The sequence below is a fragment of the Syngnathus typhle genome, linkage group LG16, assembly GCF_033458585.1.
Source record: "Syngnathus typhle isolate RoL2023-S1 ecotype Sweden linkage group LG16, RoL_Styp_1.0, whole genome shotgun sequence".
Taxonomy (NCBI): Eukaryota; Metazoa; Chordata; class Actinopteri; order Syngnathiformes; family Syngnathidae; genus Syngnathus; species Syngnathus typhle.
Window position 1 is genome coordinate 10,485,022 of NC_083753.1, and position 112,200 is coordinate 10,597,221.

The 112,200-nt window shown below is 41.4% G+C and overlaps 11 protein-coding genes across 21 annotated transcripts; 5 read left to right on the forward strand and 6 right to left on the reverse strand.

Annotated features, from left to right (window-relative positions):
• Nucleotides 1-5,469: 5,469 nt before the first annotated feature.
• htr1b (5-hydroxytryptamine (serotonin) receptor 1B) lies at nt 5,470-7,158 on the reverse strand. Its single transcript, XM_061302088.1, has one exon. The coding sequence runs from the start codon at nt 6,764-6,766 to the stop codon at nt 5,618-5,620; it is 1,149 nt and encodes a 382-aa protein (XP_061158072.1). The 5' UTR covers nt 6,767-7,158; the 3' UTR covers nt 5,470-5,617.
• Nucleotides 7,159-17,270: 10,112 nt separating this feature from the next.
• nt5e (5'-nucleotidase, ecto (CD73)) lies at nt 17,271-22,464 on the forward strand. The gene is made up of 9 exons (XM_061301512.1): nt 17,271-17,699; nt 17,787-18,009; nt 18,742-18,930; nt 19,069-19,266; nt 19,467-19,621; nt 19,737-19,845; nt 19,953-20,102; nt 20,340-20,540; nt 21,703-22,464. Exons 1-9 carry the CDS (start codon nt 17,352-17,354, stop codon nt 21,861-21,863), a joined length of 1,734 nt encoding a protein of 577 aa, XP_061157496.1. The 5' UTR covers nt 17,271-17,351; the 3' UTR covers nt 21,864-22,464.
• A 488-nt stretch (nt 22,465-22,952) lies between these two features.
• On the reverse strand, nt 22,953-36,304 carry snx14 (sorting nexin 14). 8 transcript variants are annotated; one of them, XM_061301505.1, is made up of 31 exons: nt 36,274-36,304; nt 35,922-35,975; nt 35,694-35,855; nt 35,506-35,626; nt 35,049-35,122; nt 34,538-34,616; nt 34,375-34,418; nt 34,160-34,247; nt 33,987-34,071; nt 33,760-33,916; nt 33,601-33,676; nt 33,450-33,494; nt 33,284-33,364; nt 33,056-33,170; nt 32,640-32,795; nt 32,429-32,553; nt 32,205-32,263; nt 32,020-32,046; nt 29,510-29,642; nt 28,876-29,062; nt 28,223-28,306; nt 28,047-28,147; nt 26,722-26,833; nt 26,462-26,502; nt 25,330-25,449; nt 24,835-24,958; nt 24,581-24,745; nt 24,256-24,351; nt 24,079-24,170; nt 23,562-23,618; nt 22,953-23,135 (listed from the first exon to the last, which is right to left on the reverse strand). In XM_061301505.1, exons 3-31 carry the CDS (start codon nt 35,828-35,830, stop codon nt 23,094-23,096), a joined length of 2,823 nt encoding a protein of 940 aa, XP_061157489.1. In that variant the 5' UTR covers nt 35,831-35,855; nt 35,922-35,975; nt 36,274-36,304; the 3' UTR covers nt 22,953-23,093. The 8 variants fall into 8 exon arrangements, with proteins under 8 accessions (XP_061157489.1, XP_061157490.1, XP_061157488.1 ...); XM_061301506.1 differs by lacking the exon at nt 36,274-36,304 and having other exon boundaries at nt 22,953-23,132; nt 35,922-36,137; XM_061301504.1 differs by lacking the exon at nt 36,274-36,304 and having other exon boundaries at nt 35,922-36,137.
• A 6,375-nt stretch (nt 36,305-42,679) lies between these two features.
• On the reverse strand, nt 42,680-49,505 carry LOC133169369 (heterogeneous nuclear ribonucleoprotein Q). 2 transcript variants are annotated; one of them, XM_061301513.1, is made up of 12 exons: nt 49,243-49,504; nt 47,557-47,716; nt 46,666-46,784; nt 46,290-46,397; nt 46,047-46,160; nt 45,634-45,810; nt 45,367-45,502; nt 45,055-45,260; nt 44,834-44,983; nt 44,636-44,757; nt 44,213-44,538; nt 42,680-44,104 (listed from the first exon to the last, which is right to left on the reverse strand). In XM_061301513.1, exons 2-12 carry the CDS (start codon nt 47,702-47,704, stop codon nt 44,076-44,078), a joined length of 1,635 nt encoding a protein of 544 aa, XP_061157497.1. In that variant the 5' UTR covers nt 47,705-47,716; nt 49,243-49,504; the 3' UTR covers nt 42,680-44,075. The 2 variants fall into 2 exon arrangements, with proteins under 2 accessions (XP_061157497.1, XP_061157498.1); XM_061301514.1 differs by lacking the exon at nt 47,557-47,716 and having other exon boundaries at nt 49,243-49,505.
• On the forward strand, nt 47,773-52,860 carry cga (glycoprotein hormones, alpha polypeptide). Its single transcript, XM_061301515.1, has 5 exons — nt 47,773-48,033; nt 51,619-51,805; nt 51,901-52,012; nt 52,127-52,311; nt 52,486-52,860. Exons 2-5 carry the CDS (start codon nt 51,656-51,658, stop codon nt 52,558-52,560), a joined length of 522 nt encoding a protein of 173 aa, XP_061157499.1. The 5' UTR covers nt 47,773-48,033; nt 51,619-51,655; the 3' UTR covers nt 52,561-52,860.
• Nucleotides 52,861-54,846: 1,986 nt separating this feature from the next.
• On the forward strand, nt 54,847-65,979 carry znf292a (zinc finger protein 292a). The gene is made up of 8 exons (XM_061301110.1): nt 54,847-55,087; nt 57,105-57,259; nt 57,927-58,005; nt 58,161-58,296; nt 58,378-58,580; nt 58,788-58,924; nt 59,221-59,362; nt 59,447-65,979. The coding sequence occupies exons 1-8, from the start codon at nt 54,938-54,940 to the stop codon at nt 65,552-65,554; spliced, it is 7,110 nt and encodes a 2,369-aa protein (XP_061157094.1). The 5' UTR covers nt 54,847-54,937; the 3' UTR covers nt 65,555-65,979.
• A 645-nt stretch (nt 65,980-66,624) lies between these two features.
• orc3 (origin recognition complex, subunit 3) lies at nt 66,625-72,030 on the forward strand. 2 transcript variants are annotated; one of them, XM_061301829.1, is made up of 20 exons: nt 66,625-66,774; nt 66,851-66,905; nt 66,992-67,089; nt 67,388-67,526; nt 67,695-67,799; nt 67,936-68,099; nt 68,178-68,308; nt 68,517-68,676; nt 68,767-68,880; nt 69,001-69,134; nt 69,525-69,588; nt 69,670-69,786; nt 69,877-69,956; nt 70,528-70,661; nt 70,741-70,826; nt 70,909-71,006; nt 71,075-71,216; nt 71,385-71,501; nt 71,648-71,727; nt 71,839-72,030. In XM_061301829.1, exons 1-20 carry the CDS (start codon nt 66,751-66,753, stop codon nt 71,942-71,944), a joined length of 2,148 nt encoding a protein of 715 aa, XP_061157813.1. In that variant the 5' UTR covers nt 66,625-66,750; the 3' UTR covers nt 71,945-72,030. The 2 variants fall into 2 exon arrangements, with proteins under 2 accessions (XP_061157813.1, XP_061157814.1); XM_061301830.1 differs by having other exon boundaries at nt 68,797-68,880.
• Nucleotides 72,031-72,155: 125 nt separating this feature from the next.
• LOC133169541 (akirin-2-like) lies at nt 72,156-74,261 on the reverse strand. The gene is made up of 6 exons (XM_061301831.1): nt 74,069-74,261; nt 73,592-73,772; nt 73,359-73,493; nt 73,017-73,166; nt 72,789-72,857; nt 72,156-72,696 (listed from the first exon to the last, which is right to left on the reverse strand). Exons 2-6 carry the CDS (start codon nt 73,761-73,763, stop codon nt 72,686-72,688), a joined length of 537 nt encoding a protein of 178 aa, XP_061157815.1. The 5' UTR covers nt 73,764-73,772; nt 74,069-74,261; the 3' UTR covers nt 72,156-72,685.
• A 2,390-nt stretch (nt 74,262-76,651) lies between these two features.
• LOC133169378 (cannabinoid receptor type 1B-like) lies at nt 76,652-78,031 on the reverse strand. Its single transcript, XM_061301529.1, has one exon. The coding sequence runs from the start codon at nt 78,011-78,013 to the stop codon at nt 76,652-76,654; it is 1,362 nt and encodes a 453-aa protein (XP_061157513.1). The 5' UTR covers nt 78,014-78,031.
• Nucleotides 78,032-88,948: 10,917 nt separating this feature from the next.
• Nucleotides 88,949-102,110, reverse strand: LOC133169755 (gamma-aminobutyric acid receptor subunit rho-1-like). Its single transcript, XM_061302234.1, has 10 exons — nt 100,166-102,110; nt 97,313-97,360; nt 96,858-96,964; nt 95,820-95,887; nt 95,519-95,742; nt 95,014-95,096; nt 94,681-94,821; nt 94,107-94,259; nt 92,494-92,690; nt 88,949-91,091 (listed from the first exon to the last, which is right to left on the reverse strand). The coding sequence occupies exons 1-10, from the start codon at nt 100,273-100,275 to the stop codon at nt 90,789-90,791; spliced, it is 1,434 nt and encodes a 477-aa protein (XP_061158218.1). The 5' UTR covers nt 100,276-102,110; the 3' UTR covers nt 88,949-90,788.
• Nucleotides 102,111-102,421: 311 nt separating this feature from the next.
• Nucleotides 102,422-110,945, forward strand: tonsl (tonsoku-like, DNA repair protein). Of its 2 annotated transcripts, none has more exons than XM_061301213.1 (28): nt 102,422-102,717; nt 102,810-102,905; nt 103,267-103,409; nt 103,503-103,683; nt 103,775-103,904; nt 103,984-104,155; nt 104,241-104,355; nt 104,525-104,676; nt 104,787-104,939; nt 105,004-105,129; nt 105,614-105,812; nt 105,878-105,933; nt 106,008-106,097; nt 106,287-106,359; nt 106,443-106,606; nt 106,684-106,807; nt 106,878-107,116; nt 107,278-107,743; nt 107,817-108,019; nt 108,097-108,203; nt 108,271-108,427; nt 108,495-108,573; nt 108,695-109,002; nt 109,606-109,777; nt 109,853-110,028; nt 110,164-110,237; nt 110,344-110,477; nt 110,556-110,945. In XM_061301213.1, the coding sequence occupies exons 1-28, from the start codon at nt 102,693-102,695 to the stop codon at nt 110,753-110,755; spliced, it is 4,314 nt and encodes a 1,437-aa protein (XP_061157197.1). In that variant the 5' UTR covers nt 102,422-102,692; the 3' UTR covers nt 110,756-110,945. The 2 variants fall into 2 exon arrangements, with proteins under 2 accessions (XP_061157197.1, XP_061157198.1); XM_061301214.1 differs by having other exon boundaries at nt 103,781-103,904.
• Nucleotides 110,946-112,200: the final 1,255 nt, after the last annotated feature.

Sequence of the window (112,200 nt, forward strand, 5' to 3'; positions counted from 1 at the left end):
GATATTTTTGTCTTGATGCTCACCGGGTGCTTGTCTTTTCTCATCCGCAACAAACCTTCAGCAATTACTTTGTCGTGTAAAAGAACTTGATCATTTTTGATGCTATTAGCAGCCTTTTCATGACTCACACGCCCTGCATGCATCGGTCAAATGATTTTTTCCACCGTCTTCGTCGAATGTTGATTGCTTTGTCGCAATGTGAGCACGTGTTTCAACGTAACCAACGACAACTAGTTTTGAGAAGTGAAACAGACACGTAGCAAACCTTGAAAAAAGTAACAATGAGTTGCAAAATTGCAAAGAGAAAAATTGTTAAGGTTCCAGAGAAGACAACATTGTTTCTTTTTCAATTAAAGGAAGCAAGGAAGGACTTTGCTGAGTAATCTTGACATAGTGGATGATGCGGGTAAATATAGTTGCATCCTTGGTGAAACTCCCCCCTGAAGCTGTTCCAAATACCAAACCTGTGTCAAAGCATCTGACATCAACGGGCGGCACGGAAAATGTGCGTTGACAACAAGCTGGAGGCTTAGCGGCGCCGATGAGGAACGTACCGAATTAGGCCCGCGTCAGGCAAATTTCATGCTAATAGCCGCTGTGACATTTGCTGTTGTTATTGCATGTGAAATTGAGAAATTACAAACACGCTCGTCTACTTTCCGTCTCAATGCACCTTCTTGTATTTAATATAAAAAAGGTTAATAGATAATATGTAAATGGAGCCTTGAGGTGCTAGGGAAGTCCTCATTGATATTCCTTTAGGCTCTCCGCCGAGCCCAAGTGATTGGTTTTGATCATCGTGCACATATAGAACATACTCGGAATTAGAATGTACATTGCAGCAGGCAAATCGTTTTCTACCGTGTTCTACCTTCATTTTAATTTTTCACATCTAAATTGAATTCTATGATGTGAGAGAGGCCAAGCCATTTGTTCTTGATGCGCCGTCTTCCGTCTTGCTTGGAGAGTCTATCCTCTGCATTTTAAAGAGGTTTAAGCTGAAACTGTGAGCTTGACCCCTAAGTGGGGCTGTGTTCAGTAGAAAAAAAAGAACAAGACAGCTCTTTGTTTGTTTTGACTCTAATATATTTTTCCTGCTCCCTGAAGGTCCCATTCAACTGATATTTACTCGCTGCAAAACCTTTCGGCAAAAAGACATGGTGAGTCCCAGGAGCATGTCAAACACACAAATGACCTTTTAAATATATTAACAGAATAAAACAGTGAAAAATATATTGATTCTATTTCTATCTGTTGGAAAGAAAATAGCGTAATTTCCGCACTATAAACCGCACCGGACTATAAACCGCACCAGCTAAAACTTTCTGGGTTCAAAAATTGCGAAAAAAGTCGTGGCTTATAGTCCGAAATGTACGGTAATTGTATGCAGTATCTTCATAATAAACATCTGTAGGTTACAGATTCTTGAAGTAAAATAAAACTTTGTCAAGTAACATTAAATTAAATTGATTTCTGTTGTTAGCAATGAAAAACAAATGTATTGATATCAAAATTATGACTCGAGTTGCGTGACCAGAGTAGCTATTCGCTCCTTCCTCTCAAGATAGCCATTATGTCTCCACAACACTAGGTCCCAAATCTCCAAGTAATTCTGTATCTTGACGCCTTTCGACGTCTGAGTGGTCGTTAACTGAGATGCATTTCAGTCCTGAGATCCTTACGATGCGGCGTGAACGCTATGGAAACATCAGCAACCGCCTGTCAAGTAGGTCAATAAAGCTGATATGTTTTTTTGTTTGTCTATGACTGCCATCCTTTATGGCGAGCCACATACAGCGAGACTAATCGTGTGACTCGAACAGGCGGAGGAACATATATTGGCGACATGTAGGGCTAGCGTGAGGCGCCAAGGGCCTTTTCAAAGCCCCTTTGGTGGAGCATGTGCGTGGATTGAAGCGTGCACAGCATACACGTGATTAATAAGATACTGAAGTGGGCATTGTGTGTGTCATCCATCTTACATGTTAGTTTCTCACCCTGAGAGGAAGAACAGAAAAAAGACAAAATATAATGATCTGTATAATTTTTTATTTATTATTCATTCCCCCAGCAAAATGGTTTAATTGTGCAAATGAGTTTATCAATCATGAGAAAATGTGCGACAATTTGAGCAGACTGAACCCAGTGCAATTAAATTATGAGATAAAGTTAGTTTGACAGCTCAACACTGTTCCATTTACTTACCCTCTAGATCAGTTTTATAGCTAACCTGCTGACTTATTCCACCTCATGTCAAGGTCAATTGTTCTTACCTTGGTGGGGCAATTTATTTATAGCAGATGGGCCGGCGTGTTTTCAATTTTTCCTGATGAATGTCACCGGGCCTCGCCGCAACCACCACCGGGTGAAACGATAAAGCTGTTAACCAAAACTGTATTGAGCGGAGGACGTAGTTTATGGCTCCATTATTTACGTGTTGTGCCTCGCCGGCCGTTAACATCGGCGACGTCCTTCAGTCCATGCAAAGCAGCAGGGCGGCGCGTCGGGCTAACAGGATGAGCACATTGTAATTAATGTATTTGCTCTACAGATGCAATCGTCCCGTGTCAACAGATGACTTGTTTGCTGTGGGGACGCAGATGACGATGCACAAGCCAAAGAAGAACTTTTTTGAATACACAAAATCATATCTGGCGTATTTGATCAATAGAAGCCAATGAAGGTGGACGGACTGCAGTATGTGAGTTGTATGTAAGAAAGGTAGGTTTAGTATTTATTTTGTATATTTTCACATATTTATTTTCAAAGCAATGAATAATTATATTGTTTTAGGGTTTATTTTGAGTTCAGGGGGGTTACTATTGGTGGTGATTTTGCAGAAATGAACTGTATAGGCTCAACCTCTCTGAACCTATTCCCCCAATTTTAATACTTTCATTCATCATGCACATAAAGCTTTTATGGGGCGCTCGCAGGAGGGTTCCTGAAGATCATGTCTGCCAATCTGGGACTGGAAAAGTGAGACCGGGCGGAAAGTACACTAATTACACGGGGTTGTGGGTCCCCTTACTTCCCAATTGTTGGTGTGCCTTGAAGCCCCGCCCGTCCATTACGGTGTTCATGACTTCACCAGATGCAGCAGGTATTTTGGTTCCTGGTGGATCTTCTTAGCTTCTGTGTCCTGGGATCACTGTAGATACTTAGCTCAACATATCAGAAAAGCAATGCAAGCCAAACTTCATTGCTAGTCACTAATCCTGTTTGTGTCAGATGAACTGCAAATTGCATTTGTGTGCTGTGCTCGACCTGCTGAGTTAAGCAAACGCAAACATCCTCTTGTACAATTTTCAAGTGGAGATCCTGTAGGCTGAAGTGTAGATATTTTGGGAAAAACAGATGACAGCGCATGACACAGATTTTATTTTTCATAGTTCATCATTTTTTTTATACCGCTTATACTGACTCAGCCTGCTGGGGAACTAGAGGTAATAAATTTAAAGAACAGGCTTGAATATGTATGTGCATGATCGCCATTGTTTTTCTAAAATGTGCCCAACAAATATATAGTATGAAATTGCTTGTCAGACATTCACAGTACATTATATCCCTACTTATACTGAACTTTATAATATCAGTTTTAAACAACACCCCATGAGGCAGATGATATAATTCAAAATCGTGCTTTTTGATGGCGAATCCTTATGCCGCCGCACAAACTAGTTCATCGCATAACCTTGAAAATAAATGTCAGTATTGTTCAACAATCCCCTTCGGAAATGTAAAGAACAAGGACGTAGAAAGCTTTTCATTCTGAAATTGTATACATTATGGTAAACGTATGAATTAAAGTGCTTGTCAGATCGCCCATTCATAAAGAGTCTCTAATGACTATTATATCCCATTCATATTACAAACGCCATGCTGCAGAATCTCTGGTAATACCATTAAAGTTATATAAGATTGAATGTTTACGATAATGAAATTTTTAGTTTGCTGCTAACAGTATGTGGTCTTATCTGTTCAAAAATTAATAATCTAGGCATTAAATCTTACTATCTTTGTGTAGAATATCCAGTATTAAAATGCATATAACTTTAAGGACAAATCCCAAAATGCTGTTGCTCATTGTTCACATGCACTGTGAATATAAAAATTCAGCAACGGTCGAATGACACGTCTGTGTTTTCCCATGTACGTGTGAGTGCGTCTGCATGTGTGTGTGTTGGCATTGTGAGTAGCTTTTCTTAACAGGGTGATGTAAGCTACCATAGCAAATGTATGCTAACTTTGCTTCTCGTAGTTGTTGTTTCTTCAATGTACTGGAGTACAAGGTTGGGCAAACCACAAGCTGCTGAGATATTTAACATGCCAAGAGCAGATGCCACACGTATTTCAATGTCAAGATAAATAAAGTAAAATGCATCCTCTCTCTCTTGCGCCCCCACAGCAATTCACGAAATAGTCCAAAGAAATACTTGAAATACTTTTCTTTATTGCACAGCATCTCTGAGAGGAAAGAGATGACACCCATTTGCGTGTATGTGTGTGCGCGTGCGTGTGTGTGTCCGTGTGTGTGTGTGCGTGTGTGCGTGTGTGTGTGTGTAGGTCAGACATCACGTTGCAGACACACACTATAGCAGCCCACACAGCTTATCTGTGTGACATTTGAAAACATAAGAAGCATGATATCAAAAGTGATCTGAAAATACGCACACATACACATCTGGTTCACAACTGTGCAAAGCTTGAGACAAGTTTACGATGAGGATACACCGCACATCGAATCCAGGGGTGGACAACCTCCTCTGAGTAGACCATTGGTGATGAGGTTTGATACAATGGTCCAACCTTCTTATTCTTCTTTTATATTATGAACATTTAAGGGTCAAATGTTTCGAGGTGTTTCATGACAGTTCCTCTGAGGTTTTGTTAGTTTTTAGAATGACATGGCAGATAGAATGGAGAGCTTTTGCGGGCCACATATGGCCCACGAGTCACAGGTTTGCCACCCCTGATTTAATGAGCTCCAATAGAAGATAGTTAAAATTCTGCCTTTTTGGGGGGGGCTAAAATGTATATTATTGACGGCTGTAATATTTAAACTTTTTTGTGTCAATAAATTAGTTAACCAAGTGTGAGTTGAGTCCATCACACTGCATTCATTAATAAATAAATAAATACAATTATTACACATAAGATGCTAATGATAAATGGTGAATTTCCCATTAAGGGGTTAAATAATACTGCAATAAATAAAAATGAATATGATCAATCAATAAATAAATAAATAAATATGAATATAATGAGTTAAAAAAAAAACGAAAATTAAATTGAGGAATAAATACGTTTTATCAAATAATTTAAATACTGTTAAAGTAATCCTAACAAAAGTGAGCATTGTTATTTTTATTAAGGCAGATTTTTTTAATATACAGATCTATTGGATTGAGCATGTTTTTGGCCTTTTTGTCTCTTTTTATGCATGAAAACAGCAGTTATCCTACAATGATGACCACATATTTTTTTTATTATTAAATCCAGATTTCCCCTGTAGGTTAGGCAATCAATGACATATTCAATATAAGCCATGGCTTTGAACTGTAATTTATGGCATCTGCTTATTCACATTCGTAATCATGAAAAATCATTTAAAGGATCACCCTCTGCAGCATCTGAAGCGAATCAGTTTGTGGAAAGCTTTCTTGAAGTCCTCGTTGGACATGGTGTATATGATGGGGTTGGTGAGCGAGTTCATATAGCCAAGCCAGGTGAAGAAGTCAAAGAGCTCTTGGATGACGCAGGCGTCGCATGCGGCCACCACCAGCGTGTAGATGAAGAAGGGCAGCCAGCACACGATGTACGCGCCCAGAATGATGCCCAGTGTCTTGGTGGCCTTCCTTTCCCTCGCCGCTGAAATGCGCTTTTTCTCCAGAGCCGCGTCCGACAGAGTCACCTTCACCTGGTTGTCGCTAGTGGACGAGTTGGTGTCGCTGGACGGCGCGTCGTGTCTGCCGCCCTGCAGGGGGCTAGTGGATGCGTTCGAGCCGGGGGAGCCCGTGGTCAAGTACGCCGAAGTGAGCCTCTTGCCCGCGACCCTCTTTTTCTTCTTGGGGGACTGCTTGAGGATGCGTTTGCGCGCCTCCACGTAGATGCGACCGTAGAGAACGATGAGCAGCAGGGTGGGGATGTAAAAGGCGCCGAAGGTGGAGTAAATGGTGTAGAAGATGTGGTCCGTGTTGACGCTGCAGCTGGTCAACTCGTCCGCCTTGACCTGCCTCCAGAAGAGCGGTGGCAGCGAGATGGAGATGGCGATCACCCAGGCGGTGGCCACCATACCGGCCGCGCGCCCCGGCGTGCGCTTTTTGGAGTACTCCACCGCATCCGTGATGGCCCAGTAGCGATCCAAGGCGATGACGCACAGGTGGAGAATGGACGCCGTGCAGCAGGTGATGTCCGACGACAGCCAAATGTCGCACACCACCTGGCCTAGCGTCCACTCGTGGGTGACCGTGTAGAGGACGCACACGGGCATCACAAGGATGGACACCAGCAGGTCGGTGACTGCCAACGAGGCGATGAGGAAGTTGGCAGGCGTCTGGAGCTTCTTGGACTGGGAGATGGTGGCGATGACGAAGGCGTTGGACAGACTGATGGCCAACGTGATGGCGGAAAGGAGCGACGCCAAGGTGATCTGGTAGGCGAGGCTGTGCGCGCTCCAAACCACCTCAGACGCATCCTCAGGCTGGCTGATGTTGGAGGCGTTCGCCGGCAACTGGGTGGGCTCGACTTGTCCGGCGCCCTCCATCACTTCTCCAGTAACTCTTGGCTCATATTCTGTCCACCGTCCCACACTTGAGGTTAGAATTCGAGGAAAGTCGCCTCCTTAACGCCATGGCACGAATTATTTCACTTGTAATCCACACCCTGCGGGGATAGTTCACCACTCTTCATCGTGACTGCGCACGGTGATGATGCGTTGCCCTTCCAACGCGTGAGGGACATAATCCGCATGGAAGGTGAAATGCTCTCCAGACGCGTGCCTCCGGCTCGGACCCCCGCAGAGGGTGACTGACGAGGCGAACCACGAAGAGGTGCTTTTTATACAGTCTGTGACATCAACTGATGTCTCCATGATGGTCCAGACTGTTTGCTGGGTCATAGTGCCCGTGGATCGTTTGTCACTTTGGGAAGCCTATCACGCGTCGCAGGTACGCACGTTATTAAAAGCTTAAGTCGATCCATATAAGTGGCATTATGAATTATTTAAAAGCATTAATATGTTCATTATTGATGAGGGGAAAATACCTGTTGAGTTCATTTCAAAGTCAAAGTCAAAGTCAAAGTCTGCTTTATTGTCAATTTCTTCACAAGCTAAGACACAAAGAAATCGAAATTACGTTCCCACTATCCCACGGTGACAAGACATAGTACACAATATACATACAAGTAAACAAGTAAGCACAAAAAAAGAATAAATAAAGGTGATGAATAAATAATAAATAAACAAATAACATAATAAATAAGAGGAGCAAAAATGGTGCAAGTGTGCAAACAGCAGACAGTCAGAATATAGCGCAAAAATACAGGACGCTACGCAGAAGGGGGGAGAGAGTTCAGGAGCCTAACAGCCTGGATTTAACTGGATTTAATGTCTACAGTGGTTTTTTTGCACGTCAGACAATAAGTGATAAAAACACGTGGATGGATGGACAGACGGACAGATGGTCGAATTGACTGATTTGGTGATTGACGGAATTTATTGGTTTGGAGATTTTGGACAGATGGATGTAAGCCTTGTAGAGTGGGCATAGTTATTTATTTATTTATTTATTTATTTATTTATTTATTTATTTATTTATTTATTTATTTATTTATTTATTTATTTATTTATTTATTTATTTATTTATTTATTTATTTATTTATTTATTTATTTATTTAGCCGTTTTTATTTAAAAGTAAAACTATTTAAAATGAACTTCCATGTGCGAATACACCCAAATGAAGTGTCTATTTAGTGTGTGATATACAACTCGAACTATTTCATGATATTCCTTTATTAAAACTTTGTCATTTGTATCATTACCTTTGTTATTTTACCTGTCTCGGCGGAATCACATGATTGGTAAATGGTTCTTTGTCTTACAAAAAGGCCATGACAAAGACAAAAAAGTCAGAGTGAAAAGTCAGAGCTGCCATCAGCAGACTGACAGCCAAGTGGCTAAGAATGAAATATATGGTAATGGAAGCGTGTTGGAAATAGGTGCTCGTGTCGAATGATGACAAGAAGGCGATGTTTGCATGTCAATGAGAAGATAAGAGTCCCAGACAAAAACGGTGAAAGCCATCTTGGTTGCAAGAGATGATTTGCATTGGACATCTACATACGAATGCGCTCCCTTGTGCATTGTTAAGTTGCAAAAGAGTTTGTGCACCCTCCTGTGAGTTCATAAGTGTAGTCCTCAATCTGCCGTGAATGCGAGGCCTAACGCAGAGACACTTTCTCCGTTTTCACGCTTTTATTCCGACACCCAAAAGCATGCAATGTCCCACTGTGTCTGCCATCATCTTGCTCTAATTCCTTTATTTCCATGAAAACACAGCCTTAAAATGGTAAATTTATACAAAAGCTCTCATAATGACACTTCATTTGCATTCAAAGATGTCTTCATAACATGTTTTTTTTTTATGTCACTGGTCATTGGATGTGACCCAGTTCAGTAGCTGCAGCAACATTTTCTCAGACTGCGCGCCCCTCTGTGTAATCTCACCTCATCTCTGGGCGGATTTAGGCAAACCACATATCCTATCTATCCTATCTCCCGCTGACTCTGGAAAGCCTATTTTTAGTCCTGTAAACCTCCAGAACACTCAGATTTTTCTGAGCAATACTATCTTCCAGTTAACAATCTCTAACTTTTCCCCCACAGTTCAAAGTTTGACGTGTTAGTCGGTATGCTCGCCTTGGGAAGAACGGTGATGAGATCAGAAAATCTTCTTAATAAGCATGCAAAATTGGAGTGTCAAATTCTGGCTTGCGGGCCAGATTTGGCCTGCAGTGTAATTACATTTGGGCCGCAAAGACAAATTTTGTGTCAATGCTAAAATTGCAAATTGTCTTCACTTTTAAAACAATAGACATTTCCAACTATTTTTATTGCCATCGATCTTTTTGAAATTTTGAACAGTTCTTACTCGTCTCTGATTTCAAAACTAGTTATTCATCCATTTGCTGTAGTCTATACTGTACATAATATGAGACGTTCATAAATTTTTTGGGGGGGGGGGGGGTTTAATAGTCACAATGGCCCTCCAAAAGACTACGATGCGGCCCGGGACAAAAATCAAAAGTTGTCCTTCTTATCTGCAACACAGGCCTATTGATCTGAATGTGAGTGTGATTACCGTAATTTTCGGACTATAAGTCGCGTTTTTTTCTTCATAGTTTGGGTGGGGGGGGGGCGACTTATACTCAGGAGCGACTTATATAGATATATATGTTTTTTTTTCACTTTTTTGGGCATTTTATGGCTGGTGCGATTTATACTCCGGTGCGACTTATAGTCCGAAAATTACGGTAGTCGTCCGTCGTTATATTACCTGAAATTGACTGGCAACCAGATCAGACTCAAGCACGACCTTGAACAAGATAAGCAACATACAAAGTGAATGGATGAATGGAAGCTAGCACCTCTCTAAAAGTTTCACTCAAAACGTCTTGTACGGGTTTACCTCATAGATTTCCCCAGGCCTGTCGAACCTTCATAAATAGTTTAACGATAACAATCATGGGGAAAGACCTTTTTGACCACTTGGCATATTTTTATTGGTTAGTCTATATGTTTTTACTCAAAGTCCTGAGCTGGCTGTTTTTCGAGCCCTATTCACATTCTGCGCAGCTGCGCATTGCATCTGCTGCAAAGTGAACTTGATGAACCAAAAATAAATGAAGAGCTGATTCAGTCAGGCTGTGAATCTCTGCTGGTTCACATTACAATGAGTCTGAAATATCGCTTTTTAAGTAAGCGAGACTCAACTGGAGGACGGGAATCTCGATACATTACGATTCCATTTGATTCAGAGGGCTACAACGCATGGGCGACTACTCGCCCAGCCGCTTCTGCTGCGAGGCCAAATTCGAGTGTGGGTTTCATCACCACCTGTTCAGGGTGTCCCCTATGCCTGCGACCCCCATGGGGACAAGCGGTACAGGTATTGGATGTATGGATGGACTTCATCACCCTGACAACTGGGGCAGAGATAGCTGGCTGAACGAATATATTTTACTTGCTTTCGCTACCCAGGTAAAAAATCATTTCGAAGTCCACTTTATACACTTATTTTGTTATTTTAATCCGTCTGTGCATTTGTGTATCTCGCCCAACACAAATAGCCCAAAACTGTGTCAACAACTTTGCTGAACAGTCTGCGCTTCTGTCTGCACCAGTGTTGCCTTCCTCTCCCCCAAGCCATCTGTTATTCCTCGAAACACGACAATGGATTATATTTTCACAATATACCGTTGAAAAGCAAACAGTATGCTACGCCATTGTGATATTACAGTGTTGCCAAAATTTAGAACGACTCACTCGGACACAGTTTCAGAAAAAGGCAGTCCAGAAGATTCACTCAGTTCTCCAGGGAGCTTTGCAAAAATATGTCCAAGTGATAACCGATAATAGAATATATTAATATATATTAGAATATGATAATCAAGTAAAAATTTGACATTTTTTCAATTCAACTAAACTAGTAACAATACCACTTGTTTCAATTTTATTGGTCATCTTTGAGTTCATGTGGTTTTCAAAGGACAGCACTAAGTACCAAATAGGACAAATCCAAAATGAGGGCAGATCCCCTGGTTGTCACATGCCTCCCTTTTCGCCTAACCTATACCCTAAAAACCACCACAGCAGGAAACTGCTTCGCCTCATCCACACGATAATGAGATGACGCGGGGGAGGTGACCACGCTTTGCTGCGAGGTCAGCCGTGTTTGCTTTGAACGATCTGGGAAGAAAAAAAGTGGTTATATCGCAGAATATTGCAAGTTCTAAGCGGTTTGTCACTAACGGTTTAAGACTCGGCTAAATTTGTCAAAAAGCTGAAATACTTTGACGGTACAATGTTAAAGGTTCAACATATACGTGGCATTTTTGCAAGGACTCCACCTTCTAGCGATAAAATAAAGTAAGATTTGATCGTTTCTCAGAGCACCCATGATAATCAATCATGGTACCCGTTCCGAATCACTGGTCTGGGTTAAGTTTATTATATGAATTTCCATAATCAATCAGTTTGTCAAGATTCATTTGTACAAAGTGCAAGTCAAAGTGCCGAACATGGATTAAAATCGATCCACCTATAAAGAAATAAAGTTGAGTCGTTTTCTTTGCCATCGGTGGTACATTTCTGTGCTGATATCACAAAAAGGTGAAGAAAAAGTGTAGCACATTTTTTTGTGGGTTTAAGACTTGCATGTGATTTATAACACACACAGATGAGCTTAGTCATTTTCAGGTTAGGTGAAAAAAATGTGCATTTAAGATGGACTTGTAAAATACTTTATTTTAATAACTTGTATAGGTTTATGTGAATTTAATTAGAAAGAATTAACCAATGATTTAATAAAATAAATAATGTACATTTATATTGTATTGCAGTAAATCAATTAAAGAATTATTGAATGATTTGAGCTAAAAAAAAGTCAAAATTATGTTTATTCAACCAAGAAAAAACAGCTAAATCCATGAGATTATTAATTTAATTTGAATGGATTAACCAATAATTTAATAAAATAATTACAAATGTAAATTTATATTGCAATAAATCAGTTGACCAATTACTGAATGATTTGAGCTAAAAAATATATATGTATATGTTTATTTAACCAAGAAAAAACAGCTAAATTAATAAAACAGGTAGAATTAAAAAAAGTTGGATGTGCCTCCCGGGCTATAATTTGCCCATGCATGCTGGTCCAGATGCTCAATGAGCATAAGTCTATGTGACATAATTGCAACTTAAGACTCGACTTCAGAGGTCCTATGGAATTTCAAGTTGTCTTTGGTTGCCATGTTATTATGTGTTTGAGTCGGAGCTCTGGAAAGCCACCACGGCAGGCACAAATGTAGGCCAAGATTTATTATGAGAGTTGGGGGTCTGATTTTCCAGATGGGATGTTGATGGAGTAGAGAGGGCTTGTGCCACTTTTTGAAGCGGTTCTGCCCCACTTTTCAGACGACCCTCTGTATGTAAATTGCTTTCTGTGGGCACTTGACCGATTTAATCCACCTCTTCTACCACCACCATCACATCGTAAATATAAAAAGTATCAGTACCATAAACTGCATGCCGCTATGCTTATCTCACCTGGAAATATTCAATATTTATCGGATAACATGACAAAATAATGTAAATAAAGTGCTGAAGTTGACCGAATGAATGAATGAAAGTTGTTTAATGTTTAGGAGGCTGGCAGAGAAGGCCTTGCTGGTCCTGCCCTAGATTAGCACTTGTTACTTTTTTCACTGCCATCCAAGAGGAAGGTCGCAGGCACATCTCACAAGCCGGCCATGATCCACAACTTCATCCTTTTTTGGGGAATACGAGACGGGAAATGAGCCGTGATACCACGGTGGGGCGTGTTACGGTTCATGCGGAAAGGACCGAGTCCATTTAGTAGCAGAATGGTCAGATGGGAAACCAACTGCTGATTGTTTCCACGAGCTGGAAGCCCGCCATGCTTCACGGAGAAAGAAGCAAAAGCACAGGATTGATTTATCAAAGCCGGAGCTGTGACGGTGCGCCGATATCATTGTGCCAATCAACCAGGATTGGTTGCATTATGCATTTTGAGCTCTCAACATTCCCAGAAATCAACCACAGCACCACAGATGGCTTCCTTTTCATCAATTATTGGGAGATTACCCGACGGCACAAGCTGCAAACATTGTAAATGACACCTCGCTATGAGGTACGAGCGAAATTAGACGCAATTATGGGAGCGACGTGAGATGAGATTTGATTCGCAGCCTCCCGCAGGAATACACTGTCACATTTCGCACGTCCCCGACATACGTGTGTACTTGGTGTGTGCTAGCAGTTAGCGAGAGGACTGACGTCTAATGTGCAGGCGTGTGCTAATCACACGTCAGTTCTGGGGAAGAAAGTGGAACTAAGGTTAACATTGGTGAACAAGTTGGTCAGCGCTCAGCAAACCTTTGAAATCATCAATATCCCCAAAATGTGGCACACACAGACGAAAAATCCAAAAGTTTTGCCTTAGTTCTGCCGTTCAGGATTCAAATCTCAATTCAGGTCTTCCTGTGAGGATTTTGGATGATCTCCCTGAGCTTTCGTGGGTTCTCTCCTCCTGCTAAAACTGGTATTGCCCTTGATGGTAAAAGTGTTCCTCACCCTTGCTAGGGAATAAATAAAAATAAACTACAGTACATTTATGTTAGTGCTTAATGTTACTAAGGCTTCCTTGGAAAATGATGTGCAGACTTCTGGAGCAGATGAGTAGTTGTTTACAAGCCTTACTGCAGAAGCCAGCTGCTGCTTAGGTTGCGTTTACACTATGTTCCCGGCGGCCTCATTTTAGGCCACTATATATATAAACCTGGGTTGTTGTGAGACAACCCGGGGGGACGAGGTGGGCAAAAATGTCAGGCGGTGATGCCCGGAAAGCTAAAAAAAAAATGTCCATGACAGTAAATGAGAAACCTTATTGACCATAAAAAAATGTCTCAACTAAAAAATAAAGCTGACATGGAACTTTGGAGATGGTCTCGCGTGAAGTTTACATTCCCTGTCATGGTCCTTTCAAGCCGTGTCATATTCTGCGGTATTTTTGCCCAAGTTTTGTCCTGTTTTGCCACCGTTCTACTGGCAAGTTGGATGCATGCCACGATCTGGGAGGCATATGTTGAAAAGTGCCTCGAGATGTTTTCCAAAGCTACGCTGTGTTTAACTTACCCACTGTGGCATTCCTATTCATGCTTTTGTGAGTGTGTGGGCGGGGGCGGGGAGATTGCAATTCATGGCAATGAGCTTCCAATTCATAGCAATGCGGTCATAGCAAGCTGTTTTGCATAGTTGGGACCAAAATGATGGATGAGTATATTAGTTGTTGAATGTCATCAATCTTGAGCGACATGACCTGACCCCCGTTCCCCATCTCCCAACAATGCCGACACCGACTCTTGAGCCTGGTCCCACATGGGAGCTTCACTCCAAACATGCTCCTGTCGTCCATCAGAGGAATGTGATAAGTGATAGGACTCCATCAAAACATGACAGGCCGGAAGGGAACGTTCTGGCATCCATGGCAGACTGCGAGCTCAATCGTGTGTGACTTTGAGCCTTTGGGATTCCCCCTTATCCCCACAGCTTGTCAGCATGATAGACCGTGAGAAAACTTAACAAGGTTTGAATATGGAGGAAAAAAAAGTTGCCAAAATAACACAGTACGTTTCGGGGCTGCTGTGGCCGGAAGGAATAAAAGTCACTAGGAATAAGTTGTTTCTCCTCATGAGTCACTATGAGTGAGGCGTTGCTAAAATTTGGATTGCCAGGCGAGCTTTCCACTGGTTTCTGTCTGCTGTTTATTTTCTGGGCGTTAGAATGTTGAAAATACCGCAGATGTGGTCAAACTGCAAGGAAGAGTCCTGACCTTAACATCGATTGTGTTTTGTCCTAAAACAACTTTGTCAGGATGCCCTCAGGCAGCTGATTGCTTTGAATTTTAAATGTGGCAAGTGAACTATCAGTCTCTTTGGCAGCAAATGTGCAAAGACAGGTCAATGGAAGGTCCCTTTTTATGGCTTTTTCCGTAAGAAAGTATTCCAAAAGGAGTTAATGAGGGCTGTTAAGCACAAACTAAAGCACATTTTTTGTTTTGATTGAGTAAAACACTGAGATCGCAAAAGGTCAAATTCCTCAAACAGACATTGAAGACCTATAATATTGACATTTGTATGAATACCGCAAGAAAAAAACAAAACAGATCTGACATAACCTATGTAGGGCATTTGCTATTTGCACAACATGTTTTAAGATGTCCACTAGAATAATTTGCAAATCTGTTTGAATCTGAGAAATGCAATATGACTGAGAAAACTGTTCCATCTGTAAATGCACGTAGCGTTGTGATGACCTTTGCAATTTTTTGTAGCCATTAGTGTGAAATGATGCCGTAAATGCATCTCTCTCTCTCTCTCTCTCTCTCACACTGATTACCGCTAAGTGCTTTCAGAGGGATAAATGGAGGTTTCCAAAGCTTGTCAAGATGTATCAGCGCAAGGAGGAAGTGGACAACTTTTTTTTTTTGTGCATGGTATTTCACAGAGGCACGGCTCCCACTCAATAGGCTTTGGCTCCTTACCCACAAGTTACTAAAGCCTGCAGGTCTCCATGACGACAAAGCTGCCATGTGTGTCTCCAGCTTGCCTGCTGGGTAAAAAGGAGTCTCTGTGCACCGTGCATCATCTACTGACAACAACCGCATCATGTGAGTGATCCTGCCTTTGCTCCAGTCATTTCTTATGCATTGAATTCCATATGTGACAATGTCAGAAGGGTGCTCATTGAAATTGGATTTATTATTGAGGTTGCCATGGTGAAGAAAAACAGGGCATCATGTAGAGAGCTTTCTCATATTACGCCCCTCTTATGACAAGGTAAACAAACAGCTCCACTGGGTACTATTATTATTATTATTATTATTATTATTATTATTATTATTATTATTATTATTATTATTATTATTATTATTATTATTATTATTATTATTATGACATCATATTGGTTTTATCAAACCATGCTAGCCTGCAGTTCTTCAGCCTCTGTAGGGAGATGATCAAAAATTAATTGATGAATTTCTCAAATCAAACTCTTTGTCATCGGAACCTGCTGGATCTCCGATCTCAGTCTCATGTTTTAAAAAGAAATCATTTTGGCTTCAAAATACTTGTGAAATTCTTTACAAGAAGAAACTAAGGCGAATTATGCATTGAAAGTGAGTGCACAAACAATGTTGTGGTTTGGCATTTAAAGATAAGCACATTTTCTGATATATAAATATCGAAAGGTGTTTCAGTTTATCAGTCTTGCCTTTTGCTCCCAATGAGATTTGTTGGAGAATTGAAGAGCAGGATTTCAGTGTTTTCACTTGTCACTTATCGTTGTTCCGCAGCTCCTGCGTGCAGTATTATATTGTCAAATTTTATTGCTTTTCATCTCGCCCTCTGACACCTGAGCTCCCGCTCTTGTCGTTTGTTTTTCCCTGTGGTTTGTTGGGTTATTATCACACAATTCATTTGTGACTGCACAGTGTTGTCTCCCACTTCAAAATCTGAAGGATGTGGATTCTTTTTTCCACTCTAAAAATGTTTTTTTTAGTCAACAGTTGATTTTGAAATACCCATTTAAGATGAAATGATATATAATCAATATTCTTTCGTCTGTTATTATATTCATCCAGCCAAAAGTGCATTTAAACACACTTGTAGTTCTACTTTGAATTTTACTACAAAAGTGGTTTCCATTAAAAACTCAGTTCAACTTTGTTTTTAAAGCTCTTCAGAAATACATATTTATATATAGATTTAAATATGTATTCATCTTTCCAGACCCAGTTCTAGTTCTACTTTGAATTTTCCTACAAAAGTTGTTTCCATTAAAAACTCAGTTCTACTTTGTTTATAAAACACTTCAGAAATATTATTTTTGCTATATATATTTAAATATGTATTCATATTTCCAGAGCAATTGCATTTTAAAACACTTATAAGCTATATCATACTCACAAGCCGTATCATACCTGAATTCCATGACGTCACTGACACAATCTTGGAATTTCCTGCTACATATTGTCTGATTTTGTATTCCAAACCAAATATTGACGTATGAACAAGTACTTGCATCAAGAAGTCTGTTAACTGTAAAACTAAACATAAAACAAAGAAAATTCCACAATATGTACATTTAACCATGCCAAAATAACCCAGCACTAGCTGGAATAAAGAAAAGTAGTTTTTTTTACAATTTGATGACATTTTTGTGGACACTGCAGTGTTTGGGCAGACCCCCATTTATAAATGAATATAAATTATTTCACAAGCGAGTATTAAACTACACTTTGCATTAATTGATATTCAAGAATAGTGCTCTGCTTCAAAAACGTTGGCGACCCCATAACCTGAGGTCCACTGATGTACATACTGATGACGTGCATGCAAAAAAAAAGGGGGGGGGGGATCACTCATCAAAATCCATCCCTGGAACAAAATTACTTATGACCCAATGTACTCACTCAACCCACAGACGAAGGGGGAGCCCACGCCTTTTCCGATTGTCCCTTTGCGCACCACACGCACACGCACACACATGCACAAAATGAGTCTGTCGTGGAGAATGGTCTCGGCTTGCTTCTATTATTTGCTGCTGTTCGATACTTGGCAGCGGGGTTCGACTTTCGAATTGACGCTCCTTCACACCAACGACAACCACGCGCGCATCGAGGAGACCAGCGTAGACTCTGGGAAGTGTCAAACCGGGGGTCGCTGCTTTGCAGGGGTGGCGCGACGCTTCAGTAAGGTGTTCCAAATCCGCAAAGAGGAGAAGAATGTCTTACTACTGGACGCCGGAGATCAGTTCCAAGGAACCATTTGGTTTAATTTCTACAAAGGCGCAGAAGCGGCTTACTTCATGAACAAACTTGGTTATGATGTCATGGTAAATGTTTTTTTTTTTTTTTTTTTTTAAAGTTTGCCACGTCAGGTCTTGCGATTGGAAATAACTTTTTGCGCGTGTGCGTCACAGGCTTTTGGGAATCACGAGTTCGACAATGGAGTAGAAGGTCTTATCGCCCCTTTTCTGCAAAATCTGAATTGCTCAATGGTGAGTTCCAACATCAAAACGGACCAAATTCTTGCGGCCAACTTCAGCCGCTACTACCGACCTCACGCGGTCCTCAGCGTGGGTTCGGAGAAGGTGGCCGTGGTGGGCTACACCACCTCTGAGACCCCCATCTTGTCGAGGCCAGGTAAAAATGTTATAGTCTCACTTTATGTCTACTTTTAATTGTTAACAGTGAATTGAGACAATTCATTGCCATTTAAGGTCATTCCAGTCTTTTATTTCCATATTGAGAAGAGGAAGACGCAGGTACCTCATAGACCACAGGATGAAAACAGAACCATATTGGTCGCAACCAGCAATACTTTCAAAAAGGCTAACAGAAATGAAATAATTACTGTTGTTAAGATGAGCACAGAGAGTTTGGACAATTTTAAGTTCAACAATGGCTGCAAACGTTTTTTTTTTATTATTAAAATATCAACCAAATCATTTGAATGTCAATTTGATCGAATCGATTAGTTGTGGAATAATCAATTCATTCCACACTTCTACAAGTGCTAAAAGTTAACACATGTCTAAATAAAAGTTAAAAATAATGAATTGTATATTCATCCTTTGAAATTATAAACTAATTACAGTGGTGTGATGGAAATAACAGTCAGCACACACATGTGTAAATACTTTTAATTTATCTTTCTCCCTTTACATGGCCCTTCATGCCGTAATTGTGAAATACTTAAATTGATTTTTTATTGGTAAAATCATTTTATTTCTCAATGGACTTATTATTTCTACTTTTTTCTTTTTCTTTTTTTATAGCGTCACTGCTCCCGGGTTGTTTGTCTAATCATTGTGTATTCAAAGCTGCACAAACCAGTTACCAAACTTGAACTTCCTTCCTGTGTTTGCTTATTAGGACCGCACTTGAAGTTTGAGGATGAGGTAACATCCCTGCAGGCAGAAGTTGACAAACTGCACACACTCGGCTACAACAAGATCATCGCCCTGGGGCACTCCGGCTTTGACATGGATCGAAAAATTGCTAAACGAGTCAGAGGGATCGACGTAGTTATTGGCGGACACACCAACACATTTCTTTACTCTGGTACATATTTGTACATCTTCAACCAACCATACCACTAACATTGATCTCATGATACTGATATCAATCCATATCAACATCTTTATTTGGATTGATCCATCCAGCAGTAAGGAATAAAGTTGATATCATTCCTCCCTGTAGGACCTGCTCCTTCTACTGAAGTGCCAGCAGGTCCGTATCCATTCATGGTGAAGTCAGATGATGGCAGAGATGTGCCAGTGGTCCAAGCATATGCTTTTGGAAAATACCTGGGCTACCTGAAGGTTACTTTTGACCAGGCAGGAAATGTTGTCCAAGCAGTTGGAAACCCGATCCTGTTGGACAGTAGCATACCTCAAGGTAAACAGAAGTACTGTATTTTTCGGACTATAACCCGCACCAGACTATAAGCCACACCAGCTAAAATTCGTGATTCAAGATTTGAGGAAAAAAGTAGCGGCTTATAGTCCAAAATGTACGGTTATTGACCCGGTCATTTGGGTCTACATTGAAAATACCAAAAGATCTCATTCACACTGTTCCATCTTTTCACCCTTCAGATCCCAACATCCTTGCTGATGTCAAGAAGTGGAAGGAGCAGCTGGCTCAGTACTCGAAAGAATATGTCGGCCAGACATTAGTGTACCTCAATGGGTCTTTTGAGGAGTGTCGTTTTCGAGAATGCAACCTTGGAAACTTGATTTGTGACGCTATGGTAATAGGACTTCTGTAAAGTGCGAGCCTAAGAAGATCATGCTTTGCACACAAGCTTTGAAACTAACCTCGGTTTCTGACTGTGTATACGCTGTTCTTTCCTTTTGTGACGTTAGGTCTACCACAATTTAAAATACACAAATGAGTCGCAGTGGAATCATGTGGGTGCTTGCATTTTGAACAGCGGAGCCATTCGCACAGCAATAGATGAGCGTTACAAAGATGGTAAACTTAGAAAGTCACATCGGTTCATTTTCCACAGTATGTCTGTCTATATGCACGTAGTGGTTTGTTTTTATAATTGTGTTTTTTGTGTGACCCTTTACTCTCAGGAAGGATCACAATGGAGGAGATCCTCACCGTCTTACCATTTCAACAAAGTGTGGACTTGATTCAGATAAAGGGATCAACCATGAAAAAAGCTTTTGAACACTCAGTCCACAGATATGGGGGCATGCACGGAGAATTCCTGCAAGTGTCAGGTCCTATTTCTCATCAAATATCAATGTTGAACATTGTTGGTATTAACACGGTAATCATTTTAGGGAATGCATTTGGTTAATTCTGCCAAAAAATGAAATTTTAGGGTTTGAATTTATTGTAGTTAGTCGCTGTTTGTGCAAGCTAACAAAAATCTTTTACAATCCTAACGGGTGTCAATCTAGTTCCGTGTTTTTTTTTTTTTTTTTTACCAAGTATCACATTTTCTTCATTTATAGGCATCCATGTGGCGTATGACCTGTCCAAGCCGGTAAACCAGAGGGTTGTATCCTTATCTGTGCTTTGCACCCGGTGCAGAGTGCCCAAGTACGAACCACTGGACCTGGAGCAGACGTACACTGTGGTCATGCCTTCCTACCTGGTGGAGGGAGGCGACGGCTTCGCCATGTTCAAGGAGGAGATGCTGAAGCATAATACAGGTGGACAAACCGACGACATTTTATCCTAGTTTAGTTGCAGTCATCCGTTACGAGAACTTCCGCATTTTTCTTCAAACTTATTAAATGGGTGCTAGGAGCCAAACTAGCTTAAGTTTGCAGCTGTTTTTCCATTACAAACCACAAACATAAACAATTTAGAGCAAGGATGACTTGTGAATCTGGAAGCTCTAAATTTTCTGGAAAATGAGCTAAATTGGAAAAAAAGAAAATTTCCAAAGGCACTTTTTATTCCTCAACAGATTTGACTTAACTTAAAAGGCAAGCGCTTTAAAATGGAGAAGACGTTCCATCCAACCCCGAAATTGCTTAAAAATTTTAATGAAGTTCATATGTCCGCTAAGTTATGGTCCATGTAAAAATGCAAGACTGTTGATCTTGGATTAGAAATAGCACAGACATAAATTTTGTGTGGCCAACACAGCGGGACTTAATTCAAAATGTTTAATTGAATTTTTTTGGATCCTGCAAATACTCTGCAATTAATAGGAAACTAGCATCTTTAGGAATGCTTGCGAGGGGGGGTGAGGGTATTAAAGTCAAAGTCAAAGTCAGCTTTATTGTCAATCTCTCCACGTCACGACACACAAAGAGACCGAAAATACGTTTTCTCTATCCCACGGTGACGAGACATATTACACGATAGACATACGAGTAAGCGACACAATATAAAAACAAGAAGGCAAAAATTCAAACAATAAATAGTAAGAGTGATGAATAAATAATAAATAAACAGATAACACAATAAATAAGAGGAGCAAAACGGAGCCAGCAAGCATAGCGCAAAAGTACAGGACGCTACGCAGAACGGGGAAGCGAGTTCAGGATCCTAACAGCGTGGAGTATGAAGCTGTTGTTGAGTCTGGTGGTGCGGGAGCGCAGGCTCATTCATGTATTACCTCATGAATTAAGCATTTCCACCACAGTCGTCATGTGTGTGGTACTTGCGCTCTCTCAAATATACATTACAAAACTCTTATCTAATTTCCTACAGATATCCAAGATACTAGCTTTGGTAGGGTGGTAAAAAAACTTTTTCGAAGATTGATGCCCCCCAAAAAATTGAAAGTTTAAATGTAAAATTCTTTTGTAAAAGATACAATTCTTATTAGTTATGAATCAAATGTTATTTGCTTCTTGCCAGGTGATATGGACGTTTCAGTTTTGTCCAAATACATCTCTGACATGAAACACGTCTACCCAGCCGTGGAAGGTCGAATCCAGTTCAGGAAGAACTCTGCCGCATTTTTGGCCCAAAGCCTGACCCTGCTATTGTTGAGTTTAGGCCTATCGCTGACACTCTGATTGTGACACTACGATGAGAAAATCCCTGCAGATTTGTTCTTTGAGGAGATTCAATGACCAGCAAGAAATTCCCTGTGAATATGAAAATATTCAATAAGGTAATATTTTTTTTAGTATACTCAAAGTAGTAGGTGTGTTTGTTTGTTTTTTTGTGGAGAAAAAAATGTTTACACATCTTTAGTGCCTGCCTGATACTAGTTTGCACATACATTAGCACCTTCTTAATGTGCTATGTGCTGCAGAAAAGTAAAATGAAAGTTATATTAGGACAAAGGGACACTTTATGTATTGTACTAGTCTGAACAGATTTTAACATAGCCCTGAATGTATTATTGTAGCATTCGTTCATTTAGTCTGACTTTGCTTTGCTCTGAGCACATTTATGCACAATGTATTTTAATACTTCTAATATTTGCTGCACTGTGTGGTGTTATTGTATTGCCACAATTGTCTGAAAGCAATTTTCCAAAAATGTGCAAGGCGTTGTTGCCATTGTAACCGACTATTTTATCGCGTTTACCTCTCAAGTCTTCATTTCAACATCACAGTATATAGAACGGCAAGTATTGAATTTTATGAATAAACAGCAATTTGATCTTAATATATGGTTTTGCTTTGTTAGTTACTCTGAATATAACAATTTAGTTTCACCGTGATTATAATGACTGTGATTTATGAACATTATTTGCGTATAAATTATTAACATCAGTTGTGTCAACAAATATAACTTGTTTAAGTTTTGGATAACTGGAGTTTAATTTAGTTTAATATTCTAACTAATCTCATACTTATACTGCCATAGTTAAAATGATTATTTTTGGACAGAATTGTTTAAGCTTCCTCCTTTGCAAAAATAACTAGTTCGAAGAAAATTATTTCTGAACTGTCATGAGAATGAGACAGCAAAAATGAATAACATCAACGATAAGAAGTCTGAATAGAGTTGTTCTGCTATTTTGACAGATTATTAATAATATAGGACAACGTTTCTTAAACTGATGATGATATCTCATAGTGTTCCTATTTTTTAGTTTCTCACATATCAGTTCTGCTTAACAGTGATGAATAATCACTCAACATTTTCCAATCGCCAATGCAACACTGTCATTTTATTTGACATATCAAAGTACACATCATTTACAGCATAGGAAAACCAAACAAAGGTCAGTCGACAACAAAGTGCATTAAGCGTGCATTAAATAAATGTTACTTTTTGTCAGTTATTACAATTCACATCCAAGGAGCATTGATTGAAGACTCCTTCTGTACCTGCTGAGAAGATATGACAAAAGAAAGAAAAGTATTAACCACTTTCTGACAATTAGGTTGCAAGATTTTCAAGGACTTCTCTATACAGTTGCATACTTAAATGTTTATTTACTTGTGAATGAAATATCCAAAGTTGTATATGTATTTGTAGATTGAGTGGGAGGAATTTAAATTCTTCATGCCGAGTCTTAGAGCTGGATTTGGATTTTTAAAATATTGTCAGTATACAGTGCTTAACACATTTATTGGAGACCACCTATCATAGCAAAAAAAAATCCAAAATGTAAGTAAATAACTACAAACTAGACCATAATAAAAATAACAATAATAATTGGGGTTATTACGAAAGTGGAATGACGGTTGTGGTGGTCATAAATTTCTTCAGCACTGTATGTATGAGAATAAGGCTAAAACTAGCATGTGTTTTACCTTGTTCAGCTCTGGGAAAAGTTCTTGAATCGCAATATCCAAAAGAACATAGGTCAGCTGAGGATGACAAAAATATGAGAAACATTCAAGCTGATGACTCAATACATTACACAATTTTTACTTTTTAAAAAGAAAGCATCAAATCCTGCACAATATCATGCAGATCAAAAAGAAGAAGTACTAGAATTTCCAGTGCTGAAAACAATTCTTTCCAGAATTTGCTGACACTTTGAATACCGTTGTTTGACTTTCATTTCATTTTCTAAAATTGTTTGGTTGATCTTGAAGCGTTCAACATTGGACCTCCCACTAAAATATGATTATTACGGTTTGCTCCATTACATTCAGACGTTATATTCTATTGAAACATATCCATATTGGCCTTCGACCGCACAGTATTTGCCACAGCTAAGTGAAGTCCATTTTTCACCTTGACAGAACAGGCTATTAAGCGGCGGAGTAGGCGGTAGAAGAGGACGTGAGCCGTGCATGCGATGGCGTGGGCGAGTGTTGTTACCTGCTTGTTGACAACTGGCTGTTGCAGCCCATCAAAGAGGAGACATATGCCTTCGTACTTAGCCTCTTCGCCGATACATTTCCCCAGAAGGTCTGCAGATAAACGCTTTTTGAATTGGCAGCCACCCTTTTAAACGTCTTTGTGTCTTGTGAGGGGAAAACGCTGACAGGAAATTACCAGGAATGTATCTCATCATCTCTGCAAACGTCCTTTTTGCTCTCCTCTGCTTATCCTGAGCTGAGCGAGGTGGAGTGCTCTCACAAAAAACAGCATCTAGGGAAGCAAACAGATATTTCTCTGTGACTTTTTTTTTTCTTTTCTTCTTTTGAATGTATACGCACGACATTAGGGGTCAACAACCATTTTGAAACTGAGTTGCTTTTTTTGCCATAAAATCTTAATCCCAGAATTTTTCCATGTCCTTGTATGTGCAGATCATGGATAATAATTTGCTTTAAGGCAAGGTTGTTGACAAACAGTATAAATTGTCGAATTAGCGCACCTCTTAGCAGGGTGATGAGGGAGACCAGTCGATGTTCTTCCACCACCTGGTTCAGTTTTTGTTGAAGGTAGTAATCCGTATAGGCCTCTAGTGTGTTCTTGAACAGAATTCTTCCACCCATCAACAGGTGGTGCAACCAGTCAGGAATGTGGAAGACAACCCGGCCTGCCAAACAACAGGATAGCACCCCGTAATTTGTCAAAGTGCCGTAATATCATGGTTGAGATTTGACACTCTGACACATTTGTACTTACCGACATACATTAAATAGTCATACACCCCCTCCACAGTGAGGATTTCCATGAAGTAGTTCTGGTTGTGCCTCTTTTCGGCCATCTCGGATCGGTTGGCATTGTTTTTGAAGAGGTCGTTGAAGAGCTAAAAAAAAAAAGGGAGTCTGATTTTTTTGGTGGCTTCAATTGAACAGTCAATTAAAAATTCCTCCTACTAATGCTAATTTGCATGTTGCTGTTTTTTAGACAATGAGTGAAAACCATGGCCATTATTCACTTGAAAATTGAGAGGCACATATAGAAACTATTGTAATTTCATCGAATTTGAATGCAAATCCCCTCAAATTAAAGCTGAAAGTCTGTTTCTTTTATTTTGAATCCATTGTGGTGTTTAAAGCTAAAAGATGAGAGTTGTATTAATGTCCCAATATTTATGGACCTGACTACGGCATCCTCCCTCAAGGCGTTTTGGCTCTACTTGAACTGTAAGGTAAACGAAAGACAAAAGTGTCAAACCTTTTTATCGTTTTCTGAAGTGGGGCTCAGGATGGTGAGCTCAGGGCGGCTGGGTTTAGGTTTAGGTGACTCACAAGAGTTGAAGTAGGACTGGATGAACGGCTCAAGATGCTGTCCTTTCTAATGAACACAGTAAACAGTCAAAAATTAAGCGAATAATTCCTCTTACTGGTGAATACGACAAACTATGTTTTGACCAAGGTTCCATTTTTATGAGCGACTAAATTCCCAGGAACAGCTTTAATCTGTTGAAGCTTCATCTTAATGATGATAAACTAGTACATAAAAAATCTTTAATGCAGGGGTGTCAAACTCATTTTTTTCACGGGCCGCATTGTAGTCATAGGTTCTTTCGGAGGGCCATTATGACTGTCAACCCAAATAAATGTATGAGCACCTCATATTATATACAGTAAAAGCTACAAAACAAACTGACAAATAACTCGTTTTCAAATCAGACGAGTAAAAACTGGTCAAATATTAAAAAAAAAGAGATTAAAAGTGAATACAATTTGCAATTCTAGTAATGACACATGAATTTGATGCACAATTTGTCTTCGCGGGCCACATAAAATGATATGGCGGGCCGTATCTGGCCCCCGGGCCTTGAGTTTGACACTTGTGCGCTAGCGAGTTAGGAAAGGTGTTACATGGACCACAACTGTAGGCAATTGTGTGTCACCATACCTATGAGCGATTGCAATCAAGGCTATATAAGGACAGCAGCAGTAAGACTCGGGGGGCGAAGGATTGCATTGCTTTCTGCCGCTCCCCATGCGTCACAAAGCTCTTGTTTTCTAGTTAAGCTTGTATTTCCATGTGCTTATGGATTTTTGGGTGTAAACATGAACTCCTCTTTATAAATACGGACCATGTAAAGACGTGGATTCGATGTTAAAAAAAAATGAAGCAAAGATGGAGTTTAAATGCAGTGAAATAAATAATTGTCGGTTTTCCATTAAACTTGTCAGGCATTAGGTGCTATTAAGTGCTTTATATACTGCATCTATTTTGGAATGACTTAATCATTAAAGTGCTTTTGTCGCCATTATTCTCATCTAACTACCTCGTTCCTTAAACTCTCGTGAGAACAAATTGCACACGCATGCTCCTCTCGGAATGTATCACTTACCTCTTTTATCAGTTTGCTGGGAACGGACTTAATGATTTTCCCTGTAAAACATGCATAATTAATCTTAGTGATGAATGGTCATGTCTTGCCGTGATGTTTGCCACTGTCTGATTCCAAAAAGAACTTTTCCGCAAAAGCCAAGGTCAGGTCGATCAAACATTTAGCTTTCCCAACACACAGTAGTGGCCTGCTCAAATCGCATTCGGACTTTAGTCGCATTCTCTTCCTGATGTTGACACACTGTTTGAATCATACTGTACCGAGGTTCACATCAGGCAACATCTTGTCCAGGAACTGAGATTCCATACTGTGCGGAGACAGGAAGTCAGCTAGAAGTTGGCTGTTGCTCAGCTCGGGGTGCTGGAGGAGCTTCTGCACGATAAGCATGAGAAAAATTACAAACTTGAAATACCCGGAAAAAAAGCTCTTGATTATTGGGGAAACTTTTACTTAGTTGAACCCATTATCATGTCAGATGTCACGTGAGACACCAGGGAATACCACAACACTTCATTTTAGTGAGTGTGTTATTCCACGCTTTCCTTTTAGAGGGTTGTGTCATGCGATTACCAGTTACGACAAAGAGGAAATGCGTGATGATAACCAGAAACAGAACTATGACAGATTTAAAAAAAAAAAAAAAAGTCTAGCGCCTCAGTACAAAATGATGCAATACAATCCGTTATCAACTACAGATTTTTTTTTACTTTTTGTTGCTTGATTATACAGTAGTAGAATTATCTTTATACTTATCTGACAGTTTTAAACATGTTTTGTATGGTTAATGATAGTTTTAAAATGAGCCTGGATCAAATTAATACTTCACTTTACAATCATTCAGTGTTATATCTGAACAATGGGGTTTTTTTTCCTCAATTGGCTAAGTGAAATAACATGGTTGTGCTGCGTGGCGTCTATTTTCACACTGCTCTCAAAAATTCCTTCATCCATACTCCTCCGAGAGTTGAAATCAGGGTACATAACATTGTTACTTGATCTCTTGATGGGAAAAAAATAAAACTGTTTGCTTTCCAACACATCTGGTTCTATCTGGCTATAGCTGAAAGGCCATGAGATATGTAGGAATGTAAATGTTTTTCCCTTACAAAAAGAAAATTATCACCCATTTTTCTTAATGATTATTTTAATGTGTCCTTGTTGCTTGTTATCATAATTTATTTTTCTTTTGCTGATAATCTATAGTTTGCATGTAGCTAAGAGAACATTCTCACTTAATAAAAATTCAAATGGTATTGAAGTCATGGCGTCTTCAGCGGGTCAAGACTTTCAAGATAGTACGACAACACGAGAGTGGAACAATTTATAACGAATACATTGAGCTGTGTGTTGCATTGGAATAAGTGAAATCAATACAAATGACCGTTCTACATTTGTATGTCATTGTTAGCCTGTCATGCTCAAATTGAATTGCCTCAGAGCATAGAAAATAGAATTGTGAAATAGCGCATGGCTAGACGGTGGGGCGGACTAAAGCAATGGATTTACCAAACGCCAATTGAATTCCCATTCAGGAGGTCTTAATCTGCTTTTTTACTCCAACTAATATAATTCATCAGTCACCCACCTGAAGGTACTCCTGAAACTCCTCCCTCTTGGATGTGAGAAACTCATAATTCTTCGGGCCGATAATTCTCTTGGAAGGCAGCTGTGTGTCAGGAAACGAACCTGCGGGTTTAGAATTTGGAAACAAATTGGAACTTGGCTCCAAAAGGAAGTTATGTAACTCCGCCAAAAACCTACCGTGGAATTCCGTTAGCTTTGACTCAAGAACGTAAAACTCCAGGTATCTTCTGTATACAGACCAGTGCTCCGTTTCGTGACCCACTGTGGTAAAACACAAAAAGAAAACATTGAGGACCTGATTTATGATTATGAAGATTTTATGAGCTTTCCAACTATTCTTTAGGATCTCACAGACACAGGCTATAAGTCCTCAACAAGCTACAAAAATGGACAATTTGAAACTAAAAGGAATTGTCCCTCTCCCTTTGCAGCTGTAACAGCTTCCTCTTTTCTGGAATGACTTTATACAAGACAGTGGGGAATCACATGCTGGAATTGTTTGTCCAGTCATCCAGAAGATAGTATTCATGAAGTCACTTATGTTGGACGACCTGCTGGCGAACCAGGTCTGCTTTATCCACAGTAAAATCAAGAATGCCTTTCGTATCATGATGGGATATTCCTAAACTCATTCATTGCCATTGGAAACTGTATTTATCAAACTGGGAGATCTGGTAGTGATTAGAACCTCCATCTGAGTGAAGTAGTAAAATTACAAAACAAGACGGCAAACGTATGCGAGTCAACGGCACGTGGTATTTTTCGAATATAAGTTTGTGTTGAAACAATGGCGGTACAGCAAAAAAAAAAAGTGGTTGACCTTATCTTACCTGCTTTCCGGTCATTCCGCTCCACGTCAATGCAGAACACTGGGATTCGCTCCCTCTTCACGTCATCGTCGTAGAAATCGATGTAAGGGATGGTGATGCTCCAGGCGGAGAGATTCCGTGGGGTGCTGGGAGTGGAGGCTGCCTCTATCGGGGAGTCATCCTCCAGCACCATCATGGCTTCCTCTACCTAGAATGTAGACAGAAGTGTCTATTCAATTATAGGCTTCATGGTGTGAAGTAATATTAAAAAATGCATTTCACGCCGACATCTGTCAAACCCTTTGCTTCACTTTTCCTAATCTGTAATCACTGAACTAACAATGGGGCCTTTTTGTCAACATTGATGGCAATCAAGGGAAATCACAAGGAAAACAGGATACCAACATTGTGTTTAGGAAACTGTTCCGTAGCCTTGACTGAGGGTGAGGAAACGCTTGAAAACAATACATTTGAGACCTCGCTCACTAGCGCCCTCGTGTGGTGCATTTCAGGACAGTGCAGAATATTGCTCCTCTTATTGCACATATAAACAGACACCACAATAACACTGAACAGGGATGAGTCTGAATACATTGTCTTTAATTTATTCAAAACTATGCGAAGATTAGAGTGTGTATGTTTGCCTTTGCCTCACCAAATCGTCCTCTCCCTCAACGAGCCCATAGGCTGGCAGCATGGCTCCCTCCATGGTTGTGCTCTTGAAAACACCCTTGATCTTGCTGCCAATGCGGCTGATCCCAAAGGACTCGCCTCTCTTTGACGTGCTCCTGCAGGCCAAAGGGGGAAGGGGGCTTATTAGACAATGCTCAATTGAAGAGATGTGCTTGGCTTCAGAGAGAGAGAGAGAAAAAAAAAGGGGGAGGAAAGCCCAGACAGCTTAGCAAAATGACAGGGAAGGAATTGTAGCACATAGCAAGGGAGGGGAACGACCAGCACACTGCAGTATATCATCACTGCACATCAGGGAGAAGGGAAAGCTGAGGAAGCCAAGCCAAAAGCCAGAGCACATTCGTGGAATGAAATGTCTCAATGGGGTACCATGGGAACGAAAGCAAATAAAGCGTACAGCAATTTCATGAGCAGAGGTCTTGATACTAACTAGAAAAAGGCAGCCAGGCAATAACTGATTGCTGACAGAGAGCTGACAAACATCAATAACTGTCTCAAGCATAGAAAAGACTATCATTTCAAACCAATAGACACCATTACAGCAGTTCTTGAAAAATCCGACAGGTAAGAGAAATGACAAGGAAATTGCCCCTCAAGTAATCTTTAAATACTTCAGCTGTCATTCAAAATATGCTTTGAAATGGGACAATAATCTCAGAAAATGTCAAGAGGATTTGTTTAAAACATGAAGGCGACAAGTAGCAAATGATTTGACCTTTCATCTCAACTCGATTAGACATCCTGGGGGGTTGAATGAGATTTACAATGAAAAAAAAACTGACTGTTAAGATGATCAATTTATCACTCTACCCTGGAGAGGGCTCATAAAGAAAAAGCTCTATAAAAAAAAATAAAAAAAAGCTTAAAACCTGTGCACAGCCAGGAATAAGAAACGTCCCCCTTAAAGATGTGAGATTGGATTAAATATCCTTTCAAATCAGCATGACACAGCATAATCAATCATGAAAGGTAAAAGGTTGTTTAAAATCAATAGTGTTCTTGCTTGGACAGAACTTTTTTAACTTGGATTAATGATTATTTAATCATTAATCCAAGCTAAAAAGGTTTGAAGGCTGTGCCCTGCAACGTGTCGGAAAGGATCGTGTCCTGAAAAATCTGAAAAAGGGTTGGATCTTCTTTCAAACTCAATATGGTGTAAGTGTAACATTTGGAGGACATCAGTTGGGATTTGTGTTGACACCAAAAACAGAACACAGAAGTTACCCAACAGCAGGAAGTGATGTTGTTTTGGTCGGATCAATGACCAAATCAAAGCTTTCCAAAAATAATGGCCTAGGCTGTTTTTTTGTTTTTGTTTTTGTTTTAGAAGAAATGAGAAACCAAATACTGATTATATTATATGAATTAATAGTTTACTTCCAGTGGTAGAATTAAATAATTTGATTGGTTCAGGATTTTTTTTTTCTTGACAAAACATGACTTGGGCCATTATTTGAGGAAGCTAATGATATTCAAGAGTTAACGTTAGGGTACACAGCAATACATCGGTAGTGATGACAAATAAAAAAAGAGGTCGGCTGCATGCTACTGTTTGGATCAGCCTGGCGGCAAAGTGGACAGCATGACATCACATTGGACCAGAGCTGGGGCTATGGATGGACCCTGACTTACTTGGGTGATAAGGAGTGGCGGTATGGAAAAGTTGTTAACGTGGGCTGAGCATGGAAGGAGTTAAAAGATGCAGGTGAAGAGCTGCCAGAGACGATGAACTGTGAGGAGGGGGACTCGGGGCTCCAGTCCCAGGAACTATAAGCAGAACAGGGTCCCCCAAAGACAAAAAGGAGCGAGAGGATGGATCATAGAAAGGCAGGCAGCATGGTGTTGATAGGACCAAGATGGACACACAGAGCATGACGTAGCGTAGCGAAAGGAGCCCAGACATGGAATCAATGGAATAATGAGAGTAGGTGATGATGTTAGTTCAGTCTCCTTCATGCTTTTGTGTTAAAATGCAGTGCAAGTGTCTCTTCTGCTCTAAAAACTGCCTTTGTAACAAAGTAAACAAACAAAGGCAACGAACAGCTGACATTTCACATTCCAATGATGCAGGATTTTTTTTTTTTTTAAAGTCACGAGTGAACAAAGCAAAGTGGAAAATCTCAATCAATTCAAAATAAGGAAAAGTACTTGAACAATCTGATGAAATCCATAAAGCTGCATTTAATACCTTTACTATGATTGGAGGTGGGTATTCTGTAAACCGTGTGTCCCGGAATAAGTATATTGACTCTTAATACAGCGCAAAAACTAAATGACTCAAATATTTTGAGGTTTGATTCGCAAAAAAAGGCCATTATTGTACTATCCCAATAATGCAAAGTTGCCTCCCCTTGGAAGGTCAGGCAACAATGGAATTGTTATAAAGGCAGCATCGACTTGTGTAGAAGAGTCAAGCGAAAATGGCATGTCAGCCAGCCACTTGTTCCAATCAGGACAGCGATGCCTTGTACTCACCGGATGTCATCCATACTGATGCTATTTCTGGAACAATATGCATAAGGAATTAGTGGCAGGGCCTGGGGCCACATTTGCATCCCACCTCGCGACAGATAGATAAAAACCATTAAGTCACTTTGCTGAAAGAAATTCTGCTACATTGCACCTTTTTCTTTTGGATGGCACACACAAATGACACCTACCTGCTCATTTTAGAATTCCTGGCAGGGGATTCAGCCCCTCTTAGAAGTTGTCGAAAATACTGCAGAAGAGCAAAAAAATTATATGTCAAAATATATGCAGTGTAAAAATATAATAGTACAGTAGATATGGTTCATTTTAACAGCGTAAGAATATTTTAATATCGCCCACCCTGGCTGTGTGATTGTGGATAAATATGCATGTGCTTTTTGGTATGTGTGCTAACCTCATCACTGTGGCAGAACATGGGCGTGAAAACGTTCTCCAGAAGAGAGAGGACATGCTCGTACGCTTCAAATAAACATCGCATGGTTTGCAGTTTCACCACCTCCTCATATGGACCTTCAGCAACTGAGAAAGCACGGACCGTAAAGCAATTGATTTATGTCCAACTGTGACTCTTATGGTGCAAATGCAAATTAGAGTATGTCACACACTGTTGCGTATCTCCTCCACAATAAAGGGGTCAAAGCGGATCTTGTCGACACTCTCGTCTAAACAGTAGGTCTCGTAGATCTTCTTCACCTCCTCGTGAAGCATCATCTTCTCTGTGTTGGGCAGTTCGGGGCACAATATCCTGTCGTTGAACTCCTCTGGGACATTAGAGGTGAAACGGTAACCGATGACAGACTGGTTAGGTGATGGGGAAATGAAGCTTCGAATTTGCTTCATGAACCAGTCGTTATATTTTTTTACTCCTCTAGATGGCAGTGTTGGTTTAACGGCAGTGTGCTTTCTGTCCAATGTTGAACAGAAAATGCAACTTTCCAATGATAGTTTGCAATTCAATCAATTAAAATATTACAGTCTATGTTTACAGAAGCAAACTTTGACAGGAATGGGACGCACTTACCGACCGCAAGGCAGAACTGAAGCACGTGAACGGCTCCCTCTTGCTTCAAAAAGTTCATGAAGCGGAAGAGTAGGTCTTGCTGCTCTCGGATTTCTTTTAACTCCAGCTTTAGAACCTGCCAAGTGAGATTTTTTTTTTAGCATAATGTAAATCCAAGTTGAATTGAATTGTTGAAGTGGAATTGAAAGCACTGTTCATTGTCTTTGTAATGATACACAAAGAGCTTACTGAAGGCTTTCTGCTACGGGGATCAGAGTATTTTTGAAGGAAAGGAACCAGCATCGAAGTTGGCTCAGTGGCTTCTTCGGGCTTATGTAGGGAGGTACAAACAAATGTAATTATTTACAGACAAATTAGTTCTAATTAATTTTAATACACTTCAACGGTTACTTACCGGAGAATTGTCAATGAAGAGCAGAAGCAAATGATTCACAGTGTCCTGAAAAGCAAACAATTGGAAAACAAATGTTACTTAGTGGGCTACGTTTTTTATTTTGCCTTTTCTATCCAGTTTTGGGTTCGAGAATCAGTCTGACTACACTCACGGGATCGGCCAAGAAGTCCATCGACGGGAGAAAGACAGAGCCAGCCAGGATTTCTCTTATCAGCAAAGTAAGAGATCTGATTGCCACAAAATGAAAGAATGTCTATTTTGAAAGTCAATACTGTTGTGACACTAATGTATGGAACATTTGGTGGATTACCTGCAGTCTGTAGCCTTAGGTGGCAGGATGTAAGGAAAAAGCATCTCAGTCAACTTCCTAAGATAGAGAAGTTCATCTCTGCGACTGCGGAGTGCGACATGAAGGTCAGGACCATATTCCTCCAGGGCAGCTTGTTGAAGGAACTCTGCATTCTTCACTAAAGAGCAGAAAAGAAACATTTAGCTTTTACATGATGAATTTGGACTAGGTGGTGGTATTAAAAGTACCTCTCTGCTGAGCTTTAGCAATTATTTCAATGTGCTTCATGGAAGCTTTCAGAAGTTTTCGGGTGATGAGGGACGCCACGTCAACCTGAGACATAATTCAATCCAACCCCAAAAAAATTAAAATACGTATTCTTGATGTATTTTGGATTACATTTTCCAGCGTGATTAGTCACCTTCTGGATCCGGCGCACCAACACGGCAGAGAAAAAACGTAAAGTCGCCCTCAGCTCATCAACAAACGCCTCGTCATCTGTGACGTCTCTGAAGAAATAAGCAAGGTTACAAATTACAATCCTTACAGTATTATATCATGGCAAAAGCTTAATTTTATATTGTTATAAAATGTAAAAGACTGGGTGTACAGCGGGCAACCACAAAAACGTCCTACCTATACCAAGGATACACAAAGTTTTCAAGAACAAGCTCCAGAATCTAGATGAGGAGAATAATTTACAATTATTACAAATTACAATTATAAAATTACAAGAAATGTACAATATGTTTATAGAATATTTAGTCATTAGCCAATATATTGTCATTTTATATCTTACCTCTGAAAGAGAAGCATCAACCTTAGAGGAAACTTTCAAGTCAAGCCATGGTTGATAGTTTTCCAGTAATAAAGTAGGTCTAACATGAATGAGCAAAGATACAGAGGGTCCTTAGTTTACATTAATTTGACAGACAATATATCATGCAATGCAAACAAATGTCATGCAATATATTTTACTCCTTTCCATTGTATATTTTATATATTAAGTGATAAAAAGTGCTCAGATATATGCATTTTATCGAATTAAGAATTTAGTACAGTATTCCAAGTGCAGTTTAAATCGACAACGTACTATCAGTACTCTGCTGGAATATTATGAGCGCCCCACTACCCCCTCCCGAATGTCCGCTGGAGGGCAGTATAACCTAACAAATATGATAGAACGCGTAATGTTTGAAAAACACGGTCGAATTATTTTACATATTATCATGGGCAGAATAATTCATGGGGTGAGTAGCTTTAAAGTCATTTCCAGTTTTGAGTGACAGTGCAACATACTGGTAACTCACCTGTGTCTTTTGCACCTGATCTTGCCACAAACAGCACAGCTGTGCCCCAGCGGAAACAACTCCTGCTGGTAGCACTGTCAAAGAATCAACACAGAGAAAATTCTATTCATGCATAAATGCATAACTGTATTCAAAACAAATGACTAAAAACAATTTTTATAAACACTGAAATATTATTATTTCCTCAAAATAGTGGCACATAATCACTCGTGTTACATTTCTTTAATACATACTATAACAACTATTAAAAAAAATAAAAAAAGAGGTGCTGCGATAAGGCATCTGTTAAGCTGAAGTTTACTGTGGAGTTAACAGGAAGTACTATTGTATGGAGTGAGGCGCATTTTGGAACTTTGAAGACTAAGTGAACCGAGCATCTTTACAAAGGCAAATGTTTTTTGAATTAACAGTAATATGGTTATATTGTATACCAGTAAATCCAAGTACCTTCATTTACCTTTATCTTTGGCTTGACGTTGACCAGGATGTTTGGTAGCAAAGACTCTGGTCCCAAGGAGCAGTAGAATGTAACCACACCAGCGAGAAAGGACCAGATCACCATGATGATGTGAATGTACCTGGTTTTAAATCGGAGCGCAAATTGGGATCTACGGGAAACTGATTAACCAAGCCCACTACTGTTACCTGTTTAACACCACCGTGGACAGGAGTAGGACCAGTAAAATGAAGCAGAATATGGGATACTGTCGGCCCAAATCCCTGACCAGATCCAGCTTCATTTTTCGTCGTATGCGTTGCAAACAAACCCTGATGCATCCCATCGTTTATCCCTCAAGCGTACTAACACTGCAAAATAAGATCGCATGCAGTAAACTGGCGATTATTATACTATCAATGTGTATTTTAACTTACCTGTCAATCGGGTTGCTGGAATGGGTCACGTTTCCGTGTAGTCGTTTGCAGATGTTACATCGTACACTAATGGTTTAAGCGTTAACATGAAACTTACAATCCGATCGAGCGGTGTTGTTTAGCTACCACCATTCTGTACTGTCACTTGAGCCCGTTAAAGGGGCGTCAAACAGAGGTGGGGGGCTGCCGACGCGTCGGCGTGATGTCATCTCCGCTCTGCACGAGAAAGCGTTCGATGTACAGCACAGTTCATTGAGTACAAAGCGTAGCTTTATATAAGAATAATTCACATCCAGTACCATACCGCCAGTGTCTTTGGACATTGAACCGTCGCCATTTTTATTTTATTTGTTGTTATGTTTATTCTCTTACATAACCTTTGTAAAGAGCACAGATTCACGTTACTTTTGTTAGCGTGTTTTTATTTCCTGAACAAGCCTCATCACAATGATATTCATCCGCTGACCAATCACACCTCCACACCGCACGGAGAAGGGCAACAAAAAGTAGAGCATACCAAACAATGCAATATGCAAACGAGAAACAACACTTCCAAGTCAATACATAACAATTCCTCTCTTCCAGCTTTGATGCACCAATAATCATCAAATAAAAAAAATATAAGTACTATGTTTCTATGTGCTATTAAGTGTATACTTTTCTTTTTAGAGGCATTTCAAAATTCACAACAATTTTCAACATCAAATATTAACAACTTTTTTTTTTTTTCTTTTAAAGAACATTTGTTTCCTTTCAACATTTATAAATCAAGTCTGTCTGGTGGTTTGCGAACCCTCTCAGGATATCTGCGTCCAGGAGGATCAGGTAGGTTTGTCATTGGTTTGTGTATGTCCATTATCTCCGGTGTGGACATGTTTTCCTCAGGTGTGATGTCAGAGGCTGGAGTACTGTCCTTAGGGTTTTGTGGGACAGTAGGTGTGGTAGTTTGAGTAGCGGCATTTCCAGGTGATGCGTCCAAAAGTTGATCAACATGTCTGCGCCAGACGACATTAGGCTCAACACTCACTGTATATGAGAGTGGTCCAGTTTGTGTCAAAATTTCCGCATGTTGCCACTTGTCGCCTTGGTTACGATAGTCTCTTGCCAATACTTTTTGTCCGATGTCAAATGATCTTAGTTTCCTTTGTAACTGAGTTGGTGAACATTGTCTGTTTGAAACATGTTCTCGGATGTCAGGTTTCAGGAGATCTAAACGAGATCTTAGGTTTCTTCCCATGAACAACATTGCAGGTGACTGTCCAGTAGTAGTATGTGGAGTGTTTCTGTAGGCTAGCAGAAAGTTGGCGATTTTCTGCTGTAGTGGAACTTCCTCCCTCCTACTGGCTTTCATCGACTGTTTGAAAGTTTGTACAAAACGTTCAGCAAGTCCATTCGTCGCAGGGTGGTGAGGAGCAGAAGTAAGGTGTTTTATTCCGTTGCTTTTCAGGAAGATCTGAAACTCCTCACTAGTAAACTGGGTACCATTGTCACTTACAAGCTGAAGAGGGTATCCTGTACGTGCAAAAAGCATCTGTAACTGGTTCACTGTTACAGTTGTAGTTGCTTTTTTTACAGTGAAAACCTCGGGCCATTTTGAATGAGCGTCGACCACAATAAGGAACATGTGATCCATGAAAGGTCCAGCATAGTCAATGTGAATGCGTTGCCATGGGGCAACAGGCCATTCCCAAGTGTGGACAGGGGCAATCTGAGGTGAGCGCTGAGTCTGGTGACATCCTCTGCATGTTTTGACCAGAGTTTCAATTTGGTTGTCAAGGCCAGGCCACCACACATAACTTCTAGCAAGACTCTTCATCTTAACTACCCCCATGTGCCCATCATGCAGCGAGTTTAGAACTTTGGATCGCAGTTTGGGAGGTACAACAACGCGTGACCCCCACAGGACACATCCTTGGGACACAGTAAGCTGGTCTTTTCTGGTGAAATAGTCCTTAAGTTCAGTATCTGCATGCATTGGCCAGCCATTAACAGTTAAGTCATACACTCGAGATAGCAGAGGGTCGTTTCTTGTTTCTTTGCTTATTTGAGCGCAAGTCACCGGAAGTGGTTCCATTTGCAGCATGTGAAGATTTAAAGCAGGATCAGTAGCCTTCTCTGTCAGTGGTTGAGGAAGGCGAGAGAGACCATCTGCATTTCCGTGTAGTTTCGTCCCTTTATAGTCTATGGTATAGGTGTGTGCTCCAAGAAAGAGAGCCCAACGTTGTAAACGAGCGGCGGCCATAGCAGGAACACCTTTCTTTGGACTGAAAATGGAAACAAGAGGCTGGTGATCTGTAATCAGCATGAAGTGTTTTCCATACAGGTATTGGTTAAACTTCTTAACACCCCACACTAAGCTTAAAGCTTCTCTGTCAATCTGTGCATAATTACGCTCTGCTGGTGATAAAGAGCGTGATGCAAAGGCAATGGGGCGTTCAGAGCCATCAGTCATTTTGTGAGATAGAACTGCACCAATGCCATAAGGTGAAGCGTCACAGGCTAGACATAGGGGAAGCTTTGGATCAAAGTGTGTGAGCACCTTGTCTGAAATAATGAGTTCCTTTGCCTTTGTAAATGCCTGTTCACAGTCTTTAGTCCAGTCCCACTTTGCCTTTTGGTGCAGTAGTGCATTCAGTGGGTGCAGCACAGTGGAAAGGTTTGGCAAAAACTTGTGATAATAGTTAACAAGGCCAAGAAATGAGCGTAACTGGGTGACATTTTCTGGTTGTGGAGAATTTACTACAGCTTCAATTTTGTCTTGCGTTTTGTGAAGTCCGTGCTTGTCTATTTTGTGTCCACAATACTCAATGGACTCCTTGAAAAACTCACATTTCTTTTTGTTTGCTTTTAGACCATATTCTTCCAGTTTCGTTAGAACTGCATTCAAGTTTTGCAAGTGTGACTCTTTGTCCCAACCAGTAACAATAATATCATCCAAGTAACATTGAGTACCTGGGATTCCTTGTAGCACTTGGTCCATTGCACGTTGCCATATCGCAGGGGCACTTGTAATACCAAATACAAGCCGGTTGTATTGGTATAGTCCTTTGTGAGTATTTATGGTGAGGTACTTGCGTGAACTTTCATCCATTTCCATCTGTAGATATGCTTGTGCGAGGTCAATCTTTGTGAAGTGCTCACCATTTGCTAGAGATGCAAAAATGTCATCGATGCGAGGGAGTGGATACTGGTCTGCATGCATGACAGGGTTAACAGTTACTTTGAAATCACCACAAATGCGCACTTTGTCTGAAGATTTCTTGGCAACAGGTACGATTGGTGTAGCCCACTCAGACCAGTCCACTTTGGATACTATTCCTTGATCCATGAGATTTTGCAGCTCAGCTTCAACTTTTGGGCGTAGCGCATATGGAACAGGGCGTGCTTTATGAAACTTTGCTTTTGCACCTTCTTCCAGCTCGAGACGTGCTTTGATGTGTTTCATTGTTCCTATGCCTTCGCTGAACACATGTGCATGTTTATCCAGTATCTCAGTTAACTTCATGTCTGTGAGCTGTTTGGAGGCTATGTGCATGGACTTTATTTCATGCCAGTTAAGCTTGATTTGTCGTAGCCATCTACGACCAAATAGTGGTACACCTCCCTCTTTAAGGACGAACAGCTCAAGATTGCACTTTTGGTTTCTGTATTTCACTTTCACTTTGAGTTTTCCCAGTGGTGCAACCTTTTCTCCTGTGTATGTCTTCAGTTTTACACTGGTGCGTGACAGTTTAGTGTCTGGGAACATTTTCTTGTAGTCGTTGAATGATATGATCGACAGTGCTGACCCTGTGTCCAGTTCCATTTTTAATGGCACTCCATTAATTTTTGGTGTCAGCCAAATCACATCACCGTCATTCTCTTCTGTAGCACACAGCCCTAAACAAGCCAATTCTTCCTCACTTGAACTGTCAGAATCTGTCTGTGCTACTTTGTGCAATTTTTGTCCTTTTCTTATATTGTGTTTATCTTTTGCATTACTGTACTTTGATTTACACATCTTCTGTATGTGCCCTCTTCTATCACATTGTCGGCAGTCTTTATCCTTAAACCAACACTCTGCGGGGTCATGTGACTGTTTACCGCATCTGAAACAGGGCTTTGCTTTGGTATTATGCCGTTTGGTGTGCAGTTTAAACACAGAGCTTGTGGCTGCGTTTTTACCTTGAAGCTCCGTCGCATCCCTTGCTGCTGTCTCCGCTGAAACAGCTATTTCCACTGCTCGTTGCAAGGTGAGTTTGTCCTCCGTCAAAAGCCGTTTCTGAATGCTCTCGTTGTGCAGCCCGCACACGAACCTGTCCCTCAGAGCATCTGAAAGTCCGTCTCTGAACTGACAGTGTTCGGCCAGTTTCCTCAGTTCTGCGATGTACTCTGACACCGTCTCCGTCCTTGACTGGTTTCTCTTGTGAAATCTAAAGCGCTCAGCAATCACCAATGGAGATTCACCAACGTTCCTGTGTATCGAATCTCTTAGTAGCCAGAGAGAAGTGGGTAGCTGCCGTCGACGCTGGTAAATGCCTTGATGTCATTTTCGTGGACTTTAGCAAAGCCTTTGACAGAGTACCTCACATGCGTCTCCTGCTTAAACTCCAAAGGGTTGGTGTAACTGGGAAGATCTTATCCTGGATTGCTGACTTTCTGGAAGGACGTTATATGCGAGTGAAAGTCAACGACGCATACTCAGCGCCTGTGCTTATGTCTAGTGGAGTGCCACAAGGATCGGTCCTTGGACCCGAACTCTTCAAGCTCTATGTCAACGATCTCCCGAAGGAACTGAACATTGAGTGTTTACTGTACGCGGATGATTTAAAACTTTGGGCTGAAGTTACTAGCGTCGAGGATGCTGACCGTTTCCAAGACGTGTTAGATAGGCTCCAAAGTTGGACGGAAAAATGGCTGCTTCCAATAAACCATGCCAAATGTTCAGTGCTCTCCATGGGAACTCAGAATCCACTCGGGGCGTACCATATTGGAGGATATCTCCTTAAAAACACCACAAGTGAGAAGGACCTTGGTGTCATAGTGTCGTCAGACCTAAAGACTAGTCTTGACACCACGAAGAAGGTCACCGCTGCCACCAGGATGTTTGGATCCATCAGACGGTCTTTTGCCCGTATGACTCCTGCGATTTTCAGACCCCTGTTTATCTCTCACGTGCGTCCCATTCTTGAGTACGGACTGCCTGCAGTATTCCCATTGACCAAGTACGAATCCGATATGCTGGAGCGAGTTCAACGTCGCGGTACGAAAACAGTTGCAAAACTTCACCAGCTTTCCTACGAAGATCGACTGGAACAGCTGAATCTCTTCTCTCTGGCCTACCGTCGTCACCGAGGAGATCTGATATATACCCGGCGCATTCTCCGAGGCGAACTTGGTGAAGACCTGAGGGAGTATTTCATCTTAAATAATGATACATCGACACGTGGTCACAGTTTGAAGCTATACAAACCGAGGAGGTTACGCATCCATGGTGACGCCACTCTCTCTACCCGTGTAGTTAATAGCTGGAACCGCCTACCCGAATCATGTATCACAGCCCAGTCAGAGGAAAGTTTCAAGCGAAGTATTGACGCAGTGTTTAAAGTCTGAAAGGTGATGCTTGGTAGCATCCCTTCAACGTCCGGGAAGTGAAGGAGCTGACAAGGGATTCTTCCCTCTGCTTTCTACCTCTCAATGAAGTCAATGAAGTCAATGAAGAGCTGGGTTTAGATGACTTTTCATTATCTGCATTATTTCATCAAATGTTTTGTCTGCCGGTTTAGCTGGGGCGACCAGGCTACGGAGTAAGTTATACATTTTGGCGCCCATGACACTGAGTAGGACAGCTACTTTTCTTTCGTCCTGTATCTCATTAGCTAGGCAGTACTGCTCAACTCTTTCCACATAAGTTGTCCAGTCTTCTACCGAACTGTCAAATATGTCCATATTTCCCAAGATTCCGGACATTTTTTTCACTATTCTTGGCGTCCGTTCACTTTTACCTTGGTCCTGAGCGACACCCGTCCTCACCTCCGGCTTGCTTGATCAGAGCAGAATTCGGGGCGAGCAGACGAAACTTACGTCCACACAACCAAGTCCATGAAGCACTATTCACTTGTGTCCGGTCCACCTCCGCATTTGTAGGGTCCTTTTTAAGTCTCGTCGCCAATTTTGTTATGTTTATTCTCTTACATAACCTTTGTAAAGAGCACAGATTCACGTTACTTTTGTTAGCGTGTTTTTATTTCCTGAACAAGCCTCATCACAATGATATTCATCCGCTGACCAATCACACCTCCACACCGCACGGAGAAGGGCAACAAAAAGTAGAGCATACCAAACAATGCAATATGCAAACGAGAAACAACACTTCCAAGTCAATACATAACATTTGTGCACAAAAAGCAGTGTTGTTAAGAAGGCAATTCTACGTGGCAATTTTGAGGAACTATTGTTAAAGAAGACGGAGCAACGTTATATCGATGGAATGAGAACCTAAATCGATTTTTAGAGGCAAAGTTTGCCACGCGACTAGTAAAATGAGTGACTTTAGCCACGCCATTGCTCTCGACATATAAAGTCGTGCAAAATCCATCGAGGGAGTTTGCATTTGTGACATCTTTAAACCTGCAAGGAATTTAGCTCTTGAATACTAAGGTGCACGGTAATATATAGAAACGTGCAATTACATATTAAGATTTGTATAATTAGCAGGCCTACAATATTTTTCAATTGCATCACTGGCAATTTTCTCATCAAATGATTTAAGACACACATAGAAATCAAAAACTTTATTACAAAAATAAGTTACACTCACCTCCATTTTACAGTATAAAACAATTTATTTGCAGGAATGCAAAAATGTTGTTGGCCACCAACAATAGTTTAAAACTGCTAACATCTTTTTTTTTTCTCAAAAGGTGGTTATGATTTCATTGAGGGAGTTAACTGTATAGAAAACTGAAATTGATCAGCACAGTTTCCTTGGAGCTATACCTGGAAATAGAATGTATTCTCTGCAGCATCCCTTCTACCAAGATGTTACGTTGATGATCCCACACCAAAACCATGACAAGTATCTTGTACATATTCTGTTAGTCAATGGCTTAGGAGATGTTCAAGGGACCCGTCCGGCGTTAATGTTTGATGATGTTTCAATAGAAAAACAAACCCACCAGATTAACAGTGGCACAAAAGGGACACTGCAGGGCTTTTATTTTTGTTATCGGTTAAAATCAAAGGCAGTCTGATGCCCATGACATTGAAGCCTTTACAAAAGTAACATTTTATCCAAAAAAAACTATACAAACAGTAACTACATACTCTGAAGAAGCGAGGCAGCTAATTCAGTTTAAAATAGGATAAAAGCAGAGCTTGTTCTCTCTCATCTCATGAGAATGTTTTGCATGCCCAGTTTGACTGTTTGCAGTGTCAGAGCTGCAGCGAAAATGACTATTTTACATTAAGTACATTGTTTGTGTGCTACAGCTCTTGTGCATATTTTCTTTTTACGAGAACAAGCCCTGTTTTCATCAATATAGTTTCCCTATTTACAGTACAGGCCGGGTAGTTTAGTCCTCTGTACTGAGGTAGTCAACCAACCCTTTAAAGACAAGTTCTGAAAAGAACCACTTTCCTGGAATGCCTGACTTATCCATGCCAGGTGGGTACACCCTAAATAAAAACCTGCAAATGTTCTCTCTCAAACATCCACATCAAAACGATTAACATGGATATTCCAACATTAAAAAATTGCGATTAGCACAAAAATATACAATAGCATCAAGCTCCTTCGAGCCACTTCAAACCTAAGAAACTTAAAAGTGCAAATTCATTAATAATTATTTAAGAATGGCGTATTCGGGGACAGGGAATGGGGGGAGATTGTTAGGGCAATAAATGGAACCCTGCATCAGGGCCAGCTATAGAGGGGCGAAAGAGGCTTAGGCAAATACAATAATCGTGGGGTCATCTTTTTTTTTTTAAGGTGGCAGTTTCTTCTAAGAACAAAACTTGGGGAGGGGGAGATGCTTCTTCTGTAAGGCTGGAATATCATTGGACCTTTTTTTTTTGTCACACTTCGTTTTTGTTGTTGTCGTCGTCGTTTCATCATCCTTTGCAGCTCATGGTGTAACCCCACACATTAGGTCAGTATCCGCTGTGAGTGACAGGTCAGGACCGGCCTCGGCCCCGCTTCCCTGCTGGACCAATCAGAGGTGAAGACAAATTCAGTTTGCTAGCGCACAATAACTTTGGCGATCTGACGGAATTGTCCCGCTACAAATTGTAAAATCACATAGTTTAGTTACCTCTGCTTGTTCCAGGACCGCCCCGCTGCGAGAAGGTCAATCTGCCCCTCGGTGTGATGCCGCCACGGGCCCTGGTCTGACCGACACCGCCGCGGATACCACCCCTTGCTCCTCGGCCTCTCCCAGAGCCCTGGAAATCGTCGTAGCTGTAGAAGGGGTCATCATAGCCACCCCGGTAGTTGTGGTAGTCGTATCCGTAGTAATCGTAATAGTCTTCATAGCTGTAATATTCGGGAGGGTAAGAGTACCCCCCGCGCCCGCCTCTACCGCGGCCTCTCGTGGGTGGCGGCATGTGGGAAGGCGTATAGTAATAGTAATCATCATACCTGGGAAAGGAAACAAAATGTTTAAACACGTGTGTTTGGGGAGGGGTGCTTCTAAATGCAACTTTAATACCACAAGATCTGGTTTTACTCCTCTTACATTTGTGTTTTGGCTGCCTGTCTCTGCGCTTTGCGCTCTTTCCTCTTCTGATCTGGAGGCTTGGCAAACACAATCTCAATATGTTCTCCTTCCAGATCTTTCCCATTGAGATCACCAAGAGCCTGCGAAAATGTTTAACAATTAGAATGAGTTCCCATAGCCCACTTGTTCCAAGGTTAGCCACTCTTATTTCCGTACCTTAACAGCACCATCTCTTTCCTCAAAGTGAACGAATGCGTAGTCTTTCAATTTCTTCACACGCTCCAATTTGCCAAACTGACTAAATGTCTTTTCAAGAATCTCCTCAGTTACAGAGCTAGCTAGGTTCCTCACAAACAACACTTTCACCTGTCAACAGAAGCAAATTTCATCATGACACAAATCGGTCAAATGCAGCAGAAAAAGCCTTCGAGCTTTACCTTGGCCATGACCTCTGGGTCAGGGTCTTCGATGGGATCCGCCCACTCAACGGTGACCACGTTGCTCCAGACCTTAACTTTCCCGCTCATCAGACGCCGGCGGGCCTGAGCCGCCGTCTTGTGGTCTTCATACTCCAAGAAGCAAAAGCCACGGTTCTTCTTCTTGTCATCAGGTTGGTGATACAGTATGACATCATTTAAACCCTCTGCAGATCATAAAAAGCAGGAAAAGGAAAGATTAAGATCCAACAAGGTTCAGCTTTACACTACTGAAAACCACAATTGTAGTTTGGCGAAACGGTAACAACTCACCTGTGACTTTTGCAAATTCTTCAACAATTTGTTCTTTTGTTTTACTCTTGGGGATGGAGCCAACAAACAGTCGATTATTGGCCACAGAGATGCAGACGCCAATTAGTTTGCCGGGTCGGATTTCATTGTTGTTGCACTGCGGGACAACAATGACAAAAAGTGCGGTCGTGTCTATTAGACAGACATGTTTCTCCAATGTCTTTTTTTAATATTTCATTTGTCTTCACCATTAAATCCTACGCTCGCTCACTTAACGTTCCAACGTACCAGTTTGACAGCCTGCTGTGCCGCCTCTTTGGTGCAGAAAGTGACAAAGGCGTAGCCTCTGTTCAGGCCACTAAGGGGATCCATCATCAAGCGCAAGTCCCAGATAGGGCCAGCTTTCTCAAACAAAGGAACCAGCTCATCTTCAAAGAGGTCTCTGGGGATTTTGCCAACAAATATCTGGCGGAAGGAGAAACGTTAGCATGGCGAGTGTCCTTATTATAAAGTGGGCTAAAGCCACGCGATATCAATAATCTTAACTTCAGGTATCCAACCAGCTCTTAGCGGTCAACCATAATTGTAACTAACCAATTTTACTACTGTCGTCCACTGTAATCAACCTGAACTACTCTTGTCATCAAGATGACTTACAGCTGCATAAATAACCTACAAATAAATCAAACAACTTTTCATACCTCTGTCCCAACAGTCGGCTGTGCGCCCGAGTGAGCTGACTCGGGTGGCGGACCGCCGTACTTCCTCTGGCCTGTAGTGACATCGAGTGTGTAGCCAGTCCTCTCCAGCAAGGCCTGACAATAGTTACAATAATGTTATAGGACTTAATCAAATGTAAATGTAATAAGTAATGTAACAAGTCTGATTCTGTTCATTTTTATTACTCTGTTACATTTTACTGCGCTTTTGTAACTTGTTCTCACTTTGATTTTGCCTTCATCTGGTCCTTTGTTAGTGTCCGACACTTTGGTCCCTTGTTTCTCTCTTTGCCTGTATGTCTTCATCACGCCACAAAGAAAGGCACTTTTGTTCTAAAAAATAGAGGGGGGGGGAAACACAGACACACGAAAAAAGTGACATTCAGTAAATGAGGCTAATGGCACCTAATGAGATGATTTTGTCATGACAAATTAACATCATCTTGATATGGTGTGGGGCAGGGATTGGGCATTTGACCATCATTTTCTACACTGGAGAATCTATTGATTGGCCATCGAGCCATTCATTCTAAATCTCTGAGCTATGTCTATTATCTCAGGCGAAGAAACGTAAACATTATGGCTGCTGCTGCTCCCTTACCTGAACATGTGAGAGGTCGCTGTCCTTGAATTGTAAAAGGACTTGAAGAGCACCTTCGTCGTTGAATTCTTTCAGAGCCTCAATTGCTCGATCATCCAAGTCACTGTGTGACACCAATCCTGCAGTAATGGTGGAGCAAACACACGCAGAGGCAAAGAGCTGAGTACCAAACTTGCACTATATTCATGGGCACTGAAAAGGAGCATAGAAAGTTTTTTCGTGCAGAGAATGATCAAACTTCTGTTAAGGGGTTATAAAGGGTCTACCATAAAGAGAGGTGAGCTGTGCTCATTCGCTGCACCTTATTTTCCAAATGGCATGATATTGCAGAATTATTCACAGCAGATGTGACAATGCAACTAAGACTTCCTAATGAGTTACTGTGCTTTAGATCACCTTGTCCTAGACAGCCAAACACTCAAGAGAGATGTTGCCATTGTTTCTGCCTTGGACCAATATGGCTTAAGAAAAATTGAGGGAGAAAGGGGGGGAAAAAAGCTTGACTGGTACTTTTGGAGAGTTGGCTGACCAAAAGGGCAAACTTTTAATTTAAACTGCTCAAATAAATAAATAAATTGTGGTTAAGTGAATAGGAAATTGGATAGGCTATAAAGTATCCACGGGGAGGGAATAACTCTGTTGACCTTACACCAGTCAAGCAACCATATAGGGAATGCAAATGCTGCCACAGTTTTACACTTTCACTGCTGTGATGTGTAATTTAATATTATGTAGCACTGCAGTACCCATTTTGGGAGGAACCACAAAAAGTTGCTTCGGGATCCCAATCCCCCACTCAAAGCGGTGATGAAGTGACAGTACATGCAAGATATTTTTCGACAAAAGGGTTGCATATTATTATCATATGCAAATGTGTTAACTGTGCCTTACCTGCTATGTAAATTTCATCTAGTTTTTCAGCAACTTTCTGTGGTAAACCAGCATCTAATAAAGTCTGGAAGTGCTCAGAATGGGTAACTGCAGCAGAGGTGTCCATTGGTTCTTCTGGACCATTCCCATTAATATGTTCTGTGGCCATGTCCCCAGAAATCTGTGTAAATGCAATGAGCCAAATTAATTCTGGTGCAATGGCATAGTTTGGGATGACTTTAGGATAGTGGTAAGTCTCAAACTTGACAGGTAGATATTTCACATTTGTCATTTCTCTGTGAAGTACATAGCGGAGGACAAGAGTGCTAAATTTGTTAAGAGCTGCGTGGTCTCCAGACATCTATACTCTTTATCCAAATATATACTGTATCAAGTAACCTGCATGGGCACTGGACATGGACGGAATATTGGGCGCTAAACAGACAACTCACATACACCCAATTCTCCACGGCGATTGATAACAAGACATTGCTGCAGGTCGGTGTGAAAAAGCTTCGTCCAGTGTGGACTAAGTTAGTGTTTCTAGTGCAGAAGCCTCCCCTGCTCTGGGCTCCAAATTACATGTTAGCGTATCTTCTGAGTGCTGACTTCAGCACAGGCTAGATTGCTGATACACGTGTTCCATCAGCGAGTGCTCCAGTTTCCGTGATTGTCACTTAAATGTGAAGATCGCATCGTTTAGCGTTAGGCCCCGTGCTATTCTATGAGTACTACTACATCGGTGCTATAATTAAACATATTTTTGGCTTTAGCTTGTTCGGACCGTCTAAGCTTGAGTAGGCCGACACTCAAATCACATTGCCGCACTCCGCAAGCCAAATTCTTTAAACTGCCGGGTACAATTATTTTTTAAGATCACGTTAAACTTACACTAGTTAAATGTCACCCGATGGAGACATTTGATTTGGGCTGTCGAATATTTGCCTTGAAGTGATTTTCATACTGTCAGGTCTGTAAGCACGTGCTTTCAAAGAAAATGTGCTCATCCCTCCCGCGTCGATTTTGGAGTTACGAATTCCAAAGAGAGTGAAATTGTTACACACGCCTCAAAACGTTTAACTTGAATTAGTTCGAGGCGTGCTGAAGTAGTTTGATTAGGAGTGCCTCGCGCACGTTGATCAAGCTAGGCGCTCGTATTCAAGGCTAATGCTAATCTAACTAGCCGTGGCTTTACCGGACAATAACACCGCACGTTTGTGTAAAGCATTTGAGATTGCATCGGTTATTTCTACTTTAAATGACAATCCATTTCCGTGATCTACAAATATAACATAGGTAATAAATAGCCAATTAGCTTTAGTTAGCATGTAATAACAATGAGCGTGTCAATTCTATGATCTGTCAAAATAGGCTAGTTTATGCTAGCATGCTAATTCGAACGGAATTTCAGTGAGGCCATTGTTAGATCGGCAACGGTCGGCACGGATTTCACTGGTTCGGATAATATCGAAGTACATTTGAATTGTATTGTTAGAAGCATGCTGGGCTAAATATTTAGCTTGCTAGTTGCGTGCTCTGCCAACGTGCCGCCACATAGGAAGAGTCCATTTTCAAAAAGCCGGTCCAGAGAACTCGTCCCCAGCCACCACCAGTTTCCACATTGTTTGAAACAGCAGCGCACTAGTCGGACTTTTCACACACAAACCCGGCAACGATAACGCAATCGAAGAGTAGCAATGGCCCTACCTGCCGCTGGATCACCACCGTATACGGTGTAGGGTAATTTGGAAGATATAGGTTATGTTTGAAAGACGGAAAAAGTGGAAAACTCCCGGCACGGGTCCGGCCTCAGTCATTCACTCTTGATGATGTAAAATGGCTGCCACGTTCACGCCTCGAGTTTTGTCTCGTCGATGGGGTTTCTTGTCGAGTTGTGCACGGGCTCTGCCTTGTAAGCGTTTGTACAGTAGACTAGGGCTCGACCGACAGAGGCTCTCTCCTGACCGTCGTCAAATGTGGCAAACATCAAGGATACTATCACACTCATATGCTTGTTCTTTTATTTTAAACCTCCCACTTACTGTAATAGCGCTGTGGTTGTAAGTGGTAATAACACATTAATAAATAATAATAAGGACCAACTGAACAGTTTATACATTATAGTTTTATTTCACCTCGTTTGGTTGATAGAAACAAATCTAACATTGGTTTAGTATATCTCTGCGGTATTTTATTTTACTATGTTATCAATTTATTAAAGCAGGAGTGGGTTTGCTGTAGTGAAGGCCTTTTGTGATTACTGAAGGTTCCCCTTTCACCCACACTGTGTCACTCTTCTCATCGCTTTCACGCAAATCAACATGGACAAAAGAAAAAGGGTCCATATGCCAAGGAAAGGAATTGGATTATTTGAGCAGATGCAATCTGTTTGCACGACTACTTAGTGCATATGGTGGTGGATGGTTCCATTTGGGTCTATGGTTGACACTGGTTGTTTTCCCCTCAAGAGAAAAACAAAATGTTCATTGAAGTTTGTGTTTTGTTAATAGAACTACAGAAAAAATACTTCATATTTACTCAAGGAGTTATCGTCAAAGCTGTCGACCAAAGGACTTTATTTTTTACTGTTGATGCCTCTCAAAGTTTCTTGGCTTCAAAGTGTGTGAAGGCCATCCTTCATGCAGTTATGAAACAGCAAAGCCTTCTATGCACATAATCTCTCCCTTTAATCTAAACCATATAATGGTAAAGGATGAATTAAAAAATGTATGGATTATTGTATGCATGGTAAATAAGTACTTGGTCTTTAAGTGCGGCAGCAATCAGACAAATATCAAACGTGCGGTTCCGAAGAGCTGTGTACAAATTTTGCAAATAAATCTATTTGTGTCAACATGAGTCCTCCTCATCCTCGTCAATTGAATTAAAAGCCATGGGATTTATCACCCCAACAACCAAGCGTGTGGGATGAGGGCACTTTAGGAACAAGAAACAAAATACATTCATATTAATCCTTGACATTTCAGATACCGGAGGGCCGGGCAGATTTTTGGCCTCTTAACGACTATCAGGTTTCTTTCTGTTTATTAACAACTTCCTCCAACTTACCATGCACCACATTTTAAACACTGCCAGAAAGCTGAGCAATTTGTGAATTGGGATAAATAAATATCTTCAAAATACATATATTGTGAAACTAAAATAACATTGGTACAGTAGTTCTGTACTTTTGAGTGCATATGTGATATCTATCATTTCACATTAAACATAACTTGCCAAACATTGTTTCCAGATTTCCAGCTTTAATTTAGTTGTTTGCACAAAGATAAGTGTTTTTGTTATTTTTGTTTTCAAACACCAGCACAGTGGATTTGAAATCGTTCAAGGTCGACATGGTATTTAGTACTGTCACATTCCTCTTGCTGTCTTTATTTTTCTATTCAAGAAGTAAAATTTTTATTATACTAGCTTGAAATCATCAAAATTACTTGGCCATGGCAGAACATTCCATTTTCTTTCCTTTAAGAAGCCAACAAAAGTAGATACTAAATGCTTTGCTTGGCTCCTCTTAACATCATCTGTAGCCGTCCTTCAAGTGAGACATTTTCAGACAGGTGCTTTACAGACTTTGCAGACTGGATCAATAACACCATGTTCAGTCTAAGACACCCTTGGAATACAAGCAAACATGTAAAGATTGAAATGTTAATAATGAAAGAATAATAGTTACATAAAGAATGTTTGAGCTGGCTTTAAGTAAAGTAGGGCTTCAGAGAGGACCATCTAATATTTTTTGATTGATTCTATGTGACATCGTCTTCAAAGGAGATCATTACTGATGTCTTGTTTTTTAGGTATTGTTTTTTTTTTTTTTTTTAATAAAATACAAATGCTTCTTTGCATACAGTTATTTCTCATTTACATCTGCAGTGAGCCTTTTAGAATTTACCTGAGTATTGAAAATAATCTCATTCAATTCACTTCCTACTTCTCATGACATGACATTTAATTAAAAACACCCATTAGTAACTAGGTAACAAATAAATTAATTCCAATGACCATCATGGAAGAAAAAAACAGTTTGACGTTTCATGGTTGCTTTTATCTTTGTCTGCTTCCAAGGGATTATTAAAGAGGTCATCATGCACAGTGAAGAGAGATGATAGATAGGGTTGTCAGGTTTCCCTTACTCCAGGAAGTGATGGAAAACAGGCACACAGGTATAAAGCTGCTTTCGAGGGACGGCTCTTTATCGGAAAGTCATCCTGAGCAGAGACACTTCACAGGGAAAACGTCAACAACAAGAAAGGTAGGATAATTGCAGTATCTACACTGTGATCCTGAACAAGACAGAAACTAGAAATGGACTGGATATATTAAACGTATTTGTCTTTGTGCAATTAGGAAACCACTGCAACCATAATGGGATCGGTGAAATCAGTTGGACCACTTATTTTCTTATTGGCGACTCTTCTCTATATTACAAATTCTTATCCCGACTTGGACTTTTCACACAGTAAGTTGTAACTTGTTTCTTTCAACAACAACAAAAAGAGACAAAGATTGTGCTTGATGAGATTGGATTTATTGCAAAAAGAAACCTTCTGACATTGCTTACCTTCTTATACAGTAGGATGTGAGGAGTGCACGCTGAAAAAGAGCAAACTTTTCTCACGGGACCAGCCAATCTTTCAGTGTCAGGGTTGCTGCTTCTCGAGGGCTTACCCGACACCTCTCCGGGTCAAGAAATTTATGATGAACGCGAAGAATATCACTTCAGAGGCAGCGTGTTGCACAGCGAGCAGCAGCCATCCGGTAAAAAACTGTGCAAGATGGGACTTATCGTATCGTATCAGTTTAATTGGAAAGATATTCATCGTTTAAAGTAGAAAGATTTCTTACTCGATTAGCACAAGACAAGTTAAATCCTGCATTAGTCATCAAGCAATGAACCACCAGATTGACTTTATTTTTTAAATTTGTTTACAGGTAAAAGTGAGAAACTTTGCAGTGAGAAACCACACAGGCTGCTATTGCGGCACCTGCATATATCACAAGATCTGATTGATGGAAAACGGAGATGAGTGGACCAGTTTTGCTCTACGGCAGCGTGTTTCACGTTCTGTGCACACGTTTTACTCTATTTAGGAAGGCATGCTCTCGTGCTGCTTGCCAAGTCATATTTTGCTCCTTTGTCTGTGATCTGTCATGTACTCCAACAATGTGAACTCACAATTTATGTTGTCATCAGTGCATGTAATGTTGGTGTTTATGTAACATTGATAAATAGTGTTTGGTGAGCTTTGTGTTATGTGCGGTGATTCTGTTTGGCAGATAAATGTGAAAAAAATAAATAAATGAAATGTGGACTATCAAAACAAAGTGATTTTTTTTTTCAAAATGGTTATTAAAGTAAGATTAATCTAAGAAATATAAACACCTGATCCTGAAATATACTCCACTGGGCGGTATACTTTTTGACAGGTTATATATTAAAAAATATTTTCGCAGTAGATGTGCTAATGTTTGCAAATGTCATCTTAATGAAGATAGTACCCCTTTATGAAGGAGTACAAACGATTTAAACGTGTATGCAATCATTGCATGATGTTTTTTTTCGCCCTTAGATGCAGGAGGGCATACTGAATGAAAGAGGCTTCACCACCTCTGCTCTTAAAAGGTCGCGAACGCTTTGTTTACATTCTAGTGCAGGCATGTCAAACATACGGCCCGCGGGCCGGACCCGGCCCGTTGGATGATTTGATCCGGCCCGTCATAAATTTCTGAGTATGTCAAAAAAAGAAGCGAGTCACTAGCTCATTTCTATCAAAAGTTATGATTCTTTAAAATAAATACAACTCAAATGCTCCCTCCGGCCGCTAGAGGGCAGTAAATGTGTAAAAGAGCTCACGTCCACCATGCGGCACTGACACGAGTTAGTACCAGGAAATAAACATTCGCTGGTTAAGCAGAGGTGTAGTACTCAAGCGCTTCTTTGAGCTACGAGGCAAAATTGTGGGAGACGCAGCTATCCAGCGGTGGCACCACGCACTTCTCATGTCTCACAGCTGTGCGTCCGAAGGCACCGGATCGTCCCGATTTGGATAAATATAAAGACAACATAACAGATTTGCTGCGAGAGTTTGAGCGGAGGTTTCAGGTTTTCAGTGAACTTGAGAACAAGTTCGGCTTTTTTCGCTCGCCATTTACAGTGAAGCCTTCTGGTGTGCCAGCTGACATTCAGCTCGAGCTTATTGACTTGCAGTGCGATTCCGCTATGAAGGATACATTTGGGTCCGTGGGATTGGATACGTTTTATCAGTATCTTGTGCCAGGTTACCCCAAATTAACAGCCATGGCTGCAAAGGTTCTCTCCATGTTTGAGACTACTTATCTTTGTGAACAGGTGTTCTCCGTGATGAACTATAATAAAACAAAGCAGCGCTCAAAGTTAACAAATGAACACTTGAATGACATTGTTAAATGTGCTGCTACTCAGGATTTGACACCTGATATCGACGCACTTGTAAAAGCAAAAAATGCCAAGTTTCAGGAGCCAGCAGCAGCAAGTAGACTGCAGGAGTGCAGTGAGAGAGCAAAAAGTGTGATGACACGACATTTGTTTGCACGCATGAATAGAAATCATTAAAAATAAGATTAATCTGGTTTCATATTAAAGACAATTAATATTGTGCAGTATATTCTCAGCTTCAGTAGGCCCAGCCTAGTAGTTTGAGCTGATGTAGTCTAATCTTATTGCCCATGCACTGCTAAAACCTTTATTTTGTAATTTTATTTATTATTATTTCAAAGCAGTATGACAATTAAGGCAAAACATTTTTTTTTTATAGCTCCCACTTGAGTTTGTTTAGTGTGGTGAGTTGGTTCAGGTGTAAAACTGCATTCACTCAACTGTTAAAATAAACCAGTTGTTAACACATTCAATGCCAAACATGAAAATCATTTTTTTTCTCCATTGTTTGTGAATAAATGTGTTATGCTTAGAAAAGATCCCTTGTCATCCGTGATTATAATATGTAGGGTAGGCTACAAATGTAGGCTGAATGATAAAGCATAGTACTGAAAAACAAAGCTAAATAGTTGGAGTTGACATTCTTTTACTGATCCGGCCCACCTGAGAAAAGAAACTCTGGATCCGGCCCCAGAGCCAAACTAAGTTTGACATGCCTGTTCTAGTGCGTGTGTGCGTCCATGTGAGACGAGCATATTTACCCCCCCCCCCCCCCCCCCCCACACACACACACACACACACACACACACTCTCCACCAATTGAGACAGACTCCGACCCACCCACTAGCGACCCCTCCCCCCTCCTCCCCCCACCTCCCTCCCCCACCCTTACGTGCACGTGCGTGTGCCATTCTGGCAGCGTAACATCTGTGCGTGCGTACGCGCTACGCGGTCGTGATTGTTGTGAAGATGGCGGAGGGGGAGACGGAGAGGGAATATGACACACGGAAAGCGAACGACGATCTCCGCGGCCGCTTCCACGGCTTGACCGCGGCCCTGAGGGAGAGCACAAAGTCGCCGCTGGAAGCCTCGCTGATTTTCTGCCAGGAGTTTTGCCAGGTTAGCCCGATCATCCCCCAGCTAGCTCCGTTCGCTCTGCGTCCCTTCTGTGCCTTCCTAGCCGAGGATGCCCGTCTACATCGGCTACAACAATGTAGCTAAAGGCGCTAGCCGCACTCTTAGCTTGCTGCTACCCCCGAGATGGGGACCAAGAGTGGGAGGCCTGCGTGCTTTTCGGCCCTTTCTCCGGGAATGTTTCACTCCGATAGTTCTGCATGAAGACCAGCCATTTTGGTGGCTGAAAGTCGCGCTCATGTGCGCCGACTCTGATCGCGTTTTTCCAGGCCAGATTGCTAGCAGGAGATCAATGCTGCTAGCTGGTATGCAGGGTCCCACTATCCTGTGCAGTGGTCATGCTGTGGAAAAAAAATGGATAGCTATGTTAGCGAGAGCTTCGTAATAGCTTATTACATTTGTAACAGATGTGTAATCGGGGCGTCATAAACACAGCACCTCGCGCACTGTCGCTTGCGTGAGCATTTTGATCGCTTGGGGGGATGTGGGCTACTTTTGTGAGGGAGGAAAAATCAATTATGTGTCGCCAAGGTGTTAGCTTAGGCCCTTTGCATTCATTTTTACCCAGCTAATCACACCAGATGAAATACTCATTGAAAGTAGGCAGATTAGCAAGAGATGTGACTGCAGCTAGAAGGTATTTTACGTAGCAAATATGCGGCTGTGGTCAGTCGACTCCATTACTCTCCCACCCTAATTTTATTTATTTGCCACGACCCCATAAATATCGTCTGCTCGTGTGTTCGATAGCCTTGCCGTTCGATCGATATCTGAGGTAACCAACAAAGATGGGGCTCCCATTGAGGATTTCCTGCAACTTACAACAAAGTTCTTTGTGTGAAAGGGCGAGTGCAGCTCGGCCTGTGTGTACCTAATGGCAAGGAGTTGTGTTTCCAAACAGTGGGGGGAAAAAATAAAAGAATGAAAGAGTCGTTTTACGTCAAAATGAAGTAGACGGTTCTATCGGGCCTTGTGCTACTTTCGCGTGCACATAAATGTGCATAATGTTGATGATTTCTGTAACATTGAAATGGGGTGGGTTGAAAAGTGCATGCAATCTGATTTATTTCTGTTCATTTCCATTTCGGATGTATCACATTGTATCGTCTTTTAGATAAACTACACTTAACCAATTCCTAACTAATTAAAAATACAGCTACCATTGGTAGCAAATTGCAATCTTATTGTTAAACGGTAGCTTTTTTTGTGATCGTGTTATTATAATGTCTGTATATTTCTTTTGCATTATATCAACTGATAATTAAAGAGCAGAATCAATTCCAATCATGCTTCACTATTTATTTTTATTCTTGCAGATAAATGTACTAATCACAAATTAAAATGAATAAATATGGTTCTTTATGAAAGGGTTAATCTTTTCAGTAATGGCATTTGTGAGATTGCTTCTTACCAACAAATTTTAATGTTAAAAAGAAAGGTTTTGCATAAACATAGCGTGTTATTTTTTTTATATTGTCTCAAATTCTTCTGAGGGGAAAACAGTCAAAAATGCGATTGCGAAATACTCAATTGGTAGTTGCCAAGTGGGATACATTGTGGTTGTCTCTGGCCATATGTTTCTACTCTACACAATTTTAGAATGCAAATGTAAGGGAAAAGGGTACAATAAGGTTTCAAATTTTCTTATAACTGAAATTATTCTGTTGCAATTTTCTTTCAAACGCTAGAAAAAAAACACAATTGTTTTGTTGAGCAACTCTTATGGCACAAATATGTCTGTGTGTATTATTGTACACAACCACAATGTATCCCACCATTTCTTACTGTTCCTGTAAAAGTAGATCATTATTAAACGGATCTTGTCTTTTCGTAATATTTTCCATCTACAAAGTGATAAGAAATGCACAAAATATAGTTTAAAAACCGGGCACCTCTCTGATCAACAGTAATGAATCATCTGCTAAGATCAACATGACTTTTCACGCACTTTCCGCTGTAGATGGCTACTTTGTACTGACTGTCTTGTGTTTTTCCCGGTCAGGCCCTGGTGGATTATGCCGGCCGTTGGAAAACCGACGAGGATCCACTGCCTTTGCTGGAGGTTTACACAGTGGCCATCCTCAGCTTCGCCAACGCCACCTCCTGTCTCTCTTCCGAATGTGAAAATGTGCCACTCCTACTTGAAAAGTTAACATTGTACGTATGAGCCGTGGAAACGCTCTTCATTGATTTTATCACACCAACATGCACACATTCAGTATCCAGTGAAATCCAATACAAGAGCCGTATCAATAACGGAGCCTTTACAATGGTGCTGTTTTAAAATTATTGACACTTTTGCAGTAGTAGTGATAGTCAAATATTTCGACTTCGCAATGGGGTTAAATAAGGTAACCAAAATATTAGAACATGTATGTTGGACAGTGGATTATTATTCAAAAAGCGCTTAACAAACGACATGTTTGACGAAGACCTTGTCGTGGATGCACTTAGATGAACGTGCCAAAATCCACATGAAAATGTTGGCAGGGAGCGTGAAATAATATGCAAAGTAGCACTGAATTTACACACTCTTGCACACAACAGATGAAAACATACACTCACTCGCCACAGGCCTAGTTTGCACGTTGCAAATTGATGAGACCTGTTCTTTAGTCATGAACCAATTTTTTGTGATTGTTTCCAGCAATGTAGACATGCACTGCAAGTTTAAATTTGTAACTAACACATAGAGGATAAAGTGTGTATTGCCAATACACACACATGCTGATTCATGTTATCACTCCGTATTTTCTGTTTACCCTTCGTAATGGATGGCTGTCCTTGTAAACGTTATTTGTTTTCTGAATGTTTGAATTTGCAGGAGCTGTGCGGAGCTGGTGCTCTTACTGCCCCAGCACATCCCAGGTGCCTTATGGGAGGAGTTTAAGTCCTCCATGAAGGTCAGTATACCCAGCCTTGGTGAGCTTCTTGGATATTTTGTGTTGAAGTTACTTATTGAGTTGAGCTCGACCTAGAGACTACACCTATCTTCTTTTTGTGAAAATGTGTGAGCAGCCAAAAAGTAAATTACATATTCATTTGCCTTCTGTTACAGTTGGCACACAGCCTTTTGCAAGAAAGTGGGAGTGCACAGCTTCGGCCACTTTTCGCTCTGGCACAGCAAGATGGCATCTGGTCCAACACCACACTCAGCAGCATCTTGTCCAACACCACCCCTCAAACGGAGCAAGGTTCTTGCCCTCACCACACTCATTAGCTCTTATATGTTTTCCATTTGTCGTCGCTCACCTTTCTTCTTTCCTATTCTTTAGTTCACGAGTATCTCGAGTTGGAGGGCCCCACACTTCTCAGCATGCGCATAAAGCACCTTATCAAAGTGGAGAGTGTTGATAAAGCCGCTGCCCTCGCAAAGATGTGCTCGGAATACCCAGGATATGAAGGAAAAGGGAACTTTAAACAAACCTACTTGCTCTGTATTTGCATGAGCAAAAGTCAGGAGCAGCTGATGGAAGAGGTAAGAAGCACATCAACTACTATTTTGTGTTTTGATTAGTCTGCAGTTCCCACTATCAGCAATACACTTTTTTACTGGCGTTGGGGTTCCATGTCATTTGATACAAAAAAAAAAAAATCCAGGGAGGGGCCTGAGGAAAAGAATTCATTATATTAGTGTGTTGCTGATTGATCCCACCTAAAATGGTGTTTTCTCTGCTCTCTATAGATATCATCAATAGACTGCAAAGATGCTCTGGAAATGATCTGTAACTTGGAGTCTGAAGGAGACGAGAAAGGAGCGCAGTGCTTATGTTCTGCCTTTCTCAAGCGACAACTTCTTCAAGGAGACGTTTATTGTGCCTGGTAAGTGTGGCTGTTTGTTTGCAAAGAATCTCGTCCAAGCTCTTAGTAAAGTACTTGTTTAGAATTTGTTTAGAATTCACTTGAGGGAGATTTTTTTTTCAGAGAACCTGAAAGAATCCGTATAAACACTGTCGCGAGCAGATCCAGATATTTTCTATATCAAATATTGACTGTCAATTTTTCACATTGTATGCGCACCTTTAGAGGACATCAGTGTGTGTCTGTCCATGTGTTACTTCCACTAGACTGTCTTGCTTGACAACATCATTGGTGATCTTTTTTTTTTTTTTTTACAGGGAACTGACGCTGTTCTGGAGTAAGCTACTCATGCGTTTGGAGTCTTCGGCCGACTCCTTCCTTAGCCACAGTAAAGAGATGGCTCTTCTCTGCAGGAGTGTCTGTCACATTTTATTCCTTATCAAAGTCATCCAGAACGAGGTAACAGATAGACAAATCCAATCGAGCAAGCGAACTGATGTCAACGAGCCGCAACAATTGTTTTGTTTTCTGGTTTGTGTCCAGGTTGGAGAAGTGGGGCTTCCAGTTTGTGTGGAAATGTGCATTCAGGCTCTAAAAATGACCTCAAGTGACCATACGGATAGCAAATCCACAATCTGCAAGACTATTTCCTGCATCTTGCCAACTGATCTCGAAGTGAAGCGTGCATGTCAGCTGACTGAATTCCTCCTCCAACCTACTGTTGACTCCTACTACGCTGTAGAGTCACTGTACAACGAACCGGATCAAAAGCCCGAGGAGGACGGGAGTCTGCCGGTGCCCAATTCCTTACGCTGTGAATTACTGCTGGCCTTGAAGACACAGTGGCCTTTTGATCCAGAGTTCTGGGACTGGAAAACATTGAAATGCAATTGCTTGGCACTGATGGGCGAGGAAGCGGCTATCGTGTCATCCATTGACACGCTCAATGACACGGACGAACAAGAGGTGGAAAGTACACAAGCAAAACTCCCGGAGTATAGAGACCTGGAGGACTTCCTGTTAACCACTACAAACGAACTCAACGAAATCACAGACGAAAAAGAAAAAAACCGAGAAGCCAAGAAACTCCGCGAGCAAGGATTCGTATCGGCCCGCTTTCGAAATTGGCGAGCCTACATGCAGTATTGTGTTCTGTGTGACAAGGAGTTCTTGGGTCACAGAATAGTTCGGCACGCTCAGAAGCATTTTAAAGACGGGGTGTATCTATGTCCTATTTGTGCAGACAGCTTTGAAAGTAAAGAAGTTTTAGAGCCGCATGTAGCGTCACACGTCAAGCAGTCGTGTAAAGAGCGGCTTGCTGCCATGAAAACGGTTAGAAAGGGGATAAAACTACCGCAGTCTCCTAAAAGCCCATCCAAAACGTTCAAATGCGTTCCTACAACGATGAACAGTCCCGTCAGTAGCGACTCACAAACCAGTATCCAACCAGTGAAGGTAGACCAAATGACGCCCGTCACGCAAATAAGTCAAGATTGCTTCTGTCCTGTTAAAAATTGTTCCAAAGCCTTCAAGTTTTTCCGCAACCTCATGGCTCACGTTAGGTCGCACAAAGACGACGAAGAGGCCACGAGGTTTTTGGAAATACAGAAGCAGAAAGTGGTGTGCCAGTATTGCAGGCGGCAGTTTGTTAATGTTCAACATCTTAATGATCATTTGCAGATGCATTGTGGTAGCAAACCGTACATATGCATACAATTGGGTTGCAAGGCCAACTTTAATTCCAATTCAGAACTTCTCATGCATAGGAAAACACACTCCGAGTTTAAGGCCCAGTGTATGTTTCCAAACTGTGGGCAGATTTTCAGCGAGGCCTACCTTTTGTACGATCACGAAGCTCAGCATTATCTCACCTACACCTGCCCGACAGATGACTGCGGCAAAATATTCTACTCGCAGGGTCAGTTCTTATCTCACCAACAGATTCACAACACCAACAATGCGGTCAACAACGTGGTAGTCGTAAACGAGAGCACTCCTGTCTTTTCCAAAGTCGAACCGCCACAGGAGAATATTCCATGTCAGCCAGACATGCAATCTGCTGCTGCTGTTTGCCTTGACACCAATAATTCCGACGCATTTATGAAAGAAGCATCAAAGGCAAACGCGTCCCCATGCAGCTCCCCAGAAGTTTCTAAAGACCTCATTCCTGTTCGAGTGAAACATTCGATTGAAAACATGTTGAATTCTGTGGCACACGTTGAACTGAAAGACCCAGACAAATGCTACACTCCACTAACAAACCCCAGCTCAGCGCCAGCTGACTTGAAAGGAGCACTGGAGGCTCAGCAGGCACACCAGGCAATGGCAGAGCAAGCGGAAATGATCTCACCCCCTGTCCCGAGTGCTACTAACGTCCAGGCGAGTCAACAAGCAGCCGAGCCAAATAACATCCAAGCCGATGACTTTCACAAAGCGATACCAGAAATGATTTCTCTGAACCAAATTAAGACAGAAATCCCTTCCTCACTGCAGGGATATCCCTCAGGAAATTCCGCTGTATCCAGCAACGAGGAAGGTCTACATAGCTGCCCGCAAAACGAGTGCACAAGGGCTTACAGTACAAACAAAAGTTTGTCGAGACACGTGAAGAAGCAACATCCTGAAATATTTGAGAACTGGAAGTTGGCCAAGAAGTACAACAAAGTGGCCAGGATCACAGCAAAAAAGGCACCAGCTGGAGTCGCTGTGCGCAGGCAGTTTCCCAACGGTGACAACCAGCCGCCAAATCAACCACCAAATCCGCCCGGACCTCTATGCAACAAACCCGGGATGGAGCAAATCGATTACACGGCGGGATGTTCAACCTCACCTGCTCAGTGTTATCCCACCTCAATGGACCCTGTGCCCATCACTCCAATGGTGAATCCTACACTGTACCCATCCTGGGGGAGCTCCAACAACACCGAGGAAATCAGTCAGCCCGACATGCCCCACTCGTGGTCTTCACCTCAACTCAACAGCTGTTACCCAGATGCCTTCAATGTGAATGAGTCCCCCTCCCGCAACTATATGCATTGGCAGCCTGATTCTTACCCAACCACGGCTTCACTCCCAGCTGAGCGAGAGCACTTGATGGCAGCTTTACACGGAGCCCCTGGGTCCAACGTTCCTTCAGATTCAAGTTTGATGTCTCAATACTTATCCAGTTCATTAATGCTCGACAACGGAGGGCAGATGCACAACGGCGTCAATCAGTATGGGCTAATGCCTTCCGATGGAAGGGGGGCTCCAATGGATGGAAAGAAAACCAGCGTGGCAGGACAGTCGGATAATGGAGACAGCATGTCGACAATTCATAGTCTACCCGAAGGAAGTTACCACACTCCGTTTGCTCAGAGCGATAACTCAATGACTCAGAGTTCACCAGTCGATATTTCTATGAAATGTCTGAGCCCAGAAGCCCAAGAGACGTCAAAAGCTGCAGTGAAATTAATTAAAACAGAAAACATGGCAGCTTCTGGATATGAACATGTTGATAATGCTGTGGACGGCATGCTTAGCCCACACAGTACCGCCCAGACTGACTTTAATTTAGAAGCAGACTGTACTAATACGGAATGTGAAGCTACTGATGAGAAAGAGGATACTGATGGCCAAAAGGGAAAACGCAGTAAGATAAGCAAGCGGACCAAGTGGCCAGCTATTATTAAGGACGGCAAGGTCATTTGTCGGAGGTGCTTCAGAGAGTTCACAAGCACAAAGTCCCTCGGTGGTCATCTGTCCAAACGCTCGCAGTGTCGGCCGTTAGATGAAATTGACCTGACTGCCGATCTGCCCACATCCTTTCTAGATTTTCTCAATGACCCGCATGTCCCGGAAACTAACGGAGCCATTTTTAACTTGTCAAATGGTGATTTCCAGCAGGAACCAAGTAGTTTGACCCCTTTGAACTCTTCCAAGGCACTGAAAAAAGAACCTCAAAATACAAATATAACCGACTTTTCAAACATCTCTGCTGCTACTGCCCCTGGAAGTCAACAAGACAAAGCAGCCGGGCCGGCTTACACTGCCCCTGCTCCACCTCATCAGGAGGATCACTTGATGGAAATCTCCAATGCCTTTCAAAGGTTGGATTTAATTGAAGCTGCCCAAGAGAAGATGCGGGGTAGTCTGTCCCTAGAGCCAAGTCTCGCCCATTGTGATACAACCTCTGAACTGAAAAAAAGCAAACTCGCACCAAGCAAGAAAGATGACAAGGTTTTAGCAAAAGTAGCCAAACCTTTTAAATGTGTCAGAGAAGACTGCGAATACTCGTTCATGACGAAGGAGGCGTTATTCAGACATTTAAATAAAATGCACGATTACTCTAACGGTATGATTGAAGAACTGAAACGATGCCCCGCCAAACTGTCTCCGTACACTTGCCAGATTTGCTCCAAAACTTTTACAAGAACAACAGGCTTGAGAATTCACTATGAGAAGGTCCATCGATTGTCAAAGGCAGAAGCGCTAAAGTATAAGATAAGTGCTCGAACTAGACCGCAATTAGTCCAATCGAACTCTTTGCCTTCGAGTGAGGCTGACGCTGACACCAGTGGTGTCTCAAAATCCACAACTAGCTTTCCGTATATCAAACAAGAGCCCCTCGACATTGAAATTCAACCTCAAGCTGACAATGCAAACAATCCAGAAGCTCCTCAGATTGTTTCTCTAGGAAATCTTGCAAATGATGGCTTCCCACAAGCAGCATCAACTGTCACGTGTTTGCCCCCGGCTGAAAGCTCCTTAGATGACAGGCCATTGGTTGAGGGCATGCAGGCTGATCCCGAAAGGTCCCAAGCGCAGCTGACAGTGGCGGCTACATGCCCAGATGTCCAACGCAATTTCGGTTTAAATGAGAAATGTGGTCTAATGAAACCAAAAGAGCTTCACCCAATCAGCAAAATTCGGGAACCAAAGTTCAACCTTCCTCCTGGTTCTTCTTCATCGTCCCCAGAAAAACCAAGCAGCTCCAAAAACACACCCATCCAAGATGAAATCCACAAAAAGCTTCAAAAGAGAACCGGGCTCAAAATGTGCGACGCCGACAACGCTTTCAATCCCTACAGACCGTATCGCTGTGTTCATGAAGGCTGCACCGCTGCTTTTACCATCCAGCACAATTTGATCCTCCACTACCGGGCCATGCATCAAGCATCCCTGCCCCCAAGCAAAGAAGAATGCAGCCCGGAGAAGAGCAGTGTCCCAAATGGCCAAGAGAGCTATGAGATGATCACAGGCAAAGGTCACGAAGTCAGGTGTCAAGTGAAAAACTGCTCTCGGGTGTTCATGGGAGTCACGAGGTTAGTGCAACACTACCTTTTGCTTCACAAATTCACCCGTGACAAAGCCACGTCAATGATGGCCTGCATGGCCATAGGAACTTTCACCTGCGATCGGCCCGAATGCGAGCTCCCTTTCAGTTCAGTGGACAAGTACATTGAACACATCAAGAGTTTCCACAAAGAAATTGCCGTCTCGGAGAGCGGCTCAGTCGACACCACCTTCAAGTGCGAGTACGAAGGGTGCGAGCGCTTTTATTCCACAAAGTCCAATCTTCTTCGCCACCTGATAAAAAAGCACGACTATGTTTATGAGCCGAGATCAACTGACGGAAGAAGGAATAGATCGATAGGGCTGTTCACGACGATCAACAATGGCAAAGAAAATGTGGAAAACAAATTCAAAATGAAGAAGAAAAATGTCAAGAAAAAAGACGGAAAGACCATTGAACATTGGACCAATTTTGGGAAGCCTACGCTTAAAACCCACGACGAAGCAACGGCCATGTGCACCAAGAAGTGGCCATTGCAGTACCCGTGCATGCTAATAGGCTGTGACACAATCGAGGAAGCGGAAAAAAGTATTTTCAAGCATTACGTGACTCACGGCCTCACGGAGAGATACATCGAAGACCAGAGGAGCCAGTTCATTTTCTGCAAAAAGTACCGATTTAAAGACGCGGACAAATCAGAAGGCACGTCATGCACGTCCTCAGATGAGACCGAGTCGGAGGAGAACGATAAATCCATTGACCAGAACGCAGACGAGATAGTCGAAAGAATGAGCCGAGACGACGGCAAGCTTTCCAACGACGAAAGTGGAGATTCTCAAGCGTCAACCGGGACGGACGGCGGAATGAAACGAGGGCGTCCCAGAAAACCTGTTAATCCTACACCAGCTTGTCCCCAGAGGATACAAACCCTTCGCAATCGTATGACTGTTAGCAGCTCAAGGGAAAACTCCAATCCTGGCACCCCTGTAGCCCAGGACCCAGAAGACGACGTGAACGCCATGGCGGGGTCTTTCAAACCGTTGGGACTGGAGGACTCTTTCCTGAAATTCTTGGAAACCTCCGAGTCGACCCACACCTGCAAACGGAAACTGAACGATAGGCCTTCCGGCGAGCTGTCGTCCAAAAGACGACAGACACACAAACAGAGGACTGCTCTGAGAACTAAAACCAGTGATCACTTCCGATGGTGTGAGAAACTCGTAGACTTTAGAAATCCACATAATCTCAAATCGGTGAGCAATGTGAAGATAGTCATGGATAAAACGTTTTCAAACGGTGCTGATCTTTTGCTTAAGCAGCTACAAGACATGAAGCCCTTGGTCATGATAAAAAAGTGGCTTTACAGCGGATCATAGCCCCATGTTTTATTTCCAACTCCGTCTCACTCAGGATTTGAGAAGTATGCTGCAGAATGGTTTGACAATGCATCAAATTTCCAACTTTTAACAGTAATGGTCACAGCTAATGATGAAATGGCCTCTTTTCTACACCATGAATTTAAATGTCTTGGATGATTTTAAATATGTATGTTAGTCCTAATAACCAGGTAATCCATAGGGCATAGATTTTAGATTCATGTTTGTATTTATGCTTAGTACTGAAGATGTTTTTTTTGCTAAATGGATACTTTTAAAGAAACAAATGTTTTTATATATCCCTATGGGATTTAATGTTTCGTTTGTATTTATTTCATCCTTTTTCAACACTAGTAGACCTATCTGTAATATTTACATGTCTTCCACAAAGTGTTCAATAAAATGTTACTGTTCTTTTTGTAAAAGATTGTCTTTGTACATTAGGTTGTCATAGGCATATTGTTGATATTCTTTAGTTATTTATTACGAATATTGTTTATTATTCCTAACTTTGATGACTTACTTACAACATAAATTCAACTAATCATGCCTCAGATTGTGAACATCACATTCCCAAACCCAAAAAACTGTTTACAGTCTGGGCATCACATAGCAAGTGGCAAAATCTATTCTTAAAAGTATTTATTTGTACATGAAAAATAATGAAATCATCAAAATAATTATAGACAAATTAATAGCATCAACAAGGGGCATGGGCATTGCCATCACACGAGCATTCAAACACATACACTTCTGTTTTACGGCGTGATATGCGGTGGCAAAAGAATTTTTTTGTGACATTTTCAAGTATAAAATAAGTCTTGTCTCATTAAAGGTTCGGAATGGACACGTTTGCAGACTTCGCATAGTAACGAAGTAATTGCGCATAGTAACGAAGTAACTGCGCGAAGGTATGTTCAAAATTGCAAATGTGTAATTAAGTCTTATTATTACTTATATTTTAGATGGCTGTTACTTAAAATTGTTGTTAACTTAATGCCTGCTTTAATTCTTTTTGCCACTTTAATCAATGATTAATACGGGTATGAATTACGGCTCTTGTTTTATTTTGTAGGAGGAGCCTTGAACACAACCTTTTCCGGTAACGTCACGCTGGCGGGAAGTAGCAGACTTGTGTCACTTTCACCACGGTAGTTCATTGATGAAACAACTTGCTCAAAAACACAAATACTAAAATGTCCACGTCGTCAGTATCAACGGTAATATTTCGTGTTTACCTAAACATTCGTATTTTTTGTCTGCATAGTTTCTGACACGAACTCCACTTGTTTCTAGGGTTGTTTTGTTTTCAAGCCAAGCACGAAGAAGAAAACCAAATCCCTCGGTTTAGGTAAAATATGATTTATCTTTGCACTTTTAAGATTTAGTACTTAGCTGAACATTTTTATCTCTTGAAATTGTGTTTCCCCACCACAGACGAGTATTTCTCTCTTGGTTGCGAAGGCGTTGACACCAATGATGTACGATTCGGACTTTTTTATTCTCTATGGAACAAGATTAAAACGGAAACGGAGGTACAGTATTTAAAAAGTGGTACACATAAGAACTTGACGTGATGTCATGGGCTTGTCAAGAGCTGACATTTCTTCTTTTCCATTGCATGTTTACAAATGAGAAATGTAGGCTCCCTAGTTCCATTAACTTGAATGGTATTACTATCAGTGCATGCACAAACACAGGATGGCCAGAACTGAGAAGGTCGTATGATTCATAAAATGACGTTCATTCAATATCAGGGTTGAACATTAGTAGAACTGATAAGAACAGAAGCTTTGTATAAAATGTGTAATACATGTATGCGTTTACTGTCAGCTTTTGCAGGATGAACTCAACAGGAAAGTCCTGGACAGCTTGCTGGACTTCATCAGTAAGTCCTCTTGCACTCGTCAACGCGGCAACTGGGCATCTCAAATGAGGGCCAGCGAGATTCCCACAGCAGCGCTGATGCTTGGTATGATCATGGCAATGAATGCCACGCACTTTCACTCGCATACCTCTGCTTGCCTGCCTGCATGTATGTGAACTCATTCTCTATGTGATGTCTAACACAAACTACTGTATATACAACAAAGTGTAAATTGAATTTCTACTTTTTGTGATCTCCTCATGTTGTCACTAGGAGTGAACATGCCAGACCATGACATGACATTCCAGAGCTTGTCTGAGCTCCTCCAGCAGTCCGTCACTCCTCATGTGGCATCTGTCCAGGCCAAAGAATGTGCAGGTAAGTGGAGAAAGTTATAAAATAAAATACAAATTGAGAAAAATTACCACAGTTATGAAAAGCTGGTTGGTTTTATTTTGGATTATTTTTTTTCTTCTTCTTTCTAAAGTGTCTAAATAATATGCTCCTGTTTCAGCTTTGAAGCACTTAATGAAGAGGGTCTTGGAGAGGTTGATGGATACAGTGGTGGCTGAAGAGGATGACGAAGAAGAGGAGGAAGAGGAGAGCAGGACTCCTGTCCACAAGGGCTGGCATTGTTCCCTGAGTATGCTCTGTGAATGGTACAACACACAAACGAAGGTATGATCTCGGTGCATTGTGATTTTTTTTTTCCTGTGCTGTCTTCAAGAAATAAACTCGTCAATATATTATTTCCAGCACAAATGCAGCACTCCTGGAAAAAAGCGCAGTTCTCCAAGTAAAGACCAGCATCCCCCCATTGTGATTATTTTTAAAGATTTAGAGGCCTTCAACCCAAAAGTTCTTCAGGACTTCATTCTCATCTGCAGGTAACACGGAGCTCTCTTGCAGAGTTGCCACAGTACAGGTTTGAATGTCTCATAATCATACACGTTGCAAAGGTGTATTGTCACTATTTGAAAGTTTTGGTTCAACTTTTGATTTTGAAACCTGTACATTCCTCCCTTTTGAATTATTTTTAATAGCTTGGTAAATCATAGTCATTTTCTGCAGCGGAAAATTTTGTCTGTGTCGCAGTCGATACATCGAGCGTCTTCCCCTCATGTTCATCTTCGGCATCGCCACGTCTCCGAGCACCATCCAGCACATGTTGCCCCACTCAGTGTCATCGCTGCTATGTATCGAGCTCTTCCAGTCGCTGTCATGCACTCAACACCTGGCCACCGTCCTTGACAAGGTGCACATTTCCACTTTGCTCAAAGATGACTTCGTTTGATTCTAATTTTGACAAAATTGTGTATTGGTTTTGCTGCATTTTATTTCGTAGTTAATCCTCACATCCAAGTTCCCTTTTAAGCTGACTGGCAAAGTCATGCAAGTGCTGATCGGCCTCTTCCTCTACCATGACTTCTCTGTGCGGAATTTCATCAAGGGTGTGCAGGTACCTACCAAATGACAACCTTGCTGATAAGAAAAGTACACTAGACTGGCACTGACATTGTTTTGCGGGATCTCTGCGTAAAAACAGCCACCAACTAACGTGATGTACTTTGTGCTCAAGCTGGCCCTGCTGGAGCACTTCCACTCGCAGCCTCTCAGCGTGCTGTGCTGCAAGAAGAAGCAAGCACTTAGGAACGTAACACAGCTCAGCCACGAGGACCTGGAGAAGATTAGGCAGCTGCCTTCATTCACCAGGTACATGACTCACTGGTCAAAATTTAAAATTCCATTTAGACAAAAGTATTGGGGCACGTGGTTGTTCAACCATACAAATAATGTTCTTCTGGGAAGCTGTTTCACAAAAAGTTTAGATCTCTTCAGGGGCTACCAAGGTGTCTAGACTAATTCCTGGAGTGTTGATTTTATATTGGAAGCTTTCTCAAATAATGGAAATGGAAACAATCAATTCCAGGGTTCAACTCTTGAGGTCTCGTACATGACTGCGGCAATTTTTCCACCCCCTTCAAATTCCAATTTTGTGCTCCTTTAGATCATCTGTAACTGTTTATGTGGAGCTCATACTTTTTGTTCATTTATTGTATATTACTGTAGCACTAATATGCTCATCATATGTTTCTTCTTCAGGTATGTTGACAAGCAGGAATCCCAAGAGCTAGTTCAACTGTTAGAAGATGATGCTCACTTAAAGGTACACTGTTCCGCTAGTTTCAATACAACACGACACATTGCTGGCATCAACACTTGAGTGACACCTTTAATTTCTCTTTAGAAAATGTGCCGCAAGCTGATAAAGGGCCTTCATAAATACCACAAGAACTATTATCCCACACTGAGGTGTCTTCACGCTTTGACCTCATCGCTGCCTCGCTACCCCCTTGGAAAACAGGCAAGAAGTCCCTTTATCCCAACAAAGCATCCTTTTCTTTCCCCCCTAAACTGTCATTGATGCGCCTGTGTAACACTGGATTACCCCCAGATCCGGGAACTCCATTTAATTTGCCTGGAGAAGTGTGTTTGGGAGACGGAGGATTACCAGTCAGCCATGAAGCTGCTTAAGTAAGGCTGGATAATTAATCTTGGTTGTCTTGGTCTATTTAAATGGCTAAAATGTAAGCACTGGCTGTATTGTAATTGAGAATCTACACTCACTGACCGCAACATGAGGTACACACACGTGGACATTACCAATTTCCTCTATGTATATGAAAGGAAAAAAGTCATAAAATGTTTTGCGGGGGAAAAAAGTAGCTTCCAGAAAGTCACAAGAGTGTCAGAATTCCCACACCCTCTAGAATCCTGACTTGTATTTGAAAGGCCATATCAGTAAATATGCTTAATAAACTTAATGCTCCTGCAAATTACATTTTGAAAAGAAGACCAGAATGATAACAATACCTATGATTACAACTAAAACTTAAACATGACTTAGTGATGTAAGTCCAGGATGTCCTCAATTTACGACAGGGATGTCTCACGAATTTTAACTATTGAATGACCCTTTTATTAGATTGCGCTTAAATCATGGCCATAAATTGTTGATATTGCGCCCTCACGTGGCCAAACGCATGAATTTTTTATTTATTTAAACAGGCTGTTTTTTGTGAGCCTCCTTTGGTTTCTCCTCCAGAATGATGGCCAAGGACGAGCTGATCGCTTTGCTCCAAAGATGCACAGAAGCATTGCAGCCCAGCAACTCAAAGATGATGAAGAGCGCCCTTGTCGAGTTGGAAGACATACTCAGCAAATTTAGGCAGTTGGATGGTGAGTTGTAACACGCCCAATGCTTGCTTGCTTTGTGTAAGTCCTTTTAGGATTATTACTCCCTTTCTTCTACATGCAGAAGCCAGTGAGGTGGTCCAATATGACAACGAGAGCGCTCCTGTGAAGAACCTTCAGAAAAAGATGGACCTGCACCAGCTGCAGCAGGTCAGCAACTCGCCACTGTGGCAAGCTCGGTACAAGATTTTGTTGTTCTAGCCCGAAGCTATATTTCACCTGCTTTCAACAGGCTCTTCTGGAGATGAACAAGTCTAGAAGGTCCAAGAGAGAGAGTCCCTACGGGATCCTGCGAAGCCAAGTCCTTGAGTTTATCGACAACCTCGTGAAGTGAGACAAATCTTGATCGTCTTGATTGTCTGCTTCCTGTTTGTCAACGCTTCGTTTTTTTTGCTTAGGAATCACCTGCCTCCTCCTGAGTCTCAGGCGCTGAATGAAGTGTGCTACTACAGCTCCTCGTCCAATGTGAGACGCCACCTCAACGCCACACCTCGCACATCCATTCAAGCCGCACTCAGCAGCCCACACTACTATCTTCTGGTACGTCATTGTCGCATTTAACCACTTTAAGTCATATTTAATTTGTTTTGGATCATATTGGGGTGGGGGGACAGCTGAAGTCTTATTTGATTTGTTGGTCATCTCATGTGACCTTTATGATGATGGACCGATCATGAATGCCTTCTTTCAAAATAATTATTGTTTCAGAATGAGAACCTAAAAACAGACGATGGGAGCGTCTCCAATGCGGCGCCTGACATCTGCATCGTGTACAAGCTGCACCTGGAGTGCGGCCGCCTCATAAACCTCTATGACTGGCTGCAAGTGAGTTGATTTGTCTTTAGGCCTCATCACCTTTGAACTTTGCCCTGATAACCTCATCATTTATAGTGTTTTCTCTGGATCGATGTTACTGATTCAAGAATTTGACAGTAGATTAGATGGCGGTGTGATGGTGTTTATGTTTTTAGGCCTACTCAACTGTGGTGTCTGCAGCGGAGGGGAACGATCCAGAGTCAGACAACTTTGGAAAAGTGGATGACCTCAAACAGTATCTTTTTCTAACAGGTAAATGTAATGTTCTTAGTTTAACAAAAACAAGTTTCAAAGTAATCTTTGCCGGGTACAGGATACTGGAAAGGCTTCCTTAACAGTTCTCCAGCGCTCGATTTATCAGGGCAGTTTCGGAGCTGGAATTTTTAGGCTTTATCAAGTCCACCAAGCAGAAGACGGACCACGTGGCCAGACTGACTTGGGGAGGTTGCTGATCCATTGGTCCAAAAACAAAAGAAATTCATTTGGAATGTAATGAAATGATTTGTAGTTGTCTCAATTAAAGTTTTTTAGTGCCTGACATTTTAGATTATGAGCTAACCTCTTAAAATATTGAAGGAATGACTCCACGGTTGCAAAATATACCAAAACGTTTATATTTGAGCTTATTGTGCTTTTTGTAGGGAAAAAATAAAGTCCATATGCTTTAAAATTAAAAGTCCTTTATTGTTTTCAGATTAAGTATAATGGATTCAAAGTTATACAAATAAAACAAAGGGAAATAAATAAAACACTTGGTCAGGGAAGGGAAGAAAATAATCTATTTGGCCTACTTAATTATAAAAATGAATAAATGGAGGGGCAACTTTAAGCTTCCTTTTGACAGCATACCCAGTGCTGTTCCAACATATTTACATGTAACAAACCAAAGAGTGAACAAGCTGGTAAAAGCTGGAAATTGTCACAAAAAGTGTGAGAATTGTCAGCGCACACACACAGCTGTGACCAACCACACAGGTGAGGAAGTTAAGGGGAGGGGGTTGCGCTTACATCGGGAAGCACCGGGTTGTTTACAACCATTTGCCCAACCACAAATATGGCACAGTAAGAAACTTTGATTTCAACTAAACTGAATCTCGTCACAACGATGAGTGTTTTTGTGTGTGTGTATTTGTTTTTCCTTGCTGGAGTTGTCACACGATCCGTATGCAACGAAAGACGGACGCCATGTGAGCTCAGGAAACATCTGGAGAAGAAAGGCAGATGAACTCAAAAGTCAGAAAGCAGATGTGTGACTGCAGGACAGAAATGTGGGAACGACGCGTGGCGCACACTTACAGCTCGCAGGTTGTTCCCCGAATCGCATGAGCTGGTCGTGCGTGAACTTCACAAAGGTGTCGTATTGTTCTGCAGAGGCAAACCAGTCAAACGTTTTAAAGACTGTTTTGAATTCCTATTGGAATCTGAGTCTTTGTACACATCAAATTACATCATAGTAACAAAGTAATTGCTTGTGAAGGCTGTGATAAAAGAAAAAAAAATGAACATTTATTTTTCCTTACAGACCTGCCAGTTTGGACGTCATGGTCTCCTCATACTCCTCCCGCACCTTTTCTTCCCTTTCTTTCAGAAGACGTTCACAGATCATCCCAACTTGTCTGAGGGTAAATAGAGGTTGCTCCTTTCTAGACGGGGAAGCGCCTCCGGAAGATGTCACTGCAAAAAACAAGGATCTGATTACCCACATAAATTACTAATTTAAAGAACTATAAATATTGGGATACAAATAATTGAGGAAGTAGGCCAAGGCAAAGCACAGCCTGAACTGAATCTAAATCAGGCCTTCAAAAGTAGTCTAGTAATCTGCAGTTTTGGCATTGTTTTAGTCAAACGACTGTGGGAACCAACCTGACATTGTGGACTGGGATGGAGGAGGAGATTCTGGAGAGCAGCAGCACTCTGATGGCTGGTAGCCCCCAGCCTCTAGATGCTTCCTCTTTTGTATGCGTTTGTACTCCTGCTTGATGCTGTGAAGGATTTGTTCTGGGGGAGGAAGGACATTAACACAAAATATTCGTCTTGATGAGCCTGAACAACAGGTTGCAAAGGCCTGTGGTCCTCAATTTTGCTAGGAAGATTACCTGCGCTCAGTCTGGATGACGACTCCCCGAATGGTGAGGGCTCCAAGCTTAGATACTTCCTGGGGGAGGACGACGATTGAGACACGGGAATGCATCTTCGTCTTTTAGGGGTAGCGGGATTCATGAGTGGATCGAAATCCATGGTCCTCTTCAAGGTAGCTCCGCACGCCATTGCTTTAAACTAAAAATAAATAAATAAGGAAGAGGTGTCAAAATAAGCCCCAAACGAAGAGTTGACATCCTCAGACGTTTACAGTCGTAATGTAATGGATTTGTCATCGCAGGTTGTCATCGTGAAATTATTGCTTGAGATCACATTGCGCCGCTTATCAAGCACATGACAATCATGTTGCGCAGCTGAGCCTTTAAACTGGTGCTAACGCGCTAACGTTAGCTCCTGGGGATAGCTACTAATAACAAAAACAAAGCAAACGGTGGCGTTAGCTGCCCGGATTTAGATTAAATGTCACATCTTACCTTTTAAAAGAGCGTGTCTTGTACAGTAGTTGAAGTGTCTCTCAAAAGTTGGTTGTTGATAAAAAGTTGAGGGAGCTCGCAGCCCAGCACCGGGCTGACTGCCGTTAAAGATAGCGGAGCTAGCTTTAGCAAGACGCGGCTCGGCTGCTCGCTTGTTTTCGTTACGAGGATATCGGCTTCCCCCCCGGCTAGTGACGTCACCGTGACCTCACTGCAAGGCATGCTGGGGCTTATAGTAAAGACAGCTCAAAGGCGAATGACAGACGCTCTGATGAGAGCTGACGTGAACAGTTCGTGTGATTTTTTATGTTTTTATTTATAGTCTAAATGGCTTTAAAGTTACCTTCCACAAGAGGTCAGTGTCGCACTACTAAAATGCATTCATTAAAAATGCTGTGATATAATTGAATTCATGAATAAAATAACGGGTTTAGTCATATCTCCCACTGAGTGTCATTTTGAAAATTAATTTTACTGCATTTATATTTGAATTATTGGCTGTTCCATTCAGTTATTTTGTCCGAAGAAACAAAATTGTTCCAACTCAATAGTTTGCAAGCTTTTAATGCCACTGGTCTTTACCATTATATGTCCCAAATGAAGTTTCAAGATTTGCGTAATGTTTTTTAAATTGCTAAATAATTTTTTGAGTTAACGCTTCAAATTCCGCAGGATATTGAGCTTCTAATCGCTACTTCCACCTGTGGCCGGAAAAATACAATTGCATATTTCTTTGCTTGCACTTGGTTTTCCCATCTTTTGGCCTTCCTCGAAGAAATTGTGGGTGCTAATCTGTTATTTATAAAACGTGTGTCATAAATAGTCGAATTAAAAACCTGTTTTGGTTGCAAAATCCTGCACAATGCATCTTTGACATACTTGTGCATATTGTCATTCATTCTAGTCATTTCACAGGGCGCTGAATTGAAGGCAGAGCAGCCTTTGTTGGTGTGGAAACTCCAACTATTTATTCTCGTTAGAGGCATGCCAAGCTCTAGCAACCACTTTGCATTCACACAACAGCAGAGAGACAGCATAAAAGGTATTTCAGAGGTACGTATGAATTTGTGAGTGTCAGAACTGCATGCCTTTACCAAAGCCTATTATGAATGCATAAAGACAACAGTGTAAGTGATAACTAGTAGCATGTAAATTGTGCAACTCACATGGTTGCGATATTGAAGCTGTACATGTCTTTATTTATTATGCAAGTGTATTTCAATATTAAGTATTTCACCACCATTTGCTCTGTCAGTGGGTTCTATCGACAAACCTGGGGCAGAATTTAGTAATAGTGAATTTCATACATTCTAAAGGATGGGTGGTCTTGAATTATTTGTAAAATTGATCCACTACTGGTTTGGTGGCATTTCACGGTTTTATTATAAACATATCACATATTATTGTGACAATTTTATGATCAGAAAAATAAGCATTTACTAAAGACAGAAGGGCACTATGGAGGCTTGACATGAATATGTCAATTTGTCACACAATGTTTTACAAGCTGAACATTCCTGTGATAGCTCCAAATATTTTCTGCTATCAAAAAAAGCCAAACATTCTTCACATTTTTCACTTAGCAAACCACTCACGATACAGGAATTCTACAGTAAACAACTGAGAAGAGGTGAAATGCCAAACATCACGACATCTTACATAACCACCCACGGCTGCTTTCAAGATGCTACTTTCAAATAAAGAGGTTTAGTAGTATACTTTTCCACTGAATATTATGAAAGTACTACCACCACACCACTTTTGCTATTGCTGTGCTATGTTGTGGTGGGTGAACCTATGGCCCATAAAACATTACAGCACTGATAATGCATGCCACCCAGTTCTAAAAGCAAAACCTTAAGAGTACCAAAACATTTATGCTCATAATATTGAATGCATACATTAAATAGCTAAATAGCTAAATAAATAAATAAATAAATAAATAAATAAATAAATAGCTAAATAAATAAATAAATAAATAAATAAATAAATAAATAAATAAATAAATAAATAATGGGCTTTTGCCTGAAGTAAGATGGCATAGTGTCCAAACTCCCCTTGACCCTGAACAGAATAAGCGTTATAGAAAATGCATGGAAGGATAAATAAAACATTTGTTCATCAATTTAGTATGACTCATAAAAAACTTAATGGCTTTCGGACAGGAAAATGCTTTTCCCACGCCTGTGATATGCAGCAGTAGCGATAAAGTTGGCCTAAAATGTTTAAGATTGAAACATGTACAACAAAGCACATTTCATGATTCATAAGGAACACGCGCACAACCTCAAGAAATCCAGTACAATTAATTGACCAATTTTCAGAACAAGTGCTAAATTATTGCAACAAATTCTACAAGACTCTTTCAGAAGCTTTCAAGGTTGGATTGAGGAATGGAAAATTTGCCCCCATGTTTTCTTTTTTTTTTTAGGTACTGCAGGGGTACCTAAGGAGGCAGCTGCAGAGTTCATCTTCAAATGTCTGAATCACAAGGTCCTCCTTTGGCACGCTCCACAGTCAAAATGAAGTGCACAAGGAAGTTCAGCCTATTTACAATATTCACAAGACACAGTCAGAAGACATTCACACTGAATCTGCACCAGAAATTGGATCTGGTGCACCAGAAATGTAAACTCTGGCCGCTTTGACTCGGCTGTCGGCACCACTGCCTCCGCTATCTTTGGCCCTGACGCTCCTGCTGTTCCAGTCGCTCTCCCCGCTGTTATCCATAGGCGTGCTTCGCCGACACAGGTGGCAGATGTTGGCGAAAGCCCTTCGCAGGTCCTTGCTCCTCATGGCGTAGATGATGGGGTTGACGGTGGAGTTGAGCAGGCACAGCATGCTGCAGAAGGCGAACACGGTCTTGATGAAGTCGTCTACTTTTCCCAGGAGATCGTAAACCATGATAGCGAGTAGTGGCCCCCAGCAGATTATGAGGGCCACCAAGATAAGCACGAGGGTCTTGGCCAGGCGGAGGTCCATCCGGGCCTGCTCGGGTCTCACTGTCTGAACCCTGGTGCCCTCGGCTGTGTAGACGATGATGCTTCTCTGGGAGGTGCGGCTCAGCATGCGCACAGCGTGGTGGTGCGATTTCCACAAGATGAAGATGTAGGCGTAGATGATGAAGAGCAGCAGGATGCTCGTCATCCCGATCCAGAACATCAAGTACCTCTGGTCGATGAGGGGGAAAATATCAGAGCAGACTGAGTTGAGGCGCTTGCAGTTCCAGCCCAGCAGGGGCAGCAGTGAGAACACTATGGACACGCTCCACATGAGGCTGAAGGCCACCACCGCTTTGGTTTTGGTCACGATGCGCTTGTACGCCACGGGCCTGTGGATGGAGATGTAGCGGTCGATGGCGGTGAGGAAGAGACTGCCCACGGAGGCGGTGAAGGAGGCGATGACGCCAGCCAACTTGAAGAGAAAAACCTCGGGGCTGTCCTTCCTGTGGAGGACGTGGAAGTCCAGGAAGCTGTAGACGAAAATGATGCTCCCGATAAGGTCCGCCACGGCCAGGCTTCCTATGAAGTGGTAGGACGGGCGGGATCGTAGAGTTTGCGAATGCAAGATGACGCACAGCACCATCAGGTTCTCTAACACTGTGAACGTACCTAACGTCAGGGCCAAAATGGCAATGGCCAGTTGCTGGCCAGGAGTCAGGATCATAAAGCACTCCATGTTGTCCTCAAAGTTCTCCCCGCACTGCACCACCATTCCATCAGTCTCATTCGTCAGAAGAGATTCCGACATGTTGATGGGGAAAATGGGCGCGATGGTGCTGTAAATGACCTTGTTTGTGTTGCTAATGGACGCAGAGTGCATTTTTTCCAAGCGGAATCCATACTTGGAGGAACTGTCTTCATAGATGGCGTCGTTTGAGCCCAGGTACGGCACCATCGTCGTCAGTGCACTCATGGTGGCACCCGACAGCCGGGGCAGCTTCATGACTGATAGGTGGCGCTAGAGAGGCTCAGTGGACTGGTGTGCAGAAAGTCTAAAAAGGCAATATGGACAATATGGTTGTTTATCTGAATGTTAAATGCAACTGAACTATACTTAGCAAATGTACTGCACTCAATAAAAAAAAAGAATAAAATAACAAACAGCACATTGAGTTTTCTTTTTGTCATTTTTTTGCGTACCAGCAGTGGTTCAGTATTTCAACAAGTTTTATTAGTGTATGACCCAATACGATGACTATATGAATGTAAAACGAGGCTAGGATTATTTCAAAACTTAATAAAATTAAAAAGAAAAATATAAATTTGTAAAAACAAAAGTATATTCAAAATTAACCAGTGACAGCCTAAATCTTCCTTTTTTTTTTTTTTGCAAAACTGGTTAAACTTCATGGTAGTGTTCATTGTGAGTGGCATTGTCTGAGAGGCATTCTAGACTTCTATCAAGAATGTTTTCATCACTTTTTCCTCCGGGGTTTAGGCCAAAACCGTGAAATTTGGTGCTCTTTCCAATTAGTGTCAATGTGAGAGTGCAGCTATTGTTTGATTGGACAAAGGCTGAGATGTGCTCCTAATATAATACATTATTTTATTGACTCATGTGAAAGTGTCAAAATATTAAAATGAGCTCACTTTAATGCATCATAAACATATTCAATGGATACCTCTCAAATTGACAAATGGCCTTATATCTTCTGTTTTTGACGTCACTCGAGTGTGTCGCTGTAATGAAGAGCTTGTGACTGAGTCCTCGTGAATGCAAATGTGGCAGTCAAAGCAATGTGCTTAAGTGTTCAAAGATGCATGATGATGATGATGTCATTGTGTTTCCTTGGGGTGAATCGGTGCATCGGCAAGCTGACAGCCGAGCAGACAATAGTGAGAAAGTGAACAGTTGATGGCAAGGTTGCGCGGCCTCGGGGGAAATCACCGCATTATGTATGTAGGACAGTCAGGGCTTGCTTATCAATTAAAGACAGGTCATTCAACATTTGGCTTTTTAATTCCATTAATCATTGGTTTAATGACATGTCAAAATGTCCACACAGCTGTTTGGATTTTGAAAAATTTCAATTAGTAGCAGTCATGTTTTACATTAAAACATTGCATAGTTGCTGTACTGACTTGTAATTATACATTACTTTTTTTTTCCTGCCCTGCTACATAATTTTGTTTTGTTTCGTTAATAACATAATTAGATTAAAAAAAAAAAAATCCCCTTGTGGGTTAAAGTTAACTTTAAAGAGTTATTTTTCTTTCCTATATTGCGATTATTCTGCAAAGGTTTAAATTGCAGCAGCATTGATTACATTTTTATGTTTTAATGTTTAAGGACTTTTTAAAAGCCTAATTGCAAAAGAGTACTTCAATAATCATCTATTTAAAACAACCAAAATGTAAACGTGAACAGAAACAACATGCACCCACATACCTTGACTTGGCTCTTGTCCATGACTCAACATTGATGTAAAGCATCTGACTTATACAAGCATCTTCATCTCATTTTGTTGCAGAAACTTCCAAAAAAATAAGTAAATAAAATAGATACTTCCCGTTTTATAATATTTCTTGTGTTCAAATCGCAAAATAATGGAGATGAGGATGTCGATAGGAATAAAAGCAAGCAGCCAGTGGGGTTGTGTGGGTGTGTGCGAGTGTGGGTGTCTTTTTTTTCATGTTTTTTTTTGCATGCGTGCGCCTGGTCACGTGGTTTCACGCGCACGCGAGGTGAATGCGCGCGCATATCCCCACTCGTCTCACGACCTAAACCACCTCGTTATTAATAAATGAAGAGGGAGGCTTCTGCATGCACACATACACTAACAATGCTATTAATAAAAAATGATGGGAGACTATTTACGTTATATTGTGAATTATGTGTAAGTATTTAGTGTATGTAACTCCTTCCATAAAAAAAAGGATTTGCATTGCACCATCATTCATAAATATTTTTTTATTTTTCAACTCATACATGACAGATGAGATGGATTTGTAATAGCTAGAAATATTATGCAGTGTGATGTATAACTTTTACGGTGGGATAATGATGATCTGATAGATGTGCAATTTGTTTTTGGGAATTTGTACTGCTTAATTAGGATCATAATCATCGACCCTAACCTTCATCGACAAGCTAATATGTCAACATTTATTTGATTGTCCATACATACATTATCAGCTCTTGGAGGAAAAGGTTAGTGAATGCTGTTAACATAAAGAGCTACTTTTCCTTTCCTTTCCTGTCGTTTGCAGCTGGGCAATTATTTCCACCATTTTCTCCCAGCAGATTACAGCTCAAATTACACGGTTCTCGTTGCAGAAAGTACATGCCATTTGGCCACATAACAATATGGCTTAACAATTAATGCCCTCATATGTGAACCTACAGAATTGCCCGCCACTTGCGTCAATGTGTTACATAAAATAATTAATAATAGTCAAAGTGAAGCATTGTGTTAATTCAGACTATGTATAGACAAATCAGGATGCTGCAAATCAACATAATGACAGCGACTAGACAGCCATCATAGTAATTAGCATTATTATTTCCAACACAATGCTGTCTGGGAAATGACAAAAGACTTAAATTGTGATGCTCTTCCATTGACTACTATGAGAAGCGGACACCATTATTTTTTTGTTTTAGTTCCCCTCTGCCCATGAATGCTCCAAGCAGTTTAGCGCAATTGATTTTGCAGACTTGCCTTTGCAACTGCAGGCTAACACATCTGATTTGATATTGATCCCTTGTTTGAGTGCTTTCATACATTGTCAGATTTTTAGGACAGGAAAAAAATAAAAAAAAAACATAGATTTTTGCTGTTGTTTCAATATATCCCCAAGCTATGCTACAACGACAATATCATTCTTGCAGATGGGTGATTATGAAATCATTGCTGGAAATACAGTCTTTCCACTCCCAGTGTTACAAGAAGGCACTCTAAGGTAGGCGGGCTGTCTCTGATGTGTGCGTGACGAGGGGATGGATTGAGAGAAGGAGTGTGAGGAGAAAAAAAGATGCTGTCACGCTGACCTGCTGCCTCCCCACTTACAAAGAAAGTTGCATTTAAAAGCTGAGCTTTGGCCTCCACCAAAATCATTATTAGGCATCTTGAGTACGGTAAAAAATAATAATTTAGAGAAAAAAAGAATCAATTTTCTGTCCATTTTCATAAATGAGGCAAATTATCATTCCGCATATTTTATGAATGCATCTTATTTTGTACTGTATTTACAATACTGAAATGCATTTTAAATAAATCCAATCATCTATCTGCAAGCATTATGGTGGATTTTGACACACAGCAGAGTGGCCAGTGGGAACGAAGTATCCCCTTCATGCACAATTTAGTCACATTAAGGTCTAGTTTATCTACAGGGATGATCGCAAAGACTTAACATGCGGTTCAGTGGATGCTCTCTTGCGGAAACACTATGCAAATCAGCTCTGCAGGCATCTCCTCACGTATTTAGCACCAGAAGTCCCGCCACATAATCCCCGTGTTTGCCTGTAAGGAAAACTGAACTTTCAACTCATGTGATGATGATGAAAGTCAGCACAAGTGGGGACGTGGGCTTGCATGGCCTCGATGGGTCGCCGTTCCAGAGTCACAGTGTAATTCATTTGGCCTGGACGCAGGTGTAGAGCTTCCCAGACTGACAAGAAACCCAAATGGCTCTGACTCCAGTCACGCAACCATGGCTTTACCTGGAAATACTTTTCATCAGCTAGACAACAATGTGAGATGGATTCAACTCCCCAGACTTTCTTCTCACCATTGTTTAGCAATGTGTGCAACTTTGAACAAACATTGACTCAGAAGAAATGATTGTGTTAAATTATTTACATCATATTAAATGTCTCAGGGAGCCAAATTGTGGCAGGATTATTTTTCTTTAACCAGCTCCACAGCTACAGTTATAAGTCGATAATTGGCTCAGTCACTACTTGTAGATTTAATCATGCTTAGAACGAAGATGTAAGTATTCTCCTTTTGTTTTCACATCCATCCACATCCATCATTGTCAAATTGATTTGTTTTCAAGTGCTTTGCTCAAATTGTGTTAATATGAGCCAGCAATGTCTTTAAAATTGCTTTGGGTTTGTGGTTCTTGGTGTTTGGCTGGTAATTGCTAAAGAAGAAGAGTAGTATTGACAAAGCCTTTTGAGCAACAGCGATAAGCTTACAATTCAGGAGAGACAAGAAATGTTTTGTTGCTGCAGATGTTAAGTGTTGTTTATGTTGTTTATGCTGCTGGCCCACTCCCACTATGTCGAAAACATGACCACTGATTTACGTGTGCAACCTAAATTCCAAATATTCTTCCATGAAATAAATTTATTGCCAACAATTTATCCTTTTTGTCACATTTCTCTTGGCTGAACCGCTTCATAGCCTGTTTTGATGTCTGCTCATTTTATTATTTTTCCTCCACTCGCACATTTTAAAAAATCTGTGAGTATTCCCTCGGCTAAATAACAAGTTGGAAGGAGAGAAGTTAATTGAGCCAGACTCATTACACAGCTGGGTACAACATGAGGGCAAACAAAGCGCCACAATATTTGAGTGCGGAGAAATTAGTTTTTGGATGCTAGTCATTTCCCGGAAGCACATTCCAATAATCTGTACCCAAGAATAACAAACATAATATACATCCCCAAACATAAACCACCTTATTTTCCATATATAACATTCACAATGATGTCTGTAAATGGAAATCACACTCAGATTTCATTGTAATACTTGTCAGGTAGGACTCAAACGTGGCGCTCCAAAAAGCAATCACAGCCATCTGTGCTGGAAACTACATCGATGGTTGCATCTCTATAGGGCGTGGGCTGCCAGCCATCGAGGGAAAATTGGCAAAATGTGTGGATTCCTTCCCCCCCCCCTCCCCATTTCATCACATCCACACACTTCTTATCACTTCTCAGCTTGGGGCATGACTGACGACAGGCCGTCTCGTACGTGCCCTAAACTTCAATCGGTAGATATTATCCCTTGTGGCCACAGCCCCGTATTACAGCTCATCACTACACAACGTGAAGAAACGACTTCTTATCTTCGCTCCTCACATTCCAGCCTGACACTGTTCTGAATATTTTTCTGCTTTATTCATTGTATGCACAGTATGCGCCCGTGTGTGCCTGTCTGGAAACTCTGCAGACAAGACATTCTATCAACTTCTTTTTTTAATGAATAGACTTTCAAACGTAGCTCAATGTCAATTTAAAATAAAATAAATAAAATAATTTTGTTGCAATCCAAATCATATTGCTTTTTTTGAGGCTCTGTGTGATGCAGACGTCATGGCTGTGCAACACGCCGTGTTTGCAGGTTAGACGTCAGCTCATTAGTGTGCCTCAGGTTTGTCTTTGCACAGGTTCAAATCCCCCCCCCCCCCCCTGCTGTCAGATTGTCATCAGGTCAAAGGGCCATGACCAGCAGAGTTAGAAGTGCATTGTTAAGTCCTGATTGATTAATGGCATGTCACGCTGCAACACCTGTTCTCTTTAAAATCACAATGCACTATGTATTTGTTCTCGGATTATTCTCGACTTTCTGACTCCCCGAAGCGTTGCGGTAGGAATCTCGCTTTGATTCAATGCGAGCAAGGAGCATGAATGTGGAAGTGAGGCTGTTTCTGCTACTTTTGTGATGTTTATGAGCTTTGGGAGTCTGGGTTTAGATTTTTGGATATCATCATTAGAATGCAGTGCAGCCTTCCAAGTCAGACACGATCTGTTCTCTGGCGCGAGTTGACCTCTTTGAACCGATCCAAAGACCGCAAATGAACGTGTTTGGCGGAGAACTGCTAGCCACTTGTGCTTTAAATGAACACGTCTCAATTTCTCCCCCAACATAGCAACCCATTAAAAGACAATAAGCACCACAACCGCCTTCATTCCAACCGAGTGGCTTTTGTAATCGTTCCCATCAGTCGTAGCTGGGAAGGAATACTGACCATGTTTGTCATTATTCATTCGGGAGGAGCTGTGAATTTGTGGCAATCACATTAGCAGATAAACAGTGAGGCTCAAGGGAGACACCCACGAGTTCCTGCTCCCAATTAACACCCCTGGCTTTCTTCCTCTCACTGTGGAAGACCCAGCGACACTGATTCTACCTCGTCTCAATTTTTATTATCATTAGGAAACAGTCAACATGCAATTCAATTTGCATTGACGTTTTAATGAGTGTTATTGTTTACAAGATTCACTCCATGTCTTATCTGATGATAATGACATTTGATTGAGGTGATTTTCTTGTGAGAATTAGTCACTGTCACTAGTACACGATTGGTACGGAATGACTGGTTATGTTTATTTTGGGTGATGTTGGTTCTTACGTGCGAATGCAAAATTATTCAAAAGGTTTCTCAGTGGATTTGTACACTGCAAACTACAAGCACATTTCCAAGAGTGCATTTTCTCTCTGAGGTAAACGTCAACCCTGCTTACCACACTTGGCTCTTCTCCTCCTTCTCACGCTTGCATGATAAGGTTGATGTTATTGGAGCAGACAGCATCCTTGCCACGGCTGTCAAACAAAGGAAGGGTTCATCTCCTGTTAGGTTGCTTTGCTACTCGAGGTTTTCTTATTTTAGAGACAATTGCTGCTTTCCAACAATGTGAGCTTGAGCTGCACGGTGATTGTCCTTAACCAAATCTACAAGTCCAGACAATGCCAGTAATTGCTCTTTGTCTCCATTGTAATGACTTTAACCACACAGGGCATCATGATTTTGTTTTGCAAATTACCAAGTCATCCGAGACAGAAAGAAACAATGCTGAATGGGGAAGGGTGGAATTTTTCCGAATCTGTTGCAGCCATATCAAATCATTTCATTCAGTTTCGACTGAAATGCTTTAATAGAAAAATATTCATGTGGTACGACCCCCCCCCCCCCCCCCCTCACACACACAAACGTCATCCCCTGAAGATGTAGAACGAGGTGTTAATATATTCTAGCTCGAAAAACACAAGTGTGCACTGATGTGATGCCAAAGACAGCAATGGCACACATGCACATGAATACACGTGCATATACCTCGGGGTGCACTTGGAAATGCATTTTTGTAGGGTACCCCTTCCAAGCGTGAAATGCTGACAGGAGGCTCAAACTGACACAGTGTCAGCTTCCTTCAGCAGGGCAGAACCGTCATGTTTAAAATCACTCAACACCTTGTCGCCTTTCTGTCTTTTGGAACAAACTGGAGGGTAACTGTTTCTTGAAAAAAATAAATATGTATGTAAAATAAAAAAATATATATATAAATACAATATATATTATATTATATTATATTATATTATATTATATTATATTATATTATATTATATCATATCATATCATATCATATCATATCATATCATATCATATCATATCATATCATATCATATCATATCATATCATATCATATTATATTATATGTGTGTGTATATATGAGTATCTTTGTCAATCCTTGACAAATGATTCATTTGTAATCAAGCTCATTCTCCCACTGGGCACACCTTCCAGTCTAAAACAATGGGGTGACTCATGGTTTCCCCCCACTCCACCTCACCCCATCCCCTCACTCCCATTCCCTTTCCATGTCATTTAATTAATGCACAATAGAGAGTGACGGACATAGTCAGTGGTGCGTAAAACCTCGCTGACGGACAGGTCACGTCAAGCGGCCGACTCACTGAGTGCTGTTCAACATGTCCCCCGCCTTGTGAATGACAGCCGCTCCCAATTAACCCCCTGCACACACACAAACACGCAGTGCACTTGCTCACTCCCACGCACCCGGTTGTGTCTTTATTAATTCCATTGACCTCGTTCCAGATCAGCAACTCATTTGCATGTTCCATTTGCAGCACCATGTATGTATATTTGTATGCATACAGATCCACGTTGTCTGCCATTTCACAGAGGAGGTCTGGGTCCCTCTAGCGTGCTTCCAGAGCGACGGCCAGTGGGTCGGATCGATCCTGGCTTGCATGTCATGCATTCTCATCATGTCCAACCACGTGTGCGACCTCCCTCTGACCTTTTTAAAACAATGGCGGCGCATCGCTTCCTACATCAGCATGGAAACAATAGCAGTTGTCCTGTTAGGTGGACTTTAGTTATTAATAACTATCATGGTGAATTTGGTTTTTGGATAGTTTCCAAATGATGTTTCATTAAGGATGAAATTGGGAGATTATTTGTTGAATATTTCATAGGTACAGTGCTTATAATGAGAAAGCTTACGCAGTACACCAGCAGATGGGGCCACACGCTTCAGAGAACCAGACAACGTTTTATTTACTGAGGGATGGGCCACTTAAATGATGAAGCACCGCACTATTTTTCTGCACTTCTACTGGGGGCCTGCAAAGGACAAAACACTTTGTAGTCAGATCCATGACAAAAATGCCATTTTAAAAAAGAACCAAATACTTACACATCTGTTTTTATTGAACCCATGCACATCATCACATGTACATCACTGTAGCAGTTTTCAGTTTCTCCTTAACTTTAGCATGTGAATAAATAAATAAATAAATAAATATAATAAATATGAATAAATAGGTGGATGATAATCATGATTTTCAAAATTATTATAAACCAATTAAAATGTTAATGACATTTTATACTAGAACTTCCAAAGGTAGTGTGTTATAGGGCCACCATTTCTCAATGCTTTCTATCGTTACCAAAGATCAAAGTGGGAATATTTTTTTTCGGCCAAGAATACATTTGGATTCTTTGCTTGTATAATTTCTTTACCCCTGGAGGAAATCATGTAAATTGATTTAATCCATTACAAGGTTCAACTGACAGTTTTTCCATTTTAGCATTCGTAGTTTTCCTTTCTTCAAACGTGTTAAACAAAACAAGGTCTGCCTCTGCTTGTTTTTTGCTTTTGTGCTTTTGGAAGGAGCCACCAATTTCCACAATACTTAATAAATGAGTCTGTCAAGGGAAGAATACAATCATTCCCCGAGGCCAAGTTGTTTGGGAAAGCTGAACAAAACCCTTGGCACTTTCCCAAATGTTGTAGTGGGAGTTTCTTCTCCTCAATTTCAAGAACTTTTCTCGTTTCACCACTTGTACAGAATCCTTAGCCCACTAAGGCAGTGTTTTTGAAGATGCGAGGCACGTGTTTCACACGGCATACATAGTCAGACAACATGCAGACATCCATAGACGGTCACAAGAACAATCTGCGGCTTTGAGTTAGGACATTTGGGCTCATCCAGAAAATATGCTCTGGATCAGTTCCTGCGCTTCTTGAACATTTTTTATTTGTCTGGCTGTGACATTCAACTACTTTCACAAGTCCAAAAATAAAACACAGAGTCGACTAGAGTGGTCTGCATTCACTATATTAATATGTTCACAGAGAAGTCCTTCCATCACCGTCCAAGAATGTTCCTCAATTGTTGCCATGGAGACCTCGACTGTCATCTCATGATTGAACTCTAAAGAAGAAGCTAACCTCCCAATAGAGCCAATTCTTCCACACTCCTGCTGTGTTTCACATTCTCCACACGTACAACTCAAACAAAAATATTTGAGGGAAGAGAACGCATGGAGCTGTAGTAAATCCCTCAGGGTACACCAAAAATAAACAGACTCTAATGTTAGGGTTACGCATTCGTGTGCTGTACTCATGCAGTGGTTTCATTTTTTTTGCCCCTGTAGTCGCTTCTTGAATGATAAGTTTGTCATTGTGATATCATGAAGAATTCGCCTTTAACGGATCAATTATTATTATTTCAGGTGAAAAAAAAATTGTTTAAATGATCAAAATATTACAATTGTAAATAATATATTTAAATATACACACTTGTATTTAATGTGGATCAATATATAAAATATTTGCTTTTGGCTATACGTATAGAATACCAGTACCATGGGAAGTATTTTACTTTCAAGAATAATGTCAAAATAAATTTTCAATGTTACTCTGACGTCATATTAGATTTTTTTAGGCCAGTGGTTCTTATCTACCTTTAATATTGTAAGCCACTCTAACATTATTTACTTTCAACAACACTTTTCTAAAATATAGTGTAATTTTTTTCAATATATATATTTTAATATTTATTATTTCTAATGTAGAAACAGTCAATTTATGACATAAATTGCACATTAAAGTTCAGCAAAAATCTAAATGTTTGAAAGTTGAGTACAACTGAAATGTACTAAAAATAAGAATTTAAGGCACATTACACACAGTTGGAACATTTCATTCAGCAATACTTTTCTGCACCTCTAGAGAGAGCCTGCATATTGTAAGCATACCATACTTTAAAGAATGACTCCTTCGTATCCAAGTAGTGGAGCTGAAACAACATAGCCTCAGCTGCTCGGAGCCATGTAGTGCACTCCACTTTGCCTCAACTGCTTCAAGACACGATTAATCCACTTTCACACTGTGGACAGACGTGAGTGAATGCACACATTTGTCCTACCTCAGACTTTGGCAACGTTCGAGGTACCATGCAATCCGTCCCTTCTTCTAAATTGGCACAGATACGTTTAATCACACCAAGGAGTACGCCAGAGCAGCAGGTGGTATAATAATTCTTGCTTTAGCCATGTTGTTTGCCTGTTTACTTAATGTCCATTTGATGCCATCCCTTCCTCCACGTCAGCTGTGTCTTTGCCAAGCCAGATGTACACCCTGAAGGTGGCCAAGGCTCTGGCCATGACAGCTGTAGATGCGCAGCCCACATCTGCTGAGCCCAAGTGAGCGAGGACTTTGCAAAAAAAAAAACTGGCGAGACCTCAAAACGTAACAGCTCACTACAAAATATTTGAAGGAGTTTTATGCAAAGGAAGAAAAAATATCAAGCAGAGGTTCTACAATTTTGCTTTTATTCACCATTGCAATGGAATCCAAATGAAGCAAAATGAGCTTTTTGCCTCATTTAAAAGGTTTCACAAAAACATGGCATTTACTGTTCAGATATAAAAGCTATTTTATCAAGAGAACTCGAAGCGGCCGTTTAACAGTTCGAAGTAAAACCGTTTATTTTCAGAGAAGAAATCTTGAGCTTCATATCCACTGCAGCATATTCGCTTGCTTCTTGTTATTTTTTCTGCTTTCATGTTTGTTATCTGCTTATCAAGAACATATTCAAAAGCATGTTGGATTCCTTTCCTTCAAACAACTTTTTTTTATTCAGGAACGGTGCCTCTCATCCCACACTTTTGTACTTGAAGGCAATGACATTGATGACTATTCAGTGGCCGAGTCACTCGAGTATGCTTTTCACTTATGAATTCAAACTCGAAGGTCATCCATCGCCTTTACAGCAAGTATTGAAATTTATCGTCAAGCAAGCCAGACCTACTATGACGATAACGTTGTCAACCGAATCCAACAGCCACTATTGGGTAGAAATAACTGCAGCAAATTGAATTGCTTTTAGTTTCCTGGCAGCATCCCTGACCAGTTTTATTCTCATCTTTTTATCAATTTCAGAGGGATCATGTCCAGTTCTTGGTAATGTCGCCGTGGTGGCGTATTTTTAGCTGTGCTGGTATCAATAAAGAAGAAATAGTCATTTTAATGATAAGGTACATCAGCCAGTGCTTTTTTTTTTTCTTTTGTCTTTTTTTTTAATTTATAACAAACCATTGTCCAATCACAAAGATGTAACGCGGTAGCTTCACAGCACTGATACGAAAGTCACACAAGGAAACGTACATCGAGTCATATTTCACGTGCTGATTGTCTTGAGGAGGTTTAGAGTTGTGTGACTAATTGGCAAGAGTGAAAATAGTTGATGCAGTGTCTTTCAAAATACGTCCAGTTGATTGGACCCGCCATGCAATTCTAAAGAGAATATGAAGCAACAAGCAATGATACACAGGGCCTCACATCTATTTTTCATTGTGTATCCCCAAAATGATTAATAGAGTTTGATGGCTAGCACATCAGCCTCACAGTTGTGTTTGAGTTTCAGCTCAGGAATTCCCGTGTGTCGTTCCCATGCTTCTTCCAGAAACATGCAGGCAGACGATATTGTCCATGGGTGGGAATGTGATTAGTGGATTATCCATAAACGTGCCACACAATTGACTGACAACCAATCCAGAGGTCCAAAGTCAGCTGGGATAGACTTCAGCTCACCCTAATGTATTCATGCACTATAGAAAATGGATGGAATTCAGCAGAAGATAGCTTTTTTTTTTTTTTATGTGGGGATTTGGGTTAGCTCTGTTGCTACAGTAATTTAGCATTAGAGACAGTAACACTCTTTTCTATTATTTCATTCTTGTGGCAAGCTGTCATGCTGAGAATCCCTAAAAGACATCAATTTTCACCAGCATACACACATTTGTGACATGTTGAGGCCCCCAAAAAGGCGAATAAGCAAGAGGCCCTTCACGTCCTAAAAAACACCTCAGAGCGACTATGATGAAAATAAAAAAACCCCAAACAGTTAATACTTATCATATATAATAAGAAACATTTGTGCGGTGGTTTCATCCTTCAAGGAATGAAAAAGTGCTGCTTTCGCCTCTCATAGCAGGCGGTACATCAAGCGACAGCAAACGTCTTTCTATGGACGCCACGAAAGTCACTGCATGACACACATAGATACACATACGCGCGCACACACACATTTGGAGCGGAACCAGTGCAAGTCACCAGTCTTAAGAGGCTTCTGTTGAGAAGGCGACGGTCCTCGTTCCCGGTAGCGTTTCCACTAAGTCCTTACATATCAGTTCTTCTCCGCTTAGCGCACATTCCTCCCCGTGCGTACACCTTACGAGTAGATGGACCAGTAGATGATGTTAAAGAGGATGTAAGCTCCGGGAAAGACCACCCGGGAGTATTTGTCTATGGCGTGTGTGTCGATCCATATGTTCACGTAGCCCCTGGAGCCCTTGACCTGGCCTGTGAGCTGTGGATCGTTCAGGGCCACCTGAGCCAGAATTTGATCTTGGCGCCCGCCGTTCTCCGGCATGCCGTAGTTCCCCGTGGTGTTGATGTCCATGGAGCCGTATCCGGTGATCTGGGGGTCGATCATCATGTCGTCCGGGTTCCCGATACCGCAAGTGCAGGGCAGCTAGGAAATGTTTTTGAAAAAGTTAGTTTGTTGATCTCCTAAAAGCTATAAATAACCTCTGATATTTAAGAAATCCTGTTTGTGCTGTAAATCTTTCCCGGTGGTAACGTGGGTGATTTTGGCTCCATATGCCCTCGCATTTGCCAGATGAAATATTATAGAATGGTTGAGCCCCAGGCCTGCATTGATTGGCCATGGCCCCGAGAGAGGCTTACACTGATGCAATGGAGAAAATAGTCAGTGTAAATTAACATCATATATTATTCAGTCTCGCGTGTGACGCCTTACAATTCCCTTCACGATGCTTAGCGGCCGATTTGTTGAATTGGTACTCTTGGTTTTAATTAGTTTTCAAACTGTAGTAAATAATGTAAAGTGGATTATTTTGTAGGGCAGACTCAAACTACTCACTCCCCTAAGAGAATTTCATGATTTCAGTACATAGATTAAAAAAAAAAAAAAAAAAGGAACAAGCTAGGCAGGCTTCTATAGTTCATTTGCGTGTATAATTGATTGATAGGTCTGAGGGAAGCTTAAACTGATGCAATTTTATAAATATGTCTTTCAAATGAACGTCCACACTAGATTTGCCCGTACTAATTTTAGAGCTGTCTTTTAATATGGCATATCCATCCTTTCCTTTTTTTTTATGGTGGCCTTCTTCATCAAGGTCACATGTGAGCTTTACCACGAATTAGCACAATGTATTGAGTCAGCCGGAGAAATTCTTACTCCACCTCCACCACATCATCAAACAGTTTTATTCTATTTTACTTTAATTTAATGATATCCCTTGGCTCATCCTCATACACTTTATAACAGTCAACAATTACTTTTAAAACTACCAGCACAGCCTAATAAAGGCTTCAATTATTTCCCAATGGGAAAATGCACACATTATAGTAATCTTTCTTTCCTGTTCCAATTTAGAACTATTTGAAATGTAATATGGGGTTTAGTTTGTATTTTCACCAGTCACAGAGGCTATTTAAGATGGAAAATATGACTTGGGATTTGACTTTGCTACATCCAAATATCTGTTTCATATTTATATATTCTCTTCTTGGTCTCGGTCTTTTGCACCCAGTGGAATAGCAAAACTTCCTCCAGGCAGCAGGGGCATTTATTCATGTGTTTCGCAAATAAAAGCACATTGATTTAAAAGTGAAACAATTTCATCGTTGTTGGCTGAAATAAATCACCCCTCGGCACCACCTTTGTTAGACGAGGCCTTTAAACGCGATGACGGTATAAGTATTTTAATCTTCCTTGGATAATTTGTTTTCTCAAATGCAACGCAGCCGACAATCGTTGCGGCAGACGATGCGAAAGTGTATTTTTCAACATCATGCATGTTAAAAGCGCCATTAAAAATTCAAACGGTGAAAAGAGTATTACTTACTCTCTCCCTTAGCTTCCTCTCTTTCCTCTCCTGAACTGTGGAGAGGTAATTGACGGCGGCGTACTCGATCACCGACAGGAAGACAAAGACAAAGCTGACCCATAAGTAAATGTCCACCGCCTTAATGTAGGACACTCTCGGCATCGAGGCGTTGACCCCGGTGATGATGGTGGACATGGTGAGCACAGTGGTGATGCCTACCATGAGAAACACACACACACAAAAAAACCCTGTTTCATTACAAGACCATGTTAAATCAAACACAAAAATAGAGAACGGTACAGAACAGCGTGAAATTATTTGCACGACTGTGCTCCAAACGCAAGGTCAGACAAGAAGTAAACATGTAGGACACAGAGTGCCTGCAGCTGTCCGCCGTGGTGGGCCTCTGGCTTGAGATTGTCACATTTAGAAATAAACAGGTTTTTATGTGTGACGCTGAAGGAGAAAAAAACATGCATTCAAAAAAAAAACGGTTTTTTATTCACTACGCACATGAATACTGTGTTATCTTCTTTCTCAACTTGATAAATGTACCTGTTTATATGACAAATAGGCCTGATAGTTATTTGATTGTTTGGCTAATTGTCTTAAAGCAATTGAGAGTAGACGACTTGGAGGACGTGACTTGGCAACGATCCTGTTGATTGAGTTGCAACTCGTTTGCTGTCTAAAGAAAAATGACATGACTACTCCTCTGGGTAGCGTTATTCTGATTAATAAAACGGTACCATGGAAACAGGAGTCCAGATTATACAAATTGTATTACCTCATTAAAAATAATAGTGTGTAGTCTAATGTCAAATAACCTAGGTAACCCCAGTTATATGTCTGGCTTTAATTAAAAAAAATGCAGACATTTTTTAAAGACTAGACACCTGTGAATGAATGTTTTGGGGCATTTTTTTTGTTTCCTATTTGTCAGCGCAGTGCTCAAAATTTGCATAATGCTGCAGTAGGTCACAAAAAAAACCAACTTTTGGAATATTAGCTCTACCTTGCTTTTGATGAACATTTTGGGTCTATTATGCTACTGCATTTTAATGTCGCTCATTATGATGGTAATTGGAAAGCTAAGAGTGTTTTAAAGTGGGAGCTTTTGTGTGGAAATTTGACAGCCAGCGTCCTTGCGAGAACATCGATTTAAAACCTGAACAAATATAGCAGAATTTGCTTTTTGGTAGGTCTATAACGTGCTACCTTTCAGGAACCGAGAGTACGATAAGAGATAGGCATTGCAATTTTGGAGCACTCTAATAGAACCTAGATGATCAGATTACAGGAGCATATTTGATTTAGTATCTACTGATTGCTATGATACAATTTGATGTACTCCAGTGTGCAAGTCGTGCATTGCTTTCTTCTTTTCATTTCTCCCTGAGTCAGAAATTTGCCAATTTGTAAGGGAATTGTAATCTCTAATTGTCATTACAGTTTCTATTACGCCGTTAACGTGTTAATTAAATCTGAATGAGCAGGGAAAAAGTATTTTGTGCGGCTCAAGGCTGCTAAGGAGCGCCATAGGCACACTTTTCTTTCAAAGTCTTCCCATGTGAACATTATTGCTGTATAATGGGTAGAAAATGATGAGACTGAAAGGGGGCGGGGCTTACCTAGGGGTACTCTAGCGGGTACTGCCCTGCGGTCGATCCAGAAGGACACCCAGGATAACATGACCATGAGGGTAGCGGGGAAGTAGGTCTGCAGCAGGAAGAAGAAAATGTGGCGACGCAGGGTGAAGTGGATGTACAAGCGGTTGTACCAGCCTGTGAAGGACAAACCAAACACACACATTTTCACACATAAAATGATGTGTACAAGCAGTTGATCGGACATGAAACCTCCCAAAGGAAAGGTTCATGCTATTTCTGGCAAGGGAAGATAGCGCGTAAAATCCTTTTAACACTTCAGAGGCTCTTGTGAGCAGGCAAGTGATGAGCGCCCGGAAAAAAAAATGCCGTAGGGCCTTCCCAAGCGCCGCACAAGTTGTTCGAAGTCATTTGATTCATTCAATGCCACTGTGAAATTTAAATAGTTGTTGCTTGCACTGTTTTCATCCAGCTGGAATTTGTTTTCCGATATTCTCCCACACTTGGGGATCAGTGTGGGAGAGACTTTGAAAGCCAAACGAGGTGAACTGGAATTCTCATGTGGAAGCTTGAACACACAGGAAGGAGATTAGGTAACCTGTGCTGCTGTAGAAAGCCAGCTTGGTGGTGGTGTGAAATTTCTGGATGAGGAACTGGGAAAGGGATATTCTGTCATCCGTGTTGAGGGATTCGTTGCCTTTCTTCCAGTAAAGCATCAGGTCATCGTCCGTGTACGCATCTGTGGAAAGGGGCAGGCAATTAAAAACTTCAACCCTGCGATCATTTAGGTCAATATTTCTTTTGTGCACTTTATCCAGCGGCATCAGATGCTGCAGAACACAAGATGAAAAGGAGTTTTCGTTTTCATCTGGGCATAGCTTTTGGGAGTCTGTTGTCAAGATGTGAAAGATGCAATGATGAATCCGCTCACAGCTTTCAATCTCCAGAGAACACGTCTGGGTATCCAGAGGGAAGCGGCTGAGGTCCATATTGCACATGGCGGTAACCGTGACCCTAAAAGAAAAAAATATTTCATATACTGAGCAACATCTTTTTTTAAAATGATGAGCCTTCAATTATTCATTCACAGACTGTATTATATATCACTCCACATTGTGACGAAATGAATAATATCATATTTGTCTCATATTGTGATTATTACATAATGACAGGTTCAAGGTGCCCTTCCCTTGCAGTAGCAACCTTCAACTTTTATTTATTCGTATGCTGCAGTTTCCATTTCCAATTCAATTTCATCCCCGCTGTGATTCGGGGGAATAGTTTTTCTGTAGTTGACCATCTTTTCACACAAAAACGTTCATGAATAATAAAACATTTTTGTGTGTAGGAAGTTGCAAAGATGACAGAGATGGATATTTTTCCTTTTAAATGTAAAATTTCAGGAAAGGAAATTGTTTACCGTCCGCTGTGTTTACCTGAGACTGTACAGCACGTTGCCATCAGGATAAACCCTCAGCATGACATTGTCGGTGGTGGTGTCATGGATGAAAGAGCGCTTTGAATGCACAAAGAACATATCCGGGACCCAAATTTTCTTCACCAGGCGACTGTCAAAAGTCATGCTCTGGTTGTTGGTGCTTGGAAAGGACAGTCTCTCGTCCTTCCAGTAGTGACGAAGATAAAGTGTCATGGTGAAGTCCTGGAAAGAAAAATGTACTCCTGCATAGCAAAGTGCTGACCCTGTGACTTAAGCAGTAGTTGGTTTTTTTTGCTCACCATATCCACTTCAGAGATGGTGTCCAAACTTTCGACTTGAACATCTACTCCGACTGGAATGGGAGGACCTAAAGTAAAAAATGATAGTGACACAGTGATACTAAGTTTACACAGATGGCTTTTACTTTCATAGTCACTTATCAAAACATATTTAGTGTCAACGCAAATCAGTCTGGCTGTGGGATTCGAGTCCATGTGACCTATTTCCGCTTTGAGACTCCACAGCAACATCCTCCGATAAGTGCGCGAACACAATTAGGTCGCAACAATGGATCAAAGTTGATGCAGCGGCAGGATGAAATCCCGCTTGTGCTTGCATTTTTAGAGGATGTGCAGTTGAAGTATGAAGCGGGGGAAAATATTTGTATTATAATATTTATATTTGAATAAGATGAATACTACTACTGCATGCTGACAGTAGTTTTTCTTTGAAAGTTTGTAGAATCCACAAAATGTACAAACAATTGAATAAGTAAATAAATAAATAAATAAATAAATAAATAAATAAATAAATAAATAAATAAATAAATAAATAAATAAATAAATAAATAAATAAATAAATAAATTGTGACTTCTACTTACTATGTTACTTTTTTCTAATTCATGACGCATTTTTTTGGACTGTTGAGACTTACTCCGGAGGAATTTAGTACAAAAAAAGATTTGTGTATATATTCCAGTGTCAATCTAAACTAAACATTATTTTCTTTGTAAAGGAATAATTCTCCTCCGTGAGAGCTCATTATTAAGGTGACTACTGAGTGTACATTCGCATAAGCTTGTTTATCCCACAAATACATTTTAGTCAAGAACTCTTGAAATCCTCTTTCTACTCAGCACTAGGAGAGACGAGATAGTACAAAGAGCTCAGCTATGGCTGCACTACCTGCTTTGATAAACTACTCGAGCTCGGCTTATAAAGAAACTGGCCCGACTAAGTGACAGCACAGCACTTATGGCTTCAAGCAAGCCATAAATATATCTTTTTTATTTGCACTACTCAAAGCTAAAAGTCATTAAACACATCTCTTGGCTGACCTCCAAACGCTGGCCTCATGGTGAAATCGTGGTCGTCTATCCTGAGAAGCTGCTCCGATTTAGTCATCAGAGATTTTGTCAAGTCAGGGCTTCTTTTGTAGATTGGGCTGCGGAAAGAAACATATTTGAAGTAGGCCATTTGGCTACATTGCTTGGATTTATTGTGAAGGAAATCAATTAATGGGCTCCTTGTTATGCGTTTGCTATTACTTTGGATGGGATGTGATCATCTCTACATGCTCTGAACTACTGTTTTCATTCCAGTGTAATGAGCAGAATAATGTTATGCCATAGTGGATGGCTGCATGGATATGGCAGCTCCATTAACAGTCAATTGAGCGAATAATGATTCCTCTTGCTGTATAATGAAATGTATTTCTAGTGTTTACATTTAGCAGAAACTGAAGATAAATAAAATGCCTCTTTGCAATACCAAAATAAATAGATTTCCTCACCTTCCGGTTTTGTAACCTGAACCATCCATTCTTGTTTCTCTTCGGGACCTGATCATTGACATGAAATAAGAAATATTAGAATGACAGAAAGTAGACTGGACTTTAGTTTGATTTTGGTGAATTTGACCAATGTCATCATTTTTTTATTTTATTTTACAAAAACCTGAACAGGGTGTGTCAACTTTTACTATCCACTATATGTACTCAAACAGGCTTACAAGAGCATACATTTCTTTAAGCAGCTCTCGATTACATCACAAAGGCTTCCATCAGTCACACATGGGCCAAGAGGGCATCATCTCATCATTGCCTCCAAGTTGAGTGAAGTCATGTCTTCTCTGATGTCACTCCTCCAGAGGCGTGCCTTCAATACGTTCATGGCTTAACCGGCTTTCGTCAGACCACATGCGGCACGAGGGCGAGGGAGAAAGAGATGAGTTTCCAAACCCCCCCAAAATGGATTAATGGAGTAGAGCATGTTGTGACAGACAGACAGAGACAAATCCCTCTGACAAGCACAGACGAACATAAAGACGACGGCACAGAAGCAGATGCAAAGAAAGAAAACGAGATGGGAGGGAGGGAGGAGGGAAAGGAAATAAGGGCAAATCATGGGTGCTGGCTACACACATGGCCGATGGGTGCTACTCGTCTGCTTGCATCCAGCAGCTGGTTCCTAATCCTCTTGGCAGAAATGACGCTCCAATCCCCTCTCGGACTGTCATCAGAGCACAGCCGACCGCCTGTCTGCACTTCGCTTTACCTCGCAGCGCACTCAGTTGTAGGCCTACTTAATCAATCTCCAAGAGCCCCCCGTGTTTTCAATTTGAATCGCACAAGTGAACGTCAGGGAAGATTTCTCCACGAGGAATCTAACAGGAAACACACCCACAATACAGCAGCAGCGTGTTTGTGTGATTTCACACAGAAATAAGAGATGATTACCACTTTGGGGAGGATTGTGTACCTAAGTCGAAAAACGTGCGTAACTTCAGAACATGCGGCATCTGAAGGAGAAAGTTAATTCCGCTTTGGTACCCACCGATTAGTGTTTTGCAGTTTTTTCATATTTGTGTTTTGGAAAGGTTTTGTTTTTTTTGGGTCAGAAACCAATGTTTTTGTGAAACTATGCATATTCTACTGCTGATTGTTAAGTAATGATCTTTAATATGGAAATACATTTAGTCATACTTATTAATTAAAAGATAGGTTCAGCAACAAGTGGAATTATTTTCTGCAAGCATTTGCAGATCAAACTTAAATATGTCAAAAACCTGACATGCTAGAAAAAGAGTTAAGACATTTTTTAATTAAGCGTAAAAATACGTCTCGAGACACATCAAGCCCTCTCTCATTAGAATTTGCTTTGACGAGTTTCATGGTTAAAGCAACAATACATTTCAAACAAAAAATAAACCCCAACGCAAAATAGCTGCCCGAAAGACAAAAGTAAGGATTTGAGAAGAAAACGACAAGGATGCTTGCAGGGATTACTGCTTTCAATCACGTTGGCGTCCATGACTGTTCTCCCCGTTCTAGTTGACAACCACCAATCAGCCGTGAGATGATTAGCGACAAAATGGTGCACACTCGCAGCCCAAATGACCTGAGGCGTGTTCGTTCTGGCTGATGATGCTTAGCTGTTTAATGTCTCCAACTGAGCTCTTAACATCTGGACAAATGATAGAGAATCTAAAGGCGGCAGGATTATATGATACAGAGCGACTGGCTTTGCTGTCAATAGACTTGTGACTTTTGCAATGGTCTTATTATCCTCAACAGAAAGCAATCACAAGTTCATTGCGCCCACCAGTCAGCCAAGAATGTATTCAAGAAGAGACTAATCGCAAAAGAGACAAGGTGACTGCTTGTGTCTGCAAATTGTTTTTTTCGTTTTAACCGTCAAAAACAGCCCAGCTACTATTATAGCAACTCTTTTAATCCACCTTTTATTTTTTTAATGAAGTCATAAATTAATGATGAAACAGAATCCTTTAGCAGTGCCTCTGCTAAAAACAAATGTCTCGAATGTATAATTAAAGTTGCAACAATTCAATTAACGTGTTCAGATGCCTTTTTCCTTTTTGTGGAGGGGGAGGGCATTCTTAAGTAGCCTAATTGTATTTATATTTAAATTATAATTCCTCTGATGTTTTATTTTTTGTTCTGTTTTGTTTTGAATTATTGTATGATGGACTGAGTGAGCACAGTTTCAGTTTTGCCACCTCTGCTTTGCTTTTGATAGCTACTCTAATTAATTAATCAGGAAGTATTTTCTGCGTATGCCATGCTATTGGCTGGCAACCAGTTTGGGATGTAACCTGCTTCTTACCCAAAGTCAGCTGGGATCAACTCCAGCTACCCGGCAACCTTAATTAGGACACGCAGTAAAGAAAATGGACGGATGAGAGCATGGATTGTTTTATTGATTTTGAAGTCACTTTGGCGTAAATATAGATCACATTTGTGACTATTTTTTCCCCCCTCAGCATTTAGAGTCTAAACGCTTGCTAAAGACTTTTAACCATTGGGTTATAACGAGAAATCTAAATTGTATATCTGGTCAGCCCCAGGTGACAAAATGATTCGCTCGCCTGCGGCGGTTGTGGGGCAAAACAACTCGTCGGTGGTTCATAAATAGAAGTAGGGATTTAGGTCTCCCTTGCGCTCCAATCTGGTGTATGAAAAAAAAAAAAATCCCAAACGGGAGGGGCGAGGTAGCACACAGGTGACTCAGGAAACGCCGGCCCACATCCTGTCAATCTAACCTGATGAACTCCTTTTCAAACACGCGCAGTATAAAGCGACTGAAGCGACACGCGCGCACGCTTTGTTGCATTCCCACGTTTGTACCTGCTTTGCGTAAAGGTCTCCAGCTTGTGACCCCGAGACTGAGCCATCTTTCCGGCAGCGCCTGCCAGGCAGGCGAAGATGAAGAACACAAGCACAGTATCCACCCGCATGGCTCACATTCCCCGGAGAACGGACCTCTCTCTCTTTCGCTCTCTCTCCAGACAGTCAGAACGTGCTCCTCTCTCGGGCTCCAACTACTTCCTCAGGCATTCCCTCAGCCAGCACCTGAGCTCCAACGTTGAAAGAGAGAAGGGAAAAAAAAGGAGGAAAAAAAGCAAAGCCAAACTGGTTTATTCTACGGCCCGGGTGGAAAACATCCTATGTCCTCCGGTGCTTAATCTCCACAGTGGGAAAAGCAATTTTGACTAAACCCATAAATCCTTGAGCGTCAGATGGTGCAGATTTGATCCCTGCAGCGAGCGGCGGATGTGCCTGCCTCTCTGCTGCACTCACTGATGTGTGCTCTCGACTCGACTTTGCGCCGCCCAGAAGAACCAATTCCCACAATGATGCAGCGTGCTCATTTGTAAGGTCAACGCTTTGGAGATGCAGACTCACAGAGGCTGGCATTTTGGAGGGGTGGCCTGAGTTACATGCAAAAGGCTAGTTAACTCCTTGTGAGCCTGTCACGACAAAAACCCATTCAACCTTTTTTTATACTATGCCAAAGGACAATTCAGACAACACATGAGATCATACACGGGAACGCTGGAGCCCAGATTGGAACCCCTAACCTCAGAACTGAAGGGTAAACCACTTAATCACCATGACAAAAATGTGCCAGAAAATGAACAATGCAGTGAATGCCATTCATGTTTCTGTCATAATTGGATGTCGGTGTCGTTATTTCCATGACACAAAGGTCAAAGCCAAAGCGAGGGCATTTAGGTGAGATAAAGCAGCAATAAAATGAAATAAAAGATGGAGATGTGGAATGCTAAAAAAAACAACAACACCTGTTTAGAACATTCCACAAGTCAATTGGATATTAAAGGAACATCCTCAAAAGGGTCATTTTGGCGCTTGAACACGACAAAAAAACAACATTGTCATTTGACGGTAACTGCTTCTCTGGGTTCACGATTATCTAAGATGGATGGATGGAAGTAAAGTGGCAAAGGGTCCTGCGCTCTGACGATTCCACATTTTGGAAATCATTGATGTTGCGTCAAAGAGGAAAAGAACAATGCGTTTTATCAGCAACACGTTCAATAGATATCATCTATGATGGTATGGGCGAGTGATAATGCCTTTGGCTTGGGTAAAATATTCTGAGGGCGTGCCAGTTTTTCAGATCTGACATCCACTGAAATTGTCCCATTCGATCACAGTTATGCATCTGGAAAGACTAATTGAAAAGTCTCCCACGCTGCCACCACAGATATTATTTATTTCTCTCGTTTTTTTATCTCCCCATATAGACGGTTGGATTAGAAAAACTGATTCTGAATTAGAGTGACTCACTGTGGCAATCCCTTGATGGGACAAGCCACAGGTCACTTTCTTTTTAAAAATGAGGATTATTATTTTTCATCACAATAAACAAATTTTACATATGCATTCTAATATGGTCTTTTGCATGATCTAAAAGTAGTCTGGTCCATCTGTCCATTGAAACAAACAAAGAAAAAACCTAATCTGGCCCTTGAGCCAAAAACAGATTAATTGGTTATTACTGAATAGGTCAAACGAGGGCGCTAATTCTGCCTTTCAATGTTGTTGGTGGACAAATATTTCCTCTACTTTCACCCAAATACTATTTTTTAATTTATATTTGTAATAAAATGTTATCAGTAAAGGTAATTATTTCAGAAACCATAACATAAAACTTGATCATCACAGTGGTGAAACATGATGTGACAGTTGACTCTTAACTTTGACACATGAATGTTGTTGTGCCTAAAAAATAAAAATAAAACAAATGTATACGTAAATGTCACTATAGTCGAGGATCATAACAGATTATAACATAACAGTTGTTTTGGGGAGGAAGCGTCATGTGTCATGTGGGCCCCAGGTAGCCAATCAAATTCCAAAACTATAATAAATGTCTCATTTTTGACTTACAGGCACATGTTACAACTATGTTACCACTAGTTAAGGCACCATTGGGAATGCTTATCACCAAACAGATTTTGAAATTTAATTTAAGAATTTTTTTTTAGAAAAAAACGTCACGGGAATAAGTTAAAAGAAGTTTGCCTGACAGTCTAAATTTGGGGTGGATTTTAATTACTTGCGATTGGTTGGCAGCGCGCTGGCGGGGTTTTGCAGTTTCCTAACAGAAAGACAACACATAATCGTGTCAAACGGCGATGTTTATTAGCACCAGTACCAGTTTGCGATCAGCCATGTAAACTACCGGCAACGATGTTTTTTAATGGGAAATACGCGTAAAAGTGTCTGTCACTCAGTCACAATTAGTTTTTTTTCCCGACGCAACACATACAGCTGAGCGCGCTCCACCAAGATCAGTCAGTCATTTGCTAGCAAGTTAGTAGCTGGCTTGCCTTGCTGAAACTTCAGGATGAGTTTTTCTCGGGAGAAAAAGTGTAAGTGTTCTCTTGATCGATCTGCAGGTTTGCTTTTTGCAGTGATTGTTACGTTCCTGATGTTGTCATTGCTGGCGATTGTTGTTGTGCAGTGTTGGAGAAAGCGAAAAGCAAAGCCCAAGACAGCAATAACATAAAAGAAGAGGCTTACATCTGCAATCAGCTTGGAGAGCTGCTTTCAAGAAACGGTAAGTGCACGATTTCTTTTTAACCTTGCTTCACGGATATAGATCACCACAATATCGAGTGCAAAAGTTTCGTCTAAGTTGAATTGTTTCCAAAACATCGCATGCTGGTGGTAAAGGTGCTATATGAATCTAAGTAGTTAATAATTATGATAACAAGCATAATAATCAGAATAATCATATCCACTTTTGTTGCGTGCATTTATTGAGAGGAATATTGTTTTGTACAAATTCATGTATGAAATATTGGAACAATTAAGTATACTATATATTTTTAATAATTCAGTGCTCAATTAGTTGTTTTGGTGTGATTAAATTAAAATTAAATGAATTATTATTATTTGTGGGGGGTTCTTTCATCTAGGTGACTATGAAGCTGCTATTGAGGAGCACCAGCAGGAGTTGTCTTTGTCTGAAGTGTTAAACGACGTAATTGGACGCGCCGTGGCAAATCGTAAGATCGGAGAGTGCTATGCAGAGCTGGGGAACATCGAGACTGCACTTAAAGTGAGTCCATGTACATTAAATATAAATATTCACTTGCAAATAGAATCTCGAGACCACACTTAAATGTGTTAATTGCATTGTTGTCTTGTGTAGCATCAGCGCCTTCACCTGGACTTGGCTCGCTCTGTTGGAGATCACACCGAGGAGCAGCGGGCGCTCGCCACAATAGGACGGACTTACCTCTTCTGTTTCGAATCTGATCAGTCGAGGAAAAGTCTCAAAGAAGCAGAAGATGCTTTCAGAAAGAGCCTCAATATTGTAGATGATCTTCAAGGTGTGAACCTGCTGCTGCTCTCCGCTCCTTTTGTTTATAAAAAAAATAATAATAACGTAATCTTTACCTGCCCTTGTGTGTTTTTTTTAAGGGACAGTACCAGAGCGAGAGATTCATGAAATGAAAGCTCGACTTTTCCTTAATCTTGGTTTGGTTTATGACCACCTGGGAGAGCCCGAACGCTGCAGCGAGTTCATCCGACGTAGTGTCTTCATTGCAGAGTAAGAGCTGAGAGTCTGTAATCTCAACAGTCAACAATTATCTTGCTGTTAACTCTCTTCTTTTTTGCTCTTAAAAAAGGAAGAGTGGGCTGCTCGAGGATCTCTATCGGGCAAATTACAACCTGGGCAACATCTTCTTCCGCAACGGCCAGCACTCCAACTCGGTTCGGTGCCTTGAGCAGGCCAAAGAATGTGCCCGAAAGATGAAGGACAAGTTCAGCGAAAGCGAGTGCTTCCACTGCATCGGCAAGGTGACAACTTGAAAGGGATAATAAAATGGGGCGATTAAAATTCAACAATTCTTTTTCTACCTTTTTTTGTTTTCTTAACACGCAGGTCCAGCTTTCTTTGGGTGATTTTGTAGCTGCAAGACGATCCCTTAAAAAAGCCCTCTTGTTGGGTTCACAGCAGCAACAGGACAAACAGGCAATGAAGAAAATGTTTAAATATGGTAATGGAGCTCACTTTTTCTTTTTTTATATACTGCATTCAATTTATTGTGTGTAAAAGTGTTAAACCATTATTTGTTTATGACTGTTCTTGAAATGCTATTAACAATATACATTGCATTTAACTGTTGTTTGACTTGTGACACTTATTTTAAAAAATCACTCCCATAGCCGACCGGGGTTTTAAGCTCGAAGAGGAGTTGGGGGAAAATCAAGCCAGAAAACTAAGCTCCCATGAGGCCATAGGGCTGGCGGAACAGCTCGGAGATCTCTACTGTAAGGTCGGCTGCTTTCACAAAGCCCTGGATGCATATCGAGCTCAGGTGATTTTTCTTTTTTCTGCACGTTTCAGTTAATCCCATTTTAAATGTGATCAATAAATGGACTTTTTAAATGAATGCATCCGGATTTTAAATGAATGCTAATTAATTAGCTTAAAGGAGCTGAGGATTTGGGGAAGCCAGCACGCGAGTTGGCGGTCATCCACGTGTCTCTGGCCGCCACCTTCACTGACCTACGGCGGCACAGCGAGGCCGTGCATCACTACAAGCAGGAGCTGGCGTTACGGCAGGGCAGCCCGGCCGAGGTAATCCGATTGATTTGGGAAGATTTCTCGTTCGCACGTCAACCCTCATCTGTGCGTGTGTCAGGAATGTAGCACTTGGTTAAACATCGCAGCGGCACAGGAGGAGAGTGGCAGTGCCCCTGAGGATCAAGACAGCAGCTATAATGCGGCGTTTCGCTGCGCTCACATGTGTGGGCAGGCCAGGTTACAGGTTAGTAGGCCTCTTCATGCGGGAGAATCTCGGAATCTCTGATTAACTCTGGATCAACTTCCCATTACTGACCACAAAATATTAGACACTCAATCCACTGGTTACAGTCAGGTTTTTCACTGAATTAATCCAGGACTGTCTTTAAATCAATTGTTGATTTAATTGTGTTCTGCCTTTGAATTGATTCTGAACCATCGGTTACTATGCTCATCCTTGTCACATTTTAAAGACAGCCAAGATGAGTCCAGTCACAGAAAAAGACATGGCACCCACCCCTATTCCAACTGCAGTTTAGGATCCGTGTTCCCATGGTAGCAGACAGCCTTTACATCAGGATTGTGCGCCTTTGTAGACTTTTTTTTGGTGATGACATTCATTTCTGAAGACTCTTGCACTGATAGCTGCTTCTGATATTTTGGTAGTTGTTTAGCTGCGGGGAGCATGGAACTCTTTCTAAATGTGCATGTGCATCCCTCCCTTGCAGAAGCGTGTTTTGAGGCTATGGTTGGCAGCCCAAAAGCGAAAGGACTCGTCAGACGCAAATGACACCGAAGCTAAATTGCTGGAGCTGTGTGCTTCTAATGGTTGGACCCCAGATGGGAGTGATGGAGAGGAGGATGTAGAGGAGGAAATGGACTACAGTGAACCACTGGATGATAGTGATGTTGCACTCTCAGACTCAGGTTGGCCTGTTCAGATCCCCCCAACACTCCTAAATTGGCCTCTAAATGTCTGGAATTGTTTCCAGATGACGACCTGGAGGGATATGACAAGATGGTATCCGGAAGGAGGAAAGCAGGACGGGTGAGAGAGAAGAAGCGTTATTTCTCTCCCACAACTTCAGTGATCAATTTCTTCCGCACTCTTTCTTTCTGCAGTGGAACAAGAGGAACGAGAAGGGTGAGACGTCCCTCCATAGGGCATGCATAGACGGCAATTTGAAGCAAGTCCAGTACCTGGTAGAACAGGTGAGTCCAAGAAAAATCTAACTTTTTTATGAATGCAGTCATAGCATGACCTTCGTTACCATAGCAACAAACCATTGCGAGTCATAATTTATGTTTAGCGTTACTTATTTAGACTTGATGCATAACGTGAGCTCAAACTAGAGATACGAACCAAACCGTGAATTTTACTAACCGTTCCAACGCTATCAGGGCCACCCAGTGAACCCCAGAGACTACTGCGGTTGGACTCCCCTGCACGAGGCCTGCAACCACGGTCACTATGGTAAGTCATATAATTGCCGTACTCTATATATTTCTTTGAAAGAATGCCAGCCCACCGTCTCTGCCTCCTTCATTTTCATCCAGACCTCGTGGCCGTGCTGCTGGACCACGGCGCCAACATAAACGACCAGGGTGGCAACTTGTGTGAGGGCGTGACACCTCTCCATGACGCCCTGACCTGCGGCAATTTCCCGGTGGCCAGACTCCTGGTGGAACGAGGGGCCTCCATCAACCTCCGCAACGCTAAGGTACGTTTGTGTTCTTGTGTACTCGTCGCTGTGTGTGAATATGAGTCACTCACATAAAACCTTGACCCATCTGTCAGGGTGATACTGCACTGCACACACTCCGTCATTGGCAGAGGACATACAAAAAGGAGCTAGACCATGAGGCCAAGCAAGAGTGTGCCGCTACAGAGCGACTTCTAAAGAAGGCGATGTCAGGAGGAGGTAATTCATTTTTTTTGCATCCAGCCAAAACATTCTCTTAAATCAGATCTCATTTCCTTTCCGTCCACAGTGCTCGTCGCTGCTCCCCCTCCCAAACCTTTTGACGCTCTGCAAGACAGCCAGCTGTTTGATGCCGAAAACTCAGAACCACTTTCATCCTCGGAAGGAGGTTGCGCCTCCAGTCAAGACTGGCCCAGCAGCAGCAATCGGTCAGAGGGCAATGCTTATCCAAGCGTCAAGAAACGGCAGCTCGGCAGTTCATCAAAGCGATTCGGTGCCAGAGGGACCGAGGCCGATCTTCTTTATGGGGTAATCACACTTGGTGTATTGATATAATGATTATCAACACCCTCCCTCAATTCGTTATCCATGTAGCTTTATTGTGATCGATAACGTGTACATGACCATTGAAAGGAAATGATTTTTTTTTTTTTTATGAGTGGGATTAAAAAGGGGAAATTTCTTTTCAGAATAAGACCAGCTCTTCAGATGACAGCGACTCCGACAGCCCTGTTAGTCCCCTACATCCGGTCCGCCAAAGACTCTCAGTCCCAGCAGCTCAATGTCAAAAAGATCCAACTCCAAATCAAGAGGCAATTACCACCCCCGACATGGAAAGCGGACAGGATCCACCTGCTTCCTTCGTCTTTGCCCAGGACGAGTACCAAAGTGCCATTCGTGGTCTGGGTAGCGCTAAAACCCTCCTGCAAGGCCGCTCAACACAACCTCACCCCCCCGTCATGTCTGGCCTTTCATCCAGCAGCAAATCTGCGCTGGTTGCAGAGGAGGACTATCTGGCTGACGATTGGCTGGTGGATGATTTGTTGGAAAGTCAGCCCAAAAAGAAAAGGTTTCGACTTGAGCAAAATGGAGCATGGGAAGACAAAACTGTATCTTCAACTGTGAGAGCGCCAAACTCTCAGATGTCCTACAGGAGTGAGAACTCAGGAAATATTTAATCTCTTTATTGTGTCCATAGTTTCTAAATGATTGAATTGTATTCTTTCAGGTTCTACACTTGTGCCATGTAGTAACAGGGCCCCTTCTGTGAAAAGAAACAACTCTGTGAAGCCTCAGCAGGTGAAAATGACTCAGATGCCCGGTATGGTCCGTTTGGGCAGACGAGAGGTCAACAGGTCACATAGCCCCACCCTGACAGATGACGAAGCGAGACCTGAGACTCCTCCACCACCTCATCCAATTCACACACAGGTCTGAGAAAAAGAATATATTTCATGTATTTATTCTTCACAAATTTTGTCTTTCAGTGTAATTTTGTTTCCTTTCAGCCTCTGACTCAGAGGCCGGCTGCTTCCACACCTATTTCACTGCCTCCGCCAATAAGGATGAGGGTCAGAGTTCAGGACGACATCTTCCTCATCCCAGTTCCGCAAAGGTTCGACGACACAACGAAAACATTTAGTCGAGTTCATATTATGATGTTAATCTGTCATCTACTGCAGCGAGGCCGAATCTTGCACGGTTTCGTGGCTCTGTGACCAGGCAGCGCAACGTTACTACCACAAGTGTGGCTTGCTGCCTCGCCTGTCGCTGCAGAAAGAGGGCGCTCTGCTATCCCCGCATGACCTTCTTTTGACTATCCTGCACACCAATGAGGAGGTTTGGAGCACATTCACGGACATCGTTGTCCTAACAACACGATGACTGATCAGGAGTGATGTCGCAGGTGTTGGCTGAAGTGTTGTCTTGGGACCTCCCTCCTCTACAAGAGCGCTACAAGAAGGCATGTGTCAGCCTGGCAGTGGGTGAGCAACTAAGCATCTTATGAAAAGTTGGCTTTTAATGCACTTCTATATATTTTTTAATCTCACAAGATTTAAGCAGAAAAATCGTGGAAATAAAATACCAACGTGTTTGTCCCTGCAGAAGAAAATAAGCGTGTCAGCCGGCTGTGCGAGGTGCAGGATGGGAGCTCCTCTGTGTCGGCGTGCGGTCTCGGCTTGGCCGCGTCATCCCTCGCCGCTCTCCTCCGTTCCCTCAAACTGCAGGACAGCCTCATCGAGCTGCGCATGTCAGGCAACCGCCTCGACGATAAGCTCCTCGGCGAGCTGGTCGCCACCGCCGCCACCATGCCTCGGCTCTGTGTGCTGGACATTTCGTCCAATCAGGTCACAGGAGTAGGGCTTGAGAATGCAGCAAAAGCCTTAGAGGGACTCAACCATCCTGCATTTCCAGTAAGTGCTCTGATCCAGATTGTGATGAATCCAACTTTTTTTTTTTTTTTTCAAACAACTGTACAGTAAGAACAGTGATGCTGTTTCATAAAAGTATGAAGAGAATTTAATAACTGTGTAACAAAACTAAAATGAAGTAAAGATGCCTGGCGGACAATGAAATTAGAAAAATAGTGTTAACAGTGTGATGCTTTCCCCTAGTGGAATATTGCTGCAATAATAAATTGTGTATTGGAGTGTACTATTTGTTACCGTATGTTTGATCTAAATCACATACAAATATGTAATTGATATTTAATTAAGTTATTTATTTGTTATGGTTATTTGTTAGTCCCTTCACCCTCACTTGGGGTGACACCATAAAATTAGAAGAAAAAGAAAACACAAGTTAATTTTAGATGCTTTTGTCAACAAGGTAGTTTTTTTTTTGGCCGTCCCACATAATGTTTTGTTTGACATTTGAGGCATATTTTTCCAGAACATTTTTGGGAACTCGACCTACATCCACCCTGAATTTTTCCAAAGATAACATACGCGCATTTAAATAGCAGTGATTTATAGATGTGACTCTTTCAAAATATTGTTCTTTGTGTTTCCTGTTAGTGTCTGAAGGAGTTGAACCTCAGCCTGAACCCGCTGGGTGACAGTATATCGGAGGCTCTGTCTTCACTGCTGTCCTCCTGCCCGCTCTTGGCTGAGCTGTCTTTGCGTGGCTGCGGCCTGACATCTCGCTTCCTGCAGCAGCATCGCTTGCTGCTCGCCAGCGCTCTAACAGGTGGCAACATTTGTCCTATCAACTGATACACACCAGTCTTCACAGTAAATGACTATATTGATATTGTTCCCACAGCCACAGGCCACCTGAATTCAGTTTGTCTTTCCCACAACGCACTGGGCTCCACCGGATTTGAGCTTGTGCTGAAAACGCTGCCTCTGCACACGCTCACACATTTGGACCTGTCGGCTGTGCGTAGGGGCACCACTGATCACCCAGCGCTGGAGCACCTCACCGTCCTCCTCTCACAGGTACAAGCACTAGCGTGTCATTACATGAAGTAAACCTGCACCCTGAATGGACCTATAATTGTACCGATTTTTTGATCGACTGTGTATTATAAAGTACATGATAATGATGTACAATAAAAATGTTTTTGTCCTTAGGAGAACTGTTCACTAACACACCTCAGTCTGGCAGCTAATGGGTTAACCGATAGCAGTGCAGCGACCATGGCCAGGTTTGTCTGATACAGGCAATTGTGTGTGTGTGTGGGGGGTGTGTGTGATTACTTTTACATGCAACCCAAATATTCTTTTGTCAAAATTGTCTTATTGTCTTTTTAGGTGTCTCTCTACATATCCGAACCTAGTAGAGTTGGACCTGTCGGGAAATCCATCCATCACCTCAGTAGGATTCCACAGCATCCTCAGCGCCCTCCGAGAAGCGCGTCGCCCGTTGACGTTACTAAACCTTCAAGGTATTTTCTTTATGGTTGTAACAAATCAAAGGGTGTCCAGTGTGGATACTTCAATTCTATTTGTTGCACCGCCATCAGGTTGCCAGGTGTCAGGACCTTTGGATAGCGAGGATCTGGACACTTTGTCAGAGTTGGTCAAAGACCTGCGTCTTTGCTCTCAAGGCCTCAACAAGCTGGACCGGCAGGCTTTAAAGCAGAGCTGGAAAAGTCATCAAACTCACGGTTATTTTGTAGACCGAAAAGCGGCGTATTTCCTCTCTACTACGACCTCCTCGTGAGCTTACAGCAGATATTTAGTGGAATGCAGTAATATTTTATCTCACAATTCCCATTTTGTGTGACTACTTACATGTTTAACTTATTTGTGATTGTATTTTTTATATAAATGTTTAGTTTTAGATTTGTACTTGTGAAAAAAAAAAACAAGGAAAACAATTAAAGAGGCTCAAGTTTGTCATTATATCAAAACACATTTGTTTAATTATTAATGAATTCACCTCTTGTCCCCAAATAGTGGCTTTATATACAATTTATAGACTACTAAACAAAAATGTCACAAAAGCTGATATTGTAATTTAAAATAATGATTTACTGCGGTGTTGTATGAATGGCAGCCAGTGGATGCTCTGATTAATTGTACTCTACCTTTTTACCCATCTAGAGAAAGCTCACGTCATACTGCAATGACCTTCTCGACATGTTTGGAAAGGAATGGTGGAGGTCACTACCAAACAATGTTGCCACATACCCCCCACTATTATATATCTCAGTCTCCATCTCTCAAATGACTGAAACGAAAACAATATCTGTACAGACTATGCATGCTATTGTAGTACAGTATTTGCAAACCTGGATGATTTATAGCTTTGATGCTACATTTTTGCGCTCGGGGAATGTTTGCGGCACTCCCCGAGGCGAGGAGTTTACCTCATAAGGTTCACTATACATCAAAGAAAATAATCAGTTATGTGGGCCGCACAAATATGGAGCTCATCTTGGCAACAGGAAGCTCAGGAACCTCAGTGGCTGCTCATCAATGACTCTGCTGCTGAGCATAACCCTAGAAGGAGAAAGCTGAGCCAATCAGGGTGCAGCTCTGAAACTCTTGACAGCCACTCACACACAGTGTGAGCGCACTTGGGCTTTACCATCAGCTGTTGCGCGGATGGCGGAGGCTCAGCGCACATACCAGCCGCATGGTTCACACACATATGCAATGTTTTCATTTCCTTAACAAGAGAATAGCGGCGCTACCTTGACTGGGTCATCAGAGTGAGTGCTGGAAATGAAACGAGTGACTTGGAACTGTAAAGTTACACACCGTAGCTCAAAATAACGTGTGGAGCAGGGATCTCCCGTGTTAATTTCATAGGATGTAATTTAGATTAATAAATCACAACTTGTATACAATGCAAGGTGCCAGACTGCCCATAAATGGCAGCATTTTGCTCCTAATATTTGAGACTGCAAGTAAAATTTTGGGATATATTATATGTGATCAGTTTATTTTTTTGTTTTTTATTGTTATTCTTGAAGGTTTTTAAAATATTTTTGCCACTGTGCTCCTAGATAAGAAAAGTTAGTCCTAGTTAAAAAAAAAAAAGTTAGTATGTAGTCCTATCATCATATTGTGGAAAAAAATTCCTATGCAAAACTTCTTATGCAGTAGATTAAATGACATTCGCAATCAAGAGTGACTAATCTAATAAAATTGGATGCAATA

What these genes read in the sequence shown, in the direction of transcription:
- LOC133169755 (XM_061302234.1), bottom strand. Translation starts at nt 100,275, where the DNA reads ATGCGGGTGGATACTGTGCTTGTGTTCTTCATCTTCGCCTGCCTGGCA. An exon ending in GAGACCTTTACGCAAAGCAG is followed by an intron (nt 97,361 to 100,165) that starts GTACAAACGTGG and finishes GTCAATGATCAG; the next exon opens with GTCCCGAAGAGAAACAAGAA. An exon ending in AACGTGCTGTACAGTCTCAG is followed by an intron (nt 95,097 to 95,518) that starts GTAAACACAGCG and finishes TTTTTCTTTTAG; the next exon opens with GGTCACGGTTACCGCCATGT.
- orc3 (XM_061301829.1), top strand. Translation starts at nt 66,751, where the DNA reads ATGTCCACGTCGTCAGTATCAACG. An exon ending in CACAGCAGCGCTGATGCTTG is followed by an intron (nt 67,527 to 67,694) that starts GTATGATCATGG and finishes TGTTGTCACTAG; the next exon opens with GAGTGAACATGCCAGACCAT. An exon ending in ACCTGCACCAGCTGCAGCAG is followed by an intron (nt 70,827 to 70,908) that starts GTCAGCAACTCG and finishes TGCTTTCAACAG; the next exon opens with GCTCTTCTGGAGATGAACAA.
- LOC133169378 (XM_061301529.1), bottom strand. Translation starts at nt 78,013, where the DNA reads ATGAAGCTGCCCCGGCTGTCGGGTGCCACCATGAGTGCACTGACGACG.
- htr1b (XM_061302088.1), bottom strand. Translation starts at nt 6,766, where the DNA reads ATGGAGGGCGCCGGACAAGTCGAGCCCACCCAGTTGCCGGCGAACGCC.
- LOC133169541 (XM_061301831.1), bottom strand. Translation starts at nt 73,763, where the DNA reads ATGGCGTGCGGAGCTACCTTGAAGAGGACCATGGATTTCGATCCACTC. An exon ending in ATCCCAGTCCACAATGTCAG is followed by an intron (nt 73,167 to 73,358) that starts GTTGGTTCCCAC and finishes TGTTTTTTGCAG; the next exon opens with TGACATCTTCCGGAGGCGCT. An exon ending in CATGACGTCCAAACTGGCAG is followed by an intron (nt 72,858 to 73,016) that starts GTCTGTAAGGAA and finishes TTGCCTCTGCAG; the next exon opens with AACAATACGACACCTTTGTG.
- cga (XM_061301515.1), top strand. Translation starts at nt 51,656, where the DNA reads ATGATAGATAGGGTTGTCAGGTTTCCCTTACTCCAGGAAGTGATGGAA. An exon ending in AAACGTCAACAACAAGAAAG is followed by an intron (nt 51,806 to 51,900) that starts GTAGGATAATTG and finishes TTGTGCAATTAG; the next exon opens with GAAACCACTGCAACCATAAT. An exon ending in CGACTTGGACTTTTCACACA is followed by an intron (nt 52,013 to 52,126) that starts GTAAGTTGTAAC and finishes CTTCTTATACAG; the next exon opens with TAGGATGTGAGGAGTGCACG.
- LOC133169369 (XM_061301513.1), bottom strand. Translation starts at nt 47,704, where the DNA reads ATGGCCACAGAACATATTAATGGGAATGGTCCAGAAGAACCAATGGAC. An exon ending in AGATGAAATTTACATAGCAG is followed by an intron (nt 46,785 to 47,556) that starts GTAAGGCACAGT and finishes CCATTACTGCAG; the next exon opens with GATTGGTGTCACACAGTGAC. An exon ending in AGCCGACTGTTGGGACAGAG is followed by an intron (nt 45,811 to 46,046) that starts GTATGAAAAGTT and finishes TCCTTCCGCCAG; the next exon opens with ATATTTGTTGGCAAAATCCC.
- nt5e (XM_061301512.1), top strand. Translation starts at nt 17,352, where the DNA reads ATGCACAAAATGAGTCTGTCGTGGAGAATGGTCTCGGCTTGCTTCTAT. An exon ending in CCCCATCTTGTCGAGGCCAG is followed by an intron (nt 18,010 to 18,741) that starts GTAAAAATGTTA and finishes TTTGCTTATTAG; the next exon opens with GACCGCACTTGAAGTTTGAG. An exon ending in GGACAGTAGCATACCTCAAG is followed by an intron (nt 19,267 to 19,466) that starts GTAAACAGAAGT and finishes TTCACCCTTCAG; the next exon opens with ATCCCAACATCCTTGCTGAT.
- tonsl (XM_061301213.1), top strand. Translation starts at nt 102,693, where the DNA reads ATGAGTTTTTCTCGGGAGAAAAAGT. An exon ending in CTGCAACCACGGTCACTATG is followed by an intron (nt 106,360 to 106,442) that starts GTAAGTCATATA and finishes ATTTTCATCCAG; the next exon opens with ACCTCGTGGCCGTGCTGCTG. An exon ending in GCTCGCCAGCGCTCTAACAG is followed by an intron (nt 109,778 to 109,852) that starts GTGGCAACATTT and finishes TTGTTCCCACAG; the next exon opens with CCACAGGCCACCTGAATTCA.
- snx14 (XM_061301505.1), bottom strand. Translation starts at nt 35,830, where the DNA reads ATGGGATGCATCAGGGTTTGTTTGCAACGCATACGACGAAAAATGAAG. An exon ending in TTGAGGGAGAGGACGATTTG is followed by an intron (nt 29,063 to 29,509) that starts GTGAGGCAAAGG and finishes TCTACATTCTAG; the next exon opens with GTAGAGGAAGCCATGATGGT. An exon ending in CTTCAGAAAACGATAAAAAG is followed by an intron (nt 24,959 to 25,329) that starts GTTTGACACTTT and finishes TTTTTTTTTTAG; the next exon opens with CTCTTCAACGACCTCTTCAA.
- znf292a (XM_061301110.1), top strand. Translation starts at nt 54,938, where the DNA reads ATGGCGGAGGGGGAGACGGAGAGGGAATATGACACACGGAAAGCGAAC. An exon ending in AGGAGCAGCTGATGGAAGAG is followed by an intron (nt 58,581 to 58,787) that starts GTAAGAAGCACA and finishes TGCTCTCTATAG; the next exon opens with ATATCATCAATAGACTGCAA. An exon ending in GGAGACGTTTATTGTGCCTG is followed by an intron (nt 58,925 to 59,220) that starts GTAAGTGTGGCT and finishes TTTTTTTTACAG; the next exon opens with GGAACTGACGCTGTTCTGGA.